Below are 144,179 nucleotides of genomic sequence, written 5' to 3'. Positions count from 1 at the left end.
TGAAAAATCTGAAGTATGGAAAGAAAAACAATGTTAAAGCAAGCATGATGTCATTGACAGTTCTTTGATCACCAACTTCACACATACCGACTGTCCTATTAAAAAAATGCACCATTATAATTTGTGCATAAAGTAAAATAACTCATTTATGTTTAATAAATAGCCACAGTCATAAAGAATGACGTTTCCATACCTGGGTAACAATGACCGGCTCTGCTGTTGTTGGCAAACAGGGTGCCAGTAGAGAGAAGGAAAGGCAGGAGTGTGGAGTCTTAAAATGTAGGGACTGTGATTGGTAAAGAGAGAGAACTGGCTGACATCATCCGGAAAATGAAGCTAGATGTATTATGTGTGGTGGAGACCAGGTGGGAACCAAAGCCAGGAGCATTAGAGGTGGATTCAAACTGTTTTACCATGGAGTAGATGGGAAGACAAATGAAATAGGGGTAATCTTATAGGAAGAGTATGTGAAGAGTTATGGAAGTGAAGAGAGTGTCAAACAGGATCATAAGCTGAAGCTGAAACCGAAGGTGTGACGTTAAATGTCATATGTCAGTGCATATGCCCCGCAAGTTGGATCGTAGTTAGACGAGAGAGGAATTCTGGACTTAGTTAGATGAAGTTATAGAGAGTGTACCTGGGGAGAGAGATTGGTGTTTGAAGAATACTTCAGGGAACATGTAGCTGAAGGGAACAGAGATGATGAGGTGTGGGAAAGGTATAGCGTAAAGGAAAGAAATGCAAGAAAGAAGGTAGTGGAAAGGCCTGTGGTGAGCAGATACCTTATGAAGAGAGAGGAATAGAACAGTGAATTAAACTGCATGCAGGAGGACAGAAGGTACAAGCTGAAAGAGATAGACTGCAAGGTGGTGTCAGGGGAGAATGTAGATAGACAGCATAGAATGGCAGTGTGCAGCATGACTATTGATATCAAGAAGAGGAAGCCAGTGAAGACAGAGGCAAGGATTACATGGTGGAAGCTGAAGAAGGAAGAAAACTTGGAAGGCTCTGGATGATTGACTCTGGATGAGTTAAATGTACCAGATGATTGGGAAAGTACAGGTGTAGTGCTGAGACGGTGATTGGCGTATCCTCTGTCTACAGGACAACAAGACTTGGAATGAGTATTTAAAGGAAGAGGCTGGCAAAGACAAAAAGTGGGATAGTCAGGAAGTTACAGTGAGTTAGCTATTAGAACCCAGACAGTAAGTAAAGTACATGCATAATTAGTGGAGCATTGATGGCAGACAGTTACTGAATGAGAAGGTGGAGAGGATTGGTAATTAGAGGGTGCATATACAGTATATATGACTGACCACAGATATCGACTATGGATTGGAGCACTGCTTGGCTGGTACATGGATGACATCAAGCTGTATGCCAAGAGTGAACGAGACACTGATTCACTGATCCACACTGCGAGTGTATATGTAACCAACTTTAAGGTATAAAGGTGAATTACAGCACAATAATTACTTGGCTCGTGATAAGACTCAGAATCAGAAGACACCAAATTCGTATGGAGCCAAAGTATTGAGCAGCAATAATGACCTGGACACAATGTTAACTTTTGAGTAGCCACTCTTGTATTGTTACAAGGTATAACAGGTATTTGTCCAATTTGTACAGATAAAGTATAAAATAAATAATAAATAGTGTGCACACTCAAACAAAATAACAGTACTCGTTGGGGCCCTTTAAGAATTTAGAGTTAAGCTGGCGATAGCCAACTTCAAAGGTCCTTGTGAGTGTAACTGGAATGTATGAGTGTGTGGTGTGTATCTTCTTTGGGTAGATTGTCCTCAAAGTGGTTGGCTCGCCATCTATCACAACCGCAATATCGTCCTGGTCCTTGGACTTTTCTGTCCTCTCCAAAAAACCTGACCTATAATCCAGGTCATAAAATGTACATTCTAATCAGTCTGTTTCAGATGCATTGTTTAAGGTTAAAATGCAAAATCAAAATATTGCATCAACCTCATATTCATTGCATCAACATCTTAAATCGTATCAAATCTCACAGTTCTGTTGTACAACATTCAATTTTCAAGTATATCAAATATGAGAACTAAACATCTAAGTTGCTCAAATATGTCTCTATTCATGTAAACATTAATTAAACAATACTTATGGTAAGTAACCATTGACATTCAAAATACAATACACCATAACAAATTCAGAACTATCTGCAAATAAGCAACAAAATATACATGAGTTCAGTTCAGACGCATTCAAGCAGTGTGCTTAATTTCTCCACACTATAGGCCTATTCGTGAGAGAGAAATGCACTAAAATTACCCTCTAGGTTACTTTAAACTCACAGTGAACTGACAAAAATTAGCTTTAGAGCAGCTAAGAACATGTTGCTCACCGTTGCTCTGTTTCACAAAAGCCCAAGACACACCGGTGTCGGAATTGCAGCAACTCTCCGGATGAAAGGTGAGTTATCCTGTGAGACACCGAGCTAGCATTAGCGTGATCACGATGGTAAGTCTCTACAAGTTTTTTTCCTACCAAGGGCTCAGAGAAGAACTCGAGAAGATGTGGAGGGCGAAGGTAACAGTGGTCCCAGTGGTAATCGGAGCAATCGTTGCAGTGACCCCCAAGCTGGGCGAGTGGCTCCAGCAGATCCCAGGAACTTTTATTTTTTCCATCAATATAAGTTTCTTCTTTTATAATAGGTCATAACATTCATAATACTGTGGATTATTTTCTGTCCTTGTTTATGGAAAAAACAGATTTTTCATTTTGTTTATTTATTTTAATCTTATTTTTATTTTATGTCAAGACTGTCGATCAACAATGAACTACATCGATACAAAAGCTTGTCCTCCTCCATGTGTCCTGCTTTTTTGGTCTACTTTTGTATAGACATTGCACCTGCTATACTGTACTGCAGCTCTTTTGTCATTACAGGTCTCGCATAAGTTTCTTTGTAAGATATTAAGTGATCGGAGGTCTAGACTAGAGACACTGTTATATACAAAGAATATCTCCACAAAGCACTGAAAATGCTTTTAGTGAGCAACTTGTGATGTGTGTGTGAAACAAACAGATGCACTGAGGGCGAGAACTCTTGGCAGAAACTGAGCAAAAATGCTAAAGAAGTAAATAATTAGATGTTAAAAATACCAGCTACGCGTTGCTTTTTACACACTGTCTAAATTGATGTTACTGTTTGTTAACTTATAACTAAGATCATGAAGCTGAATCTGTGAATTATCACACACTCCTACCGGAGACTCACAACATTCAGCTTGGTCCTGTTATCTTTCACCCACTCGAGACTCTGAAAATGTGTCTCGAGCTGCTACTCTGGGAGAGGATCATTTTGATTTACAAAAACTTTATTTATTTTTATAGTCATGATAAAATTGTACTCAACAAAGTAATTGCTAAGATGTAATAAGACAGGAAAAATGACCAAAGTAAGACGATTATTAAGTGTAGAAACAAAACATGGCCTGCTCGTTAATAAGAAAATAATTCATTATATTTCCAGTGGAAATATTACCGTTTTTACTGTACTGTAACTGAAGCGCAGTTGCTCGTCACTTTTGCATTTAAAGACTATTAGTTGGTATGTTGCAGGGGTTAATTAATTTTTAAAAATCCCTTATGGGATCAATAAAGTATGTATCTAAATCATCAGTGTTCCCAATGTTTTCCACATTATTTATCACATTTATTTATTGGTTGATAGTTTTCCAAAACACTGGATCAGCGCTGACGTCTTGTCATCTTGTTAGAATGGGATTTTAAAAAGAGTCAGAGAAATTGTTCAGTGTAAAACAAGAAGATACACAAATCTAAACCGAAGGCCGCCTGGTCGATGCACCAACCATCAAATTCAAGAAAATGATCTGCTTGGCGTTTTAACAGCTCTTCTATTGTTTTGCTGCTCTGCTCCGACATGTATCACTGCTGTTCTAGTGATGCATATTGGATAATTATCATATTTTTCTTTAATAATTGCAGTTTTCACTGTATAAACAAATTAATTCATCACTACTTAGAGGAGTACATGGCCCAAGTTTGTGTCAGCCTAATTACAGCGCTGAAAAGAAAGCTGTGAATGTTCTTGTTTTTGATTTTCCTCCATTTTTCTATTCTTCTGGCACACACCCAGTGCCTGAATTATAATCAAACTGCAACACGGGGGAAAAAAACTGTTATCAATAAAAACTCCAACAACAACAATAATAATAACTATTATAATAATTATTATTATTTTAAAAACAACATCAGGGAAGGCTAGATCAAGAAGTGGAGTATGGCAGACAGAGCTTGACCAGCAGTGTCAGCAATCCCATCAATTCTGAATGGCAGGGGTTTCAGTGTTTAAATAAAGATTTTAAAAATCCCTTCCTACTCGTTATCTGGCTTCCTCTCCCCCCCTCCACTCCATCTTGCCTCGCATCCCAAATTCTACCCCACCCACAGTGATCAAACATAAACCCCCTGCTTCCTGTGAAATTATGTCTTTCTTAGCACATGAGCCATTTGAGAAATCATCCTGGATTATAAATAGAGTAAGAGTGAGCCTCTTTGTCTCTGATTAGCAGAGAGGAGAAGCACACAGATTCAGAATTACACTCATTTCTGCTTGTTGGGGCTAATGGTATGCTTTGGAAGCTGAAAACAGAGCAGCGGGGCATCGTTCTAATTGTATCCTCTAAAGAAAAGATGCATAGTTTAAAGAAAAAGATCGTTAAACAAAGGCACAGTATAAAGTTAGTCATGTTACTGAGGCATAAAAATATAATTTTCTAGATTCAGAATACAGTGCTTCTAATTAAATGTAAATTGGGTCACGCAGTTAAATGCCCAGTGTGCCTGTCTGACATAAAGGGCATTCTGCGGGCAACAGACATAAAATGGATCAAAATCCCAGTGTCAATCCATCCATGCATGCATTTCCCGTCGATATCTGAATTCAGGTTGTGGAGGCAACAGTGTAAGCACAGACCCCCACCCTCTTCCCCAGCATCTCCTCCAGCTCATCTGGGGGGAAACGCTGACATATTTCCAAGTCAGCTGAGAAACATCAGCTAATCACAGCGTGTACATTAAGAAAATCTACTGGAGCTCTCAATAGAAATTATTTTGACTCTGATTCTTTTCCCCACTCTGAGGGGAATCTCACTTCAACTCCTGACTGGACTCATTTTCACGTTCAGAGGTCACCCAATAGAGTGCAGGTAATAGGAAATAAAGTTCTGTTTTATTTTCCTTCTTTTTGTCTCCTCATGTTCTACTTTAACCGACTCAAGCTGAGTACATTTATTAGAGTTAACATAGACTGAAATAAGCTTTTTATTCCAATCTTCTAATGTTATTTTATTATTACATTAATATAGCGCAAGGTTACTGCCACTGGTAAGGGGAGTGGTGGGGGAAGACATGCCTCCATACCATGGAGATGTCCCTACAGGGGTGGCGTCTGATACCCGACCTGACATATAGACACAGACATACAGGCACACACAGATACAAACATCCATTCCCACCCTCATGCTCTCATATGCAAATACTCAGCACTCACCCAACGTGGAGACAGACATAAAGAGACACTGTGCACACAATCACACTCCCCAAGCGTACTCTATACCCCAGGTCTAGGTACCCTCGCCCCTAGAGGGGGAAACTGCACCCAGACCCAGGTAGTGTTACCCTCTTCCCTGGGGTGGAGAGAAGCAGACCGCCCCGACTCCGCAGCAGCATGTCATGGTCTGGGTGAGTCTGAGTAACTTTCCACAGCATCGGCTCTCTTCCTCTGGGTGGAGCCCTACTTGCCCCTCCCCGTTCCTCAGCTGCGGGCAATTACTGTGGCAGTATTTATGACCAGTGCACACAATGAGTCTTCCCCAGATTGTCTGCTAACCTCTGTTAGTTCACAGCCTCATGTTTCTGTGTGTCTCTCAGTGTGCATTACTTACCTCTCTCTTCCTGTCTCCTAGTCGGCACCTGGAGTCATCATCCAAACCCTGCCATAGCCATGCTTCTGGATTCTGGTCAGCTGCTGCTTAATCCTTTTCATGCAAACTGCCATTCACACCTGCCTGCCTCCCTGCGCACCCGTAAAGGACTCAGTACTCGCCTCCACCTCCAGCTTATCTCCGCCTGCGAACACGTAAGCCATTTCAGCTTGTAAAACTGGGAAACTCTCACAACTCCTTGGACCGTTGTGATTATCCTCTCCTTCGTTTCAGTGCCCCTGGTCTAGTTTCCACCTGCCCCACTCCAACCCTCAGCAGTTTTTGTGACCTGACAGTTTCATGCTTAGCCTAAGCCCAGCACTTCACAGACACCAGCTTGTGCACAAAATTAAATCTTGTTTTTGTCTTGATTATCTAAGTTAGGAATTCTTGTAAATAAAAGTTTTGTTTTTGCAAATCACTTCAAGCCTCCGGTCTTTTGGTTCTGCGCATGAGACCATTCCACTTCACGGGCCTCTGAGCCATGACACAGCAGGGAGGCCGAACATTTCCAGACCCCAAGCGGACAGCCAACTCCTCCTCCCAGCCCCCCCACCCCAACAGGCAACAGAGAACGGGGGTGTGAGAAGACTCCAAACCTCCCTCCACCCGCTCATATGTAGTGTTGATGCATGTGTGTTCTAAGGTGCATTTAAAATCCAGGAGGGCATGGAGCTACCTGCCAGAGAGCAGCAGGTAAGCGCATAGCCCCTCCTGATAGCCCTCAATGTCTACGTGTATTTAAAATTGAGAGGTGTAGCGTGCCCACCCCCAAGATCCTATATGTATATGTTATGAGAGTGTGAGTAATGTGAATGTCTAAGTTGTGGGATAAAACACAGGCAGCCAGAAGGGGGCAGAGGGGACGGGGGGGGGGGGGGGGGGGGGTTTACCTCCCCTGCACCCTGGTGACACACCTTCACCCCAGGGCCCTGCATGTGTGGGTGATTGTGGTGGAGCGGGAAGAGGGAGGCAGCTGGAGATGGGGAGGGAAGGAAGGGAGGGGTCAGCTCCCCTGCTGACCCCAGTAGGCACCCCCATACTCTGCAACCCACCAGGGAAAGGGAGCCCAGGCCCATCCGACCGAGGCCCAATTCAGCAGCTCCGCCTACCCCCACAGAGCCTGGGGCAGCCCACCCGACCCCACCACAGAGAAAACTGCACCCACCCCGTCATCCACTCATCTTCCAGACTACACAAGACAATAGATGTCCAGGCTGAGATCTTCCTCCCCCTCTCTTATATCTCCCCCACCTTCATAGTGAGTTCCTGGAGAGAGGAGACCTCCTGCAAGATGTAACAGCCTCCCCCACCAGTTGAAGAGCCCCTCAGGTGGCTCGATGCACCGGCGGCACCCCGCGCTAGGGCTGAGCCCCCATACACCCACCTGCCCCCACACCAACAAGGACCCAAGCCCCCAAGTCCCAGCCAGGGCCCCAGCCCAGAGACGGAGCACCCCCAGAACCTCACGCCCGTCCCGGACCCACCCAAGGGCAGCCAGGCTACCAGGTCAGTAACCCACGTCCGTCAGCACAGACCCTCCCGTAGCCCCGCTGCACGCAGCCACGAGGAAACCGTCACCTAAGAGCCAACAGAGCCCCTAATAGGCCATGACCTCAACCCCAGGTTGAGCCCTCCAAGGAAGATGCTCCTGGGGAACCCCTGACGCCCTAAGACTGTCCCTACCCCCACACCAATCACAACAGCAAAGGTGGGACCAAACTATGACCCCCCCACCCCCACTAGGTGATGGAGCTGATCAAAGGAGCCCAGATCAATTGATCTGATGTGGTGGCAGAGGCTGTATCAAGACTAATGTAATCTAATAGATAATTTCTATATTGGTTAGAATTAAGATTATTTTTATTTTTCCAGTTCATGAGGACTGTTTTCTTGGCTATGCATAGGGCAGTGAAAACCATATGGGCTATATTCTTTTCTGTAGTGACATTATCTGAGCTGCCCAACAAACACACTAAAGGGGAAGTTGGAATGTTACATTTCAGACACTTTGATAAGTCTTCACATATCTCGCACCAAAACTTCTGAACTGGTGAACAGAACCAAAGAGTATGGATATAATTGTCCGGTGAATTGGTTTGACAGTGTGAGCAGTTGTTGGTAGACGTAAAGCCCATCTTGAACATCCGATGACCTGTATAGTGCACTCTATGTAGTATTTTGTATTGAATTAATTGAAGACTGGGATTTCTAATTAGATGAAAGGTTTTTAAGCAAATCTGAGACCAGAAGTTTTGGTCTAAGTTAACTGATAAATCCACTTCCCATTTTGCAGTAGGAAGTGATATTGATTCATCTGTTTTAGAAAGCATTCTGTATATTTTGGAAAGTAATTTTGGGGTTTTAAGAGTAAGAAATTGAACCACACTTGATGGTGTTTGTAGTTCAACTTGACCCGGTTTAAATTTCTTTTTTACTATGGATTTAATTTGTCTTTTCTTGTTGATCCCATATTGTGCAACTAGTCTGTCAAATGAAATAAATTCAGTTCCTTCTAGTATATGTTCTACATATTTGATTCCTTTACCACTCCAATCTGGAAAGTTTATCATATTATTGTTTTGTAATATGTCAGGGTTGTTCCAGATAGGTGTACGTTTGCATGGGATTAATGAAGACTCTGTCAACTTCAGAAACTCCCACCATGCTGTCAGAGAAGAGCTGATGTTGACGCTTTTGAAGCATTCATATCGTTGGATGTTTGAGCTGATAAATGGTAGATCTGAAATTTCTAGATTATTGCAAAGTGCTTGTTCTACATCTAGCCAAGGTTCATCTAAGAGGGTATGTTTTAGCCATCCTGAGATAAACGGAAGCCTGTTGTCTAAGAAGCAGTGCTGAAATATAATATTGTTCTAACTCAGACACAGTGTTAGCTTATAACTAGCTGCTGTTGTTTAGCCAATTCATGGCCAGCTCTCCAGATTAGAGGGTCACATGTGTAACCATGATGATTATGTAAGTGTGTTTATGCACATTTTCATGTGTTAGAGCCAGTGTTGGTCAAGTTACTTGAAAAAAGTCATCAGTAACTAATTACTGATTACTTCCACCAAAATGTAATCCCGTTACTTTACTGATTACTTATTTTCAAAAGTAATTAGTTACTTAGTTAATTGGTTACTTTTCAAAAACACGATTTACAACCTGAATAGGTGATAAAGTGATAGATCTTTCAGCCCAATTCTACTTTTTCTGCATCATCATCATGCAAAATGTAATCAAATGGAAAAGTCTCTTTTTAAAACTTGATTTATTAGTTTTAATCTTTTAACTTTATACATCAAGCAAAAATTTAATTATCTGCAACATTCTCTGACTGGAAGAAATTAGTCCTTAGTTAAACCTATTTTCTGCACATTCCAGCACATAAAATATTTTTTGTGTTTACACTCAGTCTTTCAAATAGATGCAAGTAAAACACAGCAGAAAATAAATAAAGTCAAAGACTAGCGGTCCTGTTGCTCTATTTTCACCTGTAAAGCAGGAGTGGGGTAGGCGGAGGTTTACCCTGGTGTGCCGCAGTGGTCAGTGGAAGAATCTGCGAGTTTCTCTGTGAATTTCACAATCCAGTGGCAGCGTACTCGGTGCTAGCTCGGACGTTTAGGGGTTTTTTTGCTGTAAAAAGAAGTTTTCCTCCCACGCACTGTACAGCAGATGCTAATGTTTTTGTCACTTTTTACGTAATCAAACTCAAAGTAAGGTCAGTACTTCCACGCTTTAATAATAATAATGGATTGGATTTATATAGCGCTTTTCAAGGCACCCAAATTCATTGCTGCGTGCAAAAATGTATTTCAGTGTTTGCTATTATCCACACACACACACACACACACACACACACACACACACACACACACACACACACACACACACACACAATAGCAGCCCTTCTCGCTCAGTTCTTGCATTTGCGCTCGCTCGCAATGTGTTGCTCGAGCTCTCAACATTTCTGCCCGTGCGCGCTCAACTTTTTCTCTACACCGTTATATTTGTGCCACAAAACCAGCCAATCACAGACTTGGATGCAAAAATATCTGATTGGCTGTTCTGGTCTCCAATCAGCTCGAAATGATGAAATGCAATATCCCACAATCCATTTGGTCCAAAACTCAAACGAGGCAGTGGCGGAGGAACACAGAGTGGCAGAGTTTGTCACAAAATAAACTTTAAAGATATTTTCATGCGAGAATGGTGCTGTGTAAACTTCAAATATCTGCTCGATTTATCAAGACATCAGATATTTGCATAAGTGCTCCAACGTTTTCGGAGATGCCAATTGTACATCTCACCATCGGTTTTTAAGATGCTGGGGCAACCAGTGGCTTCCACAAACCAGTGCCCACAATTCAAAGTTCATGAGAATGCATTTATTTGTTGGAACATGGAATTACACACTAATCAGGAAATATTTGGGTACAGTATTCTATTGTTCTATTAAATAACTTAATTATAGCTTTTAAAGGACATCAAGGAGTTTTTCTTTTTTAACTTTCACAATGAAGCTGTCCACGTTATAGCTCAGGATTTCAACATACACACTGATGACAACTTTGACTTAGTGGCTAAAAGTTTTATCAGAACTCTTTCCCTTTTACGCAACTCACACGTGGCACCGTGTTTTTACTTTGGATTTAAATACTCACTGTATTTGTTCTGAAGACATTGTTATTTCTGAGCATCATTATCGTTTTTAAATTATCATGTAGCTCTCTCTCCTGTTTGCCATGTGCCTTAAATTCCTTAAGTGCTGATACATTTTTTGATGGTTTGATTAATTTTTATCCACTTATAACAATGTTGATCAACAAGTCTTTTTACAACAACTCTTTTCCTTGGATAAATGACAATATTTGCAATTTAACGCCTTATTGTCAAAAAGTTGAGTATTAGTGGAGATCAACTCATTTACATGTTCATCTTTTTCATTTAAATGATTTTTAAGTTTCTGTTACAATCCAGTTAGAGATGTGCGTGTTGTGTTATTCATTGGTATTTATGATGCTGTTACACCTACTCCAACTGTGTCTCAGTTTGTTCAGACTAAATGTGAAAACTTTCCTTCTTTGCTGAAAAAATGTGAGAAATAATATTTCTCCTATGCCATCTTCACTCTGTTCCTTGACCAATTATTGTCTAAAGATTTTTACCTGTTTCTTTACCTGAGTGGTCAAATTATATGTTGTGTGATCACACAAACATATTATTTGTCATACTGTTGGGTTTTCATTATAACACTTTTAGCTGTTTACATGTTGCTATGTTACACATCTTAGATATGTCAGTGTAGCGACTGTAGAATAAAATAAAATCTTTGTGTGTTTTGTTTTTATAAAAGAGCTTTTGAAAAAACCACAGTCTACATTATAGGTGCTCGTCTAACTGTTACAGTGTTGTAGGTCATCTGATTGTTGGGGTTTTCTCTGTTTACGCTGTAATACTGTGGGGTCTTTACCTTACAATATAAAATGTAGGGATGCAACGATACCAATTTTTTCAAACCGATACGATACCGATACTTGGATCTGAGTACTTGCCGATACCGAGTACAAAAACCGATACTTCTACCACACACACACACACACACACACACACACACAAATGCAATGAATTGGAAGACAGGTTTTATTTTATTCTCTGCCGATAAAACATAATATCTTAATAAAAATGACCACAAAAAAATTTCAAGTGAAAAATAAGCACTTCTGTTAAATTATTGCAGAGTCTCCACATTGTAATTTAACAAAATATCACTGAACTATTGGCACTGTCTCGAGCTTTCAGAATAATAAATAAACACTTCTGTTTGGAATAAAATAAATACAAATTAGGTTTGAGAATAAAATAAACTTTTAAATTGTTGCAGAGTGTCCATATTGTAAACAAACAAACAAAATAATGAAAGTATTTGACATTGACGAACGAACTCCCCATCTGCCCGTGGATCATCAGTCCACTGTGCCGTTAAACCGAGGACTGACATTGCACACACTGCTTGTCTTTACCTCTTTAGAAAGTTTTGGCACCATTATCTCCCTGATGTGTGGGCGGCTGGGAATTTTATATCGCAGCTCGAGTATGCTGAGAAGACGGTGAAATCCTATGTTTTCCACGACCGGCATTGGCTGGTCATCCAGAGCGATAAAATGAGTCAGAGTCTCTGTTATTTTAACTGCCCGTGGATTTTCTCTTGACATGTTTCATCGCTTTTCCAAAACCTGAGTTAAAGTTGGCTGTTCCACACTGCTGACATTTTGTTTAGCCTAGCTACAGCAGCCTCCAGTTTCTCTTTTTTATCTGGAGCCGCCAGTCTCACTCGTTTAACCCTGTGCCTGTTTAGCGCGGGATGTCCCCCTAGTGGCCAATCTAAAAAACTACAACAAAAATGACAAGCCACCCTCTGATTAATGAAATAAGTTAGTATCGGTTCGTGGTATCGATTAACTTTTACGAGTTAACCGATACCACATTTTACAGTATCGGTCCCGATACCCGATACCAGTATCGGTGCATCCCTAATAAAATGCATGCATGTTATTGTGATTTGGTGCTATAAAAATGTATTTAAATGAATAGAATTGTTCAAGGCTTCAGGGCTACATGGCCAATGCAAACGCAAGGTCTTAATGCTTTTGTTTTAGGGAAATAAGCCCACGAAATGTGACAGTGTGGCAACTACCAAGAGCACATTGCAGTTCCACAGCTCCATTTGTTACTTTCACAGAGCTATTGAGAAACAGGTCTTCTTTTTGTTTCTTGTGCCATGGAACTTCTTAGTTCTACAGGAGTATGCTTGTACCTTACCTTGAGGTTTAAATCCCTATTTTTTCAACTGTTACATCTCTTTTTTGACCTTTTCTTGATTCAGACTGTGAGGTTCATTCTTGAATTATTTGTATGGACTACATATTCTTCAATTATCTTCTTTTTCTGTGATATTCCCTTTTGACAGATGGCTTGTCTGTCTTTAACACCTCTGTAACATCAGTTGGGCAGAGTTTACATATAGTCTTGTATCCTTTTCCATAGAGTCTGAGATACTTACAGGCTTTAGTCAAAATAGTGCAGTGTGGCTCCGCACTGGGTACATCATCCATCAGTGATGTGGTTGTAATAATCTGCCATCCTTTGTCAAAGGAATAAAAACTTGTTCTGAATACTGAAGAAGGTCCACTAAGTTTCCATGTACCCTTTTCCTTTGAGGTGCATCAAATTTGAACAGCTTTGTTTGACAAAAAAGTCACAAAGTGATGCTTCGTGGTCGCTGCACTGTTAGATGAAGTACTCTGACTTAGTGACACTCTTGAAGTTCATTTTGACAGTTGTCAAGGGATTTGTTGCTTCCTGGAAAGACTGAGTTCATATCATGTTAAAGTCTTGGAATCAAAAGTTGGGCCAAACTTTTGGCCAACAGGACACTTACAGAGAAATGTCCTGTGATGCTGCCTCACTGGATAATAGAAGTGAAGAGTCGTACTAGCGTGATTTTAATTTCTTGAGGCTTCAAGGAGCTGAGATGTCCTTCTTCTTAGCCACATCCAACAGCACCAGATGGGCTATGTTATCCCTCCAGCATGCTCTGGGCCTGCCCCTCTGTCTCTCCCCACACTTTCACACTCCTTTAATGCCACCACATGGAGATGTCCAGAAGGCATCCTTAGTCAGATACCAAAACTACCCCAACCGTGCCCTTTCAACAAATACAGGATCAGCAACTCTGCTGTAACGCTATCCTTAACAGTTTGTCCTGGTAAAGGTAATTACTTTTAAACTTTTGCATCTCAGTGTCATAAAGTTTATGGGCTGAAATGTCATCCTCCCCAACTAGACCTCACTAGCACTAGTAAAAGACCTTACTGTGAACTGAGCGTGGTACAAGACTGGTCAATGTTTTTTGACTAGTCTGTTATGACACAAGTACAGGAGTAGAACTTCAATTACTTTTCTTTACACCAGCTATAGAGTGTGTACAATAGACTTCCTCCTACTGTACTAAAATGAACCCAGAAATATTAGACTGGTTATATGAATTTTAACAAACGTCTACCCACCGGTGACAGGTAGTAGAACAATAATGCCATAGCTTCCCCACTTGGTCAGTAATGTTCAGGCTTTAAAGTAATGTCACTGGTATGGCACAGGAGCACCAACTTGAGATGCGATAAGGCATTATGACTTCATGTTTGGGACGTTGTTGTGATTTTCGTATTGTTTATTTTATAAAGTATAATAACCATTCTGTGATAGACCAACACAGGTGGAGGTGTTGTCTCACTGAGATGAAAGGTTTCCTTTCCTGTATCAACGCTTTATGCTCAAGTTGGAAGATGGAGTTTCAATCACTGTTGATTATAGAGAGAGTAAAGCAGGTGATGTTTGGAAAGTATTCACTGCAGGTCACTTGTTCCACATTTTGTGTTTCAGCTTTATTCCAAAATGTATCAAAATTAAATTAATCTTCGATCTCAGAGTTTTGCACACAGCACTCCATAGTGACAAAGTGAAAAGATTTGTTTTAAATTCTTGTAAAATTATTTTTTTTTAAAAATTGACAAAATATTCACCCTTTGACACTCAAAACTGAAGTCAGTTATATCAAGTTTCTTTCTTTTTTTTTTTTTTTGCCTGTCCCGTTTGGCTCTTTTGCCCTCAGAATTATTGTCTAAAGGCGAAGAAAGATGCCCAACGGATTTACTTTACCAAATAGACCATCCCAGCCTTGCCGTAATGGTCTATTTGATTCACCTTTTATTGTTTATTTTATTTTATTTTCACTTGCTAAATACGGGACAGACTTGACTGGGGAAAAGAAAGGGGAGAAAGGAAGAGGGAAAGAAAAACAGCGGGGAAGAGGGACGGGGATAAAGGGCAAGAAACAAAAACCAACAAAACAAACAGACAAAAAATACATATATCAATCACCTGGATCACCTGTTGAGAAAGAAAAAGGAGAAAAACAAGCAGAAGAAAAAAAAAGAGGAACATAATAAACAACATCATGATGATATATGTGAATATAACAGTAAATACTAAATATTAAACAATATTGTGCAGCACGTAAGATCAACAGTGTGCTTTGAGGTAGGAGCCAAAAAGGGTGTAGTTTGTGTGTGTGAGCACCCGTGTGTACACCTGTGAGCATGGACGCGCTTGTTTCCAATTTCATTGTACTATTGTACTATGTATCACTGTGCAATGACAATAAAGAGTTATCTTATCTTTAAAAGGTTCCTTCATGTAATGATCTGCTAGATGGTGTGTGTGTGTGTGGGGGGGGGGGGGGGGGGGGGGGTGGGCACAGCCCCGTCCTCCAGGGCATGAAGCAGGTATGGAGGAGATCAAGACTCCAGACATCCAGAGGCCCCCAGAACACAAGAGACCAAGGAAGACCAACCGAGGGGCAGCCGTGCCACTGTCCCAGAAAGAGCTGAGGAGAGTCCCAGATGAGGGGTCACTCGGCAGCCACGGAGCAGAAGCCAGGGGGGGTTGCAGTGACGTGCCCGTGAGCTCCACCGGCAGCCAGCTGTGCCAGAGTGATGAGCCCCAGGCCGAGAGGCCGAGGGCACCCCACCTCCGAAGTGGCCCGAGCGAGCCCCAGGCTCCAGGCCCCGATAAGCAGCCACCAAGGAGTGAGCCGGTGTGTACCTGGACGCCCACCCCCTGACACAAAGAACCACCAATGCACCAATGTCTGAGGGAGTCCGCCCCCGGCAGGGGGAGTGGTGGGGGGAGATAGGCCTCCATACCTTAGAGGGCCTGAGATGTCCCCAGAGAGGTGGCGTCTGATACCCAACCTGACATATAGACACAGACATACAGGCACACACAGATACAAACATCCATTCCCACCCTCATGCTCTCATATGCACTTACTCAACACTCAACCAACGTGGAGACAGACATAGAGAGACGCTGTACACACAATCACACTCCCCAAGCGTACTCTAAGAACCGGGTCTAGGTACCTTTGCCCCTGGAGGGGGAAACTGCACCCAGACCCAGGTGGTGTTACCCTTTTCCCTGCAGTGGGGAGATGCAGACCGCCCCGGCTCGGCAGCAGCAGAGATGCTCCACATTCCAGATCCCAATCGGACGGCCAACTCCTCCTCCTAGCCCCCCCGCTCCAGCAGGCCACAGAGAACGTGGGTGTGAGAAGACTCCAAACCTCCCTCTGCCCGCTCATATGTAGTGTTGATGCATGTGTGTTCTAAGGTGCATTTAAAACCCAGGAGGGCATGGAGCTACCTGCCAGAGAGCAGCAGGTAAGCGCATAGCCCCTCCTGATAGCCCTCAATGTCTACGTGTATTTAAAATTGAGAGGTGGGCAACGACGCCAGGGGTGAGGTGTACACCCTGATGGTCTTTTGGATTCCGTGTAGTGTGCCCACCCCCAAGATCCTATATGTATGTGTTATGAGAGTGTGAGTAATGTGAATGTCTAAGTTGTGGGATAAAATTGAGGCACAGGCAGCCAGAAGGGGGCAGAGGGGGGGATGCCTCCCCTGCACCCTGGTGACACACCTTCACCCCAAGGTCCTGCATGTGTGGGTGATTGTGGTGGAGCAGGAAGAGGGAGGCAGCTGGAGATGGGGAGGGAAGGAAGGGAGGGGCAAGTGACCCCTCCCTGGGGCCAGCTCCACCGCTGACCCCAGTAGGCAACCCCATACTCTGCAACCGGCCAGGGAAAGGGGGGCCCAGGCCCATCTGGACCGTGGCCCAGTTCAGCAGCGCCGCCCGTTGCTGCACTAGGCCACGGTCCAGATGGGCCTTTGTTGGTAGACGTAAAGCCCATCTTGAACCTCCGATGACCTGTGTAGTGCATTCTATGTAGTATTTTGTATTGAATTAATTGAAGACTGGGATTTCTGATTAGATGAAAGGTTTTTAAGCAAATCTGAGACCAGAAGTTTTGGTCTAAGTTAACTGATAAATCCGCTTCCCATTTTGCAATAGGAAGTGATATTGATTCATCTGTTTTAGAAAGCATTCTGTATATTTTGGAAAGTAATTTTGGGGTTTTAAGAGTAAGAAATTGTACCACACTTGGTGGTGTTTGTAGTTCAACTAGACCGGGTTTAAATTTATTTTTTACTATGGATTTGATTTGTTGATATTCTAAAAATCTTTTCTTGTTGATCCCATATTGTGTAACTAGTCTGTCAAATGGAATAAATTCAGTTCCTTCTAATATATGTTCTACATATTTGATTCCTTTACCACTCCAATCTGGAAAGTTTATCATATTATTGTTTTGTAATATGTCAGGGTTGTTCCAGATAGGTGTACGTTTGCATGGGATTAATGAAGACTCTGTCAACTTCAGAAACTCCCACCATGCTGTCAGAGAAGAGCTGATGTTGACGCTTTTGAAGCATTCATATCGTTGGATGTTTGAGCTGATAAATGGTAGATCTGAAATTTCTAGATTATTGCAAAGTGCTTGTTCTACATCTAGCCAAGGTTCATCTAAGAGGGTATGTTTTAGCCATCCTGAGATAAACTGAAGCTCGTTGGCTAAGAAGTAGTGCTGAAAGTTAGGTAGTTCTAATCCTCCTTTATCCTTGGTCTTTTGTAGTGTTTTTAAGCTGATACGTGGGGGTTTATTTTTCCAAAGGAATTTGGACATGTATGAATCTAGAGATCTGAACCAATCTTGTGGCAGTTTAGTTGGGATCATTGAGAATAAATAATTTATTTTTGGTAAAACCATCATTTTTATAGCGGCAACCCTTCCCGTGAGTATTATGGGTAAACATTTCCATCTAGCCAGATCGGGTGAATCTCAGTGTCTGAAATGTCACTCAGCAGGTAGCTGCTGACCAAAAAATAATAATCCAGACGAGAGTAGGAGTGATGAACATGTGAGAAAAAAGTATATTCCTTACTGTTGGGGTGAAGGGAGCGCCATGCATCGCATGGGCTAAAGTCACTCATATACTGTTTGATTATATTTGTGGACTGCCAATTGCGCTGAGTTCCTGCTGTGTTGAGCCTATCCATTTCTTCATTTAGTCCAGGGTTGAGGTCGCCTCCAATAACAAGTGTGCCATCTAAGTGTTCAGAGAGTGCACTGAAAAAAACATGAAAGAATGAGGGGTCATCAACATTTGGACCATATACACTTACAATACATAGCTTTTTATCAAGTATAGATAGTTTAATGATTAAGAATCTGCCCTCTGGATCTATAACTGTATCGAGTGCTGTGAAATTTATATTTTTATGGATTAAAATTGCTACTCCCCTTTGTCTAGAATTATAACAAGCTGAGAACACATTAGGAAACTCAGGTGTTTTAAGTTCATTCGAACCTCTAAGAGGTCTGTGGGTCTCTTGTAAAAGGACAACATCTGCCTGTAGTTTTTTGAGTTGGTTAAATATTTTAACCTCTTTTCTCTGGAGCCAGCTCCATTTATATTCCATGTAACAAACCTTAGTGCGCCCATAGATGACTGTGTATAACTAGGGGTGTACGCTGTGTACACCCCTACACAGCGTACACCCCGAACATCACTTGTTCGTAGATAAAGAGAGGGAGAGAAAGAAAAAATGTGTGGATGCTCCCTGAGTCTGACTACGTGTTTCAGCTTTATTCCAAAATGTATCAAAATTAAATTAATCTTCGATCTCAGAGTTTTGCACACAGCACTCCATAGTGACAAAGTGAAAAGATTTGTTTTAAATTCTTGTAAAATTATAAAAAGAAATAATTGACAAAATATTCATATTTGACACTCAAAACTGAAGTCAGTTATATCCAGTTTCTGCTGATCATCTCTCAGATGTTTCAACAACTTGACTGGAGACCACTTGTGGTAAATTCAGTTGATTGGACGTGATTTGGAAAGCCACACACCTGTCTATATAAGGTTTGTATGAAGGCTCAGCTCTGGGGTTTTCCAAAAGACACCTGAAGGACTCTCAGACCCTGAGAAAACAAAATTGTCCGGTCTGATGAAACAAGAATTGAAATCTTTGGCCTGAATGCCAAGCATCATGTCTGAAGGGAACCTTGCATTGTTCATCATCCCTACACTGAAGCATGGTAACGTTAGTGGTCTTGCAGTGGGGATGTTTTTTGCAGAAGGTACTGGGAGAATATTTAGGGTTGAGGGAAAGATAAAATGCTGCAATGTACAGAGACATCTTTGATGATAACCTGTTCCAGAGCATTCTGGACCTCAAACTGTGGCGAAGGTTCATCTTCTAACAGGACAACAAACCTAACCACACAGGCAAAATAATGAAGAAGGGGCTTCAGGACAAATCTATATATTTTGAGGTGAAAATGAATTTAATCCATTTTGGAATAAGATTGTAATGTGACAGCTCTGTGAATACCGCTGTAGTTTCTTTTCTTGGTGTTATGCTTCAAGTAACCATGTCCTAGCTTTAGATTTGTGCTGAAGAGAGAACATTAGGTGATATTAGTCTTCAGTACCACCTCACTTCTTTAATCAAAGAAGTGAGAGTGCCGAATGCTTTCCACCTAGGCTCTGTATATTTTTGTCTTTTCTTCCTCTTCTTTTTTTAATGCTACAAATATTAGAGAGGGCTCTGAGTGGACACTAGTGATGTGCGATACCACTGATTTCCTTTCCGATCCGATACCAAGTAAAATTCAGGGTGGTATCGACTAGGGCTGCGCGATTTTGCATAAAATGACAATCACGATTTTTTTTTCTTAGAATTGAGATCACAATTCTCTCACGATTTTCTTTTCCAGTATAAATATTTATTGCACTTATTAACTGCACATCAACTTCGTAACAGTTGAGACTGAACATAAAAACAATAAATAAACATAAAAACAACAAATGTCTCACATTTTGTTGTTGCTGCAACATGTTGTACTGCTTGTAATCCCGTCTCCACCGTTGCTCGACACTGCGTGTATAAAGCAGGTAGTGCAACATTTTTTAAATAGTTGCAGGATGGCACTGTGTAGCGTTTGTCTAGGGTGTTGATCATTTTCTTAAATCCCTCAGTTTGAACAGTGTTGATGGGAGCCTGTCACTTTCTTGGCCTTTACAGCTTCGTCATCTCTCACGTGCTCGCCGTTGTTTTTTCCCTGCCAGCTAGTGATGTGCGGATCGATCCTGAAATATTGATTCCTCCGATACCAATCATTTATGTTCTAGAATCGATTCTCACATTAAAATATCGATATTTTAGTAATTTAGAGTAAATCTGTAGTTTATCATTAACAGGAACACAGTGGAAGGAAACTATAACATTTGGATTGTCTACATTCAAAGGAACTACTTCCTCTTCCGCCTTTCATAGTTATGTGTGAAATACGGCTGTATAAATGTCTCGCTGCCCCTTGGCGTGCGCACTCACAACAATGGCTGAGCGTAATTGGAGTCATGTGTGGACGTATTTCACCTCCACAAACAGCTGAGACGTGGTTTGTGATACATGTGGCAAGAAAGTGCTCCAAGAGTGAGGTGTTGTGGCCATACTAGGGAGACATTCAAAAGGGCTGTGACATTTTACAGGGTTTATTTATCGGATAAAATACGTTAAATGTCACCGTTATTATTGGCTGACCCGGAGACATCGGGGGTGTCCAAATTCAGAGGCTGCTTCCACCTGAGGACTAAAGAACATCAAAGGACATCAGACTACTTGTTCTTATTGCTTAATAATGCAGAATAATCATATAGAAATAAAAAACCTGAAGTTGTGCTATTTGAACACCTTGCCTGCCTGCAGCACTAAAGGACCTGTGAGAGACGTCTGTCTCGCCCTAGCAGCACCTGTCCCTCTCCTCCTCTTCAGTTCGCCTCAACATACGCTCGTCATATTCTGTGACATGATTTACTCTGAGGTGTTTGACAAGGTTAGTGATGTTGCCACGTCTTGGCTGCTTACGGAGGTAAAATACGTCCACACATGACTCCGTTTAGGCTCAGCCATTGTTGTGAGTACGCACGCCAGGGGCAGTGTTGCCAACTTAGCGACTTTGTTGCTATATTTAGTGAGTTTTCAGAGCCCCTTAGTGACTTTTTTTCTAACAAGTAACTATCGACAAATCTGGTGACTTTGTCTGGTGTTATTGGAGACTTATTAACTTTTTGACGTGAAAGCACGTATCTTCCTTCTCTCACTCCAACCGGTCTCAGCAGATGGCCCCGCCCCTCCCTGAGCCTGGTTCTGCCGGAGGTTTCTTCCTGTTAAAAGGGAGTTTTTCCTTCCCACTGTCGCCAAAGTGCTTGCTCATAGGGGGTCATATGATTGTTGGGTTTTTCTCTGTATCTATGAAGCGCCTTGAGGCGACATTTGTTGTGGTTTGGCGCTATATAAATAAAATTGAATTGAATTGAATTGAATATCGCTCTTCTCAACAAGCAGCGGTGCTGCCGTGGGCACCTCACCCGTGCCAAAGCGCTCTCGGGCGGATGATAGTCCTCCCCAGCTGCTGTCAGGGAAGAAGATGTTCCCACCTGTGCGTCCAAATGGGAAATGAATCATGCATGAGCGAAGCCTCTGCTCCCGCACTGACTGTAACGCAGTCAGTTCTTCTTTTACTGTTATGCTGTTTTGTGGATCACAAGGTTTAAAACTACTTAAACACACACACAGACAAACTAACTCCACCAGAGTGCCTATTTCGGGTCACTTTTACCGGTCCAAGCCCGGATAAAGGAGCAGGGTTGGAATTGTGACATAAAAAAACCCCAAAAATCGCAAAAAGAAATTTAATTTGTAATTCTAAATAAATTCTAAATGCATTTAGGATGTTTTTTTACTCACTTTATGTCTCTTCTTTTTTTCTGTCCTACAACGTGGGTTACAATTACATTAGCATGACCGATTATGCAAATTAGGCGATGACATCATTTAGAGACTTGTAGAGACTTTTAGGACAGCCAAGAGCGATTTTCCTTACTGAGGAGTTGGCAACACTGGCCAGGGACTGCAACACATTTATACAGTTGTATTTCGCATGTGACTATGAAAGGCGTAAGTAGTAGTTTCTTCCAATTTAGACGATCCGAATGATATAGTTTCTTTCCACTGTGTTCCTGTTAATGACAAACTGCAAATTTACCCCAAAGTACTAAAATATCGATATTTTAATATGAGAATCGATTCTAGAACATAAATTACTGGTATCGGAAGAATCCGAAGAAGAATATTTCAATATTGATCCGCACACCACTAGTGGACACAATAAGAAAGGGACTAAAGAAAGCAGTTTCTGAGCCCTCTGTGGTCACAGAGCTTCTACAGCAGATCCAGGAGGCCACCTCTGGTCACTTGTTTAAAATCACTGAAGACGTAGAGATATTCAAAGATATGTGAGAGATGTCATTTCAGAGATAAAAGATAAAAAACTGTTAACTATAGCTTATATTATCCAGTACTTTATAATTCAGCAAATTCCAAAAAGAGAAGCTTTCCAACAACTCTTCCTGCACTTTCAAGCTGAAACATCACAGCCTGCCATCAAATGAGCTTCCAAATGTGAGGCTGAATCTCAGTTTTGGTACATTTGCCAGTTCTGTTCTTTTTAAACTCTGTTTTCTTTAATTATTCTAATCACATTCTAATTTATCTTTGCTGATAATTATAGACTGCACGAGAAGGTTAGTCATCCATAAAGCCAATTTACATGCTGTGTGTAACTCTTGGGGGATTAGTCCCCACAATGTGCATGATTATATTTGCGTGTGTGTTTGAGTATGTGTGGACTCAAATGGCTGAGAATGAGCAGATAAAAGTAAAGAATCAGGTCAGGATCACTGGGCAGGTAGTTCCACACTACTCTACAGTAATGCTGGGGTCCAGGCTCTGGGGAGGCCATGACTGATAATGTTCCATTGTATGTGTGTGTCTGTGTCTGTGAAGCTGAGATGTTCTCAAGATGGTGATGCATGATGGAGCTGACTGTACTTTCCTGCATTCAACTTTGATCAGATCACCAACAGTACTGGCTGGGATGCAGCCAAAAACCATGACAGGGGCTGCAGTTCGGGGGTGGTCATGTCCTCTCTCCTGTTCCTCATCACTGTCTGCTGTCAGCTGCATGAGACACTCTTGGAGAAAATCGTCACGGAGGTCATCTTCCTGATATATTTCTGGGATCTCTGCTCTTGATCCTAAATTGTGGCTCTCACACTCACTAATCCTCACCCTACGTCTTCCTATTGCATGTAAAGCAAGGGTGGTGGTCTCTAGGTGGAGGCCTTTGTGCACTGTATGGAGTTTTGGGGTGTTTTTCTTCTTGATATCAGTGGCATCTATGTTGCAGCTTATTATTCCACCTGCCTATCTAATAGGGCAGGAGTCTCGAACTCCAGATTTTAGATCTCACCCTGGGTCAACACACCTGATTCAAATAATTAGTTCATTACCAGGCCTCTGGAGAACTTCAAGACATGTTGAGGAGGTAATTGAGCCATTTGAATCAGCTGTGTTGGATCAAGGACACATCTAAAACCTTCAGGACACCGGCCCTCGAGGCCAGGAGTTCGAGACCCCTGTAATAGGGCATTTGTATAGATGACTAAGGTCTTATTCCTCCCACATAGCAGACAGGTCTGGCACAGATCCGGCATCAAGCTGGCACTTCTGACTGACCGGTGTCATGGCAGGATGTATGTCACCCAGATGTGGGCCACGTCTGGCAATGATGCACTATTTATATTCCTATTTTCCTATTTTAGTTAGAAGACCCAAATGCCATGTTGCAATACTATACTGCTATGGTAGCCAACGTTTCAAATGCAGGTTTGCAGGTTTGTGAGTGTACACTTTATCGAAAACCTAGTGACGGTTTACTCCTGTTTGCTGGGTGGCTCAGGAGGTAGAGCAAATCACCTACTGATTGGAAGGTTAGTGGTTCGATCCCTGGCTCCTCCAGTCTGCATATCAGGAGTGTCAAGAATGTAGTTAGGAAGCACTCAGTTTAGAGAAAGTTTGGCTGAATGTGCCATGTTGTTGTATAGAGCACTTTGAGTTATCTGGGACAGTAGAAAAGTGCTATATAAGAATCAGTCCATTCACTGTCTGAGTAGTGTTTCATCATGTTAATTTTGCACTGTTATGTTCCGGCACATGTTGTTATTACATGGCTTGATAAAGGCACACATTAAGCTGACATCTGGGGCCAGAGCTGAAACTGTTCTGGGCCAGCACAGGGCCAGCAGTGTGTCTGCAACTGGCCTTGTGCTGGCCCATGTGTGGGCCACCTCTGGCAAACCAGATCTGGACCACCAAAGGGCCGTCATTCTTTGCGGTATGTGGGCCATGTGTAAGCACATTGTGTGGGCCATACCAATTTTGCTAGGTGGGCTACTGCTGAGCTGGCTTATGAACACCTCTTTTACCTTCTGAAGGGGTTCGGCCATGGCTAACATTAATGGATCTTTATCATGGTTGTTGCTTAAAAAATTGCCTAATCTTGAAAGTAGAGATAGTGTCTGTCTCCTGAATCCAAACTGGAAGCTGGTTCCACAGAAGAGGGGCCTGAAAACTGAAGGCTCTGCCTCCCATTCTACTTTTAAATACACTAGGAACAACAAGTAGGCCTGCAGAGCGGGAGCGAAGTGCTCTAATAGGGTGATATGGTACTACAAGGTCATTAAGATAAGATGGGGCCTGATTATTTAAGACCTTGTATGTGAGGAGCAGAATTTTGAATTCAATTCTGGATTTAACAGGAAGCCAATGAAGGGAAGCCAAAACAGGAGAAATCTGCTCTCTCTTTCTAGTCCCTGTCAGGACTCTTGCTGCAGCATTTTGGATTAGCTGAAGGCTTTTCAGGGAGTTTTTTGGACATCCTGATAATAATGAATTACACTCGTCCAGCCTGGAAGTAATAAATGCATGAACTAGTTTTTCAGCGTCACTCTGAGACAGCTTGTACATACGTGTTTAATATTCACACTGAAGGATATATCCTGGTCAAAAATGACTCTGATATTCTTCACAGTGTTACTGGAGGCCAAGCCAAGAGAGTGCCATCCAGAGTAAGAATCTGGTTAGATTTTTAGGGTCGAGTACAGTGACGGCAGTTTAATCTGAATTTACAAGCAGAAAATTGGAGATCATCCAGGTCTTTATGTCTTTAAGACATTCCTGCAGTTTAACTAAATACAACATACAATGTGATGTCATCCATGTATAAAGTGGTGGCTGATCGTCCCTCCACTCCTCAATCTCTATATATCTACTCTGTGGGATAAGCAGGCATAGGGGTTTGAGGTCTATGTAAAACAACAGTGAGGGACAGTGCATCACTTTTGTTTATTTCACAGTTGTGACATACAGTTATTTTGAAGTTGGCCTCCAGTGTTGTGTTCCACAGTAGTGATGGGATTTCCGGCTCTTTTTAGAGAACCGGCACTTTCGGCTCCGAACCAGCTCTTCAGGTTGTTTTGTTGCTTTAATTAATTTATTATTAACAATAATATAAAATTATGCACAAAAGGAATTACTAATGTAAAAAAGAAAAGTGGTTTTATTTATACATGTTTATATATAAATATATGCGGTGGCCCCTAGAGACAAAACACGTACAAACTCCAAAACACATTTCTAGCGTTAACTGAACTTCCAAAGCAGAGCTACTAGATCACTTAAATTACACAATTGAAAGCATGTGTGTATTGTTTGTGTATTTATACACAGGCACTCATATATATTCAAATAATTCCAAAAAAATGTTCATTTACCTGTTACTACCACACACCAAATCTGGTCGTTGGTACTTGCTGGCTTGTGTAGCCACGAGGTAACAAAAGCTCAACACTGCCCCCTAGCATCCTGGAGCACTTCTGTTTGTACGTGTTTTGGAGTTTTTACGTGCTTTGTCTGTAGGGGCCACCGTAAATATACTTTTTTTATTCACTCCACATAAAATGTAATAAATAAATTATATAATACAAAAACCAACTATTCACATTTCAACTTTTAACTATTTAAATTTTCAGCTTTTTCCTTTTAAACAAATGTAAAGTGAAACAACACAAAACACTGCAAACCACAACACAATTAAATATAAATATAAAATATGAAAACAAAAAGAAGATGCACATTCTCTGTCATATGGACCTGCATGATTTCTGAATCCTTTATCATCCACAACTGAAAATAGTTGTGGATGATTACTATACATTTCTAATGTGAGGTTGTTGTCCCTCGCTCTCTTTCTCTCTCCCTCCCGCTCTGTTCCTGTGTTTCTGAGTGTAACTATTGCCCCTCCCCCCTCTTCCCAGCGCACAAGGCTCGCGTGCGGAGTGAAGCGGGAAAAAAGTGCGAGAGAGAGGGTGAGAAAGAAAAAAAACCCACGGCTCGCGATAAGGAGCCGGCTTGCGTCGTTCACGTCAAAGATCCGGCTCTAAGAGCCATTTCGTTCGCGACCGACACATCACTATTCCACAGTCCCACTGAGCACACTACTAGCCTTGTATGTGTCTATGTGTGGGTCAGTCATGGATTACTTTTTTTTTTTTCAAGCACAGTATGGCTCTGTAAAGTTAATTTAAACTTTTGAGTGGGTGGAAATTTCCCACAGGCAAAGATACATCTGTGAGAGTTTTAATTTTCAGCCTAAAACAAGATAGCACACCAACCCCAAGGCTTTATTCAGAACACTCCAAATCCTGAAGCTGCAGCTTAAAGGAAAAACACAAAAGCCATAATGATAAGCTCAGAAAGAATGAGAGTTTCTGCCAAGTTGTACTTCAATGAGTCAGTTGTACTTGAAAACCCAGCCATGCCTAATGCCTCTACAGTCATCTATAGATGGGGATAAATATATTAGACTGAGAAAATTTGTTATGTACTAACTAAGATGGTTTATTTCTTGTATGATCATGGTCTCAATTCAAATTTCTTAGATATTTGTTTGAAATGAGAGATTTCAGATTTCCTGAACATGTGCTTGGTTTGGTAGTTCTCTGTGGCAGGACTCTAAATCTTTGCTGGAGGGTGGGAACACCTTTGTGCAAAGAACAACATCCAGAAATATTTCACACAATATTTCACAGGCCAGAAATATTTCACAAGTGTAACGGTGATCACTCAGAACAACTTTGTACTGAGATGACGCTTGGTGTGACGCTTCCCGCTAAGGGCTTGTAAGCCAAATGTGAGTCACTAGACCGCCTCATTGCAGGAATACATAGTTTAGGTTTTTACATTCGTTTGTACCACATCTCTACACAGAAGCTTTTCCAGACTACAAGAACTCATTTGACAGTTAGTTTTCCAGACATGGATTAAGCACTTAGTTCATGTCTGGGAAAAGGACTTTAATTTAAACCCTAAAAGCAGTTTTTGTTTTTGCAGGAAATTTCATAATTCATTTCAAATATGCTCTTGAATGATTTTATATACTTAGAGTTTCACAAGGTTTGTGTTGTGGAAAAGGCATTTGCTGAAAAGCTCTGTATAAGAATAAATAAACTGACAACCTGAATCTGAATTTGCAATGTCCATTTTCACTGATTTAATTTCATTATTAAGCAGATTTAATTTAAGGTGCTTTATTTTGTCATCAGCTGTATCAATTCAAATTGTTATTGAAACAGTACATGAATTAGATTAACCTTTTAATGACACTTCTTCACTTTGGTTTCATAGCCTCTCTGCTAACCTCCTTTCATTTTTCTCTCAGTCTGCCTCCCAGTACTGCTCTAGGTGTCCTGCCTCAGTGGGATGGCTGAGAACAAAAGGCCTGCAGGGCATTGAGAGGAGACTGCACATAGCAGATCTGGAAGGAGATGAAGAGGAAGTATGCAGTGGTACATCCTTGGTAGTGGGTCATACCCTATGAAGTATTCCTTTTAAATGTTGTGTGCTACGGTACGCGGTACTGACACTGACTGTAATGTCATGATCCTCCTGTCTCTCAATACTGGCATCACTCATGAGCAGTTTAAATACCTGGGAGGTTTGGCACTGTCAACAGTTTCATATTACAACTTCATTTGCAACTTCTGCTTGAATGAAAAACAAGCATAGCTACAAGATTAAGTAACAAAACCCCAAAACAACTTCCTCCTACAATTATAGGAGGAACTGTCACCAAGTGCTTGCTAAAAGAGGGTCGTTTGATTGTTGGGGTTTTCTCTGTATTATTGTAGGGTCTTTACCTTAAAATATAAAACAACTTGAGGTGACTGCTGTTGTGAATTGGAGCTATATAAATACAAATTGAATTGAACTGAAAATGTGCATGTCCTAAATTCTCTTAAATAGGCCCAAACACAAATCATATTGAATTGTGGCTTTCAGAATTTGGAAAATATTTAAATTCTACTAATTTAGGTTCAAATTATATAAAAATAAATGTAATTATTTTTATGTTTATGAAAACAAATAACTTTGTTGCCAGTTTATTATCATTTTAAAATTCTAGGTTAATCTTGGGAATTTAAGACTTTAAGAATTTCTACACTTACTGAATAAGCTAAATCTGCTAGCTTAGAGGAACGTTTAAAACTATAAATACATTTGAAAAATAAAAACAAAATAACAACTATGACTGAAAGACCTAAGGAAGAGTTCACCCTGCCTGGGATAGGATTACTGGAGCCCTGCCCTGGAGCTAGGCCTGGGGAGGGTGCCCAATGGCGAGCGCCTAGTGGCCGGGCCTTAGTCCATTGGGCCTGGCTGGGCACAGCTCAAAAAAGGGACATGGACCCACCCTCCTGTAGGCCCACCCCTCACAGGATATACCGTAAAGGTCAGGTGCAATGTGTACTGAGTGGTGGCCAGGGCGGAGCATGGCAAAGGCCCCAGTCCAAGAAATCTTCAACTCCCACTCCTCCAACTATAGGGGGATCACACTCCTCGGACTACCAGGGAAGTCTATGCCAGGGTGCTGGAAAGGAGAGTCCATCTTTTAGTCAAACCTTGGATACAGGAAGAAAGATGCCATTTTAGTCCCAGTTGCAGAACACTGGAGGAGCTCTTTACCCTCTTGAGGATACTAAGAGGGTAAAGTTTGCCCAATCAGTCTTTTGTGGACTTGGAGAAGGCATTTGACAGTGTCCCTCTGGGGTGCTTTGGAAGTATGGGGTGTCTGGCCTGTTGCTACAGGAGAAATAGTTTGTTGCTTTATAAGAAAGCCCTCCACAAAGACAGAACATCTTACTATTCGTCACTGATTGAAGAAAATAAGAACAACCCCAGGTTTCTCTTCAGCACTGTAGCCAGGCTGACAAACAGTCAGAGCTCTGTTGAACCAACCATCCCTTTAACGTTAACTAGTAATGACTTCATGAACTTCTTCACAAATAAATTTTTATTATTAGAGAAAAAATTACCAATAATCATCCCACAGATGTAATATTATCTACAGCTACTCTTAGTACCATTGATGTTAAGTTAGACTCTTTTTCCCCAATTGATCTTTCTGAGTTAACTTCAATAATTACTTCTTCCAAAGCATCAACGTGTCTTTTAGATCCCATTCCTACAAAACTGCTCAAAGACGTCCTGCCATTAATTAATGCTTCAATCTGTGAAGTGGACTCATCTCTGTGCTTGTCCTGCTAGACCTCAGTGCAGCGTTCGATACTGTCGACCATAATATCCTATTAGAGTGATTAGAACATGCTGTAGGTATTACAGGTACTGTGCTGCAGTGGTTTGTATCATATCTATCTAATAGACTCCAGTTTGTGCATGTAAATGAAGAGTCCTCTTCACACACTGAGGTTAATTATGGAGTTCCACAGGGTTCAGTGCTAGGACCAATTCTGTTTACATTATACATGCTTCCCTTAGGTCATGGGTCAGCAACCTTTAACACCCAAAGAGCCATTTGGACCCGGTTTCCACGCAAAAGAAAACACTGGAAGCCGCAAATACTTATTTGACATCTAAAATTAAGATAACACTGCATATATTGTTTTTTACTTTGTGTGAACAACTAAGGTGTGCTGCTTATGGAATCCATGAAGTGCTGCAGAGAAAATTACATTTTATTTATGTAATTAACACATTTTGAAATCTTAAAGAAATATAACAGAAGGAAAGCTGAACTAAAATGATCCAGCAAACAAAAACTGTTGTGAGCCGCCACCCTCATATCGTCTTTGGGCTGTTGGAGCCTTGACCTGACTTTTAAAAAATAATTGGAAAAAAGCACTATGCTGCTAAAAAAGGAAAAATAGATATTTGCAAAATTCTGCCTAAATATGTATTTTACCTGGTTAATGTGTGTGGCGGGGCATGGGCTGCAGCACCGCTGCAGGGGAGGCGGACGCACCTGAGCGGCACCCGCAATCACGCCTCGCCGCCTTAACGTCTGTGCTGTTGTGTTGGTGTGTGTCGGTCTGTGAGCTTTAACACCGGCTGTATGCGTACAGCAACCATGTGTGAAAAGTGGTCAATAAAGAGATGCTGAAAAGCGTGTTCATGCAAACATCGTCGGGTCTGCCGTGATATGTTTGCAATGGAACTTCTGCTCCTGAACCTCTGCGCACAGCGTCTGCAAATCGGTCGGCCATTATCCCATGATGCACTGGGTTCTTCTTCACTCACTGTTTTCTGTCAGTATGAGCCTGGTTCTGCTGGTGGTTTCTTCCTGTTAAAGCTGAGTTTTTCCTTGCCACTGTCACCAAAGTGCTTCCTCATAGGGAGTCATATGATTGTTGAGTTTGTCTCTGTATTTATTATTGTAGGCGACTGCTGTTGTGATTTGGCGCTGTATTCATAAAATTGAATTGAATTTAATATTTCTCACCTGGCCTGGTAACGCCTTGGTATTCCCCCAGGTGGCCAGGGAGGGGTAGGTCTGGGCTTCTTAGCTTATGCTGCTGCCCCCTCGACCTGGCCTGAATAAGCAGAGGAGAATGGATGGATGGATGGATAATGGCCGACCAGTCAGCAATGGCTTATGTTTTTCTCAAACTCGAGACGAAGAATATCCAAATTCCCACAGAGAGACGACGAGACAAATGAGATAGTGGTGGAGAATTCGGTGTGAGGCTGTGAACTGCTGTGAGGTTGAACAGTGACTTAATACGAGCTGTGGTCAACAAGGAAACGAGGCAAGTTTACAGTCAAATACATAGGAGGAGCGTCATGCCTGGTTCTACCGTAGGGAGCTGACGGGCTGGCTTAGGAGAAATGGCCACGCAGGATTTAAATGCAGCCCAGTTGATTACTGCCGATGGAAGACAGGTGAGTGGAGGAGGCCAAAGCTGTGCCCTAGGGTGGATCAAGGAGAAACACCACAGGCAGAGGAAAAACACCAGCCACTCACCTGGACCGTGACACCAAATGACCGTGTCCCATCATAACCGAGATTCACAAAGGAGTTTGGTAGTAATTACGCCACCATAAGAGCGTCAAGACCTCCCACTCACAATGAAGACAACACATGACCAGAAAACACATTTATTAGAAATATATGCCAATAATAATGCCGTTAAACAAAAAGTTTAATTCAACACAAATTATACCATGGCTATATTTTGGAATCAGAATGAGTATTTTGTAATAGATCATGGGATAAATCCTTTTTGCACTGACTGCATGCACCAGGGACGATTCTAGAATCAAAGCTTTACGAGGTTCAGCCCCCAATAATAATGTCATGCATAGAGTGCCTTGCAGTTAATATTAATGGAACATGCTGCTTGCAAACATATCCTTTTCACCTATTCAAACTTTCTAATTCAAACATTCATTGGTTGGATCGTATTGTGATAATAATTCAGAATTAATGATTATAGTTTTCAGTCACAGTGTAGTACACCGGTTTTAGGGCAGACTCTTTAGTTGTCAAACATAAACCTCGTGCTGACCACAACTCTCCAAAATTAAAGTACTATGTGTAGCAAAGCATGTACGGCACTCTTTCAGTCTCTCTACACACTAATGAATGTATATTTATTCAATTTACAATTCAATTCAATTCAATTTCATTTATATAGCTCCAAATCACAACAAAAGTCACCTCAAGGCGCTTCATAGATACAGAGAAAAACCCAACAATCATATGACCCCCTATGAGCAAGCACTTTGGCGACAGTGGGAAGGAAAAACTCCCTTTTAACAGGAAGAAACCTCCAGCAGAACCAGGCTCAGGGAGGGGCGGGGCCATCTGCTGTGATTGGTTGGGGTGAGAGAAGGAAGACAGGATAAAGACATGCTGTGGAAGAGAGACAGAGATTAATAACAGATATGATTCAATGCAGAGAGGTCTGTTAATACATAGTGAGTGAGAAAGGTGACTGGAAAGGAAAAACTCAATGCATCATGGGAATCCCCCGGCAGCCTACATCTATTGCAGCATAACTAAGGGAGGATTCAGGGTCACCTGGTCCAGCCCTAACTATATGCTTTAGCAAAAAGGAAAGTTTGAAGCCTAATCTTGAAAGTAGAGATAGTGTCTGTCTCCTGAATCCAAACTGGAAGCTGGTTCCACAGAAGAGGGGCCTGAAAACTGAAGGCTCTGCCTGCCATTCTACTTTTAAATACTCCAGGAACAACAAGTAGGCCTGCAGAGCGAGAGCGAAGTGCTCTAATAGGGTGATATGGTACTACAAGGTCATTAAGATAAGATGGGGCCTGATTATTTAAGACCTTGTATGTGAGGAGCAGCCTGGAAGTAATAAATGCATGAACTAGTTTTTCAGCGTCACTCTGAGACAGGATATTTCTAACTTTAGAGATGTTGCACAAATGGAAGAACGCAGTCTTACATATTTGTTTAATATGTGCATTGAAGGACATGTCCTGGTGTAAAATGACTCCAAGGTTCCTCACAGTGTTACTGGAGGCCAAGGTAATGCCATCCAGAGTAAGAATCTGGTTAGATACCATATTTCTAAGCTTTTCAGGACCGAGTACAATAACCTCAGTTTGATCTGAATTAAGAATTATGAGTACAATATTCTTTTTTCCGTTAAATAACCTCAGAAAGCAACTGTCAGCACCTTAAAGTTTAATGTGCTGGTAGAGTAAGAAGTCATATAGGAATATCTACTTTGAAGTCCAACAAACATTCACCATTACATGAAGTCCTCTGCTGAGGTAGCTTTCAGTGTTTGTTCATTTTTGATTTATGCTGTTATGCTGCAGTGAGATGTTAAACAAAGTGTTGTGGTAATTGTTGTTAAGGTGTATAAAGTGTGTGAATGATATTATTAGAGGCTAAGCGGGTTTATCTGTCACTCTAATATGGTGTCGGATGCAAAGTTAGTTACAGTTTATTTAGTCTGAGAAAAATGTTTAAAGAGAATAAAAATTGTTGCAAAAGAGAGTCTGTGAACTCAGCTAATCAAACATAAAAAACAGTTGAAGGATTTCTGTAGGTTACAAGAAAAAACACTGACAGTTGGTCTGCAACTTTCCTGTTGATCAGTATTTTACCAGTCATTTTGTTTTCATAGGAAAAAACACACCCTCCTCTGCCATCAAATCATTAAAGATATTTAAGTTTTTATATAAAATGTGTGTCATTAAAAACGTGCCATTGAATCAGCTACGTTTGGAGCTGTCACAGTTTTCTCACCACTTGCATTCAGTGTGAAATTGGGGCACAGGATATGTCTACTTTCGAGCTACACATACTCATGCTGAGCAGTACTTAAGCTCATTTCAAATTAATCTCAAGTCATCCTCTTCTTTCTATCCTCTGTTTAAGGTTTGATATATTGTAGTTTTATTGGCTGCAAGTTTAAAGTGGGTTACAGTGAAATGAGGAGGAGGTGATGGGCAATGGTGGATTGCCAGAATGTATAAACTCAATGGGGACCTCCAATCCTCTCGACTATCACCTCCCATGATGGGCAAATTGAACAAGTTTGGTGCGTTGCAGTTTTTTCCCCCTTCTTTTGGCATGGGGAGGTGTATATGAAGCTTTGAACAATGACACACGGGTGGGCATGTTCTAAAAGAATCCCTGCTGAGCAACTAAGCCAAGCCCCAAGCTTCAACAGAGCGTGTGGGTGAGGGCTTAATCTGGCAACCTACGAGCTGCAACCTTCCAAACCAATGTTGGAATCACAAAGACCTGCATTGTCTCCACCGAACCTACCATCTGTGAAAAATTGCAGAGACCCCCTGCATGGTATCTGATTTAATGGTGTCTGTACACGAGTTTACAGACAAAACCTCTTTATCTGATCGCAGAACAAGAAACACTTTGTTCAGAGTGTTTTTGTGGAGGAATTAAATGTTGCTGATAATGGGGGCTCTCACCTCGAGTTGTTGTTTATCTTTGTCATTGTCTATGGGTTTATCTGTGGACCTGGTACTCTGGACCTGGAACAGTTTATGGCGTGTAGGACCAAGTCCACACCATAGATTATGGCGATGGATTTATGATGTCATTCATTGGTTTGGACTCAACTGGTGTTTTGGCTGCTGCTGTGGAAATCAAAAATAGCCATATTAGAAGAGATGGTGAGTTACATACGGTTAAAAACTACATAATCAGTTGTTGTTTTCCTTGCATGCACCATAATGACGTCACGCCTCCTGCTGAGTAGTGTGCTCTGGTGTCAGCTTGTCATGCTCCTCCTGATTTTTCACTCTATGATTTCTATGATAAATCAGTGCAGGAGATGGCTCAGAGCAAGACTACTGCAACACCTGGACAAGTTGAGATACTCTTCAGAAACCTTCCTGGAGATGTAGGTATTGCGGAAATTATTTCAACCATGTGCAATGAATTTGCGGTTTTGTTGTCTGAAAGATGGGCAGTGTTGGGAAGGTTACTTTTAAAATGTATTCCACTACAGATTACAGATTACCTGCCCCAAAATGTATTTTGTAACGTATTCCGTTACTCAATGAGAGTAACGTATTCTGAATACTTTGGATTACTTAATATATTATCATGCTGTTTACAACTACATGAATGTACTATTGCTGTGATTTATTACTGTTACTGAAGGTCCGCGGCTCCGAACCGTAGTAAAGGGACCTCTGACTAATACGTCGGGTTCTGTATCGGCTCATAGCTGAAAACTAGCTTTACTTTGTTGTCTGGGTCAACTTTGCTAGCAGAGACAGAGAGAGGCGTTGAAAGGCTGCTCCAACAGAACTTATTGTTTCAGAGGAAAACACGAACACGGTGTACAGTCGAGTCTTAATAGCTTACTTACAGCTGGGCTCGTCAGGCTCTCTTCTTGGCTGCAGTGGTTATTATTATATTTACATGCTTCCAGCTCCCGTTTCTGCTCGATGACAGCTCGTACTTTTCCTTTTTCTCCCTCCCTCGCTCACAGACACATAACGGGTATGGCAGTCCATTCTCCCTGCAGCACGGACTACACTGCCCATGATGCTACATTCTTTAGGGCGATGCCTGTAACACTCTGCTATTGCCTTCATATTTAATCATTTGAAAAAGTATTTCTTCACGTCATTATGAGACGCGAGATTGAGACACGGGCATTTCAGCCTCTTAATGCGTTTTTGTTTGGGTTTCCACCGGCGTGCAGTGTTGGGGAGTAACGGAATACATGTACCGCCGTTACGTATTTAAAATACAAAATATGAGTAACTGTATTCCGTTACAGTTACCGTTTAAAAAGGTGGTATTTAGAATACAGTTACTTTGTTGAAATAAATGGATTACATGGCGGTACTTCCCTGTTTCATATTGTGGCGGGTCAGGACTGTTTGGGTTTTGTTTGACAGCTACGTTCTGTTGTTCCAGGTGGCAGCGTTACGGTTGCCATGGTTACAGGGTGACACTCTCTCTCTGCGTGTTTCCTGGGTGAGAGAGCGCCTGTTGTTGTTGTGCTAAGCTAATAGACAGAATGCTACAGGTATAGCTCTAAAGAATGTAGCATCATGGGCAGTGTAGTCCGTGCTGCAGGGAGAATGGACTGCCATACCCGTTATGTGTCTGTGAGCGAGGGAGGGAGAAAAAGGAAAAGTACGAGCTGTCATCGAGCAAAAACGGGAGCTGGAAGCATGTAAATATAATAATAACCACTGCAGCCAAGAAGAGAGCCTGACGAGCCCAGTTGTAAGTAAGCTATTAAGCTATTAAAGCTAGTTTTCGGCTCGACACAGAACCCACCGTATTAGTCAGAGGTCCCTTTACTACGGTTCGGAGCCACGGACCTTCAGTAACAGTAATAAATCACAGCAATAGTACATTCATGTAGTTGTAAACAGCATGATAATATATTAAGTAATCCAAAGTATTCAGAATACGTTACTCTCATTGAGTAACGTAACGGAATACGTTACAGAATACATTTTGGGGCATGTATTCTGTATTCTGTAATGGAATACATTTTAAAAGTAACCTTCCCAACACTGCCGGCGTGGAATTACCAAACATAGAGAGAGCATAGCTGAACATTTGAAACAGGAAAAGACCGCCGTGTAATCCATTTATTTCAACAAAGTAACTGTATTCTAAATACCACCTTTTTAAACGGTAACTGTAACGGAATACAGTTACTCATATTTTGTATTTTAAATACGTAACGGCGGTACATGTACTCCGTTACTCCCCAACACTGAAGATGGGTGCCAGGCCTTTGACCACTCACAGTCAAATCACAGTCCATATTCAAAGATAAATCAAGACGTTGATAAAAATGGTAATGGATAAGCTCAAGCTCAAATGCGATATGGCAATTAAGTGTCATAAATTAATACATTTTCCCAGTCTGTCTACATACATAGATATTCACATTAAACAGAAATTCTCCTTAAATCCTTACTTTCAGAGTGCAGCCAGAACTTCATCGATCTCAAAGAAAAATTCTGAACATTCTCCAAAATTGCTGCAAGACAACAATTTAATTGCAAAATGACATATGCATTATGAGCCTTGCTGTTATATACAAATATAACCAAAATACAAGCAGTTGGTGGAAGCTGACTGTTGTGACTCTGATTGCAAAGACACACACTGGAATGAGCAGATTAACTGAGACTGTGTGTTGGTATTAATCTGTGTTTACGTTAAATGAAAATTATTTGTAAACCCTCAACAATCTGTGATTTTTGGGGACAACATGACATAAGAGTCCATACGTTGCTTTTGGAGCCAGACTCCAGTGGTCATCAGACGACCTGCTGTTTGCGGCACTTTGGCTTCATTTTGTAGCTTCAAAGGTTGTGGGGTGGTTCAGATAAACACTGGCTTCTCTGTCTAAGCAGAGTTGAGGTAATGAAGTGGATCTGTTGCTTGTACTCGACCTCCGTGAGGCATTGCTTCCTGACACTACACGACAGAGCGGGGCTGTCTCTGCTGCTTTGGCACAGCCAATCTGTGAATTACTGATGCATCTGTTTGAGCTCCTTTCTGGTCTGTTCTATCAAACTATTTGTATGCAAGTGAAACTCAAATGTGAAAGATTACACGCACACACACACACACACACACCCTGTTTCACTTGACAGCCTATTAGTAATTTTAATTATTCAATTAAGCTGAAGGTTGAAACAAGACCAGACTGATATTTTTAGCCCAGGAGAACAGCAGCTAACACTTATTGTCCTTCCCTTTTACCTGTTGTACAGTTTACTGACGACAATGTTCCTTAAATCAATAGATTATTCAATTCAATTCAATTCAATTCAATTCAATTCAATTCAATTTATATTGCGCCAAATCACAACAAAAGGTGCCTCAAGGCGCTTCATAGATACAGAGAAAAACCCAACAATCATATGACCCCCTATGAGCAGCACTTTGGCAACAGTGGGAAGGAAAAACTCCCTTTTAACAGGAAGAAACCTCCAGCAGAACCAGGCTCAGGGAGGGGCGGGGCCATCTGCTGTGATTGGTTGGGGTGAAAGAAGGAAGACAGGATAAAGACATGCTGTGGAAGAGAGACAGAGATTAATAACAGATATGATTCAATGCAGAGAGGTCTGTTAATACATAGTGAGTGAAAAAGGTGACTGGAAAGGAAAAACTCAATGCATCATGGGAATCCCCGGCAGCCTACGTCTATTGCAGCATAACTAAGGGAGGATTCAGGGTCACCTGGTCCAGCCCTAACTATATGCTTTAGCAAAAAGGAAAGTTTGAAGCCTAATCTTGAAAGTAGAGATAGTGTCTGTCTCCTGAATCCAAACTGGAAGCTGGTTCCACAGAAGAGGGGCCTGAAAACTGAAGGCTCTGCCTCCCATTCTACTTTTAAATACTCTAGGAAGAACAAGTAGGCCTGCAGAGCGAGAGCGAAGTGCTCTAATAGGGTGATATGGTACTACAAGGTCATTAAGATAAGATGGGGCCTGATTATTTAAGACCTTGTATGTGAGGAGCAGGATTTTGAATTCTGGATTTAACAGGAAGCCAAAACAGGAGAAATCTGCTCTCTCTTTCTAGTCCCTGTCAGGACTCTTGCTGCAGCATTTTGGATTAGCTGAAGGCTTTTCAGGGAGTTTTTTGGACATCCTGATAATAATGAATTACAGTCGTCCAGCCTGGAAGTAATAAATGCATGAACTAGTTTTTCAGCGTCACTCTGAGACAGGATATTTCTAATTTTAGAGATGTTGCACAAATGGAAGAAAGCAGTCTTACATATTTGTTTAATATGTGCGTTGAAGGACATGTCCTGGTCAAAAATGACTCCAAGGTTCCTCACAGTGTTACTGGAGGCCAAGGTAATGCCATCCAGAGTAAGAATCTGGTTAGATACCATATTTCTAAGCTTTTCAGCGCCGAGTACAATGACCTCAGTTTGATCTGAATTAAGAAGCAGAAAGTTAGCGGCCATCCAGGTCTTTATGTCTTTAAGACATTCCTGCAGTTTAACTAATTGGTGTGTGTTATCTGGCTTCATGGACAGATAGAGCTGGGTGTCATCTGCATAGCAGTGAAAATGTATGCTATGTCTTCTAATGATGCTGCCTAGGGGAAGCATGTATAATGTAAACAGAATTGGTCCTAGCACTGAACCCTGTGGAACTCCATAATTAACCTCAGTGTGTGAAGAGGACTCTCCATTTACATGCACAAACTGGAGTCTATTAGATAGATATGATACAAACCACTGCAGCACAGTACCTGTAATACCTACAGCATGTTCTAATCGCTCTACTAGGATATTATGGTCGACAGTATCGAACGCTGCACTGAGGTCTAGCAGGACAAGCACAGAGATGAGTCCACTGTCAGAGGCCATAAGAAGATCATTTGTAACCTTCACTAAAGCTGTTTCTGTGCTGTGATGAACTCTGAAACCTGACTGAAACTCTTCAAATAAACCATTCCTCTGTAGATGATCTGTTAGCTGTTTGACAACTACTCTTTCAAGGATGTTTGATATGAAGGAAGGTTGGAGATTGGCCTATAATTAGCTAAGACTGCTGGGTCTAGAGATGCTTTTTGAGTAAAGGTTTAACTACAGCCAGCTTGAAGGCCTGTGGTACATAGCTGATTATTAGAGATAGGTTGATCATATATAAGATCGAAGAATTAATCAATGGCAGGATTTCTTTGAGCAGTTTTGTAGGAATGGGGTCTAAAAGACACGTTGATGGTTTGGAGGAAGTAATTATTGAAGTTAACTCAGAAAGATCAATTGGAGAAAAAGAGTCTAACTTAACATCAATGGTACTAAGAGTAGCTGTAGATAATATTACATCTGTGGGATGATTATTGGTAATTTTTTCTCTAATGAATAAAATTTTATTTGTGAAGAAGTTCATGAAGTCATCACTAGTTAACGTTAAAGGGATGGTTGGCTCAAAAGAGCTCTGACTTTTTGTCAGCCTGGCTACAGTGCTGAAGAGAAACCTGGGGTTGTTCTTATTTTCTTCAATCAGTGACGAATAGTAAGATGTTCTGGCTTCGCGGAGGGCTTTCTTATAAAGCAACAAACTATTTCTCCAGGCTAAATGATGATCCTCTAAATTTGTGACACGCCATTTCCTCTCCAGATTACGAGTCATCTGCTTTAGGCTACGTGTTTGAGAATTATACCACGGGGTCAGGTACTTCTGATTAGAGACCTTAGTTTTCACTTGAGCTACAGTATCCAGAGTCGTACGTAGTGAGGAGGTGAAATTATTAACAAGATAATTCAGTTGGCATTAATAATGCCAACTTATAATAATAATATAATGGCATTAAACTTTCAGTTCAATGCCATTATATTTACACAGTGCCAAAGCACAACAGTTGCCTGAAGGTGCTTTATATTGCAAGGTAGATCCTACAATAATACATACAGAGAAGAACCCAACAATCATATGAACAATTACACCATAGTGAAAGCTGTGTCTGTAAAATTCTCCAGAGAATACAAACGTCTCCAGCTCCAGCTTTTGAAGCTTGTCCCATTCAGATGCTGTGTCATTTCAGTGCGGGGGGAGTTCTTCTACCTCTTATTTTGACACCACCGGGATCATCTGCTTTCTTTGGAACTGATTGTCCTGAACTTCAGTCACAGGTGTCCAGGAGCTGCTACTTACCTCAGGTTGGCTCTGTGTCCTGGTGGGGTAGCATAGAGAGACAAATGTCAGGTCACTGTTTCCCCCTTGTGTGTCTTAAACACCTAATCAACCTCGACATACTTTTACTCTACATCTAGATTGCTCAGCTCTTTCAGTTGGTCCTTCAATTAAGTTCTGTCAAGCCGATCTCTTATATGGGCCTGAAAATATTAAAATAATAGTTTTGTATCCTTTTTCTCTCAGTATGTCCATGTGGAGATCAAGGTGGTTGGTTAACAGTTGGTTCTGTTAACTAATTTGTGTTCTCTTCCACACAGATTTTACTTTTTATTTTAAGTCTATATTCAGGATAAATATTCAAGTCAATAAAGTTTAAGAAAAAAGTAAAGTCTAAATTCATGTCAAAAGGTTTACATATCAGTACAGCAAAAAAATCACCTGGTCCTTAGCACCTTGAAGTACAGATTAACTAAAATCATGAAATATTACACTGTGCTATTAATTACTGAACAAATATTAATGCAGAAACTGCAACATCTAAACATCCCCATACTACTTCTATGGGAATTACGAGGGAAAGTAACAGCCAGGTGCTCATAATAAAATGCATTAGATAAACTGAACATCAATCAAGTCTGGCCACCTCTAATAAAAGCACACATTTTGGCTGGAGCATTTAGGTGTGTGTGTTAATCTTAATGAACAAGGAGGAAAGATATTAGCAATTATATTAAGGAAGCAGTTGTTGGTGTCATCAGTCTGAGATTGATAGGCACCAACCCTATAACCCTTTCCAATCTGGGAAAGGCTGTGAGGCCATTTTGAAGTACATTCTACAGTAAGTGGAAAACTTTCAAAACAGTTGCTCATCTTTCCAGGAGCTGATGTTCCGGAAAATTCATCTCAAGCCCACATAGCAGACAGGTCTGGCCCGGATCTAGTGTCAAGAGTGTAACTGTGTATGAATGTAGTTAGGAAGCACTCAGTTTAGAGAAAGTGTGTGATTGGGTGAATGTGGCATGTTGTATAGAGCACTTTCAGTAATCCGGGACAGTAGAAAAGCGCTATATAAGAATCAGTCCATTCACTGTCTGAACAGAGTTTCGTCATGTTCATGCATTTATTACTTCCAGGCTGGACTACTGCAATTCATTATTATCAGGATGTCCAAAAAACTCACTGAAAAGCCTTCAGTTAATCCAAAATGCTGCAGCAAGAGTACTGACAGGGACTAGAAAGAGAGAGCATATTTCTCCTGTTTTGGCTTCCCTTCATTGGCTTCCTGTTAAATCCAGAATTGAATTCAAAATCCTGCTCCTCACATACAAGGTCTTAAATAATCAGGCCCCATCTTATCTTAATGACCTTGTAGTACCATATCACCCTATTAGAGCACTTTGCTCTCGCTCTGCAGGCCTACTTGTTGTTCCTAGAGTATTTAAAAGTAGAAGGGAGAGCCTTCAGTTTTCAGGCCCCTCTTCTGTGGAACCAGCTTCCAGTTTGGATTCGGGAGACAGACACTATCTCTACTTTTAAGATTAGGCTTAAAACTTTCCTTTTTGCTAAAGCATATAGTTAGGGCTGGACCAGGTGACCCTGAATCCTCCCTTAGTTATGCTGCAATAGATGTAGGCTGCCGGGGGATTCCCATGATGCATTGAGTTTTTCCTTTCCAGTCACCTTTCTCACTCACTATGTATTAACAGACCTCTCTGTATTGAATCGTATCTGTTATTAACCTCTGTCTCTCTTCCACAGCATGTCTTTATCCTGTCTTCCTTCTCTCACCCCAACCGGTCGCAGCAGATGGCCCCGCCCCTCCCTGAGCCTGGTTCTGCCGGAGGTTTCTTCCTGTTAAAAGGGAGTTTTTCCTTCCCACTGTCGCCAAAGTGCTTGCTCATAGGGGGTCATATGATTGTTGGGCTTTTCTCTGTATCTATGAAGCGCCTTGAGGCGACATTTGTTGTGATTTGGCGCTATATAAATAAAATTGAATTGAATTGAATTGAATGTTGCTTTTGCACTGTTATGTTCTAGCACATGTTGTTCTTACATGGCTTGATAAAGGCACACATTAGGCTGACATCTGGGGCCAGAGATGAAACTGTTCTGGGCCAGCACAGGGCCAGCAGTGTGTCTGCAACTGGCCTTGTGCTGGCCCATGTGTGGGCCACCTCTGGCAAACCTGATCTGGACCACCAAAGGGCCGTCATTCTTTGCGGTATGTGGGCCATGTGTAAGCACATTGTGTGGGCCAGATCCGAGCCATGCCAGTTTTGCTATGTGGGAGGTCAGAGAAACTGCGAAAAGAGCAAAAGTCCACAATCCTCGGTTACCATGTTATTGTAAATGTTAAAGCTACAGTACAATTAGAAAAAGAGTATGGCTTTTTTTGGAAGGGTTGCCAGGAGAAAGCCACTTCTCAGTAAAAGAACATGGCAGCATGGCTTAAGTTTGTATACATTTCACCCATACTTGATTCTTTTAAGCTGTTCTCTGTTTAATCCAAAATGAAATTTTAAATCCTTCTCCTTATATACAAAGTCCTGAATAATCAGAATTACCATCTTATTTCATAGACCACATAGAACCATCATCCCAACTGAGCACTTTGCTCTCAGACTGCTGGTCTACTTGTGGTTCTCAGGATGATTAAGAGTAGAATGGGAGGCAGAGCCTTTCATTCTGTCCTCTCTTCTGTGGGATGAGCTCCCAGTTTGGATTCGGGAGACAAACACCCTCTTAAAACTTTATTTTTTTGCTAAAGGTTATCATTGGGGCTGGATCAGTTGACTCTGAATCCTCCCTTAGTTAGGTTGCAATAGGCTTGGCCTGCTGGAGGCTTCACATAATGCACTGAGCATTTCTGCTCCTCTCACCTTGTGTTTTTACACCACTCTGCATGTAATTATTATTAAGGCTGTTTTACAGTGTGCCTTCTGTCCTGTCTTCCTCCCTTTCACCCACAACAAATGGCCCTGCCTCTCCCTGAGCCTGGTTCTTCTAGGGGTTTCTTCTGGTGAAAAGGGAGTTTTTCCTTCCCACTGTTGCCAAGTGCTTGCTCATTGTCTGATTGATGGGGCTTCCTCTGTGTTACTGTAGGGTCTTTGTCTTACAATATCAACTGCCTTCAGGCGACTGTTGTTGTGATTCTTTGCAGTATAAATAAAACTGAAAATCCAATTTATTGGTTTTAGAGCCATGGGACCTGCACACCTCGCAGTTATTGAGTTGCCATGAACTCCTCTGTATACCATTATTGTATACATTATACCAATTAGAACATTATTTTAAAAAAGTGTGGACCAAAATTCCAAATGTGCTTATTTTTTTCATTCATTTTACCCTCACTGTTTTGACTGAATAATATTTATCGTGTTAAATCTTCCATAAGACCTTGTGTTCACTGAAACCTTGTTAATCCAGCAACATACAAAATCCTGAAAAATCAGGCCGTATCTTAAAGTCAGTTGATCCAGAATGCTGCAGTGACAGTACTAGCAGGGACTGCAAAGACAGACCATTATTCTCCATACTAGCTCTTCACTGGCTTCTGGTAAAATCCAGAATCAAATTTTAAATCCTTGTCCTCACATGCATTAAATAGGCAGGTCCAATTGCATCTTGCAGGTAAGGTGCAACACTGTCTCACTACAGGCTGCAGAAAAGCCTTACGCCACCAGGCTCATCTCCTGTGGAAACAGCTCTGAGTTTGGATTCAGGAGACAGACACCCTCTCTACTTTTAGATCAGTCTAAAAACTTCTGTTTTGTTTCTTTTTGGTAAAGCTTTTGGTTAGGGTTAGGGAGCCATCCATTAGTAGGGATGGGTATCGTTTAGGTTTTTTCCGATACCGGTGCCAAACCGGTACTTTTGAAACGGTGCCGGTGCTTAAACGGTGCTCAAACCGATGCTTAAAGAATATAGAACACAAACTTTGTCCAAAAACCTCTCATGTTTTTATTTTTAGACGTCTCTTTTTTTTCTGCGAAATGATAACCAAGTTAGCCTTTTCTGTTGATACAACATACCTCCTTTGGTTGGAACTGGTGCTTAAACAACGGAAAACACAAACTTTGTCCAAAAACCCCATGTTTAGCTGGGGTTTTTTTCTAAAAAGATACCAATGTTAGCCTTTTTTGCAGCTATAGGGCATATATGGTATCACTCTATCAAACATTTTTTAATCTCTAGCTCTGCTCCAAAAGAACGTACGTACCTGGACCCGCCTACTATCCTTGGAAAGGTAAAATGATTGGCTAGAATCCAAAGTGTATGACATCTCAGGAAACAAAAAGCACCGAAATAAATCACCGAAATGTGCGCTGCTTTTCGGTCTGGTTACTACCGTTTATGTCAGAACGATACCGGTACCCATCCCTATCCATTAGTTTTGCTGGTATCGGCTATATCGGCTACAATCATTCTACCTTTCATGTGATGTGACTCCTCCTCAGCTCCAACTTATCCTGGTCAGTTGAACATAATTTCTGCCATTGCTGGATTCTACTCTGTTATATCTACTGTGTACTTCAAAAACCGTTTAGTTCTTTCTGAGGATCTATCCTTACTGAACTGCATATTATTAAATGATGTCTTCTTTATCTCCCAGTTTTCCTGCCCCTCCCCCAACCGTGGCAGATGGCTGCCTCTCCTTGTTAAACGGTAGTTCTTTCTTACCACAGTCACAAAAGGGAGTTTTTCCTTCCCCTTGCTGCTTGCTCATAGGTGGTTTTCTGTATGTAGTATTGTAGACTCTACCTTACAATATAAGGTATATATACAATAATATATACAATATTCTCTCCAATGCAAAGGCTAATATTGTAGGGTCTTTATATTTGAATATAAAGTGCTTTCATCAACTGTTGTGTTACGCTAACTGTATATAAATAAAACTGTACTGAATGCATCATTTCCTGTTATTGTCATGCTGTGCAGCTAATTGAGAAAATGATATCAAAGCAGGAGCTTTTTTTGCCCCTGTATCCTGGCATGAGTTAATCTAGCCCAGACAGCACAGATCTGCCTCTGACACGACAAATAGACCCATTGAGGGAGTTGAACTGAGAAACATAAAAAAATCTCTAAAGATTAATTATAGTGGACTGATTATTTGAGAGGTGTTCCTTGCAACGACTGTCTGTTTGACACTGATTTGTGTTCCAAAGCCAATCAAATAAAGTACCTTTTTAACTACGCAGATGACGGGAGGTAGCAGGCGCGCCTTTTCATGAGATGGGAAGTGTGAGGTGAGATGGATGACAAGGAGATGGGGAGGACGTCTGTCATTCATTCAAAGGAAATCCCAGTGCAGCAACGCGCAGGGGCACTCACAGAGGACAGGGAAATATAGAGTGCTGAGAATCATTATCTGAGGAAGCTAGGACAGAATGAGCAGATGGAAATAGGAAAGGGATGATCAGAACTGAGAAAAAGAGCTCAGCATTGTGGCTGGAGAGTGAGAAAAGAGAGGGAGGGTGAGAGAGCTTGAGAGAGAATAGAGCATATGAAAGCTTGTTGTATTAATGGCAAAGTAAAAAGCAGTCCGAGAATAAATTACCCGCTCTCCCTTGGGATTACTAATGTAATTATTTGAAAGAGGGTTCTCGTTAGAGTGTGCAGAGGTGTGGAAGACCTGCGGAACAAAACAGAAGACAGAGATGGAGCAGCAAGGGTTTAGCGACTGGAAATTAACTTGCTGCTCAGAGCGCCATAATTGATAGGAGACAAAGATACCTTTGATTGGAACCAAAGGAAAGACAAGAAAAGTTTCCTCGCTGCTCTTTTCTATTCTTTTTTTCTTTGTCTACAACAAGAAACGTACAGCAAAGACAAAAGGGAAGAGTACAGGATGGAAATAAGGAAACGTGATCCACTGGTCACAGATAAGACTTTATTCAATCTGTGAAGAAACCAGAATCCTTAGAAAGAAAGGTACTTTACATGTCTCCAGAAGGTTCTTTTTCTCTTATTGTACAGTTTAAAAAACGTCCCCAGCAATAATGGCAAAAATACAACACTATATGAACACTTTAATTCCAAAATGCTATACATCCATTCATCCAAACACCTAAGCATCCAGCACTGTTTGAATAAGAAAAATCCAGCAAGTAGAAATGTCAACAAGTTATCCTGCTTTCAAGTCTCAGCTGTCAGTCATCCTGCCCATGCTGGCTTTCCTTGTTTCAAAAGGTAAATATCTCATTTTGGAACAAAACTCTTCATATGCAGATTGTCTGAGTAGCAGAAGTCATTAACTTGTTTAAGCATGCCTCAGAAAATAAATCAAGAAATAGTACAGCACTTTTTTTTCCTTCTTGGATAAAACAGGAAACATAACACAGCTACTGAAGCAGAAGAGCATCAAAGTGAGAGACATCTAAATGAGGACTGGAGCTGGAGAGTCAGACCAAACAGACAGCTTTGCATGAAGCTTCCAGATGAAAGTTCCTCCCATCTCTTAGTTTTTAATAGTTCGTCTTTGTTCCTTTCTCGGAACGTTTCCTTTCATAGATGCTAATTAAGTTTGCGTTTTAAATGATGAGGCTGCTTCTTATAAAGTCTTGACGACTTTCACACAGGCAAAATGACCCAAACTGCATTTGTACAGAACTTCCTCTGTCTACATTCAAACTGTAATTACGATTTACAGTATCCCTCGTTTCAGGCTGAAAATCCTCCTCTTGAGATGTTCACAGTCCTGTACTGTCTGGACATTTTGACAAACAGTCTCACGTTCTTCTTATCCAACACAGCCAATTAGTGAAGTAGGAGTAGTTAATTATTTAGCGACAGGTAGAGAGAGACTCAAATATTCCTTCTGAGCCCGTTCTCACTCCCGAGGCGTAACATGCCGACGGGAGGAGACCTTCGGCGTTCTTATGGTACGCGGCGGGTTATGGCTGAAATCCAGTGCAATGACGCTCCTGCGGTAATAGACGTTCCAGCCCTGTATTCCTGCCCTAAACCTAACCTTATCCCTAGCCCTAACCATAACCTTTTTCCTGAGGTTAACCAGGACTTTAATGATGTTAAATAGCGTGTTTCTAAGTGATTTGAAGAAAAAGAGCGAACATGTGTAGATTGAGTCCATATGGTTCTCATATTTCCTCACTTTTCCGAGGTCACCATTTAGGAACGTGGTGGGTAGCCGAAAAAGTAATATGTTGACGATTTGTCACCTAGCGTAAAATGTTACGCTTTGGGAGTGAGAACGTGTTGTCCTTCTTGTTCAGCTGTATAGGTTAAAGTGATTCAAAGCAGTGTAAGTACAGTTTTTGTGCAGAGGGTGAGCTCAAAGCAGCAAACTATGAAATTTTCTAGCATTTAGTGGAAAAAGACATTATTTATGTTGGCCACAAATACCAGCTGTTTAAACATTTTCTCTATGCTGGGATGATGGGCTGCCACTTCTCTATTAAATGAAATGTAAATCTAAGTTGGCATCTGCCTTGGGTAAATTTTTTTTTACAAGGAAAACAAACCAAAAAAAGCAATTTATCATCAACTACACTGGATTTTACTGGTTCTTCTGGTTTTAAATGAACTTTCTTATTAAAAAGTACCCATGCTCCCAACCAAAACGCTGGGCCCCGGTTAAATGACAACAGGTCCAGCTAGGTCCAGATAAAACAAGTCAAAAAAATATGTCAACCAATATATGACATATTTAGTCGATATGCAAGAGCAAATGATGATGGAAGAGCAGTATTAACTAAAGATGAAGAATCTATGAAAGTGGTATAATCAGTGTGATATACAGCATCAAATGGCAAAAGGACGAAGGTTTGTCAGTTATTTAAAGTTCCTTATTGCCCTGCTGAGATGAATGGAAAATAAAAAATTACAATTAAAACTTGGATTTTAGAGAAGATGCTAAAACTGCCATGTTTGTGTTCTAACATGTAAACGGCCCTCCCACTGTTTTCCGCATTGATGCGTTCCTTGGTGAGCGGTCCTGACCCCTTTTCCTGTCTTGCCAATTTGGAAGCATTAAGACGTCAGCTGCTGCAACGAACGCCGATGTGTCGAAAGGAGCGAGAGTATAGCGCGAGTAAACTGCAGCCCCGGGGAACATTCATACATAATGTCGGAGATCAAAGTGTGACGTGTTCTTGTTATGCTAAGCACATTCAGACTCTTACTGGGATCAGCCACATTCAGAAATAAAGCAGCGAAAGAAAATTACTGGTTTTTGTAACACAAACTGCTTAGAGACATAAAAGAGTTAATACTCACCCAATGGGGCGGAGCAGCTTCACAAAGAAGGAAATACTATAATAAGCGTTACATTACATTACTAAACGAACCAAAGAAAATGTAACAACCACAAATTTCTTGACACATTTTTTTTTGAAAAGCATAGCAACACTTGGTAATCTTCAAGAAGAAAAATTCAAGTTTTTTTCTTTACATTGACAAAGAACATTTACATTGATCAGTTAGTTACAGCTTTGCTTCTCTTGAAAAGTTGAAGATTCATATCTTCCATAATTAACATAACACGAGGGAGCATCCTTGATACAACCACGACTCCTCCCAGGTCTGGTGACATGACTGTCCAGATTAGCTTATAGCACCTTTACGTTGCATGTTACCTGGTCTCCTGCAAGTCCGTGAGCCAGACGTTCCAGCCAAGGGCTAAAAAGCAACCGAGTCATTCATAGCATGAAGCATGGAGAGGAGGGAAAAGGAGGAGCAACATGGGAACTACGTGGAAGCAGGAATGGGACTCTGCCTTTAGTGGTTAAGAGGCTTACTGAGAGTTTTAAATGAGGCAAAAGGGAATCACGTCAGACATCTAGACCTCTTGTGCCCCCAAACACTCACTTTGATTTCTCGAGCACAGACATGCTGGTGAAAAGAAAGCAAAAAAGCACACTCCAGCATGCTCCAGGCCTGAGGATGGGATCAAACAAGGAAGGGCAGTAGTAAAAGTTCTTAGTGGGAGGAAATTTGTAAAAAGATGGAAACTGATGTTCAAAAGTATGAAAAGCTTGGTGAAAATCCCCCAAACAAATGTCCCGTTAGTGCTGTGTAGCCGTGGTTCAGCTAAAACTGTCCCTTAGACGAGGCATTGGTCTTTTCTGAGAGCAGCATCAGATTGTCAGTGCAGTAAAAGAGGATTTGAAGAATCGTCAGTTCGTTTGCATTTTACTGTCCTTCCATTAACCTTGTCTCTTCTCTTTTAAAGTCCATGCTGAGATGAAGAAATGATGGTGTATGACAGAACACAACGGTGTGAGGGAGCGTCCTCCTTCCCTCACTCAGCTTCACGATCAGATTCTCCGGACGTGTGCTGCACATGATAAACACACATCTGTGCAATATTTACAGGATTTGGTCCTTTCTGCCTGCTGCCTCACCTACCTCTCTTCATTTCTTTCTCCTTACTGATGGTAGGGCTTTGCAGATGAGATGCCTGTAGTCACGTAGTCCTGGGATTGGGCAGGTCAAAGACAATGGGCGGGTTCATGGGAAGGAAGTTCACGGTGCAGGCTGAGGCATTGATGAAAGTCGTCGTGCCATCTGTCATCATGCCATAACCTGAGGAGTTTTAAAAATGTCAGTGTCAATTTGATTTCTATAGGGCATTGGAAAGGTTGACCAAGTTAGTTAACAAAAAAAAGAAAATAAATATAAATAAAATAAGACATTCAAAACAAATAGAGGTTACAGTTTATTCCAGAGTCCTGATCCCCTCTTTGGATCGGGCCCTTAGACTCTGGACGCTGTAGTAAGAGGATCTGCCTATATGATCTCAGTGCTATTTTTGGGTTATAAAACTCCCTGAAAAGCCTTCAGCTAATCCAAAATGCTGCAGCAAGAGTCCTGACAGGGACTAGAAAGAGAGAGCAGATTTCTCCTGTTTTGGCTTCCTGTTAAATCCAGAATTCAAAATCCTGCTCCTCACATACAAGGTCTTAAATAATCAGGCCCCATCTTATCTTAATGACCTTGTAGTACCATATCACCCTATTAGAGCACTTCGCTCTTGCTCTGCAGGCCTACTTGTTGTTCCTAGAGTATTTAAAAGTAGAATGGGAGGGAGAGCCTTCAGTTTTCAGGCCCCTCTTCTGTGGAACCAGCTTCCAGTTTGGATTCAGGAGACAGACACTATCTCTACTTTTAAGATTAGGCTTCAGCTGGTTTAAATTTGCTAAAACTGAAGTGATGTGGTTTTATCTTCTAATACCTGTTGCCAACCAAGCAATGGAGAGTGTTAAAGACTAATCTAGAGAGAACAGCAATAGTCCAAACTACTAATGAAAAAGTTGGCAGATGTTTAAACTGTAGACACTAAAAACTAAGATTTCTAACAGTATGGGAGTAATGATGGGCAAGGGTGTCAGTTAACTTATCCAAAGAGTAGTTACAGCTTCCAAGTCCAATAGTTTCTGTCTTGCTTTCATTTAGGGTTAGAAAACTGTGTTAACCAGTCTTTCATGTAGACAGTTAAACCAAGGGAGCAGGGGGACAGAGACAGTTTCATACGGATGTAAGTTTGGATGTCATCAGCATAACAGTGAATATTATATTAACAGGGATCAAAATGGACGTCTGTGTGCACCACACACAACTCAGAACTTTCAGCTGTCCTGATTATTCACATGTAACTGTGGTTTTAGTTATTCATTTGGTTATTAATCAGACCTCCACGTTCAGGCTTTATGACACTGATTAAACTTGTCTACATTTTTCATTCTCTATAACAGGAAAACTAAACTGTGGGGGAAAAAGGACAAAAAGAAGAATTTAAATCAGTGACTCAACAGTTACTGGTATAAATATATGCTCCTTTCACTTTTTGTAAAACAGAAAAAAGGTACTATGCTAACTATTTTATAAAAACAACGATGCAGACATTTGGGGTGGAGCAGTTTGACCCCCCAAATGGAAGAGACTTGGAAGCGTTGTAAATATACTCCAGGGAAAGTCTGAGAGTGTACCACAGGAAGAATCATAACTGCAGTGGTTCAAGGGACAAAGAAGAAATACTGCAGATCTGAACTGAAGAAACAGCTGCAAAACTGGAAGCTAGAAAGGCTCATGAGTTCTGAAATCTGAGATTCTAGTTCGTGAAAAATATGCAAAGAGTGTGACACTAACACCACTGCTTCTGCTTCAAAAGTGCACGCCTTCCAAATGGCAGACATTAAAGCGTTACAGTGTTTCAAGCATAAGTTAACTGCCGTCTCTTAAAAAGCACTACATTTTAACGTTGTGCCGTGAGTGATTTTTTTCACCATCTCTTGGAACATTGCTTTGCGTTTCTGTGCTGCTCCTTTCACATTTGGAATACATGAATACAAAACACGCTGAGGATCATTTCTGCCTCTCGGTGAGGCCTCACGTTAATGAAGAGCACTGCTTTCAACCCATTTCTGCTCTTATAAAATCTGATCTAGTTTCTAATCTGGTTCTCTGTGATGGGGGACCAGTGCTCCAGGGGTTCAGTGCTGACCTGAAAACCCTAAAAAGAAGCAACCCTCAACGCTGGGAGTGGGCCTCTCTGGCCCTGCTGGCCTGTATGAAATGCTGATGTTGCTGCTCAGCCATTCTATGTTTTTAAAACAAAATTGTTTTGTTAGTTTAATCATTTAATTAGCATTTTAAGGTTGATGGATATTCACAGATTTGTACTACCTTTATATGTTAACATGTGATTAGTTGAAATAAAACCCTATGGAGCCACTGATACAACAGTTGCACGGCAACATTAGATGCTTAACAAAAAAAGCCTTGAATAATTAGCGTGCCTCTTTTTCCCTGAACAGAAATTCCTCACATTATATGTGAGTTTGCACGTGTCAGAATTCTGATTTGAGTCACCTCATTTCAGTTTCCTCGATTTAGCACCAAATCACATCAACAGGCACCTCGAAGCATCGCAGCTACAGGCCTAAACAGCAGTTTTATTTCTGCTGTGCTTCAGGCTGAATCATCTTTGTCCAACTTGTAAATGTAATTCATGAATTTACCTTTTCTGTTTTCAAGTCTAATAATTCAAAGTAAAATTATCAGTGGAAGCATATTTAAACACATTTGTGCATAAAATGAAATTCTAAATCGTTGATGTTCGGTTTTCTCTCTATTCTACAATCATAGCAGAGTAATGCTGCAGCCACACAGGTTACGTGATGCAACAAAAAAAGTTGTTTAAGCTGTTTCTTAAAGGCTGCTTACTAAAAAGCCTTTTTTTTTTATTAGTTAGCTACCGGAAGCCTACTGAGGGGCAGAACTAAGTGCTTGTAAGCTGTTTGCTCTGTAATGTGTGAACAGCCTGCGCTGGTCTAAAGAATATAACACTCAGATTCCTCTCAGATCTCATTTTTCGTTCAAAGTGATTCATTTTCCATCCAGTCGCTTCTGCTTCTCCTTTTCAGGGTCGCGGGGGGAGCCGGAGCCTATCCCATCTGTCATAGGGCGAGAGGCGGGTACACCCTGGACAGGTCGCCAGTCTGTCGCAGGGCCAACACACAGGGACAGACAACCATTCGCACTCATATTCACTCACAGATTCACACCTATGGGTAATTTGGATTATCCAATTAACCTATCCCCACAAACTTGTGGGTGATTCATTTTATATTTTATATCACCTTTAAATTATTAAATACACATAATAATTTAAATATCAACATCCATTTAACTGTAGCGTTCATCATGCAAGTATTAGACAGCAGTGTAATCAGTCGTACCTTCATGAATGTGGCCGAAAACATGTAATTTAGGCTGAACTCTCCTCTGGACGGTGTTGAGCAGCTCCATGCACCCAACACGCTGCATCTTCTTGGGAACCCAGTCCAGGAAACCTGCACACAGAGACATGTGAATCAGATACGCTGCCATGCTCACAAAGCTTAGGGAGGTTTTTTTGCCTTACCTTAAAAATGTTAGTTTTTTTATTTGGTTTCAGTTAGTTTGAAAAGAAAATGATGCCCATTGATCCACTACCTTTATGGGGTGTCAGCTGTTCTACAGTGGGGGGTATTTAAACCCTCCAACAGAAGCGGCGACACTGAGGTGATACAAGTTGAAAAATGAGAAAGATGAATCTTTCTGGTTAACCAGCTGAGCCAGAAGTCAGGTAACTTTTACTTTTCTACCAGCAACGTCTCTGAACATTTAAAAATCACACCAATCGGTTTTTGTTCTTGTGGTTAATCCAACATGATGACGGTGCTGTGAGCACTGAACAAACTGGCTTTTTTCATTCAGTGCAGTTGGAGACATGCAATAAAAATCATTGTTTTATTGCAATTTTTATATTTGCATAATTAACTAATTGCAATCAAAAAGAAAAAAAAATGGAAGGAAATGACTGTACACATATGTGTGCAGTTAAACTACCAGAAAGATGCTGGAAACTGTATTTTCTGGTTTAATGATGTAGTTCAATACTCCCTAACATCAGAAACTCACTCAGTACTTGTATCCTCACCTTCCCACAGCAATGATCCTTGCTGGATCATTTCACTAATTCATTTAATGTGAGCTTCGTGATGCTGAGTTTTATATTTTCAAAAAATGTGTCTTTATTTCAAAACATAAATGTCATGAATGCCATAGTATGAAATTTGATGCATACACACTTGAGAAAGAAGCTCTTCGTTTCAAGCTGCTCGTCTAATGGCGAACCACATTACACAGCACTGAAAAAAGACTCTTAAAAAGCAGCCACAGAAAATAAAGATCAATCAAAGCCGCACACAGATGCATACTTCACAGTGTGTGTGACAAGGATAAAGCACGGAGTGTGTATGATTTAGTGTCTCCTCCGCGACGACGGATGCTGCTGATGCTGAGTCAATAAAAGCATCAAGTCAGAGGAATAAAATGACTGAGGACTGCGCCTCCATCTTCCCCGCTGTCTGTCGCTCAGACAAGAGGACGAACAAAACAAGAAAGGCAACAACGATGAAGGCTAAAGGCTACAGCATCCTCAGGAAAATAAAAGTTCTATTAAATATAACTAAAGGTTATTGTGATCAGTGGATTCATATTTTAAGTGTAAAATCATATAAAATGCTACAATTTCTTATCTGCCTTAATGTAAATATGTTTTATTCAGTATGACATGAAAGAGTCGACTAACTCATCGGGGAACAAGGTTCAACGTGAGAAACTACTCATTAGCTCTTTGAAAATATCTTCCAGCTAAAGGCTCATGCAGTATAGCATATATATAGTACAGTTTCTCTGCTGTGTGTGTGTGTGTGTGTGTGTGTGTGTGTGTGTGTGTGTGTGTGTGTGTGTGTGTGTGTTCACAGCTCCGTCAGAAATCTATAGACACACATGGAGCAATCGTGCAGTGACAACAACGTCATAGAAATCTGTATAAATAGTATAAATTAAGTTTCCCAGCAAGTGTAGGAGGAAACAGTCAGCAGCTCAAATAGCTTGAACAGGTTGTACCCAGCAGTTCCTGTATCTGCAGAGACTGCAGTCTCTCTCTGTTCAGGACTTCTTGATTTCACATACGAACATTTGTCTCTCCTGCTTACCAACACTCACTGTTGCAGTGCGTCTCCCTGCCTGCAGCAGAGAGAGCGGCTAATCACGAGGCTGAGGATGAATCAGGGAGACATTTGTATAGTGATATATTAAATGAAACACAGTTTAAACAAAGCCACTTAAAGCCACACAGGGACTATTTTCATGGAAAAAAACAGTAAAAAACAAAAACGAAACAAACAGACAAAAAACAAAATTTTACGGATTTTATCCGTGCCTGCAGTGAGACTTGAATGATCAAGTTGAAACAGCACACACAGTTTCAGGGTGTAGTCGGAGTGCTAGCTCAGGAGGTAGACCGGGTCATCTACTGATGGGAAGGTTAGCGGCGTCCTTGGGGAGGATATTAACCCTGAGCTGCTCTCCGATGCATCCATGTGTGTGTGAATGTGTGTGAATGTGGCATGTTGTATAAAGAGCTTCGAGTGCTCCGGGAGCAGAAAAGCGCTATAAAAGAATGAGTGCATTTATGTTCCAAACATACGACACTAATCTTTAAGTGTTAGTGTGGGGTCGACCTTACAATATAAAGCACCTTGAGGCGAATATTGCTGTGATTTGAATTAATAAAATTGAATTGATATTTTGAAGAATCTAAGGGTCTGAAGTTGTTGAGGGTGACACTTTCTTTGGGTAAAAGCTTCAGGCAAACAAATTTAAATGTCCTGGTTTTTCTTATTGATTAAGGTCCAGCTGGAAATGATGTTTCGGGGCTTCAATGCTATAAGTTTAATTGTATAATGGAAGGACTTTTCCCACAATGAAAGGCCCGATACTATATCAGATCTGTTTGCTTTTAAAACAAAGAGAAAGAACGACAGCCTTTATACACTTTTATATCCCAGCAACCTGCTCACAGCAGAATTAATGGAGCCGCTCGTGCTCAGCAGAGGAATAACGACATCTGTGTACTAAGCTGGCAGTGAATCAGTCATGGTGGTAAAGTGATACAGACCAACTTCTTTACCCTCTAAATCTCTGCACCTGTAAAACACACACACACACACACACACACACACACACACACAGGATCGGTTTAGGCATAAAATGCCTTAAAAGTGTAAGTATATTTTTACAAGCCTTGGGAGACGGTGGAAGTAAAGTGAGAAGTTATGAGGGCTTTTTGTGTCTCGGGGTATTTCACTCTAATGTGCTCCTTGTTTCGAAGCAGCTGCTGCTTTGGGCATTGAGCATGTTTTCCTCTTTTTGTCTCACTTTCTCCCTTCTTCTCTCTGCTGTTAACTTCTTCCTCACAGCCAGATAAAGGGGCCATATTTTTCCTCTCTAGCCGCCGATCTGCAGCTTTATCGCGCCTCATAAAAGACGTTCGCTTTTGCCGCAGTGCGAAATGATGTCTTGCTCCTGCTCCGTTTACTTCACCTTCTCATCTGTCGTGTCTTACTTCGTCTTATTAAAAACAATTTGAAAACACTGTAGCGTCCGCGTTTGTGTTCCTTTCCCTTTCTCCATACTACTTTTTTTTTCATGTCATTCCCTCCAAGTCTTGCTCCGAGTGTGTGTGTGTGTGTGTGTGTGCGTGTGTGTGTGTGTGTCATGCATTAGTAGCCTGCTGTAGCTGCTCCATATGCCTGTGGCTTATGAGCAGATAGCTGGAGACACTTGGCTAAGCTGAATGGAAAATAAATGGCCGTGTTCGCAGCCGAGACGCAGACAAGGAAATCAATCACACACACTCATCTGAACACCACAGCTGCAGCAGGAGATGAGGTGTGAAAGTGTGTGTGCAGGAGAGAAAGGAGTGTGTGTTTAGCCATATTTGTGATGCTTGCACAGGGTGTCAGTCAGCTTGTGAGCTAGCATCTGTGTTTATTCAGACTGCTGCAACACTGCTGTGTAAGAGGATGAAAACAAGTGTGTGTGAGCTGAAAGGTGATTACTAAGAAGGCTAATGATCTCCTGTACAGGTAAAGTGTGCTCTCAGATGAGCTGACTGATCTGTGTGAGTCATCGCTGTGATTACTTTCACCTTTTATGCAGCCACTCAATCCCACAATGATTCATCGGGGCCGTTTCACTGCTCTCTTTCATTTGAAAGGTAAATGAAGCATTGACAGAGCATGCTCAAGCTGTGTGTGCACGTCTGCAAGAGCTGTGGATAAATGTCTGCATATACAGACTGTGTGGTTTTCTGTAGTGTCTCTACAAGGACTACCGAGGTCAGATTTCACGTGTCGAGCGTGTGGCACGCTTTCTCGCTGCTCACAGGAAACCTCAAAGCTGCTCATTTATGAAAAAAAGAAAAAAGCACAGTTAGCTTTTTAATCTTAATACCCGACTTGTTCCACATTTCAGCTTCAAATACACTGTATGAGTTTGATTTGTCAGAGGCCTTCCTGTAATGTTGTAGTCACATTATGGTGACAGTGGCTGCAGACTGCAGCACGCCCAAAATAACTGTGAGTGTGCAACAATGTCTGCTTCCACTGCTCTGTGAACACTTACAGGCAGCTGAGCTCTGACACAAGAGTCCGTTTCAGTCCAAACAATAAAGGGCACTGCTGTGTTTTTATTCTGATGGAGCTGAATGAGGCTCATAAATAGACTCGTCAGTAAATGCAGCCTGATTTGTCAAAATGTCATCAGAAGCTAAAGTTTTGTTTGCTGCTTTTTAACACATACAGCTTCATAGCATCCACGTGTGTCTCCAATTTTTTTTTCTCAGAAATATCAGCTTCAGGACACAGAGTTGGGCTCGAACGCTAACTCATAATTGTAGTGTAGTTCAGAAGCCCTGAACTTTGTTTATTATTTTCTATTATTGGTTTATTTTTCTTCTTTTTTTGCTTAAATCTAAATTTTTGTTACTGTGCCAATATTCTGTGTACAGATTTATTGTGACCTCTAATATCTTTTGAAATTACTGAGTAGTAGCTAATATAGTCAATACTTTTTTATCAATAATAATAGAAGGTTTGTAAGTGTGAGTGATCTGAGCTGACCAGAATAATCGGAGAAAGCGGGCAGAAATCTGCCGCTCCACATCTACAGATCTGTAACCGATGCAGCACAAATACATGCGCACAATAGATCTGTGGAGGCTGGAAGCATGTAGCTCAGTCACTCAGTGTACCTTCTTTCAGTCTGATATGTCACACCATCGGATCAACATCAAGTAAAAAGCAGAGATAGATGTTTATGGCTCCGCCCCTGTAAACAAAACATGTTGCTCCATGGAACGGCCCCTCCCACATGGAAAAGATATTTATAAATCTTATAAAGTTTATATCTGTCTTGTGTGAAACTTGTATGAAAAGCATACAAGAGTGAAAACAGATATAAGATCCCTTGAAAAATTATATAAATGAAACTTCTATGTTTTGGATACTAAAACAATATATGAGAGTAATGAGAAAGTGGCCACTTTCATGAGTAAATCATATAAGCCTGATATGATTCTGCCAAATCTGATGCAAGTCTTTTATAAGTTTTTTCTATTTCTTTTCCATATGGGCTGGCTTACAAAGGGCGTGGCCTCACCCCAACCAATCACAGCAGATGGCCCCGCCCCTCCCTGGTTCTGCTGGAGGTTTCTTCCTGTTAAAAGGGAGTTTTTCCTTCCCACTGTCACCAAAGTGCTGCTCATAGGGGGTCATATGATTGTTGGGTTTTTCTCTGTATCTATGAAGCGCCTTGAGGCGACTTTTGTTGTGATTTGGCGCTATATAAATAAAATTGAATTGAATTGAACTGACATGATGACATAGTCTAGTCTTGTTCTCCACGATTTCAGTCATCAGTTGTGTTTTCCACCTAAATTTCACATTTTTGTACCTTTTTCTGGTTCCATGCGATCTCTCTCAGCCTGCCTAATTTATGAAATTTCACACAGCAAAGCTCAGCTTTTCTCCTTCCAACAAGCCGAGATTATGCCGTGTTTGGTTCCTCCTCTCTTTTGAACTGAAAGTTAACAATAAACGGAAAAATAAATAAAAGATTAGGTGAGTTTTTGCGCCAGTCTCTCCACGCGCAGATGTGACGCATTCTGTTCCAAACACATGTGGCGTATTTATCGAACCATCTGTGTGTGCTTTGTCTCAGTGTTCTGAGTGCACCTCTCTGCTCTCTGCTAAATACATATGCTCGTTGCATATGTATTTAAGGGAGGGCTGCTCAAATGAAGTAGACAGGTTAACTTCGGGTAATTAAAATATGTTTTCTGCTGGATTTTCTCTGGTGTCCATGTCTATTTACACAAGCCAGATCGACTGCAATGAGGAATTAAACCTGTACTGTGTTAAATGGAACCTTTAATTTACACGTGACACACGAGCAACAAAAGAAAAGAGTAACAGTTAAGCTACAAGATAACTGAAGGTAAACAAGTGTGGATTTGAACCTTTGACCTGTAGTCACTGAAGATGAATTTGATCTGTACTGCAGACATGAAACAGACATAAACACTCACACCTTGTCTTTATGTCTTGAATATAAACTTCCTATAGACATCCACGTAGCTCACTCTTACTGCTGCACTGCTGCAACATGAACAAGTATGAACAGGTTTTAGGAATATATTCAGTTGACTGACGAGACAAAAAGTACAACAAACCCAAAACAAGGTGGTGATGATGGTGGGCCGGGGCTGCATCGACCACTTGCTGTCATTGGTGGAACTACACCAGGGAAGTTCAGAAGGAGAAGCCAGGCCATCAGTTCTTAAACTGATGCTCAAGGGCACTTGGGCTATGCAGCAGCTTTTCACAGTCATCATTTAATAACTTCATATTGTGATCACCTGTGTCATCCTTATACATGTAAAATATCTATAAGATGTAAAAATGTATTTGATGATCTGAAACATGTAAATTTGACAAAAAAAATGATTCCACTACCAAATAATTGCAACTAAAAATGTTTGTCAGTAACAGTGTTTCAAATTGAATATCTATGCACGTGTGTGTGTGTGTGTGTGTCAGTTGTAATATGTGTCTCACCCAGTGGAGGGCAGTGTGTGACCAGAATGTCTGTGTTGTCTGGGATCTGGTTCCACTTATCCAGCAGAGCTTGACCTCGCGGCAGGTTGAAGCCCCAGCCGTAGTACCAGGGTTGCCTGCGCACACACAAGAGAAAACAGAGACATCATGCTTTGTCTTACAGCATCCAACAGGTGTCGCAAACCTTCTAGCTCTCCAGTTTTACATTAACGACACTGAACACTGGAGTTGAGCATCACACTAAACACAGGACCTTTCTTTTTATTACCGTGTGTAAATCAGAACTCCGTCAGTCTAAATTCTACATAATAAAATCGATGAGTTCGATCACTGGCTGCTCCAGTCTACATGCCAAATATCCATCGGAGTATGAGTGTGTGTGAATGGTAGCATAGCAAAAAGTGCATGCTTGACTGAGGTTGTGTAAAGTGCTTTGAGTGCTCAAAAGGACTAGAAAAGCGCTAAGAACAAGTCCATTTACCATAACATGACCTCAATAATCCTGCTGGCTGATCGTTCGTTGGAGAATTCATTCTCACAGTTTAATTTAAAGGACCCGGAAAATAAAGCGGAGCTGCTGTCCAGTACATAAGCACCTCACAGCACTGCATTTCCTTTGTTTCACCCGTCTGTATGACCGCTCTATTTTATTTATCTGCCACTCCTCAGTGCATGCAAATCACAAATGAAGAGCTAATCATGGTGAAACACCCTGAGTTATTTGAGCATTTAATATCTGCTTTATAGTCAGAGATGAACACTGATAAAGAGGAAAACACATCAAGATTTTAAAAAATGCAAAAGAAAATATGACCAAACTATTTCTGCATCGTGGGTAAAGAGCATGTTGAACAACTAAGTGCTACAGAATGAGAGTGAGTTATATTGCAAAACAACACATACAGTTGTGTTGAAGCTTCCTCATGATGACGGTCTAAGTGGAGTTTGTCTGATCTGTGTAACTTTTGGCACTGGTGGTACATTTGTGGCCCGACCTTTGGAAGCTGTCTGCAACTTTAAGAATATCTCACAAAAATGTATGGAGATCATCAACGCTGACCCATTATTCCTTAACAATGTTTAATGATGCTCTGATATGTGTAACCTTGTAATTGCGATGCCCGACCATGCTTGCTTTCAGTCGCTAAACATGCAGTTTGACCTTCGGGACATGAACGCAGTAATAGGATGTAGAGCAAAGGGATGAATCAAATGGTTTTGAGGGAGATGGGTGAGTAGAAAGATATATTAAACATCTCCTCGCGCACGATCAAGCCTGGAATGCACCAGGATGAGAAGACAAGGGGAAAAGAAGAGGAAAGCCTTGATGGCTGGGGCTCGTGTCCCTTTACTTTGATAGCGGACGCCTTGGCCGTGAGTGATGCAGAAGAAATTAACATGTCACTTACAATCTGTACTCCGATCCATCTTCCTCGACAACACGCTGCACGCTTGTGTACATGTGTGCAACCGCAGGCGACAACGTCCTCGGCTGCTGCCGTGCAACCAACTTTTTATAAATTGCTGAGTGCAGTCACTCAAAACACCAACTTTATCGCCGCGGCCGACACGTCTGTGCTCAGTGAAACATCAGATGAGGATTTTTCGGAATAATTTCCGGTGTGTGCCGATGTGTGTGGGCGGGTGTCTTACATGGTTAGGAACTTCAAAGACAGAAAGACAGGACTGAAGATAGGAAGAAATATCTGTCACGATGAATGTTTTCCACCTTTCCCTCTAATTAATAAAGCTAAAAATGGCAGCTCGGAGGTCAACAATGCGGGGACGGCTGGTCAAGCAGATGCGACAGTGCATCATGGAAAATCACCGCCTGTTTCAGCTTGAGTGCGTGCGATTAAAATTCCATTACTTCCTGAAGATCAGAGACTAAACATTTCTGACGAATGAGCCGACACTGCCCATGAACACAAGCTCAATAATTTACACGGTGAATATTAAAACACCTGGCATATTAATAGAGCCTGTGGAATTTAATATTCATGTTGATCTTAACATAGATGCCTCAATTAAAACAGATGAGCTCAGCTATACGATTGATGCTGCTGATTCTCTCTGTGAGGGATAAAGAGCGAGTACAGGAGACGAAAGAAACCCGTGTTAATGACCAGCACGTGGGGATTCAGCTTAACAGCGACAGATAAGCAAAGAGAAAAATTCATGAAGACACTGATAACAAGTGGTGAGATGCTTGGATTGACACATAAACGCTCAAACCAACCATTTTGCTTGTTTTATTAAAAGAAAGTACATTTTATGGTGTTTGCAGACTGTAGAGAGTCTGTGGTGAGAGTAGGAAGCTGATGAGAGCCACGAGAGGTGGAGGTATGCACTGGAGTGTCAGACAGAGTAAATGTGTGTGGATGAGAAGCAAACGGGAGAGTTTCAGGACCCGAGTCAACCATCCACCTGCTCCCTTGATTCAAAGAAGAATGAGACGGCGTTATTGCTCAGAAGGTCATGTTTTATTTCATTGTTACACCTAGATCTGTTGTTTCTGTCTCTGTAATGCAGTGAAAGCTTAAGTTTAGATGCATCATTAGTTTTTCGTCCATTTTGCCACCATAGTTAAGGAGAAACACTGTTTGAGCTTCACATTTTAATGCACAGGGCACAGATTTTAGTGCAGGGTATCATGTGTGCCCTACTAGTGTTGTTGCACCAACGCTGTGCCTCACTGCTGAATGCAGCATCTTCCAAAAGATGCAAACTTTTACTTTAAAAGTCTACATTCTCCATTTCTGATTTGCAGGACACTCGTCACAGTTTCACTGGTGCTAAGTGTGTAGTTGGTCAGTGTTTGCAGAAAAAATGCTTCATCCAAATAAATAAGGGCACTCTAGAATTCTGTTAGCAATTCTAGAGTTGCAGCACACTATAGTGCACTAAGCAACAGTGAAATGCATGGGGGTTAAATGGTGTTGTTAGCATTTTAGCAATTGATGTTTCTGCCTGAAACCCAGCAGGTCTTTAGACGTCCGTGACTGATGAAGATGAAGATGAAGGAAAAGTCTCCTCTGGATGAAACCATGTGATTATGCCATCAACTGTTGTAACTTGGTGTGGAATTTAGTCAGTTTTCTACTTATTTTTTTTAACTGTAAGGAAAAGAACTAATGCTGAAACTGACACTATGCTTTGCAATATGGTTAGAAAAATCTATCATTTCTAGTTTTCTGCATCTTCGGGCTCGTATGACGTTTGAAAGAAAGCAGAAGGAGCTGATGATTGATCACTGAGCACCTGTCAGAACTTTTTGAAACTTAGTTTGGTGGAATAAAAACTTATAACAAGATTTTCAAAAGGCTGTGAAATTTCCAAAGGAAAAAAAAAATCATTATCTCAAATTCGTCATAAAGTCCCTAAAACACTGATGGTCTAGTCTATCATTTTGTCAACGAAGGATTATAGTATCTTTGCTAAAGCACTGGAGCTTGTTTTAATTTGGTACCATCAATCATTCTGTATGGGAGGGTGTCACTCTCTTTCAAACAGTTATATCTCATTTTACCAGCAAACCTCCTCGTAGTGTCCACAGTGCCAGGAAAACGTGCCGATTGTAGGCGTCACAGTTACTAAAAAGAGATTATCTCCCGCGAGGAACTGACCGTGTCTTCTTTCTACGAGAGAACCACTCCTGTGTTTGCTGAGCAAACCCGGGAATAACTAAATGTAATTCCACTGATCATATCCCTGCTCTAAAGTGATGTTTTATCAGGTAAGAGATTACAGTGATACAGGTGATTTGTGTTAAGTTACAGGAGTCGAATCCGGCGTGCGGGCGAAGGGGGAGCGTATTAAAGATTCTGTTAACGTGCTGGGCTGCTGGTTGTTATGGCTTTTACAAGAGAGAAAGAGGAGAAAACAGATGTTTGTGCTACAGAAGTCAGTCCCCAGGCGCATCTTCAGGCTGCGCAGGGGAAAAACAACAGCCATGAAACCATTACTTTCATTTCTCACACAAACGTTCAGAGCTACTGGCTTCACCTCTCTTAAGGACGAGAGGAAAAGTCAAACTTGAACGCATGTTTGCATGTGTTCAACACTGTCAGTGTATATATTTGTGCATGTCTGTATAACAGAGGGGCCTCAGATATCACCCGAGTGAGTCCATGAATCATTGAATGCCTCTTCTACCTCATTCTCTCTCTTCTTCATCTCATCGTGTATCCGTTTCTCCTCCTCTCCTCTTTCTCCTCTTGACATATTACTCCATCTCTCTGTGAACGTGCGTCTCTCTCTCCTCATTTCTCCTCCTCACTCACCTCGTTAGCGAGGGAAACGACCTGCTGCCAGGAGAGCAGTCTGCTCTCTGCGAGGCCATGTTGAGAGGGAATTTTTGAAAAGCACATCAACAGTGGAGTTATTCTGAGGTCCAGCAGGGAGGAGAGAGAAACGGGGTTTGGAGTTTGGAGTTTGGAGTTTGGGGTTTGAAATCTGGCCGAAGGTCGGCCCATTTTTAAGTATCCAAAGCTGGCCCTTGCCAGGTTGGTTATAATTATTGTGATCGGGCCAAAGACATTTGCATATTTAGATTTTTAACAGTTACAGAGCAACAGTAACTTTGGTTTTCTGCCGGTGGATCACACACCTGGAGGCTTGCTGGTCTACAGCTGCCCCCCTGATACTCCTATACATCCTTATATTTGTCATTCATTTTTTAAAGTGCCGTGGCAGCTCTGATGCAAATATCTTTACAGATGTAATGATCAGAAAGCTCACTTGCTTCATTAAAGCCCTCATTGTGCTTGTTCCTTTCAACTGTCGCACACCAATGTTAGCCAAGCAGTTAGTAACAGAGCTAAACCTCTGACACTGTGACTGTGGAATATGGAAAGGAGCAAACGTTATAACATCGGCTGTTATAACCCTCTATAAATATCAAATTAATATTTCTCACTTAGTGTATCAAAATGCTACTACGTAGTAACACTCGGGTGAAAAAAACAAATCCAGGTGTGAAGGTAGAAAAAAGTGCTACAAACACATTCACACTGGTCACAATGGAAGTGTTGGAAAGAGAAAGATGAAAAAAGGGATGTTGAAGTAAGCGCTGTGTTTTCTTTCTTACTTCAAAGAGGAAGTAAGAACTACAGAAGGTTAATGTAACGAGGTCCATCCTAATGTTTAACACAGGCCCTGAGCTAATCATCACATGCACTGACACAGTGAAAACACCCAACTGTGATCACCTCGGCTAGATTTAATTAACTACTCACGACTTAACAACCCTAATAACAGCCTCGCAGGCAGGTTGGGTTGGGCCACACACACACACACACACACACACACACAGGTTTCTCCATACTTGTAAATGCATCCATGCCTGTAAAACTGTGATTTTATTTCAAACTTCCTCTGCCTGACATCTATCTGTTTGCCCGTGCTTGCAAACCTTGCTGGGGACAACACGTTCTCACTCCCAAAGCGTCACATTTTACGCTAGGTGACAAATCGTCAACATATTACGTTTTCGGCTACCCACCACGTTTCTAAATGACGACCTCGGAAAAATGAGGAAATATGAGAACCGTATGGACTCAATCTACACATGTTCGCTCTTTTTCTTCAAATCGCTTAGAAACACGCTATTTAACATCATTAAAGTCCTGGTTAAGCTCAGGAAAAAGGTTATGGTTAGGGCTAGGGATAAGGTTAGGTTTAGGGCTGGAATACAGGGCTGGAACGTCTATTACCGCGGGAGCGTCATTGCACTGGATTTCGGCCATAACCCGCCGTGTACCATAAGTACACCGAAGGTCTCCTTTCGCGTTCCTCAGGAATGCCGCAGGACGTGACAAAACGTCGGCATGTTACGCCTCGGGAGTGAGAACGGGCTGCTGGGGAAGAAGTGCGCAGAGGGGCGCACATGATCCCGTGAGACTTAACAGCTCTCGCAGAGGTTGATTTCAAAGTCTCTACTAAATCATCTGGCAGGTGAGACCACCTGCAGGTAAATCAACACTGGCTGCACCACACAAAGCACTTCTTACATATGGCATTGATGTAACTCAGTCTTTACAACTAATGACTGCTGGATGCAACAAAAATGTATTAATACAAAATGTTTAAAATGCAACATACAGTTTGATTTGTTAGAAGACTGTCAAATCTTACTACAGCATCTCTTACTTTTGACTAGATAGACTGTGGCATTTAAACAATGCTCAGCTGGTACTGAGGGGCTCAGAGTGTGCCAAGATAATATCCCCCACAGCGTTACACCACCAGCCTGGACTGCTGATACAATCCAGGGTGGTTCTGACCTTATCATCTAAATGTTGCAGCAGAAATCAAGACTCAGAAGAACAAGCAATATTTTTTCAATGCCCTGTTGTCCAAGTTTGGTGGCCCTGTGTGAATCCTAACGTCAACTTCTGGTAGCACTTTCTGCTACAGCTCGGTAATAAAGGGGTAATAGTAGGGTAACAAGGGGGAACCAAGAGGGTAATAAGGTGGTAATCTCTAAGTTACCATTTATGCAATTTATGCAATTACCAACTAATATCATGGAAGCAACAGTGGTTACAATTGAGCAATATTATGCTGAAATGTATGTAATTGGATAATAAGGGCCCCAAAACTGGGGGTAGCAATGTGGAAATAGAGCTTGGTAATAAAGTGGTAATCATAGGGTAACAAGGCAAAAACAAGAATGTAATAATGTGGTAATTTTCAATTTATTACCACTCAGTTACCTGTGGTAGGTTCTGTGTAATAAGAATTAATAATAATAATAATAATAATAATAATAATAATAATAATAATAATAAGAAGAAGAAGAAGAAGAAGAAGAAGAAGAAGAAGAAGAAGAAGAAGAAGAAGAAGAAGAAGAAGAAGAAGAAGAAGCAGCCTGTTACCTACTTTCTATTTTGTCCCTTGATAAAGACAAAGAAGGAGTTGGGTGCCAACTGCTAACTTTAGCCACTGTTTGCCTCCTAGATCCATGCTTGCATAAATCAATGGATTATACCAATGCATTTAAAATCAAACCCATATTATAGCTACTGCTGTAGGACTGCAAGGTAAGTAAAACCTTTTTTTATTCCTTTAGTTATATTCAGGACCATGTCTTTCGTAGTTATTAACTTATGTCACATACTGTCAGCTTACACCATTAACAGAGTAGCTAACAGTAGGTTAGTAGCTAATGTTAGCTTAGCTAATAATACCTAGAGTAGTTCTACAAACTAAGGTTGGATAAAAGTAAGATTGTCATGAAAAAAGCTGATCATTATTGTTGTAAATATGGACAGTTGCAGTTAGTAATACTTTCAAATAAGACATATATATTTGCCCCAAAATTAAACACTCCAGTTTAGGTCGTGTTTGCAGACCATGTGGTCTTCTGACATGTCGTATTTAAATCCACAAACTAAATGGTAAATGCACTGATTCTTATATAGCTCTACTCTCCAAAGCACTGTATACAACATGCCACGTTCACCCAATCACACCCATTCTCACAAGCACTTTCTTTATACGTAGTGCTTTCTAACTACATTCACACTCTGATGGATGCATCAGAGAGCAACTTGGGGTTAGTATCTTGCCCAAGGATACTTGACATGCAGACTGGAGGAGCCAGGGATCGAACCACTGATCAGTAGCTGACCTGCTCGACCTCCTGAACTACAGCCACCCCAAACCTGTTGGGCAACTTGTTGTGAACACTCCATTTGGCTCTGCCATGGTGAGGCTACATGTGCTTTATTTACCTATCAGATTATTAGATAATGAAGAAACAGTAATGACCCTGCTTCTGTGTTCAAGAATGAATCCCTCCCCTACTGACAGTCCCTCAGTGTACAGAACATTTTTCAGTAAAGCTAACTGCAGAAATATTAGTGTGTTAAAAGTTCAGTACCTTAATGACAAGGGTCCCTGAAAGGGAAAGATTTAATTTTGAGAAGGCACAAACCCACCGGGAAAAGCGTGTGATAATGACAAATACAAATGCATCATAAGAACAAAACCATAATGGTGATTTTAAAGAATGTTTAGCACAAAGGTCAATTAAGTTCAGTTGAATTTTATCTTTACAGCTCCAGATCGCAACACCAGTGACTTCGAGCCACTTTACATCGTATGGCAAAGACCCTACAATAATACAGGGAAAGCCCAACGATTAGATGACCCCCTACGAGCAAACATTTGGCAACAGTGGGAAGGAAAAACTTCCTGGTGCAGGTAGTGGCAGCCATCTGCCACGACAAAGACACACTATGTAAAAGGGCCAGAAGCTTACAAAGGAAGCTGAACCAGATTGTGCCATACATTTGCCTAAATATGTTTATCCCCTCCAGTGGCAGTACTTAAGGGTGCACTGCAGGCACTTTAGTACAATGGACAGTGCCCTGACAACTAGATACTGCACTGCAGGATCGGCAACATTATGCTAGAATAGAAAAACAATGTCAGTGAACATGTTACAGATATGGTCAATAATATGCAAAACTGCAGTGTGCCAAATATATTAACTAACTGTATTTATTAGGTTGATAGAAAACATAATCCGGTGGCTTTAATGTTCCCTTCAAAATTGGTGCTTCAGTTAAGCTGTGTGGGAATGCAATTTGTAGGAGCGAGACGGCTGCGTGCCAGAGCGAGTACTGCCATGAAAAAGTTAAACCTATTAGAAACGTCTGTTATGGATTTCATTATTTTTTGACGAGCCTGCCACATCGAACAGCCAACTCAAAAGCTCCGAGTGAGTTATTACATCTACAAGGCTGCGGTATTGATCCACACGCAAAATTATTATAACGTGTGACCGCTAGCATAAGGAATTACAGGCCATTCCAAAATGTCTGGAAACGCTTTACAGAGCAATCCAGGAATTCCTGCATACATTTGTAACCGAAGCTTTTAACGACAAAAGGACACATTCACAGGAACCTTTATGACATCCCATTCTAAATAGATTTTCCCTTTGCAGCGGTAACAGCATCCACTTCTTCTGGGAAAGTTTTCCACACCTATAAAATGTTTCCCACTCATCCCGGAGAGCAATTGTTGGGTTAGACACTGATCTTGGTGTTTGATGAGACATCAGTCAGGACTTTGTGCAGGCCAGTTAAGTATTTCCATTCCAACCATCAAACAATGCCTTTATGAAGCTGAAGCAAGCTTTCTTCTCCCTGGAAATAAGAGGACCAGCAAAATAATGATAGATCTGTCTTTACACTGTAATATCCCGGACGAGCCCCCACTTGTTACGTTCCCCTGTTCGTCTAGGCGGTGAGGGGGAAGTAACAAAAAGTGTCCGGGTCAGAAAAAGGAGTCAAGGAGGCAAAAGGGTTAAATTAAAGAGTTTTATTAAAGTTTCTATTAATACTAACTAAACGAGACGGACAAGCCTCTATCACCATTTAAAGGAACAAACAAAACTCAAGCGTTGGTCAATAAACTACAAAATAAGTCAAAAACAGAGCAGCTCACTAGCTGCAAACCACTCACATGGCACTCTGGCCCAGAGCTCACCTTTCCCTGGGCTTAAATACTTTTAATTACTGATGTGAGTCAGCTGTGTTAAAGGGAAAGGTGGCACCTCAGGCAGAAGAGGTGGTGGGACACGCCCACACAGGCACCTTCAGGAGGAGGTCCTGCTAGGGCCGTAACAACATCGAACTGAAGCGTAATATAAAAACGTGAGTCTTAAATGACTAGAATGGCAACAATAGTGATAGAGACAAGATAATGCAAAGCAAAGTCAAGAAATCAAAGAAGGCAGCAAAACACAGAATATTTAGAAAAAGAATCTAATTTTCTTGAGAACAGATTCAGTATTGTGTGTTTCGAAAAGCAGAGGCTCCACCAGGCCTGCTTCCACTCACCATCCCCTCTCTCCTCCCACACAATGGGATTAACAGTGCTTATTTAAGCTAATTTGACTCAGTCAGTTTTAACTCAACAGACATGGCGACACTCGTGGACATAAGCAGGCATGTGCGCAGAGGCAAAGTCTGCACATGTGCTTCAGTGTTCACATAGCCTGTGGTGGTGCACGCCAAGCATGCAAGAGTTTGACTCGCTCGGCCCACTCAGCCCAGCGGGACGCCGAGCGACACAGAGGGGGGACAAGTTGTTTTATATGGCGCAAAGAGACAGTTCTTCCCGTTAATTATTTATCGTGACTCAAAACCACTGTGGACGCACGCTATTCGATTCCCCCAATCGTGGACAGACTTTGATGTTTAATCACGAGCAGCACACACGCAAGTCCGACCACCGTAGTGGCGTAATCCTCACAGCAGGAGCAGAGAGGCAGAAACAGGGCAGGAGAACAAGAGCCACTGAATGAGAGGATGGGGGGACAGACAAAAAAGAGGATGTAAAATACACAAATCAAGAGAAAAAAACAGGAATCATTAGTTAGTAGATGATGAAAGAGAAAGCAGGGAAGGAACAGAGAGGGAGGAATAGAGCGCTGGAAGGAGGATTAGAGATGTGACAGAGACTCGCCTGCAGCATCGTTCTCACTGTCAGAGTGTGTGTGTGTGTACTAACACCACCACCTCCATCCAACACACACACACACACACACACACACACACACAGTGGACCATATAATGCTTCCTATAATAGCTGTTATGTATAATCTGATGTTTTCAATGTTCTTAAACTGATGAAAAAGCATTGTTTACATTATCAGTTCCTTATGGAGAACGTTAACTTAGAATAGAACAAAACGGCCCCTTATTGTCAGCGAGATGTACAACAAAATTATTTAAATTATCTGTACATGTACAACTTTTCCATAAAGAAAATAATTTGATTTATCTCTCCTCTGTCATCGCCTCTTGCTGCCTAAGCCTCAGCAGCCTGTTGGCAAATGTCATGTAATATGACTGATAACTTATAATTTTCATATCAATATATTTTATCCTGGAAATGGCCTTTAATGAAAAATTTCCTTAAAGTTCAACAGAATAAAATTTAATTCCATTTAATTCAGTTGTTGATTAAATTATTATAAAGTGCCAGACAGTCACGTCAAGGTGCTTTACATTGTTATGCAAAGAGCCTGCACTGTTAGAGAGAAAACAGTGAGATCCATCAGGAGCAGCATTGGGAAGGTGGAAGAATTCCCTTTAAAAGAAACCTCACACTCGGGGGGAGAGGGGGAGGGGGGCATGTGCTGCACCTGGTTGTGTTGTGATGGGAACGAGGAGACAGAAGGAGGAAAAAATAGAGATGCCACAAACAATAGAAACTCAATAAATACAAGACAAAAGACAGTGACATGCAGCAGCTAAAATAATCACCAGTTTTCCAAGTAAATATATTTCTAAATGAACTCTTGACATGAAATCATCCTCAGATGTTGGTAACAACCCGTCCGATCCAGACATACAAAGAAATCAAACCAGAGATGCTCATAAGCACGTAACACGTGAAGAAGGTCGTGACACCAGCTGAAATCTATCAGTAATTAGAAAGCACTCCTGCTACTTAGTGCGCATTAATATCAGCTGGTTCAACTGATGGCCTATAAATGGTGTGTCATTACCAACGTGTCACGATGGGAACAACCAGCGAGCGCTCCCACAGCCTCATTGTTACAAAACATACTGACGCCGTTGGTTACAGAAGAATTTAATAAATACTGGAGGTTCCAGTGAGCTCTGTCGGGGCCATAATCATCATGGTGTGGCTCTGTTTTTCAGCGGACAGCACTCGCACGCTTCATATAATCGAAGGAACAATGAACAGAAAAATGTACAGAGACATTCTTAATAAAAAATCTAAAAATAAAAATCTGCTGCTATCTACCAGGATGATTAACCCTTTCATACATGAATTATGACCAGTGTTGGTCAAGTTACTTGAAAAAAGTAATCAGTTACTAATTACTGATTACTTCCCCAAAAAAGTAATCCCGTTACTTTACTGATTACTTATTTTCAAAAGTAATTAATTACTTAGTTACTTAGTTACTTTTTAACAACACGATTTACAACCTGAATAGGTGATAAAGTGATAGATCTTTCAGCCCAATTCTACTTTTTCTGCATAATCATCATACAAAATGTAATCAAATGGAAAAGTCTCTTTTTAAAACTTGTTTTATTAGTTTTAATCTTTTAACTTTATGCATCAAGCAAAAATTTAATTATCTGCAACATTCTCTGACTGGAAGAAATTAGTTTAACATTTAAACCTATTTTCTGCACATTCCAGCACATAAAATAAAATATTTTGTGTGTTTACACTCACTCTTTCAAATAGATGCAAGTAAAACACAGCAGAAAATAAATAAAGTCAAAGACTAGCGGTCCTGTTGCTCTATTTTCACCTGTAAAGCAGGAGTGGGGTAGGCGGAGGGTTACCCTGGTGCAGGTGTGCAGCGGTCAGTGGAAGAATCCGCGAGTTTCTCTGTGAGTTTCCCATTACGTCGTAGCTACTCGGTGCTTGCTCAGAAGTTTAGGGGTTTTTTCGCTGTAAAAAGAAGTTTTCTTCCCACGCACAACGGACACTAATGTTTTTGTCACTTTTTATGGAATCAAACTCAAAGTAAGGTCAGTACTTCCACGCTTTAAACGCTGCACGCTCATACTCTCTCTGCACTCGATATATGATCCATTGTTGATCTGCACACAGCTGTTGTCACCAACGTCGCACTCGCTTACGTCACTGTCGTGAGACATTCTCGCAAAAATATCACGGTTTTAATAACGCAGTAACGCAGCGTTCCTACGGGAAAGTAACGGTAATCTAATTACCGTTTTTGCAATAGTTACTCGTTACTCAAAAAAAGCAATCGGATTACAGTAACGCGTTACATCTCTGATCAAGACACATCAGTGTCCACTGCAGTGGTTTATGTGCAAGTATCCCATCAACACAAATAGAAGAAAGCAGCCTTTGAATAGCTGTGCACTGTAGTGACCACTATGCATGAGGGTTACGATGAAACCAGGGTGGACAGTTCAGTAAAACCATCATCCTAAACACACGGCCAAGGACTGGATAGGTTGTTACCAACATGAATGATATTACATATCCTATTATACTTTTTATAAGTTTTTCTTTGGGCATTGGCTGCTTTTCCACTCATGTCTAGTCCACTGTTTGTGCCGGACCATTTTCCAAGGACTACTTTTGTTTCGGTTTGTTAGCTGAGACACTTGAAACTCGACTCAGTGTTGTGTCCTAGAGTAGAACCCATTTTATCTCGTATCTTTACTATCAGCCTGTTCCAAAAGCACTTCATTTGTTCCCATTTCTTCAGCTGAATCTCTGAAAAGTGCCAAAGACAACACAGTGCGCCAGGTGATTCTGAAAGTGCTATTAGCTGAAAACTTGGCACATCTTGACATCTTGGTGCACAGTTTGTTCTTTAAAAATTTGAGGGAATTAGTCGAGTAGAGAACCAAAAAAGAAGTGGCAGGCCTAAAAAACTGAACCGTATATAAAAGTCCCAGAGAAGCAGGAAATAATCCAGCTCAGGCCTAATATCGACCTGAGAAACAAATGCCCTCAGCTGATCCATCTTCTGTTTGCTGAAGATCGGAAATATTCTGAATGCTCTCAATAAGCCGCTTTAAAAGAAAAGAAACACAAAGAAAAGGCTGAGATGTGAGAATTGACTATGTGCACGTTAGCATATGCTACTTCCGGTGCGGAAACTCCTGTGGGGAGCTTTGTTTCCGGTGTCCTATTCGCGCCCTGTTTACGGTCCAAAACAAGCAAATGAATGAATCAAGCGGCGATTTACACTTCTATAGATGTCTTGGGCATTTACCCAATATATCTGTAAATGATGTTCATCGACATGTCGATATTTTCCCCCGCCCCTCAGGGCAAAAGAGAAAATGGATTCAAATGTTATATTTCTCAGCTGTCCCTCGTTTATCGCGGGTGTTATGTTCTAAAAATAACCAGCGATAGGTGAAATCAATTAGCCAATTTTATTTTTTGATGGTGCAAAACGTCTCGTGGACACACAGCCCTGCTCTTCAGAGTCACACTGCTAGCATCGATGCAGCGATTCTGTACAGGAGAGACGTCACGGAGGAGATCGTCTGCAGCGATCAGGACGCAGGACAGATGTGATGTAAAAAAAAGCATGCAAACTTGCACGAAAAAATCTGCGAAACAGCGAGGTGAAAGGTGAACCGCGTTATTGCGAGGGACCGCTGTAAGTTTGAAGGTAAGTCACAACATACCCTTCGTAAATACTAATGTATAGAAACTGTTACCAGCAATCATTAATTTTTTGTGTGGCTTTTTTCATGGTTTGTTAACATGCTGTGTAGGTGTGTACTTGACTAGCTGATATCGACATAATGGGGGAAACACCTGGTGTGACTATTGTTCACCTGTAGTTTGAATGCTGAACATTTGCCTGTTTAAATCATGAGACCAGTCACTATACAGAGATGTGCTTCTGAATGTGGACGATGTGTCTTCTGCTGCAGTTCTGCTTGTGTTGAGTGACGTAAACAACTGATCGATCTAAACTCTTTAAACGTCAAAGTTGATCATTAGATTTTTTATGACACAACAGTGGTGAGTGTTCCCACCTTCTCTTTGTAACTTAACGCCATCTTTCCGTTTTCCAGTTTTGGACATGATTTTGGAGAATATCTTCGCAGTAGCGATTGACCGCAAAGTAAAGCTACCGGAAATGCACAACCCTACATCTGGTCTCAAACCAGGAAGTTAGCATTTTCTCGTGCACAGGGTCAATTGGAGAGAACATTAATGACTTGTGGAGTGATTTATCCAAATCTGAACATTTCAGTTCAAATGTTGTCAGTGTGTAATCAGGGGGTCACCAGACAGGTAGTACAGCAGGTGTCATCTATAAAACATGACGGGGGCTGGTATAAATGGTTATGGGGTGGGGGGATTCACAATTGGTAAATACAAAAACCAAATGCGATGACCATAAACAAGCTTTATGCATGTAAACTAATGGATTTTATTCTGACTGCAGTTACAATTTGTGGGAGATCTCAAATTATTTGTAGCGACTTTTCAGATTCAACCTTTTTTTTAAGTTATCTGGTGTGGAAAAAATCTAGGTACAAACCTGTCAAAAAGCCTCATATTGACATTTTGATATTTGATCAATAATCTTGAGACGTTGGCTCTCATTCACTTGATTTTGTCTTTTAAAATGAGTTTGATTACCCTGGAGGTTCATGTAACTGGTTTAAAGAATATTGGATTTTTTAGCTGCACTGCTCCTTTAATCTGCCCTTTCTGTGGCCTCAGTTTCACCTGTGTGGCGGTGAGTGTGTCCTCACTGTAAAGAGGCAGATTGGAGACATGTTGGCCCTCAGCATGACTTATGTAACTCACAGCAGGTCACAGAACACACACACACACACACACACACACATTATCACTCTTAGCTCTTTGTGTGTGGGATAATTTTATTATCACCTATCTCGGTGTTTAAGACAGATCTGTGTGATGGTGTAATTGCAGGTGAGCAGTGAGTGCAGGGGGTCTCTGCAGAAAGCAGCAGAAGGATAAGAAGACTGCCAGCGTGCTGATCTGCACACAGTGTTATACTAGACACAGTCATCTTTCCAGTGATACACTAGCAACACACACACTGTCAGCAGTGGGCCCAGTTGGGTTTGGTTTGCGTGTGTGTGTCCAAGCATCCTGTGAATCCTGGACAAGGACACTGTGGCATCACAGAGCCCATCTGTGGGACAGAGAGTGGGGACATCTGTCCATTTGACACGCACAAATGGTGTGTGTGTGTGTGTGTGCACTTGTGTGTTGCTCACAGCTGTGTTCACTCACAGCTTTCACACCCATCAGCACCATCACACAGAAATACTATGATGTTGCACACGTTCCCAGTGAGTGTTACATGCCAACCACTATCTCACGCTTTATGGGATGAAGTGCGACTGCACATATGTGTGTGTGAGTGGAATACAGTTGTTATCTGTAGTGCAACATGCACACACATATACTGAGGGCTCAACCAACAAGTATTATGACAATGATCCAGATGGAAATCAGTGATGGAAGAAAAGGATGAAAGTGGAAAGTAGGGTTAAAATTGATTTGATAAGAAAAATAAACTGGGCCAATATGGCATGTTTGTTAATACAGAGACACACATGTTAATGTGATCTCTGGTCTCCCACTCAGAGACACTGGTCTCCCAGTGTCCAGCATTCAGAAGCTACCTGAGGACTCATGTAAGAGAAAATCTGCTCACACAGACATGTGGAGCCAAATACTGTCAATAAGGCCTCAATGCAATGTTCTGAAGACAGTTAAACTTGTCAGGTAGTGACGTCCAGCAGGTGAACATGCAGCTCCATGAACAGCTGTGGATTCCAGCTGTGTCTGTAGTTCTGCAAACTTTGACCCCACCGAGTCGAGCTTTTCAGTTCAATCAGCTGCTTCGATGTCGCATTAACTGGCATTACCTCAGCCAATTAATACGAGACAAATCCAGCTGCTCATTAAAGCTTCTGGTTTGATCAGAAAAGAAAACATTGGTCCAAACACCTGAAAGTCCCGAAAACACTTTGTGAATTCTGTCTCGAGTCTACGGATGTATCCATGTATCTCCGTGGTGCTGATGCTGAGCGGACAGCTGCTGAAGCTTTTGAATTGTCAGAATGTAGAAAGCTAACAACGTCCCTCTCACCAGTAGGCTAAGTTATTTTAACCCAATTACAAGTTGAATCTGATTGTTAGGGTTGTTAGCTAAGATACCGTCATTAAGAAGCGACACAACTAATGTGTCTATGTGAGCTGATTTGCGATGTGCACCGCTGGCGTGGACATTTATTTTTTAATGCACCTTCTCAGATGAATTCACTGCGTGTCGTGCCCAGGGCTGGACTGGGACACAAAATGGGCCCGGGCATTTTGACGAGAGACCGGTCCCCCAGGTATTAAAGCCATAAAGCCTTTGAATGAAAACAAACGCTGTTGTGACAGTGATGTACAGTCTTGTTGGTATATGTGTGATTTCTATACATTTTACATCAGATAAAAACTTTGGTTGTAAGATTCAGATAATTATTTTTTAAAAGCTAGACATTTTAAATGAGAATAAGAAAGAAAAGTATTTCTTTGTGCCCCCCTCTCCCTGTTAATGCCCTACCTGCCCCCCTGGCAACACTTTGCTAGACCCGCCCCTGCACAGTTACCAGCTGTCAGCTACATAAAAAAGGATCCTGGTGTTATTTGTCTCTCAGAAACAGTTCATAACTTCAACTCATCCATGTCACCTAAAAGGTAAACCTGTTTCTCCATCACCTGTTCAGCTCTGATGATTCAGTAAGGACATCTCCTGGTTTCATCTTCATGTTTGCCTCTCACCAGATAACCAAACCATCATGACCAGCAGCTTTACAGCTGTGGCTCCAGCAAACATCAGCTGATACTAGAAATTAATATGAAATCTATTCTAACAACAGCTGATCAAGATTAAACGTGCTGCTGTTGTTTAGCGCGACATCTGCTGGTTTCCTGTTTCTGGCGCAAAGTGGGCGATAAACAAACAAGAGAGAAAAGCCGATCAGCTGATCATTGATCAGTTTCATGACTGAAGTAGCAACAGGAGAGAGAGGGAGGGGGAGAGAATGAGAGAAGAAGAGGCAGCTGTGCAGCAAAGACACAGAATAACTCAGCTTTGTGTCTTTTTCATTCTAATAAGGAACAAACTGTTCCTTTTCACCTCAACACGAAATGCGCAATATTTTCTCTGAATACGAGACGATTCCGTTTTTTAGGGGACGGTTGGAAACTCTATTAACTAACCTTATGAATAAAATAAAGTTCACTATCAGTAACATCATAGCACCACCCAGCAGTATAGAAACTCCATCATGCAAGCTAGCACGCAGTACGAAAAAGTCAGCACAGCTAAAATAAACTCCACCTAAACTTGGTTTATATCTGACCAGATAGACTGCAGGTCATAACTTCTTACCTGAAGTTCAGTTCACCTGACACTCGGACCGGCGGCCGCCTCGGGTCTCTCCTCCTCCTGCCTCCCCTTTCCCTCATCCACCTGTTGCCTCTGTGGGAGCTCCACCATAGCCACCACCAAACAACTGAGTTATTTTTTACATCGGCCAGCATCTGGCCAATCCACCACCTCTCATTATTTATACCGTTACAAAACCCCCCGAAAAATCACGACCAATGGTCACTCCAGCCATGGTCGTGCCATCAGTTAATCGCCAGCTGTGGCACGCGTGCCCAGGGTTGCCGACCCCTGGTCTACTTTATTTTACAGTGAAGTAACATGTTCAGAAAAGGTAAGTAACAAAAAAAAAAGAAAAAACAACATCAGGAAGGATAGTTCAAACAAAGCAGGAATCCAAAAAGCAGATTATAAGAAGCAAGGTAAGAGGAAAACTGACTTTAGATTTCGAAGCTACCCTGTAGAACTAAATCATTTCAGAACAACATCTGTGAAATAGCTTTCAGACAGCATCCCAGTATAGTGACTGTGCTGATATTGTAAGGACAGCTGATAGATCTATCCTTCTTGTACTGCTTGGCTGAAGTGCAGTGTTTGATACAGGAGACCATACAACTCTGAGTAGCACTGGATTGAAATATATCGGGGACAGCTGTGTAACGGTTTGTCATTTTTGACCAGTCAGAACGTTTTGGTTTCTATTCATGACCACAGCCTTCCTTACTCTAACTTGTGGACTCCATCAGGTGTCTACACTGGGACTTACATCTGGGCCACAGAGAAATGGGATTTCTTTCCACAGCTATGCTGTTTATCAGTGTTGGGAAGGTTACTTTTAAAATGTATTCCATTACAGATTACAGATTACAGATTACATGCCCTAAAATGTATTCTGTAACGTATTCCGTTACGTTAATCAATGAGAGTAACGTATTCTGAATACTTTGGATTACTTAATACATTATCATGCTGTTTACAACTACATGAATGTACTATTGCTGTGATTTATTACTGTTACTGAAGGTCCGCGGCTCCGAACCGTAGTAAAGGGACCTCTGGCTAATACGGTGGGTTCTGTGTCGGCTCGTAGCTGAAAACTAGCTTTACCTTGTTGTCTGGGTCAACTTTGCTAGCAGAGACAGAGAGAGGCGTTGAAAGGCTGCTCCAACAGAACTTATTGTTTCAGAGGAAAACACGAACACGGTGTACAGTCGAGTCTTAATAGCTTACTTACAGCTGGGCTCGTCAGGCTCTCTTCTTGGCTGCAGTGGTTATTATTATATTTACATGCTTCCAGCTCCCGTTTCTGCTCGATGACAGCTCGTACTTTTCCTTTTTCTCCCTCCCTCGCTCACAGACACATAACGGGTATGGCAGTCCATTCTCCCTGCAGCACGGACTACACTGCCCATCGGGCTGCATGCTTTAGGGTGATGCCTGTAACACTCTGCTGTTGCCTTCATATTTAATCATTTAAAAAAGTATTTCTTCACGTCATTATGAGACGAGATTGAGACTCGGGCATTTCAGCCTCTTAATGCGTTTTTGTTTGGGTTTCCACCGACATGGAATTACCAAACATAGAGAGAGCAAAGCCTAACATATGAAACAGGGAAGTACCGCCGTGTAATCCCTTTATTTCAACAAAGTAACTGTATTCTAAATACCACCTTTTTAAACGGTAACTGTAACGGAATACAGTTACTCATATTTTGTATTTTAAATACGTTACGGTACATGTACTCCGTTACTCCCCAACACTAAAGATGAGACACATCTGCATCTCACAGCAAAATTCATCGACTCAACAAACCTCTCTAATGTTAAAACCAACATCAAGAGAAATCACTGGTCTAGGATGCAGCAAAGCATCAAGTCCTCCCTTAGTCCTTAATCCATCCCACGTTAAATCAGTTGTGGCAAACCTGCGTGTGATATTTTATTTTATTTATTTTATTTTTATTTTGTCACCCAGTCCTGCTGCTAATATCTGAGGAATATTGCAAACATATGACCAATACTGAGGTTTAGTGATACTATGTTTGATTTTTTCTTGGGTGACCCATCTTCACAAATCTGTTGAGGTGGGGACTGATCAAGCAGCCGTCTACAGTGTGGTCTACACTCGCTCTCTGTCCCTCTTGGGGAGGCACTTCAAGTCCTTGAAATGAAGAATCAAAGCTACGTAAAGTGTTCAACGACGATATTAACAGGTCTGCAGTTTGTTGCAATCCACTTGGCAATTGTATCAGTCAATTTGTCCGAAGTAGACTCACTGAGTCACCGACGCTTCGTGAGTGGTTTGTCGCAAGTTGGGCGAAGCATTAGCCAAGGTGGTAGCAGCATCCCCAAATAACGTATGCTTCATTTCACTCGCTGGGCCCACGTCCTCATTTTAGGTTTGACAGTGTTTTAGTAGGTAAAGGTGATGCTTGGACATGACTCGAGCTGCGGTTTGGGGAAGGCCTCGAAGTGCACTGGCGACGGTTCCTGGGCTGGCAGATCCCCGTGTACTAAATAGGAGTGAAGAAGTTAAAGAATTGAGAACAAGGAGGGAGGGAGGGGCACGTAAACGAGAATGAACACCTTGCAGAACTGGGGGAACCTATATGGCCAACACGTTCTCACTCCCGAAACGTAACATTTTACGCTAGGTGACAAATCGTCAACATATTACGTTTTCGGCTACCTACCACGTTCCTAAATGACGACCTCGGAAAAATGAGGAAATATGAGAACCGTATGGACTCAATCTACACATGTTCGCTCTTTTTCTTCAAATCACTTAGAAACACGCTATTTAACATCATTAAAGTCCTGGTTAAGCTCGGGAAAAAGGTTATGGTTAGGGCTAGGGATAAGGTTAGGTTTAGGGCTGGAATACAGGGCTGGAACGTCTATTACCGCGGGAGCGTCATTGCACTGGATTTCAGCCATAACCCGCCGCGCACCATAAGAACGCCGAAGGTCTCCTTTCGCATTCCTCAGGAACGCCGCGGGATGTGACAAAACGTCGGCATGTTACGCCTCGGGAGTGAGAACGGGCTCATATAGATGACAACCGGAAGGAGCGTTTTTTAGGCGTAGCGCTGCTCCTGAAATTCCGATACATAATCTCCAAATTTTGTGAGTTGTGCACAAAATTTTGTCATGTGTGAAGGTAACTCTTCTTGGACAAAATGCCTGAAATGCTTTGACAGAGACATTTCAGGGATTTTGAATCATTCTGCGCTGCAGATGGATTAATTGTGTCAAAAGTTTTAATTAGATTAATCATAATCATGGATTAATCCGCGTTAACACATTCATTTTGACAGACCTAAAATCAATACATAGTCTTTAAAACGTTCAAAATATAGCATCAAACCTTTGTACAAAAAACAAGAAAAGTGAACATATACAGACCAGTCTTAATGACTGCATTTGCCTGTTCTCCAGAATTCATACTGGAACTGTTGTCCTCATTTAAATGTTCGATCTTTCTGGGAAGTTTTTATCTTATACATTTTTTCATGGCCTTTATGTCTTATTGCTAATTTTATTTAGCTAGTTTTATTTTTTATGGTAATTTCAATGTATTCTTCACTACAGAGCCACAGAACAGTGTCTTATTTTTACTTTTAATTTTTGAGGTTGCACTTCAATCTCGTACGGCCTATTTTTAAATCGATATGATGTGGAAATGCATGCACATCTACAGCAAAAGTGGGGCAGGAGCTGTGCCAAAAACCATATCAACACATGAAAAAATCAACAATTCTGTCTGATGACAGCATGATGAAGAGCAGCTATGCTTGAAAAGCTCCACACCACCAATATGCAACAAACAGGTAAAATTGGAGTTCTGCAGAGTGCAAGCTGTTGATTTTTTCCATCTATTTTACTTGATATGCAAATTGTTTTTATAATATATTCCTGCACTTTTTTTTAAGGTCTATTGTTTGTTTATTGTGTGTTTGGGAAGCACTTTGTAATGCTGGTTTGAGAAGTGCTGCACAGCTATTTGGGCTGTTTTGTTTCAACATCACTTTCATTCAAGTGTTTCTAAATACATTTTTTCAAAGACACTCTCTGTGTCAGAAACCAGCATCAGTGTTGGATAGCTGTCTGTCTAACACTTAAACATATTTCCAAACAATAGATGATGAAGCTCTTCACCTTCTCTTGTGCCAGATATTTGAATTTGATTGTATATCTGTCTTTTAAACTGGTTGAGTTTATTACTTCGTACAAAGACAAATGCAGAAAGTTTAAAGCTGCAGGCTGCAAGGACAGCTGTGACTGGCACATGTGCTCAGGCACTGATTTAGGGAGGGCTAATATTGCACGATCATTTAATTGTGGATAATGATGTTCGACATTAACATTTGTTTAACTGTTCAGTCCTGCAAGAAAGGATATTAGTTAAACAGGAGCCAAAACTTAGCAAATACTCAACAAGAAAGCCAACAACATGATATCAACCTGGTAAAGATGAATGTGCTGAGCAGCTCCTATTAATGCTTATTTATCACATCTGGACTGTGGAAACGTTGCACAGTATGTTTCATTTTTACTGTTTTTATATATTGACAGAAGATTTTCCAAAACAAAGTCTGATTCTGAATAATATAAACTCACCAACGACGTGTAAAACTCGTTATCGCTGTGATATCGTTGTGCATCACGCTAAGGAAGTCCCACAGATATCTGTTTGTCTCCACAGTGGGACAGATGGAAGGTTTTATTGCACACATTTATCCATCTGAATTGATATAAGTAAAGTTATATATACCTGGGTTATCAATAACTCAATAAAATGAGTGTGGATGGATTAAAGAAGATCCAAACTGTTATTCTGATGCTTCGAAACAATTTATTTAGTGCAGCAGAGCATCACTCTGACAAAAAAGGGAATGTAATCATATCTTGGATGTAACTTTGAGTCATACGTGAACACTCTGGAGGAGCCTTAAACAACCAGACAAAAAAAACTGCAGCAGGAAAGTTGTCCAACCAGAGAAGGGAGGGTCACATAAAACAACTGCGCAGATCTCACTCCCTCATCCATTCCCCAAGTGAGCGCTATTACTGCCGTCCTCCAAAATGTGCATAGCCATCATACCAACTTTCTCTCACAAACAACGTGTGTCCATGCATCTAACTGTACGTCTATCCATCCATTTATCCCCAAGGCAGTAAAACCTGCTTGTTTGCTGAGATGCCGAAAATTCACACCTCAAGGCCTGCGTCAATTACACACACACAAAACACACACACACACACACAACACACACCTGGCAGGTCTCCGTCTCCCTGATGTTTTACCGTTTTTAATAAAAGCGTCTGCCATCGTGTGTGTGTGTGTGTGTGTGTGTGTGTGTGTGTGTGCAGACTTTGCAGCAGAGGAAGGCTTTTGGGATGAGGAACGATGGATAGTCAGACAAACAGAAAGACGCAGTGAAAGTAGTGATGGAGGAAAAAGTGAAAGGATGCTGCCAGATACGTGAGGAGCCAAGACAGGCACTGGGGGAGGACATCAGTGGACGGGCAGAGGGAAGGCTTCAAACACAGGATTAGTGACAGATGACGTTCAACTCCCCTGTTTCTACTCTGCTTTTCTGACGCGCCAGCCCTTATTGTCCAATCACCGCGGAGCGCCAGAACTGATTCCGTCTCACCTCAGAAAGACAGATTCATGTCATACATCCTGAGACTAACAGGGAGTCAGATCCTTTTAGCTCTGGGCTCTGATACAGTCAGAGGGCAAAGCCATCTTTCACTGAAGGCACATCACACTTAAACTCAGTAAAATATTCCAGAGCTGCACGTTTTTATGATCCAGCTGCTTCATGCATCATTTTAAACACATTCCTCCCATATTCAATCTGACATTTTATTTTATATATGGTCTTTTTATTAGGAAGCTTTTGTTCTAGACTAGAATTTAACTTTAAGATCTGCAGGTTTGATGAAAGCTTCACTGCCCAACACAAGCTCGCATTTAACAAAAGGTTGGTTTAGCATGCCAGCGAGCCCCGGGGCCATTACAGTGTGTCAGTATGTGAGTGTGAACTGTTGTGGTTAGTTTGCTGAACTGTGTGAACGAACAAACTGCTTAGTGACTCACATCACTGTGTAAAGCTACCCGTGGCACATAGAGCGCCCCTTCCTGTGTTTTTTATTTAAACTTCAATATTTCAGATCGTCATATAAATTTTAATTTTAGACAAAATGCAGTTTTGTAAATGATGATTTCTTTTATTAGGGTAACAGAGTTAAAGCCACATTTCCACTGAATGAACTTTCCTAAAGAGCTGGTCGGTTCATTCAGGAACTTTGGGAATGGGGCTTCTATCACTCATCTGTTTGTTGTGCAGTCTGTGCTGACATTTGTAAAAATTTGCTCATTTTGGACATTTTAAATGTGCTGCTGTTACAGTCAGAGCTGACTCAAAGCAGCAGACTTTCATCTGTCTCCAGTTCAAGTGTGATTGCATCCAGCTTTATACTTTATTGCTCCCTTTCAGACTGAACTGGGACGGCTGGTTGTCAGTGCGTTTTCACAGGTCGCTGTGTGAGCTGGGGCAAACTTATTTAGGCCATATTTGTCTGGATCCTCGGGTCCAGGGTTGTTAAGGGCCACAATGTACTGAATAGGTTTTGTCATCCTGATACTTGACAACAAAAACCACTCAGGCTTCTCAGTGTGGAAACATAAGGACTCAAACTGGACATCACATCACTCAAACTAAAACCCCCTCGAGGTTCCATAAATCACCCGTGATGGGTCAGCTGGCGATTTGTTCATTTAAAACTCCAGCTGGATTACAGCAAATTGTCACCTGAGGGTGTGGAAACAAGCAAGGCCTTGATGTTTGGGACGTGAGGTGTGATGATGAATTACCCCCGAATGCCTTTTAATCGAGCACACCGAAGGTTGCCCTTCACTCATTCGCCTTCATTGATGTTGTTTAATCCAGAAACTTTTAAGGATTTTAAGCTTTTAAGATGCTGTGCGATGCATAACACACTGTAAACTATGACGTGTGGTTATATTCAGGAGAAGGATAAACACGTGTATGGTGTACAGCAAAGGGAAAGCGTGAATTATAACGCTTACACAGCTGACAGTGAAACTTTGATCAGCTTGCTTCTGGGTGAATTGATCTTGGTGCCGCACTCTGATGAAGCCAACATGCTGAAAAATGTCTGTTTCAATGATAAATCTTTCCCTTCATTGCCGATTTCCTCCTTCCACAGTCACCAGCCCATTACATGCATCTTATAAGTTGATGAAGCGCCGCCATGATGCCATTTCCATTTTCACAGTACAATACAAAGCCATAAACAGAAGCGCGTGAATCACAGTAAACAATCTCAGGGACATGATAAATGTGGCTCTCAACATGTGCCACATGACTCCGCCGCCGACGCCAGTTAGTGTCAAGAAACGCAACAATAACAAGTACGGCCACAGAAAAATGCTCCGGGACGCTCCCCAGAGCCGGCAGTCCTAGACAATCCCTCCATCCCAGACTCTACCCCACTACCCACCCACAGACACACATGCACTACTCAGCAACACCCTCAATCTGCTGGGCTCGGCAGCGGGTGGGAACTGGGATGTGACAAATCAGCGGAGACCCTGACAGTCAACTTCATGCCCGGCGATAATGAGCTCCCGCCGGAGACGGCTCTCGCAGGGAGGGAACTAAGACGTGGAAAAACTTTAACGATGCGCTAATCGGCCGAAGCGGACGTAAAGGATTTTTAAAAAAAGAAACAGAAAGTTCTCTCCTTAGCGAGAAGGATGTGAAAATGTAAGAATGGGAGGATGAAGAAGGAGATGAGTGGTTTGAAGACACACAGATGGGCGGACAAACATAACCAGGATGAGGGGATGAGCACGGGCGTCTCTGCGGAGGCTGGGAGAGTGTTCTGGATGTGCAGCGGATGAGCTGGATCAGAGCACATGGTTTGAGTGCTGCGTGAGCCTCCCTCGGTGCGCGGGTGAGCGCTGCAGTGTGTGCGTCTCTGTGTGCGTCTCTGTGTGCGTTTGTGGGTGAGCTGCTGTGTCGCTCGCCCACCTGTGCAGCTCGAGGAGATGAGGGACATCACATTCAAGTCTGTTTTTGGGGACTGGGAGTGGAGCGAGTGGGCCTCAGCCATGTTGAGTCTGTGACTGACAGCTTTCACAGTGAGCCGAACAGAAATAATGAGGCCGGACAGCTTAGGTGAGGAACTGGGATTCACCCACCAGCTGATGTTAAAATGTTTAGCTGTAATCAAAAATGAAACCTTCATAGTGTTTTTAATTGCCCCAAGGAAATGATGTTCAGTGCTCTAAATATCAGCATGACGTTGCTGAGCTTGCATTCCTGCTCTTTTCTATTTATTTCTATCAACAAGTGCCTGATGGTCACATTAAGGCTCAGTGTAAAGTCTAAACAAGATGAAAGGCTTTGTTTTAATATTAGTGCTGCTACGTAGGCTGCTAGTCTTACGTTCTGGCACCTTCCAATCAAGCACTGGTTGGAGGTTTGCGTAGGAGCCGAGGCTCCATTTCACTGCGAAAACCTGTTACAGTGTGTTTGTGAGATGCCAGTAGACCGTTCAGCCACCGATCGATACTTTTAACAATATCGACAGCGATGAAGACGATTTGTTCATTTTTCTCCGAGTCTAATTCCTTTCTCTGCAGGCTGGGATTTAACGGGAATCCACACGTACCCGGCACCACTTCACCTGTTTCCCAGTTTCGCCTTCAAAGAAAGCTCCATGAAATGTCAGGATAGGAAGGAGAAAAAATTCGTCTCCAGCTTCTCGTCGAGCCTCGATTGTTGCGTGTGACATTTTCCACCCCCGCCCCTCCTCCCCCATTAACAAAGCCATTCTTTACTGTGCATTCATAATGAAGGGCAGTTTAACTTGCATTTAGAAGCGCTGGGGGAAGCACATTTGTCCCTTCCTGTTCCAAACAATAACCAATTACCAGAGAGTGTGAGGTGGGCTTCGGCTCCGTGCATGAGACGCCTCAGACAGCGGAAAAGCTGTCATGGGTGGGAGGCTGGGGGCTGGACGCAGGTGGGGGTGGGGGCTTTATGCCTCTAATTGGAGGCAGATTTCACGCTGATATTTCTGATGATGCTGCAGCATGAGGGACACAGAAAGACAGAAAAAGAGGGGCTAGGAAGGGAAATGGAGAAAAAGGAGGTGAACACGAGGGTGTGAAAATGAAAAGCACTGATAAAGAGAGACAAACAGACAGACGGGAGAGGGGGGACTGGGATAACAGATGATGGAAACACTAAGAGGGGGAGAAGAAGACAACAGGCCTCACTGCTGTTTGTCTTGCAGGGATAATATTCCACCAAAGTCTAATTCTGTCCATAAAAGCTGTCGGACTTTTTTTTTCCCTTTCCTCCCGCAACCTACCCCCCTCCCCTTCTTTCAGAGTGATAGTTGCCTTGGCAACCGTGGCAAATCTTCCTTTTCTCAAACAGATGTCCCATTTAGTTGGAAATTAGAATATGTAAAAAACCCATGAGACGCAAATTATTTCAAAGTTCTCCGGTGAAGAGAAGGAAACGAGGGGCGGGGGAGAGGAGAAGAAAGGAAGAGAAAGAAACGAGGAAAAACAGGAGCAGAGTACCCCACCACTACCAGACACCCCCCCTCCCCTTCTCGTAGCTCATCTTCTCTCCTGCGGACTCCCGCGCTTCAGCACATGAATCGTGGAGATTAGCCAGCTCATCCAGAGCTAGCGGCTCGTTCAGGGGAGGTGGATGGGCAGCGGCCTGGAAAGAGGGGTGGTAGGGTGCCTTCCTCTCCTTCATCCAGGACGGGGTTTGGGCAAACGGTAAGACCTGCCAGCGCGGCAGAAGGGACACGCTGCAGCGCGGATCACCGAGCTGCCCTGGAGGAAGTCCCTGCACACTGCAAAAAATATCCTGTTCTCAGGAAACCTCCTTTAAGTTGGCATGCTGAGCCTTCAAATCCTACCAATATGTGTTCCTTGGTTTCGTTGCTAATAAACATGCACCTTAACAAGTTATTTAAGTCAGAATTCAAGAATCAATAATAATTTTGCAAATTCCTGCCATTTGGGTGAATTAATTGCTCTTGTTTCAGATGCAAATGAGTTCTTGGAAGAATACCCATTTCAACTGAGCATTTGATTAGATTTAAAGAAAGAAATTCACCCAAAACACTTTAATCACTTCAATAAAAAGAAACTGGCTGGGACTAGCGATTAACTGGCAAAATGCAAAGAACATCACGTCGTCCTGAGAGATTTCCAGCCCGGCTCTGAGGGAGATACTGGAACCGCTATTTTGCGCTGCCGTGCCACAACTGAACAGGCAGAAATTTGTCACCGAACAGCAAGACCATCCACGCCACAGACAGCAGTGTCAGTATGTGAACTCACACCTGAGATGTCTCCAGGCAAAGCACAGTTCCTGTGTTGTTGCTAAATTGCATTTTTAGGTAGAAGTGTAACATTGTGTCTTTAAACGTGATCCCACAGTTCTGTGCTGTAGCAGTGAAATAACACAAAGTGCTAATTTAGTAACAATTAAAACGTTTCATTCCAGGAACCAGACGAATCAGACATCAACGATAAAGGAAACGGAAGAAAAATGACTATAATATCATTAATGCTTCATTTTCTTTTTGTTTTCCTTTGTGCAGCTTTTTGTTTTAGTGTGACAGGACAGATTTCATCTAGGCAGTAAAACTAGTAGGTAGGAAGAAAACGTTTTAAAAAATTGATTTTCAGTACATGTCCAGCTTGTCCTCTTGCCTCTGCTGCCTTAATAATGGTGGTTAGTCTTTTCACGACTCTTCCAGCACATCTAATCCAGAATTTTTTTATCTCTCTCGGTGTTCTGTGTCATAATTATCGTCTTCCGGGGGGGTTGCCAAACTCCATGTTGTGCCAGTGCTCATCATGACAGCCTGATATCTTGATAGCCTGTGGATATTATTCCTGGTTCCTACCTAAACATGACAATGGGGTTACCATGAACCTCCTACTTACAGACAAACAACAGTTCAAAGCAGTTAGTTTATACTGATTTAAATTCTAGTAAACACAGTTTTAAAATCTATAGTTAAAGAAAATTGTGATACAAACACTACAAGATAATAAACTGCAACCTTTGACAAGAAAATAACAATGCAAATTACAATGAAATAGTCCTAGCAGCGTGAGAGTGTGCAAAGACGGGAATCTCAGCATTCCCTAAAACGAAAATTGGTGAGAAAACGTGCCTCAATTTCAGCGCATCAACGTGTTTGTCTTGCTCGCGACGCTCATTTTAATGCAAGCGGTTCACTCTGAGTTAATCTGCCTTTTCTCACAGTGAAGACGTTTGTTTTTGCAAAACTGCTGCAACCAATGAAACGGCATTTAGAAGAAGGGGAATGAGACTTCCCGGCGTGGACGTTTCTTTCAGTGTCCACTGCGTCCCGTCGCCCGTCTCTGTGATCAAACCCTGAACATCGCCGCTCACAGATGAACTGCCGAGACAGAGTGGCAGGAAGTGCTGTGTGTGTGTGTGTGTGTGTGTGTGTGTGTGCGTGTGTGTGTGTGTGTGGCGAGGCGAGGAGGAACATAAGGACAGAATCACTTTAATTTATTTTTTCTCAACACTTCTGCGTGCCTTGAGCAGGGAAGGCATGTGTGAAATGGAGGGAAATGCCCCAGAGCACGCCATAACACAAATACACATACAAATGCTGACACACACCCATGCACATAAGTCCTACCCCTGGAGGCCATTTAACAGGTAATTTAAAGAGAAATCCCTTGAGGGAAACGACACAGTAAACGTCCTCCCTTCTGCTCTTCTTCCCTCCATAACTGTTTATTCTGCTACGGGGCAGCACACAGCACTTAGGAAGGAGATAAAGATGAAATTGAAGAGGAACAGGAAGACAGAAAAGGGAATGGGTGGAGAAGGTGGTGGTGGGGAGTGACAAGTGTTAAAGTAGGCCATTTTTTCCCTTCTATCCTTTACCAACCCCCTTAAGTATCTGTTTATTAATGCTCAGTGTTCTTAGGCTACTTTATTTCGGTCCTTTGGGAACGTGAGTGCTATGGGGATGGTGGTGTGGGAGAAGGGATGGAGGGAGGGAGGAGGGGAGACGGATGGAGGAGAGAACAAGTCTCGGGGGAGCTCAAGAATCTCAGAGTGACTCCGATGTTAATTTAGTTGGGGCTCTGGTGAGGAGGCCTAGAAAAGCATGAACTCCCAACTGTATGTCTCGCCATCTTTTTATCTTTACAGGAGCACGCTGCTGCACGATGCAGCGCGCTGACGACAAACTGTGCGTGCATTACGTAGTGTTCCAGTGCATGCGTAACATTTGGGTTTTTAATGGGTTGCTTTCCTCCCCACCACTGATGTTTGTTCCTCTGAGTTCAATTATTGTTTACCATAAAGATATAACAACACTCCCAAACCGTAATATTTTAGGCTAGGCGACGAATCGTCAACATGTTACGCTTTCGGCCACCACAAGATCGGAAAAATGAGGAAACATGAGAACCATTTGGAATCAATCTACACATGTTCGTTCGTTTGACTTGAATTGCTTTGGAAAACACTGTCTAACGTCATTAAAGTGCTGCTTAGGGCTGGAATACATTCCTTAACGTGTATTAATGCAGGACCGTCATCGTACTGGATTTCATCCATAACCCGGCTCGTAGCATAAGAATGCAGAAGGTCACCTCTCACGCTCTTCAGGAACGCCGTGCGACGTGACAAATCGTCAGGATGTTACGCCGGAGTGAGAACGGGCTGAAAATAAAGAACATTTTCAATATTTGTGACCGGCACACAGGGAAAGAAATGTCTTTCTCTGAAACTAACTTTGTTTTCCAAACTTCTTCAACCTTTTTAGCAAAAGCTGCACACAAACACACAAAGCTACTGGTGTCCTGGTTTGCTCAGTGAAAGAGGGAATTAAGATTCACACAGGATTGAACCAGTAACCAGTTGTTACCTGCTGAAAGCCTTCAGCCAATCAAGCGCTATCCAGATGTGTGGACATTTAAGAAAAAACCCTGAAACCAACGAAAACAACGCATTTTGGAATAAAGCCTGTATTCATATTAAATTTCGAGGCTTCATTCATTCTTAATTTTCCAGAGAAGATCTGCGTTTTGCTTTTTGCAGAATCCCGAGCTGAGAACCTTGAGTTAGATTTCCCCTTTTTTAACTGAAATGTAGCCGGTTGGTCAGCTTTACTGACGTGGGCGTCGTTATTGAAGCAAATCACAAGAGGTCACTTGCTAAGAAAGCAAATATGTTTTGTTCTATAAGTTTGTTCATACAGGAGTTCATCACATTAATGTAGTTTATGTCTTCATTCAGAGATTCGTTAGGGTTAGGATTCGTGGGTGCTATATTCTGATACTAATCAGATTACTTGTCTGGAATCCCAAACACATCCATCTTCTTTAATCCAGGATCGCCTGGGACCTATCCCAGCTGTCGCAGGAAAATACGAAGGCTCCACCCGGGACAGGTTTCCAGTCTGTCACAGGACTAACACTGGGGCGACTGTGGCTCAGGGGGTTTGGAAGCGTATCTGTAACCGGAAGGTCGCCGGTTTGATCCCCGGTCTCTCTGTCCTGGTCGTTGTGTCCTTGGGCAAGACACTTCACCTACTGGTGTTGGCCAGAGGGGCTGATGGCGCGATATGGCAGCCTCGCTTCTGTCAGTCTGCCCCAGGGCAGCTGTGGCTACAACTGTAGCTGCCTCCACCAGTGTGTGAGAGTGAATGAATTGTAAAGCGCTTTGGGTGCCGTAACGTAATGGCCCATCTTTTGGAAGTAAAGTGCACAGAGTCATTTGCTGTTAGAATAAACCGAGGACTCGATTGATCAATGTCTGGAATAAAGGATTCGATGTATTTAAACCTTTCTCTTTGACTCTCTTTCTTTGAAATGCTGGATGGATCCTGGTGGGCCGGTGAGGCGTGAAATCGGTAACCTCAGTAAACTCAAAGAAAGTCTTGTGCTGATGGCTGGAAGCAACAAACTAACAACAGCTCCTGTTAGTTTGTTGTCAAACCCAGACTGTATTCAGGTTATACTAATGATCACTGCTGGAAGCTCGACCATTATTGTGTTTGAACAAAGGTGTGTTAGTCGTACAAAGTCTGATCTGGTCAGGTCAGCACCTTTTTATGGAAACCTGACGGCGACGGTTCACACAGGAAGCTGACGCACTGAAATAGTGCCAGGTTAACAGACAGGCTCGCATGTGTGAAAGGGGCTCGTGTGTTTCAGACGTGAACATATATCCAACACTCCAGAACTGAGAGTGAGCTCTAAACCTCAGCGCCTTCGTGTCAGCATGTACTCTCTGAATTCAGCAGCGGTGTTCACGCCTCTGAAGCCACAGTGCACATAAACATGTGTTTAAGTGGAGCCATGCTACAACACAACACTGTGAAACAGATTTAGCTATGGATTAGCTGTCGACCTGTAATCAGGGCCTGCACGTTGTTTTCAAAGCATCCTGAAACGAAGTGAAACCAATGGCTGGCCGGGAGGCAGGGGATCGGTTTAAAACGGACTGATCTGCAAAATGCTCATCTACACTAAACACCATTTGTACTCAATGGGCTAAAACTCACATCTCCACTGATGGTGTGTTTTCAAAAGTTGTCTGTTAGTTCCTGTTTCCCTCCATCTGTCAAAAGTTTCTCTGAAGCGTCTCCTCATCAGAACGAGAACAAAGAAACTCTAAGAGCTTAAAGAAGAGAAACAAGGTCACGGTACCTTGATGCCATCTCCACCATCATTAGACTCATTATCACTAAAGGAGAAGCTCTGCACACTATTACTGTATTTTACCTCTTCGTTTCCCACCCCTCCCCCCTCCTCTCTTACTTTCACCAGGGCCGTGAAAACAAGTTAATTAAAGTCAGCGAGAGTCCTTTCCGTTTCCCGCTCATCAGTGAGGACAAGCCATCAAACACAACGCAGGTAGTCCATTTCTGTCAAATGAGGGAGCTTAGAAAGGGAAGATGGAGGAGGAGAGGGAGGAGGAAGATGAGATGGAGGGGGACAGGGAGGAGGATGAGATGAAGAAAGAGGAAAACGGCCTCTCTTCATCTCTTTAGTTTTTGATGAGCTTTCTTAATTGGGCCACTATAGAAGGAGAAGTGAATCCTCAATAATTAAAAAATCTAATTAAGGAGTCTTTTGCATCTCCGTCCTTAATTATTCCACACGGAGCAGTGGGGAGCGATAAATTTCTGCCGTTTTCATTTAAAGAAGAAAACAGGGTCTCTCGCTTTCTCTCCCCTGTCACTCCATGCAAATCCCCATCAACAAACACACGACTCCGTCCCTCTCATGCCTTTGTGATTCCTGTGTCTGTGGATGAGCCGTCTCCTCAGAGACGTCATTATATACATTTAAAGAAACTGAACTTGTTTGGATCAACACTAGCAGGAACCTCTCCTCCCGGCCTCCTGCTCACGTGCTGCTGTCATTACCCCAATGTTTTAGAAAAAAGACGTAAGGACAGACGGACAAAGACATTTAAGGTAGGCTACTGTATATCTTGACTCTATAAAACGTTCCTTACAATCTGAAATCAAGTCTCTAACCCCATTAGCTCCCAAGTTATAATTGCTGCCCTCTAAAATTCAATTATTCTAAGCATCTGTCAAACAGCCTGAAGCTAAACAGACGCCCGTCAAGGTTTTACGTTCTTCTCTCGCATAGAAAATTGGAAAATAGGATATTAGATTTTGGTTCTCGTGAAAAGACTCCACCCAACAATGATTGTATCCAGCTAACAGGGATTATGTATCACCGCCTTACAGTATATTCTTTTCTACTGCATTGTTGTCCAAAGCCAATAAAAACACGTCACTGAGCTACAGTGTTGCATTCACGCATTTATAACGGCGAGCTTGTTGAAATAGGAGGAACACGTAAGCTCAGTCTCCAGAGAAACGCTCAGGTAAAAGGAAACGGTGATTTCTTCTGAGTCTGGTGTAATAAAAACTCACAGCCTTTATTTATCAGACTGAAATCACTCAAATGCTCAGGAGAGGATTTACACGTGTTTGTTTCATTACGTTTAGGCAGTGAACTGTGGTCGGTCAGGGGAATGTGGTTTGAGCTAAAATGCAGAATTTCAAATTTGCCTGTTTGACCACAAGAGGACAAATACATGTTGTATATGTTATATATACAAGCCTGAAAAGATGACATCAGGAGATCATCTGGACCCTGGTGGGAGCCTGTACTTCCACACTTTGATGACAAACCTCAAAACTCAGGACACTTTGGCTTTTACCTACTTCATGTTGCACCTGGCTAAACACACGTGTGTGTCTGTGTGTGTGTGTGTGTGTGTGTCTGTGTGTGTGCGTCCATCTGAACAGAAATCTTGAGGGGGTTGGTGGTTGATGGAATTTGTTTCAAATTCAAATTTTGCTGCTTTTATTATCTTTTGTTGAAAGGTTTTGTCAAAGGTGCGCAGCACACAGAGAAACATGATGTTTTGCAGGACTCGGATTATTGTTATTTAAACGTGACTTATTTTATGATTATAAACTGAGTCAGGAAACAGTGAAATCTCCATCATAAACAGCAAACCCCACACTGACATGGTTTCATCCAAATGCTGTTGATCCTGAACAGCAGCTGGAGACACACGAACTTTGTTTTTCTTTGAGTTCATTTAAAAAAACAATCAAATGAATAAAAACAAACATTATTGTTTACAGTGACTTCCACAGTTAATCATAAACTCTTACTCAGATTAATCACTGATTTCTTTAAGCACTGATATCATCCAGCTACATCCAGCTGTTGATGCTTCCTGGTGTCATGAGAAAAGCAGCATCAATCTGAATAAAACACAACCTGTGACAAACTTACACTGAACAAATGTGTCACGTGTGCAGATTACTTCAGCTGGAAAAACATTACACCCATGATTGTGTTTAGGAGAATGTAACACAGAGTGAATTATTGTGATAGATACTTTTGTTGGAGATGTTTTCATTCCTGCGTCTATCAAACGTGAGTTTCTACTATATATAAAGAAGTTGTGCAGAGCGAGAAGCTGCGTTCGTGCTGGTGGAGGAGCGGCTCCATAAATGTGCAAAGCTGCGTGTCCCGGCCACGCAGCTCATTATTAATTATGACTCAGATGTCATCTGCCGAGGTTGCCAGATTGGTTTGTGCTGCCTAGAATCTTAGTTGCTAAATTATGAGTAGAGAGTAGTTCTGAGATACCAAGCATCCAAGATCTGTGATACCAGCTGGTGAAACTATTATGTACTTTTCGTGTGAAGATCGGATTTTTGGTGTTTTTAAAAGCAGGATTCAGTTCAATTAATAAATGGACAAAAAGTCCTCGGAATTCTTTGCTCGGAAAATTATTCCTAAATACAAAATGCACTCATCTAGGATTGTGTATATGAAAGAACAACTTTATCTCAAATACTGGCTTTTACGATGATCTCTAAGGGAAGCTGATACTGATGAAACACACAATTTGGCAACAGAAGAAAAACAATAACAAACTGGAACAACTAAAAAAGTCTCAGCGCAGCATCGTTATGTCTTCTTTCCCATTTTTTAGAAAAGCTAGAATCTAACATTTTACCAATAAATCACAGCTGTGAACCATCGCAAGTATGAAATAATGTAATGTTAGTATCAATTAATTATATACAGTGTAGCTAAAAGGGCAGCGTCTTTACTCACAGTAACACAAATGTTGCAAAAACACAATCGTTTTTCAATAAAGCAGCATTTCTTCGACAAACATCGCGAGTAAAAGGAAAACGTGGAGGATTATGATGATAACAGGAGTATAACACACGTGACAACATCATTTGTATCAACACAACATGGACATGGAAATGAACACCTGACACTTAAATATGTGTCTGTGTGACGTAAAGTAAAGGGCGAACAGAGTGAGAGGTCCTGACTGGGGTCCGAGCTGTGAACTAGAATTTCCTTAACGATGACGGTTTTTACTCGTGCATGGCCTCCCGAGTTTAAATGACGACTGATTAGCAAATTAATTACAAATTTGTTCTTGCTCTTTATCCACCTGAGACAACCCACACCTCGGTACGATACTACAAAAACCAATGAGTATCATCATGGTCCAGATGATGATGATTATTACCATAATAATAATAATAATGACAATTTAAAGTAGAACACTTGTTCATTTTCTGGCTCTATCCCATGATTTCCTAACCATCTTTCCCGTGGAAACACTTTGGGAATCCTTTCCTTCCTCTTTGGAAGCGCATGATTAGCAGCAGCTGTCTGATACTAACCCTCAGAACTTCATTCCTGTAGAAGCAGCAAGTGTGTTTGTTGGAGGACTGTATAAATCTATTGCTATCCACAAGCTAAACTAGCTCATTGATCAGATTGACTAATGATGGCTGAATCTGATTGAAGTTTCTCAACAATTAAGGGGCTAACTACGAATACCTTTGAAAGTCCCAATTAGCCACTCTGGCAGCAGAGTAATGGGGTTCCTGCTTAAATAATAATGTACTTATGAGGTAGAGAAAATTACAGCTTTTAACATTAGTATGAGCCCACTTATAATTATAGCTTAGCATGAATTATGACCTGGTTCTGTCTGCATTTGAGCAATTGTTAGCGTAATTGGACTTAGACAAATCTATGCACATTTATTTCCTACTTATTATCTGATACATAGAACATAAATGAATGCAGTGAATAAACAATCTGTATATACAGGAAACCAAAACAATCACAACAAATAAATCAATACTTGATTTTTAAATGTGTTACTTTTTTTTCTTTTCTGAATAGCCGTGAGCCATTTTTAAATCCGCTGCGTGTTCATGAACAGTGAGGCTGATATGAGCCACATGCATACTCAAAGCCTGTGAGAGTCAAAGTTGGGATAATCAGCTTGATATTACAATACCAAAAATAATAATAATATTTCAGCTTATTGTTCTCCAAGTGGTCTAACAGGGTAATACTGAAGTATCTGACCTCAGCTCTGTTTAAAGGTGACAGGAAACCTGTGACAGCAGACTGGGTTTAATAAAAAATGCTTTCAGACATGAATTTATAAGCACGTAGCAGTAAAGTAGTAAAGACGAAGAGTTCAGAGGTTTGAACTCATAATTAGGTCATGTATGTGGCAAACAAATGGCTATATTAACTCTGTCTCTCTTCCACAGCATGTCTTTATCCTGTCTTCCTTCTCTCACCCCAACCAATCACAGCAGATGGCCCCACCCCTCCCTGAGCCTGGTTCTGCCGGAGGTTTCTTCCTGTTAAAAGGGAGTTTTTCCTTCCCACTGTCGCCAAAGTGCTGCTCATAGGGGGTCATATGATTGTTGGGTTTTTCTCTGTATGCATTATTGTAGCGTCGACCTTACAATATAAAACGTCTTGAGGTGACTGTTGTTGTGATTTGGTGCCATATAAATAAATTGAATTGAACTATGCCTGCCCCATTTAGTATGAGCTAAAAACAGATTAGTAAAAAGCGGAGGCCTATCAGTTCTTTTGTTCTTGGTGTGTCTCTTATGAAAATGAAAATGCATCTTGGTGGTGAAGCAGTAATCAGTGTTGCTTCACGAGAAGTTCCGAGGTTTGATCCTTTAGCCATTTTCAGTTTGCAGAGGTGTTGAGGTGGAAGAGATGTCTGAGAGACCTGAGAGCACCGAACAACAACTTTGTTCTGACATTCAGCAAAGTCATCCTTGAAGTGTTTCCTGTGCCTACACTGGGTGGGCATCCCTGACAGTTATTCTGACTGCTACAGTTTTCATTGTCATCCCATAGGCTCCGTATGCCACAGCACTGCTATGTTCCTGCACATAATATTCCTCATTTTAATAATGCAACTACATGTTTACAACCAGCTCTGGGTACAAAGACACTGCATATCTTTTGCTGACCACAATCTCTGCACCTCATCACCCAAACCTGCCCACCAGTCATCTTTTCATAAGAAATAATATTAATGTGTGATTAGGCTGCATCGTGTATAATATAATCCTTTAGTATTGTAGTGGTGCTATGAACAGCTGGAGTCTGCACCATATTAACCCCTCAGAATGTGAAACAGGTGAAGAGACTCAGAGTTGCTTCACATTCAGATTGGCACAGGAAATCTGTGAGCACGAATCAGGTTGAGTGGCTTTTCACGGAGAGGTGATGAGGAAGAGACGCAGAAAATCACCTCCCACTAACATCAGCGAGTCACATTTACTCTGACAGCAGCCATGCCCGTCATGCACACAAACTTAGAGACTGTAGATCCATCTTTATTCACTTTTTAAAAAAAACTTGCTTTGGTGCTTGTCAGCCTGTGAAAAAGGGGACAGAGGCGGTTCAGTTCTTCCACCATAATATTCAGCATGCTACTCTAAGACTGAGACATGCACATGAGTACTCCTGCTCTGTCCCATCAGCTCTCAGACAGAGCATCTTTCTGCAATATGTTCGTGACAAATGGCTTGTAAAGCCACATTAGCATCAGAAGGGGGGAAACGGAGCAATGCCCCTGCATCTGTCTGATTTTTCACTACATGAAGAGATAAATTAAGAAGCTTTAGGAAGTAAGATTTAATATCAGCTGGGATAGTAAAAGGTTGCATGTGCATCTGTTTGTGTATACGACAGAGTGTGAGAGACGCCTGCTAGGAAGCACACAGCTTCACAATACCTCTCAGTAGGAGAGGAAGTAGGAGTGAGGGACCGCAGGAAGGAAGGAGTTAACGGCCCGTGAAGCCAGATGGATGGAGGAATGGAGGAGGAAGAAGACACACCAAGTGATGAAAATGGGAGGCATAACGAACGTTATAGGTGACAGAAAGAAATGAAGAAGCCGAGCCAGTCACTGCTCAGGAAATGATGAAGGAAAGAACAGAGTCACTGTTTCTGCTCTTTCATTTCCCCTCTTCTGGTCTGAGATAAAGACCGTCCCAATTAAAATTCAATTACATTAAAATAAAAACAAATAAAAAACCAAAACAAGTTACACTAGCATGGTTTCGCTTAAAGAAGAGCGTTACTGCAAATGAATATCAAGCTGTTCTGAGGTGTCCCTGTTATCGTACGATAAATGATTTGTTTCCTAATGGCAGAGGTCTCGTCTAGGATCATAATTCTGAGATCTGTAAAGTATGAAGGCTCACTGAACATGTTCATGTGAAGAAAATCAAATGAAACAAATGTCACGGCCGTCAGATTCGCTTCATCTCAACCAGGATAAAAACATTTTGGACTGAAAGAGCTCTCCACCGCTATCTTTTTCCACCTGACACAAGGCAAGAGGCAAGACCTACCCTGGGCAGGTCACCAGTCCATCACATGGCTAACACATCTACAGCCAATAGAAGTTTGTCTTTAGACTCTGGGAGGAAGTCTCTGGGAGTACCAGAGCAAACCTGTCAGGCACGGGGAGAACACGCCCCGCAGAAAAAGCCCGGGCCGGTTCGGACACAGGAACCCAGTAACCAGTAACCCAGGAGTCATGTCAGTGCTTGTGGTGGAGGGTGTGAGGTGGTGGGGGTGGGGGGATCAACAGGCCATGCAGCGTGGCACTGGTATCACTATGGTAACACAGGTGATAGTGATAGCACCATCCTGCTGCACTGTAAAATCCTAAAAAGTTAACAATAATGATTTATTTAAGTTGAGTGGGTTACGCTGGTGTTTTAGAAAACTTCATAGTTTAAGCATGCATATTGCAATCAACTCCTGTTTGAGAAAACGTAATCAGCTCTTTATACAAAGGAGTTACTGCCACTGTATCTGTGAGGAGCAGTGAAATAATGTGCCGCAGCATTCAAAAGTGCCAAGAGCCACATCTACGAATTCCTTTCAAAGAGGAGATTAGAAAGGTGAGAAAGAAATACAAGGACGAGTGGTTCTTTAATTTTCCCACATCAAGAGGCAAAGACAAAGGTGAAGAAAGACAGGAGAAGAGAGAATTGGTGTTAAACAGAAAAACAAGAATGGAGGATTAAAGAGAAAGAACAATGAAAGGATGCTCAAAGGTAATCAGGGTAGACGTTAAGAAGGAAGGTGGTGAGAGGGGAGCAAACAGAAGAAGGGGAGAACATGCAGAGCCTCCAGCTGGAGCCCCTCTGTGCTGCAGGAACACACCCTGAGGCACACACACACACACACACACACACACACACACAGACAAGCGAGAGGACATGAGGGTGCATACACCCATGACCAGACATTCACACATTCGCACAGACACTCATCACATCACGTGGCCGTTAAACCAGCGAGGGCCAGCTGATGAGTCCCAATAAATCTCTTCCTAAATCTACACACCGCTCTTCCTTTGTCCCGCCGTTTCTGTCCACATCTCTCCCCAGACTTCTCCGTTCCCTATTTCCTTTTTCCTTCTTGACTGTTCCATCTATCTCTGCTCACCTCAGGCAGCTCTCTGCAGTGGCCCAAGCAGTAAAGTCAGGGGAACCTGCTATCACAGCAAACCAATTACCCAGCACACACACACACACACACACACACACACACACACACACACTAAAACAGTGTCCCTGGGAACCTGTCAGTAAAACACCTGATCATCATCATCATCATCATCATCAAACCACTCACACACACACACACATGTGATCACATCCTGGAAAACTGAAAGCAAATCCAGATAAATAAAGAAGCAGATAACTGATCGATTTTAGTGATTCCAAAGGTCCCGTCAGACCACAGGAACGTTCTTCTTCATAATTATGAAACCTTGTAAAGAATCACACTGGAGGACTGCAGCTCATAAAACTCTCTCTTAAATGTTTGGGGGGGGGGGGGGATTAGCTCATACTCAGGTCGAAAAAGGACAAACATTGTTGATCACCGTGTCAAAATACTCGGTGTACAGACTGGTAAAATATCAGCCATGTAAATGCCCATCAGCCCTGACAATGGATCAAAACAAGACGAGTGGCTGACAATGCTGAGCTTGTTTGCAACAGAGGAACTTAAACTTGTGATGCTCATCAGCACAGCGGTGCAGTGGTTAGCGGTGTTAGCGATGGTTTCTCATTTGGCCTGCATGGGTTGCTCTGGGTACTGCCACACAGTCTAAGACATACATGTTAGGCTTCTTAGTGATTCTAAATTGGTTGTCTCTGTGTTAGTGACGGGCCGGCAGCCTCACCAGAGTGCACCACACGTCTCACCCAGCTGGGATAAGCTCTGCCCTCTGCAACAGTGAAGTGGTTAAGCAATTAAAAGAATGAAGATATAAACTTTCTTGGGTAATATGTCGCCTCAGCAATCCATCTGGTGCAAAAACACTCTTTATCAGAAAGCTACCAAGAATGATGTGTTTTTGTCATTTTTTCAAGATAAAAATAAAATTCGGTTTCAGGTTTGAGCCCAACTCATGGACAGATGCATTTGCTTCCAGACAAAAAGGGCAAGAAAGCAACTGCTGAACCACTAACAGTCCCATTCTCTCATTCATTGTGTCACATGTACAGTGTATTTATTTATCTGAATGCTACCTCGCCTGAGGTTTGCACCAAGATTATTCGTGTAGAAAAGTAGGAACAGCCAAACTCAAGACTGAGTGTTGACCCAGTGAGACCCTTACATTATACATGGGATTCATTTTTTATTCACAGTAAATTAAAGCATATTTCCAGCATATTTGGTTTTCTGACTCTCCACTTGCTAGAAGAATATGCTAACAGAGAATGAAAAAGGATATTAAGAACTTTCTTACCTTGAAGAAAGTAGACTCGTAATTCAAGTGGATGCTGTGATGAAAACTGGATGTGTTATAGAGCATAGCCAGTGCAATGTGCATGTGGAAACCGCTACATCAACCTCCACATGTCAGATTGCATCACATTATACATCTTATATTTGACTATGTTTGAAGTTACTACTGCATGACTCGTGTCAGCAGATTTATATGTTTCTATAAGAAAACCAGAGAGTCAATCCTTTGTTAAGAAGATACTCCACATACTGTACGCGCAGCCCTAGTTCTAATATGCAGAAAGAGTCACTCACCAGGGGGAGCCATAGATCCTGAAGCCCCGCACGGTGACCTCGGAGTCCTGCAGGTAGATGCAGTTGGTCAGCAGTGATTGGACGTTCTCGTAATTCTCCGGCTTGAGCTTGGAGGCTGAAGGGAAGTAGTAGAAGTCCTGCTTGATGAGGTCTGCCATAAACTCCTGGTCAAAGGTCAGCTCATGATTTCCAGCAATTACTATCTTGATGTCGTAGGGGAGGGTACCTGAGAGGGTAAGTGGAGAAGTGAAAGTTATGGACAGGGAAGGGGGGAAAGTGGTAAGAAGGATGGAAAATGAAAGAAAGGAGAAAAGAATGAATGGGGAGTGTGATCAGGAGGCCCGATTCCATAAGGAAAAATAGATGGGATCATTTTCATTTTCAAGGGTGAAGAAAGAAAGAAATGACACGAGCGGAGGGAGAGGAGATGTGTACGTGAGGAAAAAGATGAGAGAAAGAGAGAGAAGGGAAACAGAAACGGGAAGAAGATATCAGCACAAAGAGGGGAACTTTAAACCCAGCTCAGATGGCTTGGCATTCACATGCAACAAGGCTTTCTAGTTGTTTTCCTCTATATTTCGAGTAAATCTGTACATCTGTCTTAGATTCCCTCCATCAGTCAAGGTCTCAACCCAGTGCACTGCTGTCTTCTGTTAATGGAAGCATAGCTGAATGCATCCGTCAGGGAATCTTTATCTGAAGGATGGATGAGGAGGATCATTGTTGTCTTTACAAAGCAGAATATTAAACATTTATAGACTATATAACTGCTGCATCTTTAGCCCCTTCTTTTCCATCATCCCTTTCCAATCAAAGTCTCCCTCCTTCAAGTCAACGTGCATCCTCTGCTCTATTTCAGCAGCCATAATTGGCTGTTCAAAGCTTGGCGCAGCAGGACGCGTGATCGATCTTCGCTCATCAAACCCAGCAGTAGCCGGGCCTTCGCACTTCTACACGATGTTTTCAAAGCTCGGCTCGGGAAACAGAGAGCTAACACTGACGAACATCTGGGGGTCTGCTTTGTCAGGTAAAACGGCTGACGGAGGGTTCAATCACCGCGGCGTTTTTCTTTTTTTGTTGCTGGCAGGACGACGCGGCACGCAGCTGAGCACGCCGGTTTGTGTGGCAGCATGTGTGCGCTTGCGAGCGACTTTCCCATGCGTGTGCGAGTCTGCACGCATCTGTGCATGAACGTGTCATGTTAGTGAAAAGGAGTAATTAAACCGAGCTTTAGAAGAGGCTGACAGCCCAGTGACGGCTCTGTCATAACAGCCAATCACAGCCCGGTGACAGAAAAAGAAAACGAGGGGAAGAGGAAGGAGAGAGCGACAGAAATACTTTAGGAAGCCCAAAAATCCTTGAGTGTGAAGGAGGAATAATAACAAGATGAAAGCAGCTGTCAAAGAGTGCCCATCTCTGCAGTTTGGGTCCGGGCCGCCCCCGCTCCCTAACACAGCTCCAATTTGTTTGGCTTGTGTTTAGTTGTCAAGCAGACACCAAAAAAGGCCCATAAATGAGGGGCTGCACCTCAACAAAGGCACACGGACACAGATAATCAAAAGATGTTCCTTTTTGTTCCCTTTCCTCAGGGTTTGGCATCTGAGGCTTAGTCATCCCCAAATAAATCAATGTTGGAGGAACAATACGTTCTAAAATATCATCATATACCCATCATATACCCATTAAAGCTCTCGGGACCGCTGGGAATTCTGTGCTTTACTTTCAGAATTTCCATTTGTGCTCCAAAATGCATAAAATCCCTGCACATGACTGATGCAATAATTGGCATGTGTTTCGCGTGCCAACTGGCCTGTGCTTTAAAGTGCGATGCCAAAGCCTGCACCGCGGCTACTGAAGTCTAACATCTACCTCTCTGTGCCACACGCTATTCTCACACATCTCAAGTAAGTTAATGGGGTAAAAGAAAAACAGTCACAGTGAATTCATTCATTACACACAGATTATGGCCATAGTAACACTCATGTTACAGCTCATGTTTGTTATCCAGTCAGTGGACACCGTTAATGTGCACAGATGATGAGGTCCTTCTCTGATGGAGAGTGGTCTAGAAGGAGAGCCCCAGACTACAAGAGCATAGTTGCTGTTTATCAATAACCAGAATGAATATTGGGTGGAAGGTGCATCTTCTGGCCTTCAAGAGGACACATATCACCTCGAGTCAAGAAACACACATGTGTGGATTTCGTTATGTTAATAGAAAGACTTCTGTGAGACTGTTGACAGCCCGTAGCTGATGTCTTTGGTGATACTGCTGACCAGAGCAGAGCATTCATAGATTTTGTTTTGCTAGCCTCTTTAAAAAATACACCAGGGGGCTGGGAATTTAATAAATCTGACAACAAATGTGCTACAATATGGCTGATGGTCATACTAATGATCACTGCTGTAAGAGAGAAGAAACAAAGGCAGAATAAACACATAATGGAAGAATATTTGATGCTTGTGAAGACACACAGAAACCAACTATTCTGTTGTATTTGTGTCCACCTGGGGAACAGAACTCAGTATTCTCTTTTCTCTTGGCCCTGTGGCTGTGATAAACTGTCCGACTGCCATCCTCTGCTGGGCAGTTAGCTAACAGTGGCTTTCTAAGGCTACAGAATTATTTCCTTCTAATACTGGAAATTAGGCAGAAAACCAGCATAAAACTGTGGCCCAAGAAAACAAGAGTAAAACTGAATGATGCTCAGCAGCTTTCTTACATATAATCAATTTAAAAAACGAGCAACAATGTTTCAGTTTTAGAACAATTTTAGTTTTTAACATATCAGGAAACATAAAATGATCCTTATAATGGTTAAAGATTAGGTACGCTCAGATAAACACACGAGTTGTTATCGTTTATTCAGCTAGAACTGAGCTGAAATGCAGACGTGGTGTTTGAAAGGCTGGAAGAACCACATTTAACAGCAATAATGTAAAGTAAGAGTTTTCTGTTTGTAAATCTCTCACATCGATTACATGCGAGAGATTTGTCAGCCCTCGATTATACACATTATGGTCCACTCAGATCTGGACTGTGACTATGCCAAACTTAGATTCGTTGGTATATTAATGAAGGGCTCATAGTCACCTGATTGACTGCAAGTACTGTGGCAACGAGCCCAAATATTCCATCACCGTGTTTAAAAGTTAGAGTTATTTCTGCTGATGTTTCTGCTGTATTTGGTTTTAAACAAACATACGGTGCATTTTAGCCAAACATTACTACTTTGGTCTAATCTGTCTAAACGACATCGTTCGAGAGGTGATGCGGTTTGTTCGGATGCAATGTTGCAAACCTGAACCATGCTGCCATGTTTGTTTGCTGAGAAGAGACTTTCTCCAAACATCTTTTTTTAAATGTAGTGTCCTGAGCTTTGACATGTTAGGTGAGGCCTGCAGAGCCCCAGTTACAGGAGCTCTTGTCTTTTCTCTGAGCAGTGCACAGTGATGGGATTTCCACTCCCACTGAAGACTTTTCCACCTGTGAATAATGTTTCCCGCTGTAAGATAATGATTTCAAATTGTTTAATAATGGCCTTATGACCCCTTCCAGACTGATGTCAGCAGCAGCTGCTTTACTGCTGATGTCTTTCCTCTGTGGCATCACAACAAACACCTGAATGCTCCAGACAGACTGCCAAAGCTAAGGCTTTTATATTGATGATCAATTGATTAAGTAAGGATAAGCGGAAGCGAATGGATGGATGGATGACTTCAGTATATTTGATCAGCAGTACTCGGCTTTTACGTTCCATTCTAATACTCATGGAAGCAGCAATGTGTGCTTAGTTTTTCATGCACTGTTTCTGCATTTCAACTTTTTGTTAAACAAAATACTCACACAGTCAGGTATGTCATTTATGGTTTTATTTACCTAATTTTCAGACCTGCTGAGAACCAAACACTTTTCATAGTACAGTATAAAGAAAACAAAACTGAACTGACCAGATGAGCTGAGCGAAAAGTATGATGAAACATGATTTGTTGTTTGGACTGGATAACACTGTAGGACTTATACAACTTGTCTATTTCACATCCAAAACACCACGCAAACGTAGAATGCGAGCAGCATAGACACCCTTGATGAGTCCATCACCTAACAAAGGTTTAGTGATGTGGATAATGCAACCTATCCCTCCCTCTGGAGCAGGATTTGCTGCACAGCGACCTAAAACCACCACTGTAGTCAGTTACAGTACAGTATTTAATTAACCTGCACACAGACCCTTGGTCCCAGACTTTAGACGTCATGATTCCTCCTGAAACAGCAGAAATCCTCATCATGTTTATGCAGCTAATCTGTGCCTGACTGAATAAATCAAAGTAAAATCCAACGATGCTGCTGGAGCTCCTTTTAAGGCAGCCAGTTATACCATAAATCAGATGTGACTGAAAGAATGATCACCCAGGTATAATTTAGGCAAAATATTAATGTCATTTTATGACTTTTTAAAAGTTTGCAAAAGCCTTGCACCATCTTCTTTCTAGGAAAATATTTAGAAATATAAAGAAATCTATATCATGAATTTAGCTGGCGTAAACTCTGCATGCATGCATCACGTTTGTCACATAAACATATTTGCTCAGTGGTTATTGATTAACGATATATGACCATTTTATATGCCCCAATAACTGTGCATGTAAAGCTGTATATGCACATTTACATATGTAACTTTATTTATTAATCTTTATATATTTTGGATGGAGGGATGGGTGGACTTGGAAACAAATTTGATGCAAAATCTGAAGTCGTGTACAATAAAAATATGAAGAATAAAATGACAACAATAGGAGAAGGAGCTAGAGGCTTGTCTCTCAATATAAGCAATGGCTGGGGAGAGCCCGAGTCACTCAGTCCCCATCTACCGAGCGTTTGTCTGTTTACTGTTGGTGCACATGATTAAGGCATACACCACAGGGGCGCTTTTACTTTCTTTTGTTTGTAATTCTACTCAGTTGTTGTTGAGTGAAGTGCTTTGAATAGTTCTCAGAGCTTCTTGAAGGAGATTCCAAAGATATTTGGATGTTGGCTGCCTTTTGTTCCATTCTTTGTCAAGATGATCCCACAAAGCTTCAGTAATGTTGAGGTCCAGGCTCTGAGGAGGCCAATCCACGAGTAACAGCGCTCCATTGTATATTATCCAGGTATACTTTCACGTTGTATTTGGTAATAATATTATTTTTGCTGTGAAATCTTTGGCATTTTTCTAGATTGCCAAAAAAATGGGAACAAATGATGTTTTGTGACAAATTTGAATAATTTAAAATTACTTCTTTGCTAAGTTAAATGAAGACACGCCACTGTCTATTATCCTGTCTTCTTTCTCTCACCCCAACCAATCACAGCAGATGGCCCCGCCCCTCCCTGAGCCTGGTTCTGCTGGAGGTTTCTTCCTGTTCAAAGGGAGTTTTTCCTTCCCACTGTCGCCAAAGTGCTGCTCAGAGGGAGTCATATGATTGTTGGGGTTTTCTCTCTATGTATTATTGTAGGGTCTACCTTACAATATAAAACGCCTTGAGGCGACTGTTGTTGTGATTTGGCGCCATATAAATAAAACTGAGTTGAACTTACCTATGGCTTTGAATTTCTTAAACTTGACCTTATCCAAAACCTTATGATAACAAAACAAAAGAAATTGAAAAAAGTTACTTAATATTAGTTAATAAACACTAAATAACAGAAATCTTTTGTAAAACAAACAACTCTGTAAAATAACTCTAAACTAACCTCAAAATAAAATGCAAATAAATAAATGTAAAAACTCATTTGACAACCCTGAGACAACAATTACAACATATTACTCAGACAAATAGTTTATACTAACTTTAATATACCTATTTTAAAAAAAGATAACACCAATGTAAAATATTTCAAATTTATTTAATAGTTCTCTCGCCTGCTAGTTAAGCTTTAATATTATTAAATTAAATTAATTTTAGCTTCCTAAGTTGTCCACGCTAGCAGCCACTGAAAATTTGATGACTTCGAGCAAATACAAGCAGAATAAACATGAGGTGGATATTGTTGACCAACCTTGTAGTAAATATACTGTATTAGCCTCGAAATGTTAGCAAGTGACAAGCTGTCAGATTTAAAGTGATGTGCAACAAGCAACTCGCTTGTGGACGCAGCGTTAGAGAAACATTTTTCTACTAATATGATTGTTGCTTTCAAAATCTATTAACTAAAATAGAAACGCTTATATGTGTGGTGTGACAGCAGTCCGGCTAGCTAATCTACACAAGCCAAGTTTTGTAGCTTACCTAGCCTTAGCTTAAAAGCTAAAAGTAAGGTAAAGCATCGAGAAGCAGGACAAATTAGCACGCTAGCAAGTGACAGAGCGAGCGCTAACCAACATGAGAACATTACAAACATCAACTGACTAAAAAAGATGTAGTTCCAGTGGTGTGATATAAATAGTTCAGGATTTTAGGAGAAAAAACACATAAGAACAGTACTGCAGCAGATATGGAGTAGGGGTGTGGGGATGGCTAATTGGTGAGAGAAATATGTCCGCTGTCAACATGCAAGAAATTCTCCATTACAATTAAAAGTTGCACAGTGAACATGTCAGCAAAATGCACTTAAAAAGGTATTTATTGAGAGAAGTGTGAGTAACAGTTTTTACTACTGATGAATTAATGTGGAGGCAGCATTTTTTTCTGCTGCAAATAAGCATTATATAAAATAGCTGGGTAAGGTGATGTCGAGGGAGGATATGTACCCACCTATCAAGACTAAACCACTGCATCTAAATGCAGAAAAAAAAAGATATAAAGGAAAGTGGCACGTGGATGCATGTGAGCCCAAGAAAGACAGACGGCACGACAACAATGGAACAACAGCACAGGAACAGGGACTCATAAATTCTCTAACAAATAAACATTATCTGTGTTGCCTCAGAAATTCTGCAATGTGAGCAGTTTTCACCCATGAAGTTTGACAGCCAACTGTAAACTGAGAGGAATAAATCACGCACAGAAATATAAAACTCCACCAGCTGGACACAAATACCCTCCTCCCCATCCTCACACACGCACACTCACACACACACTTTTACTTTCCAGAATTAAACTTCAATTTCATGGATGATTTTTTTTTAAGTTTCCCCCAGAAGAAGCTGCAAAATGACAAGGTGTGAATACCAAATAGCTTAATGTTACACAGTAGATGCTGCAGCCAGCGTTTGCATCTGTTTTCCATCCCAGCCAACCGCCTTCAGTGTGAAAATAATAAAAAGAAAGACTTTCAACAATACAGTCGATTATCCTGAATGTCCACAAGGAACAAATTGCTCAGAAACAGAATGAATTTGTTCTCTGACAAAAGAGAAGAAAAGAGGAAAAGGTGTGGGTGGAAGTGTGCGAGTCAATGTGAGGAGGAAATCTAACATATGTGGCAACAGACCTCCACAACACGGGGAATGTTTTTTGTCACCCCAATATCTTTGTCTTTGAATTCAAATGACTCCTTTTAAACATCGAATGCTTTTAATTTGCCTGGTGCAGAGGGGACAGTCGAGTAGCGTTAAAGACAAAAAGACCAGAGAAAACGCAACAGCGCAACACAAGGCGGCTTTCAGGAGTGGAAACAGCTGGACTTCAGTCTCCCCCTCCGTCCCTTCATCCCTTTATTTCTCTCCGGTTCTTTTTCAATCCTCTCTCACTCATTGTCTTCACTCTTTTGTTGAGTGCCTGGCCCCTCCAGTCATGCACATCCCAGATCTGCTCCATGTCTGGCTGTCTGTGTGTCACCACAAAAACCTCCATCTTTCCATTAACTCCAAATGGTGGTCAGTGTGAGGGTAAATGCATGTAAGGTTGCATAGATGTGCTTGATCCCAGGAGTTGGGTGCATAAGCATAATGTCTGTGGATCTTGATATGTGAGTGATTGTTAGTGTGTGTGTGTGTTTGTGTGTGTGTAACTCCAACTGCCACCACATGAAATCTTCCGGAGTTCGGCCACCATTGTTCTGATGCTGCAATGGGTGGTCTGCTCTTTGAAGAGGAAAATCCTTGCTCTGCCCAAAGCTCTTGCATGTACAGGGGGATTACTGCCCATTGTGTGTGCATTGGTGTGTGCGTGTGTGCATTGGTGTGTGTGTGTGTGTATTCTTATATGTGTGCTTGTGTGGATGCACAAATAAAATAAAAAGGAGACATTTCCTGCCTGCCAAGACAAAGTTAAATCCTATCTCTGTATGTGTGCGTGTTTGTGTGTGTATACTCCAGATATAAAAAAAAATAGTAGCCAAAATGTTCAGCCAAATAACTTAATACCAAAGTATGTGTGTCTAGAAATTCTGTGTGTGTGCTACTGCAGAAAATAGAGGCCAAATGTTTCCTGCCAAGCCAAAATGATTAAATCAATACCAGTGTGTGTGTGTCAGTATGAGTGAATGCATGTGTGTGAAAAGCAGTAACCAAAACCTTTTTCTAAAATTAAATTAAAGGAAAAGCAACAGATTATTACAGTTTCATTCTTAATTTTGCACATGAGCCTTGTGTAGCTAAAACACCTTATATAAGTCTCATTTTTTTGTTGAATGTCATTGAATGGATGTCAGGTTACTATAGTGAGAACGTTTTTTCTGTGTTATTGAGTCATATTTTTTAATTGTCTCTTTTTGCATTTATAGGCTTTAAAACACGCATCTTTAAGGGAGGATATTTTACCTCATCGCTTTCTTCCTGGGAGCTAAAAATGCGCCTGTTTGCCACAACGTTAACACTAATGGCGTGATCTGCCCCAAAACAGGTCAGTATTTTTAAACTTCGGCTCATCAATGAAGTACTAAGCATGGTAACAGAACCACAAGACAGTTAGCTAACAAGAAACAGCCACTCCAGTTTCCAAAGCTCGTACACGTCTAAGTTCATTAACTACTAAAGAATCCAGAGCAAGTCTGACTACCATATTTTCCGCACTATAAGGCGCACTTAAAACTTTAATTTTCTTAAAAATCAACAGCGCGCCTTATAATCCGGTGGGCCTCATGTGTGAATTCTGGTTGTGCTTACTGACCTCGAACCGATTTTATGTGGTACATGGCGCTCAAAAATCTGTCCAAAATGTTTTAGTACGACTTTGGTTGCTACGAAGCCGCACTACCTACCGTAGTCAGGAGCCTCGCGGAGTAATCTGGGTCCTAAACTCCGTCCAGTGTTGCCAACTTAGCGACTTTGTCGTTATATTTAGCGAGTTTTCAGACTCCTTAGCGACTTTTTTGCTAAAAAGCGACAAATCTGGCGACTTTTTCTGGTGTTATTGGAGACTTATTTATGTCGACTTTTTGACGTGAAAGCGCGTATCGCTCTTACTCACAACAAGCAGCAGCGCTTTGGCACGGTGCACCTCACCCGTGCCAAAGCGCTCGGGGATAGTCCTCCCCCAGCTGCTATCAGGGCAGGAGATGTTGACACCTATGCGTCCAAACTGCAAATGAATCACGCATAAGCCTCAACCCTAAGCCGCCGCTCCCGCACTGACTGTAACGCAGTCATATCTTATTTTATTGTTATGCTGTTATGTGGATCACAAGTTTTAAAACTACTAATAAACACACACACAAAGTAACTCAACCAGAGTGCCTATTTCGGGTCACTTTTGCCGGTCCAAGCCCGGGTAAAGGAGCAGGGTTGGAATTGTGACATTAAAAAAAACAATAATTGCTAAAATAAATTTAATTTGTAGTTCTAAATAAATTCTAAATGCATTTAGGACGTTTTTTACTCACTTTATGTCTCTTCCACGATGTTATTTCTCTCCAACAATGTAGGTTACAATTACATTAGCATGACCAATTACACAAAGTAGGCGATGACACATTTAGCGACTTCTAGCGACTTTTAGGACAGCCAATAGCGATTTTCCTTACTGAGGAGTTGGCAACACTGACTCCGTCCCCTTCAGGTCCCAAAGACAAACGAACACTGCGACATCACTGAGAGTTACAAAGTGTCTCAATTCTTTCACCTTTAATAAAATGATCAGCGTTGCTGTTTTACCAGGTGTAACTATGAAGTTTAACATCCAGGCATCCATGAAAACAGGATTTATGACATTTAACGGAGTTAGAAGTTAGCAGGATGTTAGCTCGCTAGCTTTCACCTAAACATGATGTAGCATGTTCTGACTGAGAGATTTCTGAAAAATTCAAACGTACAGCTCTGCTATCACTTCCAACATAAATGAAGACAGAAAACTAAACAGCAGGGACGTTTGTAGGGTTACTGAAGTTGGGCTAGCTGGTATATAATGATGTGCTACACGATTGTTGTATGTTAGCATACAACATAGGGACAAATGCAATCACATGGCAGGATGCTGTAAACGAACCAAGCTTCAGTCAGGAGAACAACTGAGATAATCCATCCACAATACGAGGTTAGTTATTAATATACTGCAACAACAGGGCGCTGTAGCTACTGGGCTGAATTATAATATGATATTTTTGTGGTACAGCTGTCTACTGCTAGCTAACCAAGCTTTCTAGCCTTAGCTGACAAGTTCATCTGTGTCCCAACCACCCAAATATCACAAAATTACACTGTTAGGATGCCAAAATTTGAACGTTGTAAAATTCATACTAATGGGTGACATCAGAGTAGCTACATTCACACCTTTAATGAGATTAGCCTACCTAAAGCTTTTATAAGTGATCCAAGAGGAGACCACCTAAAAGCATCTGGTAATGATGGTTGAACACCACACTATTATAAGCACAAGTGGAGATAATATCATCTTATCAGTATCACGCCACAAAGCATATAGAGTATCAGGACTGAAAATGTCACGGTGTGGTCCAATATACTGGATGTCGCACAAGTTACTGAGAAAAGAAGGACAGTATGTCAGTCACAAGTGGTTAGCTCACTGGTTATTGATTTGTGATTGGCAAGGTTTTAACCAATAAGCATATCCTAGTTTATCCTATTTTTCTGACATTAATGGGAACCATAATTTATAAAACAGACACAATATTTTATAGAGGTGGGAATCACCATACATCCCATGATACGATATTATCACAATACTTAACGCACGATACGATATTATTGCAATTTTTAAAAATATTTTGCGATATTCAGATTCTGTACATAAAGGTAAACTTTATCAATATTCATTTTATCTAATATCAAAGTCTCACACTCAGTCTTTCTCTCATTTCAGTTTTATTGTTGACAAACTGAACGGTTTGTATTACAGTCTAGTCCAACTTAACTGAACGCAACCATCTGGTACAATTATAGCTATTCTGAACTATGCAGTTTATGAAAACTATGCAGCCCCTTCAGCAACTGAAGAATTTGAAAGTAAATTAAAACAAAATATAATTTTACATTAAATAAAAAAGTTTTAAACTTAATTAAAATAAAACATGTCTTAAATTAAAATAAGTAAACTGTCATGTTTATTGCTGCCAAAACAAGTTAAACACATTTGGACAGTGAAGGAATGTCAGGATTCTTGCTCAGAAAAAGGATCAACATGCTCTGAAGTCAGAGCACAAAAACCTTTTTGTAACAAAATATCGATTTCTGCTGTCCCTGTATCGATACAGTATTAGCAAACAAGATATCACCATGCTACACAGTATCGATTTTTCCCCCACCCCTAATATTTTATATTCATTATGGTTTACTGAGCCCTAATGAACAAAGCTCACACCACAAAGCAGTTGAGGGCCATTTTCCATGAATTTTATACAACCTGAGGTCTTTTTAGAACAAGACAAATCCAAGTTTTTAGATCAGGATACTGTGTCTATTATTAATATACAGTCTATGTTCTACAAAAACCTGATCTGATAACTGCTGGGCTAAACATGTAACCATCACTCCTGTTTTCATAATAATATTGCCCCCCCCCCCCCCCCCCCCCCCCCCCCCCGAGCTCAACAAACAACCTTTATTTGTCACATACACAATCATACAGAGGACAGGCTGCAGACGGGCTTGGGTTTTTTAGCATGGGGAGGGTCTAGCCAGGACCCTTACTCGATAGTGGGTGGGAATCGAACTTGCGACCCCCCACTCCAAAAAGTATTTTTGGAAATAGAGGGGATTCAAACCCACGCCATCGAAATGACTGGAGCCTAAATCCAGCACCTTAGCCCACTCAGCCACAGCTCACTGAGCAGGCCAACAACAATAGCTCGTGTGATGGAGTTTTATATCATTCTTGTTTTGCTACTTTTAATAATGGTTTTGATATAATTAACTTCTCTGTCAGAATTAATTGAGGTAAAAAAGGCTTTATAATGTTTTATTGAAAGCAGTAATCGGATAAGCACAAATTGGCAGATTGTGTTGGACTCTTGTACCATAAAATATCTATTGTATGTGGGTATCAGATACTGTCAGTGTATTGGGGTAAAAGTTACCCCAAGTTATTTTACTCTGAAAGTAAAATAAAGTGAAAAAACATGAATAGACGATGTATTAAAGTTGTAATCGTAATACTACAAATCTACCTACTGCAGTTTTATTGTTCTGTTTTTATGGCTTAGTACCAGCATTTTGGGCGTTTGTGGTTCCTGTATAGATTTTTATTGGCCTTTTCGCACCATCTCTGATTGTCTTACTGCTCTTATTTCTCGGCATATCTGCCATGGTTGTAGCAACGGAATTCTCTTAAAATTCCAAGGTGTAATCAACCAGGATTACACCTGCATACCAAACTCTATCAATAGCCTGTGCAGAAGCTTGCACGTGTTTATATATATATATATGTCTTCTTTATGTATAAATTATAGAGAGATAACAGACTGTGCAGTTTCGGCCAGCTTTTCTGTGTGTGTGCATAAACAGAATTCCAATAATTCAAAGGGAAGCTTCAGAGGCAACAGCAATGATGTTCAAAGACAGACAAGCTAAAGACTCAGCCCGGATCAGTTGTAATTCCTTTACAGCGTCTGTGCGCGTGTGTGTGTGCGTGTGTGTGCGTGTGTGTGTGTGCGCGTGTGTGTGTGTGTGTGTGCGCGCGTGTGTGCGTGTGTGTGCGTGTGTGTGTGCGATACGAGTCAGAGGAAATAAAGTAGTCGGTGACATAAAAGAAAGAAACAGGGAAGATAAAGAGAGGTGAGTAAGGGACGAACATGCAACAAGGTAGAATTGGATGATGGCAGGAAGACTTCTGCCTTCCCACCTCAGCTTAAACTTAATACTCATTTCATTTAAATCACCGCCCACACTCTGCTGCATATCCCCCCACACACACAAACACACACTCACAAACATGTACACACACAGTGGTACAAGCAGACGCAAAACAAAGACAGCCAGCAATTATGAGACGGCATACACAAACACCACCTACTGCGCCACGCATCCAAAACACACATTTTATCTGAGTACAGCAGCACCTCCTAACACTTCACAATGTCCTCGCTGAACATAATGCATTACACACACACACACGAGCAAAGACACATAAAAGCAGCGACAAAGACAGATCCAGCGCATCATCAAGCGGCCTCGTAGGTGGTCTGTCTCTTCTCTTTCACTCCATCTCTGTCTCTTTCATCCTGTCTGCTCCGCTTCCATGTTCAGTGTTATAAAATTGCCTCCAGGATAATGTGGCTGAAGATTAAGCTGCAACTTTCAGAATAAGCAACGTGGGTTTTTCCGACGAATGCTGATGAATAAAACCACTGGCTACTCGCCATATGTCCCATATCTGTTTCGTTTTATTTCTACTGATGCCAAATTTAGCTGATGCTAAACAACATCACTTCTACACTGTGCTGTTGTACCTTTATTGTTCTCGTCAAAGCCGCTACATCATCAGACCACATCGACTAGCAGGGAATGCTCTGAAGGTAGTTCCAGGCCATTGTGCTTTAGTACCAAGGTTTATGTAGCGTCATATTTAAACCTCGGATGAGAACACGAACTGTCCTTCTCCGATGAACAGCTTGTTAACACCAGGCCTATTTGAGTACTCTTACAATGGCGTCCTCAATCCCAACTGGTAGCGACCGGTGGCTGACACTCATGAGCCTGGCTCTGCTGGAGGTTCTTTCACTGACAACTGTGAAGCACAACTCCCTGTTTTATAAAATGCTGCACAAAAAAGTGCAAATTTTCTGGTTATTGGGGTCCCAAAGCAGTTCAACCAGACACACCCAGCCCTTCAGGTGTGGCAGTGTGACAGGACATGCCCAAAACACATCATTCAGGAGACATCCTGGTGCCATGCCCGAACCATCAACATCCAATTAGAGCAGTGTTTCCCAACCACTGAGCCGCGGCACATAGGTGTGTCGTGAGAAATGATCAGGTGTGCCGTGGAAGATCCTCTGGTTCCACCTGATTAGTACTCTAAGTCAGCGGTCTCCAACCTTTTTTGCGCCACGGACCGGTTTATGCCCGACAATATTTTCATGGACCGGCCTTTAAGGTGTCGCAGATAAATACAACAAAATAAAACTAGTACCGGTACCGAAAAAAAGAAGATTTATTCATAACACACGTGAAAAGACCGAGTTAACGATAAAAACGATAACAAAATAACGCTGAAAACTGATAAAAACCCTGAAAACTATACATTTCACACCTGAGCCTCAACTCTCGCGGCCCGGTATCAAACGACTCACGGACCGGTACCGGTCCGAGGCCCGGGGGTTGGGGACCGCTGCTCTAAGTGACCGGCGTGAGTATCGGGCAGATCACTTACATTCTCTTCCACTAGAGGGCAGTACAACTAACTGCTCTAATTAGATGGGTTGCCAACTGCCAATAAAACAGAAGAAGACGAAAAAGAAATGAGATAATTGGCATGCAGTGTGTGATAGCAATGGATCAATATTTGAAAGCAGTCAGTCTGCGAGACAGATGAAGGCCCAAGCATTAGTAGTGGTCAGAAGAACGCAAAAAAGGTATACTTGGGACAAACCGAGCCAATTGTGCTATACAGGGTACGCAGGAAAAAATGATCAATATGCTTTTCGTGACATTTTTGTTTAGTGGTGTGCCGTGTGATTTTTCTAATGTGAAATATGTGCCGTGGCCCCAAAAGGTTGGAAAACACTGATTTAGAGCATATGAGGCCATAGCCATGCAAACACGTCTGAGGCTGTATCTAGCCAAGGCTTTGCTTCAAGCTAAACATCACCATGTACAGTCGGTGAAAATCCAGATCGGTTGCACTGGTAGAAGATAAATGTCTGTAGAGCTCCACAAAAACTGATTTACATCTGACTCTCCTCCTGCTCTTTATTTAACCCTGTAACAGTTTAGCTCAGTTGGTTTGCTGTCGGCTTGACAGAGAGGACTAATGACAGATTTAGCAACAGTTTGCATACAACGAATTACAAACACTGATGCTGACCCAGAAAAAAACAGCGAAAGGGAAAAAGAGAATTAGGAAATGATGAGAAAGACTTCCATCATTTCATGAGAAATATCCACCGAGGGTTTGCTATCTGAGCTCGAAAAAAGAAACTTATTTGAAAGAAAAAGATGCTCATTCTACTGCATCTCCTCATGCGTGCATGCACACAAGTAATCCAGTCTTTTAGGCGTGCAAATAAAAGATATAAAAGCAGCGAGGGACAGATGGGAAAAGGTTTGCCTAAATTTACAGTCACGTGAAAATCTGTTGAGTTTCTCAATAAGAGTGTCAAACCTCCTCATTATGATCTCCTCCAGCAGCACTCACTGCTGAGGAAACACACGAAGAAAAGGAGGTGAAAGAAAGACGAAGGAAAGGTGAGAAATGTGGCAAAATAAGGATTGAATGAACAGTGAAGGAAGAGAAAAGAGCAGAGCAGGAAAAGGCAGCAGCTATGAAAGTTTAATAACCTCGCTGTTAGAGAGCTAAAGAGAGAAAGCTAAGAGACGAGCGAGGGCAGCAGAGGAGGTAAAGAAGAGATCCAGCGGGGAGGTGAAGGGGTTGAGGAGTTCAACACCTGACAAAGGTTGGAGATGAAGGGGCATAAAAATAAAACACACACCCAGGCAAGAGGCAGGTGCAGAGCAGCAGACACCCTAATAAAACACACACACTTGCATTTAAAGTGCCGACACGGCAATCGCATCATGGTTGTCGCTTATCTATTATTCAGCAGTAAAAGGGAACAGATAGAGCAGGCGCTAAATTAAGAGCTGCAACAAAGATGCTAAAGGCTGTGGACCTCGCAATCTGGAGTCGGGGGGGGGGGGGGGGGGGGGGCACAAATCCAGCGCTCCTGAGGCAGCAGCAGGATGAAGACGTGGATTATTTCTGTTTGTGCAGTCTAATAAGAGTAAAGATACATTTTTAAAGAAGAACTACCTACAAATGTATCTAATAAGAAAAAGCCGATAACGTCTCACAGAGGAGGTGTGTCCTTCACTGTCCATCTCTGCAGGTCCTTCCAGTCAAGAAGGACGTTCATCCCAGTTTGTTTTTGTTCCCACTGACTCCCTCCTTCTCAGTCCAACCACAGCTGGAGGCAAAGACGTGGTGGTGAGATGTTAAATGGTAACATTGAAGCAGATGGTTATCACACCTCCTCTTTGCTCATCATCATCTGAGCTTCACTGTATCTGCACGAGGGCGTGTCAGACCTTGTGTCTGCTTCACCTGAGTCTCAACAGGTGTCTCATCTGCTCTATGCTGCGTCACCGTGAAGCATAAACAGGTGAGCTGTAGAAAAGCTCACTGGCTGCCTGTTCCTGCTCCTTCAGCCTGATGCTACAGTCTGTGATTAGGAAACTTCTATACCGCGCTTTATATTTAGCACTTCTGAAATGCTCCTGCTGTTTCTGAAGCAGCACTGCTACCTCTCTGTGCATTTCAAGGGTTATTGTGGTGAACAGCTGTGCTATCAACGAGCTAATAAAACAAGCGTATATATTCATATATATGAACACAGACAAAGCAGCTATATAATGGGATGAAAAATGCACTAAATAGTGTGAAACAATTTTTTAAAATAATTTTTTTGAAAAACAATTACATTAAAAACATTAATGACATCAGAGCATTAGCAGCACAGTAATTTGAGGAATACCAGAAGCCGTGTGCTCAACTTAATGAAATGAATAAATTTAACGGGCTGTAGTCCCAGGTTACAAAAGACCCGAGGTGTGCATAAAAGGGGAAATGAGTACGAAATGATTAATGTTTTGTTTTTTACCTCAGAAGAATTTAAAAAGAGGACATTTCATGATTTTTTATACAACCTGCATGTGTGTAGAAATATTAAAGCACCGTGAGTTAACTGGACTGTTGCTACGGTGAATCTAAAGGAAGAGAGTCACTGATGTCAATCAGGAAAAAGCAGACAGAAGGAAAAGTGAGAACAAAGCCTTTAAGAATTAAAGCCGCTCCTCTCGACCCGGAGTCGACACCAAAGCAAGAGGAGATCCATATTTAAACACTCGACACTCACTGCAGTACTTTCCCGCTCTGCTCTGCCAGATCCCGTTATCACATGGCATGAATAAAAACGCCACTCAAGCCTACAGCGAGGGCAGCGCACACAAACAAACACGCAAACACTTAGGGTTGCCTCAGCTGACGAAATCCACGCGGATCGTTGCTACGGCGTGCGTGTTCGCAGGCACGGCTTAGCGCTGAAAGCCTGATCAAAGAGACCATTATTGGAGACAATTGGACTGAAGTGCGCTGCTCACAAGCTCGAGGTCTGCCTCTCACCCTCGCTAACCTTTACTTTTACTTTCCCCAATTTACTCACTCGCTCCTCTCACCTGTTCCTTGCAAACATCTCCGCCCACAGCAGTCCAGTTGAAAAGCTGCCCGATGTGGCTTTTCAGCCCCACTTAAACGTGTCCTTTTTTATTAATCGGTGCTCTGCATGCACACTGTGCTTGCATAAAAAACAGAATGACCAATAGTTGTGCATTCATTTTGTCAGGAACATTTGAGTTCGTGGTAAATGGCCTGACTCTTATTTAGCGCTCAGTGTGATGTTTGCACAGGATTTAACATTAAAAATACAGCATCGTTAGTCATTCAGCGCTGGGTGCATGAGCAGATGAGGCCATGGGGTAACTTTACTCAACTGTACTCGAGTACATGTAAAGTAAAGTAAGTCTGTTGGACTTGGACCCATTTTTTTATTAATGTTGGTGCTTCAACCGCTAATCATGCTTTAGGCAAATATTTGACACTGTATATGTTACTATATATATGTACTATTTATAAATATAAATTCCTGGATATTATAGATGAAGACAATATATTATAGACATAGATGTTATAGAATGATAAATCAGCTGAAACACTGATCCACACGTTACTAAAGCAATAGTGATGATCCAGTAAAGAGTTTTGGTTCACGTCCAGCCCAGTCTGTGAGCAGACATCAGAGTTTGGCTCACAGTTTGTTCCAATTTTGGAGAAATCACAACACAACTTTTCTGCATTTATTTAGTAGACTTTTGAAGACTTTTATTTATTTTTAAAATGTATGTGCGTACATGTGCTAATGATGATAAAACAGACTTTTATAAGAGATGATGTGAGGCTTACAAAAAGCAACGCTGATGCAGAATGTAGAGCTTGTACTAGGGATGCACCGATACCACTTTTTTGGAAACCAGTACGAGTACTTGCATTTCAGTACTCGCCGATACCGAGTACTTAATAAAAACATGATTTAAATTTACAGGTAACAGCTTTAGTCCTATAATTTAACAAAAAAAAACCAAGGGACTAGTTTGGAATTAAGAACATTTATTTAAAATGAAAAGCATGTTGTATGCAACATATTACAGAATAAATAATTATAAAAAAACAAAATTTAATTTTAAATTTGTTCGTCTGTTTCTCTGTTTAGAAGTCTCACTAGCACAGTCACAGCTGGGATGACATCAGAGGCTAGTGCGTCGTAGCTGCTCACTTTTTTAGTTGGTTCCTCAAAGGGGGCGAGGATGGCAACAGTCGTCTCCATAAGAGCCCGTTGGTGAGCGGTGAGATAGTCAGGGAGTTCGTGCTCGGACACGCCCAGCACTCGCTTTTGCTCAATGAGGGACTGGAGCAGGTAATACGTGCTGTTCCAGCGCGTCTGTACGTCCTGCTGCAGTCTCTTTATTGGCTGGTTGAGCTGTCCCTGAATGTCCTCGAGGCGGGAGTAGGCTAAGGCGGAGTGTTTAAAATGCCCAACTATTTTCTGTCCCACTGCTGTAGCATCAGCTATGCTCCTCTGTGCTAATAAGCGTGGGTAAATAAGCGTGGGTAAATAAGCGTGGGTAAATAAGCGTGGGTAAATAAGCGTGGGTAAATAAGCGTGGGTAAACTCTTTGTACTCGTTGTCGTGTTTTTGGTGCTTGATTAAATTACTTGTGTTAAATGCGCTACCTTTAGAGCCTCTGGACAATTTCGCTGAGCACAATTTGCAGTCCGCCTTTGTTTTCGCGTCTTCGTTCACTTTGAAATAGTTCCACACGGCTGACTTGTCTCGCCCCGCCTTCTCCCCGCTCTGAGCTGCAGACGGGGCCTGGGGGCGGGCACTCGGGGCTTGTGGGCGGGCACTCGGCGCCTGTGATTAACCCCTTACATGCCGCTCAAACATAGACAGGTCTCAGACCGTGGTATCGGTCCTCGGTATCGGGGGACTTTTAACGACTACACTTTAGAAAATGTGGTATCGAGGCCGATACCCGATCGGTATCGGTGCATCCCTAGCTTGTACAATACATGAACTGAAAGTGTTTATTTAGTGAAGTCAGAGGTAAAGCTGTGGGTTTTTGTGGAGAGCAGATTACTGTGTTCAAGGATTACAATTTGAATTTGCAGAGAAATGATCTGACGGAGGCAGAATATTTGCTGCAAAAGCAACAATGACTTTTTCTCAAGCTTTGCACATCCTGTGATGGATGTGGGCACATTACCAAAGAGTGTTTGGTGGCTTCTGCCACACTAATAAGCCCTGAGAAATATAAATAAATAAATCAAGACATAAATAAATAAAGGTAAATGAGAGGAAGCATTGGATCCTTTATATACTGATTGACAGGATGGATCACCACGGCAATAAAAGTGTGGCATCAGTGTGCAGGTCCGTGAGCTGTGAGTTTACCAAAGTAAGGCAGTATTCCTCTGGGGAGACACATGGACACTTTTCTCTGCTCCCTATTATTTTTAAACCTCCGCATTCTCCTTCCCTGTCATCCCCTTACCTTCCCACCACTTTCCCTGCATGAATTTCCTCTCCTCTCCTCTCCTCTCCTGCAACATTTGCCATCTCTGAGAAAGCCTTGAATGGCTGCCAGCGGCCCCAAGAGCCAACCGACTTCCTGCTAAAAATAAGAGCTGAGAAAAATAAGAGCTGGAGAGAAAGGAGTGGAACCAGAAAGGGAGGTAAGGAGGAGAGAGAAGGGGGAGGAGGGGAAGGAACAAGACAAATAATGGGGGAGAAAAAAGCAAAGATTGAAAGGAGAGGAGAAGACGAAAGAGCAGAAAGTTTGGGAGCAGATGGTAACACCTGACCGACGTTTGTACAGACAGTCTTTCCAAATCAATACGCTCAACCTGATCTCCCAGCAAATCTGTTCAGCACACACTAAACAGCAGGAGATACATTCATCTACAGAACATGCGTGTGACAGAGAACAGGAGGGAATGAAAAGGACAGAGAGAATAGGAATAGCCACATCATAAATATTTATATGAGCAGTGGAGAGGAAGGTGGCGGGGTTGCAGAGGAGAAGGAAATAATGGGAGAGCGGAGCAGGAAGGGATGGCGAGAGGAAAGACTGACTTCAGAGGCAGCAGCAGGCGCATTTGGCTCAGTTTATCTTCTCTTTCCCGTCTCTTACGTCGCCTCTCTCACCGCTGGAGTGCAGGCTAGCGGATTTACATCTCGCGCTCCCCACAGCTCCCGTGTGTGAGCGAGGAAGGAGGCGAAGGACAACAAGTTCTCCCCTTATCTCCTCTACTGTCTGCTTCCCTCCTTCAGAGAGCTTTACACACACCTGCCATCAGGCAGCTTTTCCTGGCGTGATTTTCACCGGGGAAACGATGACGATGATGAAGGCAGCGATAGCAGGAACTGTTCGGCCTTCTCTGCAGATTCGAACACTGAACTTTTTTTTTCCTGCTGTTGCTCAGCTTCGTGCGAGGTTACTTCTTCCTGTTTCAACAGATTTCACGTGGCGATGATAAGACTTACACGCGCTGCTTAGTCAGTACGGAGATAAGAAGCTTCCAGCAGAGCAAAAGTCAAAGAAAACAAGTCTGAATTCTCTAAAGGCTCCTTTAACAAAGGGTGTAAGGATATAAGGACGCACGGCAGAAATGTCTTTGCCAACTAAACTTAACTTTCAAGAGTATTTGATTTACATGGTGCTGACAAAGCATAAAACCTTAATAAATAATAAAGTTAATTATTATTAATAAATAATTTACAAATTATTATTGATAAATAAGTTCTAAGCCATTAAAAACAACAGATTTGGGGAACTTAACAGATTAACACCAATGATGGCAGAGCCGCCTGTGAAGGAGCCGGACGTCAGCACCAGCCTGAGACTCAGCTCACTGCTCGGACACTTAATAATAAGAGCACCTGCAGGTAGGAGATCACTCGCTCTGCCGTCGGCACGAAACCTCCGGTTTTTTCACAACAACTTTTATAGACTTTCATAATACGGATGCTTTAAAAGTTATTAGAAACCACTACAAAACAATATGAAACTCTTTATGTGGCTGAGTGACGCTCTGCTGCACCTACAGCAGCAACAGACAAGAAGAAGCTTGAAAGAGTCAAAAAACCCGTCAGGAACAAAACGCCGACTCCAACAACTCCATTAACAGACAGGAAGGAGAGAAATATAAACAAGTGTCACTAATTATTAATAAACGTTGTTTATGTAATATTAATGGTACGTTACAGGCTGCACTGAAGAGTGAAAACTAATTTCAGGCAACTCAAATCTGTTGTGTGTGTGAGGATGTTTCAGTGATGTTTAATAAAAAAACCCTTTTGATAGAAAACAACATTATTTGTATTTGTTTTGAAGTGGCTGACAGGACTCCACACAGACGAGCCAGTGTCCTGCTAACATACCAAGCCTGCAGACGTGGGGAGAGTTGTGTCAGGAATAAAGTCTTCACCCAATCAAACATGCAGATTACCAAGGATGAGATTTCCGTATCAGATCGGTTGGTTAACAACGACCGCCTCTGGTGTTCAACAGGATGCCGGTGGAAACTGTGCTGCTGTTGGCCGAAGACAAAGGAAGAGGAACGTGTGTTCTGATGCAGCAAAGAGAAGGAAAGGCTGGAGTGTGGAGGTGCAAGTGAGGGTGAGAGAATGAGCACAAGTTTGTGTTTGTGGCAAAGAGAGGATCAGACAGGATCATGAATTTGAAGCTGGAGGTTGAAGAGGTGAATGTTGTTGGTGTATATCGCCCACAGGCTGGACGTTAGAAAAGAAAGAGGACTTCTTTAAAGTTTCCCCAGGAGAGAGAGAGCGGTGGGTGGAGCAGACTTCATGGACAACAGAAGAGACGAGGAAGTGTTGGGTAGATGGAAGATCGTTGGGTTGGCTCTGGAAGTCGAGGAGAGCAAGTAAATAATGGGCAAAGATTACATGTTGGAAGTTGTCTCAGAGAGTACAGGGAGGAGTCGAGAAAGGCTTCGGGTGGTAAGAACAGCTGACGTGGTGAGGGAGGTGTTTGGTGTCTCCTCTGGAAAGACAACAAAGGACAAACGTAGGCTTGTTCTTATACTTTACTGCAGCACTCAAAGCACTTTATGCAACGTGCCTCATTCACACCCATTCATACAAGCACTTCTTTCTATACCTGAGTGTCTCTAACATTCAGGCTCTGAACACACCGGAGAGCAGCTTGGAGTTCAGTATGTCCTGAGGATACTTCAGCATGCAGTCACGTGGAGCATCCAGGGACTGAGCCACTAACCTTCCAATTAATAGAGGACTTGCTGTAAGTCCTGAGATACAAACACTGAGATTTGGTTGTGGAATTAGGAAGTACCGAAAAGTATCCAAAAGAAGAGAGATCAGCAGAAAAAAGCAGTATAGGCAGACCTGTCATCCCAGACAGGTCACCTGGTAACATCTAGAAGAGAAGGCAGTAAAGAAGAGGTAAAACAATCTTGAAAGATCCTGAAGAGAGTAGGGAAGCCTTAGGAACGGTGAACGAGAGTATTGGTACCAGTTTGTTTTAAAAAGTGCAGACTGTAGTAAATACAGAGCGATAAGACCGATGAGCCATAGAAGTTATGATAAAGAGTTGTAGAAAGGACAGAGCTGACAATCAGGGAGCAGCAGGATGCTTTCATGCTGAGTATGAGCACTACAACGTTCGCCTCGAGAAGCATAGAAAAGGAGTTTGAGTTTGTCCACGTGGATCTACAGATTACAGAGTGTCAGCGAAGGTTCTGCAGGCATTACATCAGCAATCTGAGTCCCTTCTTATTTGCTGACAGATGAGACCAGGCTGGAGTTATCGTGGATGTTTTGAGTCGACATTGTGAGAGTAGGGAGAAAGTGGAGGAGAGCTGGAAGAGGTGGAGGTATGCTCTGAGAGAAGAGGAAGGAAAGTGAGACTGAGGAGGACAGGCGATGCTGCATGGAGTCGAGTGAAGGTAGATGAGTTTAAATACCAGGGGTCAACAGCCCAAAGCAACAGGCAATGCACAAGTGAAGAAGAGGGTGCAGTGGAGTGGGTGGACATGAGTGTCAAGAGTGATTTGGGACAGAAGGATAGCAAGAAGAGTGAAAGGAAAGGGATGGTAACGCAAAAAGAATCGGTGCTGAATCTATGGATCCCATGTGTGAAACGCTGTGTGCAGTACGAGGGGGTGTTGTACTGTTTGGGGTGACCCATCGAGATTCGTTAAGTTAAACAGTATCAGTTATTAAGTTGTATCAGGTTGTTGCTGCGTAATAACATTTGTGTAAAATGTGAAATATTAAAAGTAGATTCAGTTTCTGTGCTGTTTGAGAAACGGTGAAAGAACCAGGCTGGTTCGGCTCAGCGGGTTTGTCGGGACCCAAGGGTACGTTCAAACTGTCTGTGCAACCTCTGTACAAGAGGAGTGTAACACAAACCAGACGCACTTTGTGCCACGTCGCACTATATTGTGGGTTTTGCATGTTTGCCACAAATCACATGTGGGATTCTTTTATATTACAGCGATCAGTTTCCCAAAGCACAGCATACGTTTTTAGTTTAATGGGGTTTTTTCAGTACGGTCTAAAATCGTCTCAAAGACGCTTCATGTTCAGCGCATTGAACGCTCACTTAACCCTTTAAGACCTACCATAGAACCAAGTCCGCCAGAGCTTATATTATATGTTTACATGCTGTGGAGCCATTTTTGGGAGCATTTCAAGTTGCTATACATCAATACAACTATTACAGCCCAGATTTTAATAATATGTCTGCATTAAGTGCATAGTAATTACATAAATTGCAAAAAAGTGCAATAAACTACAAAAAAATTGAAAATAGTTTTTGTTTTTTAACATATATTTCTAGTTAGAGAAATTTAAGAGGCTTATCCCTCAAAACTGTAAATACAAAAAAGTTGCACAAAATAGTTTCCCACCACAGGAAATTTATTTTGAGTGTCTTCATAGTTTCATTTTTGGAATACACCAATTTTTATATACTGCAGGAAAAACGAAAATAAATATTATAATGCAAATTTGCAAAAAAGCAGCATATGCATCAAAATAAACTATTTCCAGCAGCAATATGAGTCCTAAGCATCCCAGAAACGACATAGAAAGTCATAAAGTCAAACATAACTTTTAAAAACACCAGTATAGGCTCATGAGGCCTTGATGGTAAAAAAAACTAAATTTCCGCAAAAATGACGTCACTTCCGGTTTCGGGCAGGTCATGGCGGACATGCGATAGTTCGAGCTGACGTCTATTCCAACGTAGGAAGTGTTATGTACAGCTGATCAGATCAGCAAAGCGTGTTTCTGGAATATTATGTTTTTGTTGCTGCAAGTGCTTTTTATGCAGTTTTTGCAAAACTATATGTGGAAGGAAACTGTGACCGAGGACAAGCTGATGGCATAAGATGTAAGTACAACTCCTCCGGTTTCATATGCAAAAAAATTATTGCGCTAGCTCACGTGGTTGCAGAGCTACCGGGATTTAAAAATGGTTACGCAAAACAGAGCGTGCCCGCTCCGACCAGCTTTAATGGGTTAACTTTATACTTTTACCAAAGTTTTCGTCTTTGGCTTCCTGTTTTCTTGTGACATGTCCGAGAAATTCAACAGCCACAAACCTGGTCTGTCAAATACATCTTGTTGTTTCAGAGGTTTTATATAAGCTGACTCAAATCACTAATCTTTAAATTCAACAAGAAGAAACTCAAATCTATGCAGAAAGGATACAAACTGCTTTAAAAATGGTCAGCAATATCAGGGAAGTTTCTGATTTTAAGTTAAAGCTCCAAAAACAAGTGGAAGCTGTTTTTAAAAAGAGAGTTTCATGCATCAAATTAAAATACTCTCTGAGAAGTTCGTTCTTGTTTAGGATATTATCACAAGGTCACAGACAGCTAAACACATAGAACTGCTGACCTAGCCAGTCGTTGAACTTCTTGACCTCAGAGGGCAGTCCCAGTTCGGTGAAGTCTCCAGCATGGATGAACACATCCCCGTACGGCATCTGGATGGCATCAGTGCGGGAGTGTGTGTCCGAGATGCACACAAAGCGTGTGTAGCCCGGTGGCTTTGGGGTGTCGTGAGGCATCGGGTCGACCCTGAGACAAGAAAAGGAACAGACAAGAAAGCAGGAAGTGAGGATGTGAAACGGGGCCACTGCAGCTTCTGGTGTACTGAAACAGCAGGAGGGACAACGATGCTTTATGTAAAGTCTCTGTGGTAAGAGGCTGACGATGAAAAAAGTTAGAATTAGTATCCACCAGAAAATCATCCCCACAGACTGAGGCAGATGGGGAAACAAGAGACGGCACAAAGGAGGGAGAGGCCACAATAAAAGCACAGAAACAGAAATGTGCAGAGATAGAAAAAGAATAAAGCACAAATATAGAAAAGAGCAGAGTCCTGTGGGATTTCCAGTGAGTGTGCAGATCCATGGGGTCTCTGGGGGGGAGAAGGAGAGCTGGTGAATAACCGTGGCCCACTTAAGTGAGCTTTCCTCCAGGTACCTTAACACCCAGCCCTTCCTCCTCCTCCTCCACCCATACCACTAGAGACAGAAAAAGATGAGGCTCAGAGGGAAGCAGATACACATGCACATAACACAACCAGCAAGAAACGAGTCACAAAGTAATAAAATACAAAAGGGTTCATAAAAAATACAGCACAACTGATGGGACTGAAATGTACGATGCTGTAAAGTGACGGAGCTCCACAGGATCTCTTCACACGACTGTTCGAGTCCGTGATTTTATATAAAAAGTTGAACTAAAGCTCACAAATAGACTGAGTGACTTAATTGCTGCCACGGCTTAGCTAGAAATCGAACAAGCAAAATTGAGGTCAGTTATAGTCGTGCTATAAATAGCCTGATCTAAGGTAGCTAAAGGGGGTTATTAGAGTTAATGTGCTGCTTTGACAACATGCTGGGAGGAGGAGCCCTCGAGCTGAGCAGTTTCTGTCGCCTGTTTATAGAGAAATGTCTGGATCAGACGTCAGTGAGGGGGATTTGTGCCTGTGCAGCTACGCAGAAACACCCGGATCGGCAGGCCGCAGCTTTATTGATATAGACTGACATACCCGTCATTAAAACTGCAAGAGAGGCTGTCAAAGGTTTATGGGAGGACGAGAGAGACAAAACACACACGTTACATAAAACTTGAATGAGCATCTCACTGCGTGAAATAAGTATTTGATCCCCAAGGACAATGTGATTTGGTACTTGATGGAGAAATCAGTAGATTTGCAGACATTTCAGGAGGCCAAGCCCTTTAGGTTTCTTAGATGTCGCTTTACAACTCAAAGACCTCCTTCCACAGATTCTCTGTCGGACTGAAGTCTGGAGGCTAGACCAGTAGACCTCAAGAGCCATCCGCGACCCACCTTCAGTGTTCTGGCTGAGGTAAGGTGCTCGGCCCCTAAATGCAGTGAAGTCGTCCTGTCTACCCCCATGTTTGACTGCAGAGAAGGTGTTTGGGTCATGCTCACCTCTCTTCCTCCAACCAAGGTGGGCCGAGTGCAAAAGAGGAAGATTTTGGTTTGATCTAACCACCCCCTTTAGTTGCTTCTATAAGTAATATAGTAGAGTTTTAGATGTGGCGCTTCAAATCAGTGTTAGCCTTGATTTGCCATTTAATAATGTCAGCTTTTGACATTTATATAACACTTGATCTGTGTGGTCAAAAAGTAACTGCTATTGTCTTTTGAAGCCCCAATGTTAAAAAACAAGAAACCATATCTTGACATTTATAAGCTACATACTTAAGAGTGCCATTGATGGGTGAGGATGGGGGTATTTCGCACCTCTGGTCTGCATGTTTCTGCTAAGTTTAATTCTAGTCGGGGATATTTAAAACACAAAAACTCTTCCCCATCGGTTTCTTAGTGCTGCATCTTGAAACAGCAATCACACCTGAATGAAAACTACCGTTAAATATAAACAAGGGCAGAAAAAGGGATTCAGAGCTTCAGAAGAGCGCCACAGAAACATCCTACATATGTTCAAAAACTGATCACTGACGATTCCTTACAAAGGCGCGATCTGAAGCTTCTGATTGACTTGGTTGGAACTGCAGTTACGCAGCTGTCTGCAGCGTCCTGCAGCTGTCTGCAGCGTCCTGCAGCATCCTGCAGCTGTCTGCAGCGTCCTGCAGCTGTCTGCAGCATCCTGCAGCTGTCTGCAGCGTCCTGCAGTTTGATGCTCTTGTTATGAAAGAAGTGTTCGTGCACGGCTTCTTAGCTTCAGGAGATTTCTTCTAACCTGAACGTAGAACGTGTTACAGAGTCTACTCATTTATTGAACAGCTGTAATGATGTCATTTAAATCTATAATTAAATGGCACCGCTGGCCAAATATTGAAGTGCAGCAGAAATTCAATTCAGCCACATTAAAACATTCATATCTTTATGTTTTACTGGATCACCTGTGTCTGAAGACACAATATGAGACTAACACATTGAGCATTAGTTTAATTGTTTATGTGTTTACATTTTGAACTTTTTAAGTTGAAGTTCATAATTAATGTTATTCATATAAATAATCAGCAGGACGGACAGAGCTTTACATTTTAGGGAGAAGGATAAAAAGTGAGCTTATTGTAGGATAAGTTCACATATGCATGGTTTGTTTTTCATGAACTTATAAATGCACATCATCCTTTTTGGATTCAAAGTAGAAAACTAGCCTACAATCTACAAAGAGACAATCTATGTTATAAAAGCCTCCCAGTACAGGCCAATGGGATTTCGTCTCACAGATGACATGACTCCTCTGGCTCCGTGGCTGCTGCCATGTTGATTTTTTGGAGCCAGAAGTGACAATATACTGACCACGTGATTGAGTGCAACAGTCGCAGCCTTGCAAGCTTGCAAACAGTCACAAAAGCATGCTGATCAATGCTAAGCTACAGACTGATAAAATCCTCAGATTTCACTGACTAAATATCCTTGGATGGGCTGTAGCGACACAGTGATATCATGTGTCAGATAATAACAATAATAACTTTGACCAAGCCACAAGTGGCCATTAGAGGAGCTGCAACACCTGCACTGTTTTTGGCATTTCTGCACTGGTTTCCATTCGCAGCCTCGCAGGTTGCTGGTTGATCAGCACCAGCTTAGCATAAACTATAAAGACCCTTTGAGGCAGCAATGACTGACTTCACGTCTGCGTCTGCACAGATTCACATTACATATAAAACACTTGGAAGGCTTTTATTTTTTGCAAAATATTGCGTGATGTAAATAATTTATTTAAACTTCAAATATTGAATTTTATTTTACATTTTAAATAAATAAAATTATTAATAATTCCAGTAACTATTTCCTGCATGTTATTTTAGAGCCTGAACTATAAAACAATTGCAAGAAAATTCAAAAATAATTTTTTGCAATTTATTTTCAGTTTTTCGAGGGGAAAAAGCAAAATAAATCACTCTGCTGAGGTAGAAGTCTCAAGTTGGCATTACAACAAATAGCTGTAGCCATGGCAACAGATGAAGAAGCTTCATAAATGCAAAGATAGGGATGATATTAATTTACATGCATCGTTCCAGGAGCACACGAGATGCAAACGGTCAAAAACAGTTTAAAGATGCAGATTAAAAATCAGTGTCAGGTGTCTGAGCAACGGCAAACTGTTTGTATTTATTTGACATTAATCATTTCAAAAGTATTAAAGGTGAAACTATTAATTAGACATTATCATTATTATTATTATTATTATTAATACTATTATTAGTCTCCTGAAAACCCAACAAACAGAGCTCTGTGCAGACATGACTCTGAACTATAAATCATTATCTCTACAGTTCTGTTACACAGCGTGTTGGTGCAATTTAAAAGATAAACAAACAAAGATATCAACAAATGTTTATGAGCTCCAACTCTCAGTGACAGCAGGATGCTCCATGATTACCAGCAGCTACATCTCCATCTACTCACATGTGAACGTGAGGCGGCTGGAAGCGTCCCTGGTTGATGTTGTAGAAGGTGAACGCCTGAGTGGGGTTGGTGCTGTACTCGTCCACCTCCACAGCGGTCCTGTTGCCTCGCTGTGAGTGTGACTGAGCCTGCGACTGCTGCCGCCTTGCTGCCATGATCTCTGACAGGGTGAAGGCCATGGTGCTGGGGACCAGAGCAGATGGAGGAGTGCAAAGTTGTAGCTGCTGGTTGTTGTTGCTTTAGGACAGTGGGTGGATTGTCCCTGCCTTATGAGAGGCTGCTGACGAGTTCAAACCCTTGGTGCACACACAGTCCCAGTGACCTGAGGAGACAGCATCACGTTCTTCTTCTGCACCTGCAAAGAATGCAAAAGAGCAGAGCTGCAATTTGGCGCATGACGTATTTGTAGGAGAACCCTTATTTGAATAACTGAAAAAAGAATCATTGCAGGCTTCAAACTTTCCTTTTTGCTAAAGCATATAGTTAGGGCTGGACCAGGTGACCCTGAATCCTCCCTTAGTTATGCTGCAATAGACGTAGGCTGCCGGGGGATTCCCATGATGCATTGAGTTTTCCTTTCCAGTCACCTTTCTCACTCACTATGTGTTAACAGACCTCTCTGCATTGAATCATATCTGTTATTAACCTCTGTCTCTCTTCCACAGCATGTCTTTATCCTGTCTTCCTTCTCTCACCCCAACCAATCACAGCAGATGGCCCCGCCCCTCCCTGAGCCTGGTTCTGCTGGAGGTTTCTTCCTGTTAAAAGGGAGTTTTTCCTTCCCACTGTCGCCAAAGTGCTGCTCATAGGGGCTCATATGATTGTTGGGTTTTTCTCTGTATCTATGAAGCGCCTTGAGGAGACTTTTGTTGTGATTTGGTGCTATATAAATAAAATTGAATTGAATTGAATTGAATTGAATTGAATTGAATTGAATTGAATTGAACTGAACAGTTATCAAATATTTAAACAAAACGTGCTGTGGAAGATTAGCACAGCAGCAAACAAGTGTTTGCTATCCAAGGATACTATGGAATAATGGCACAGTTAGCAGTGACGCTGCCTCTTTGTGTCTGTGGGGTCCCAAAAAACTCTCCATGACTAAAGCAGGTGGTGGAACAGGAGTTGGACCTGCTGGTTTAGACTGGGTTTAAATCACAACGGACCATTTAAAGGGCACAGTGAACAGTACCTGAGCTCAGCTGGCTGCACGGCTACACTGAACTTAAATGGCTCAGAGCAACTGCTGTTACACACAATACTGGACACCAGCTGCAGCTCCTGGCAGCTAAATACAACCGAGACCTATACTGTGTCTTATGAATGTGATTTATTTTATTTTTTAATAGGGTAAAAATAATAACTATTAAAGTAAGATTGCAGTTAGCTTAAAGTAGACTAAATCACAGTTACACTATAACCATGGATGATAAAAAGCACAATTCTGAAAGACACGAGGCACGCACAAAGATCACAACAGTGTCTACACGTAAAGGTTTATCTGTTATCTTAGGTTATAAAGAACAAACAGTTCAGTGAGAAGCTAAATGACAAACGTGTGTTTGGGCACAAATGTGTGTTTTAAACTAAATTAAAAATGCTCTTTAGGTTTCTCGTGTGCTACATTGTTCTTTTCATTCCAGTTTTTCTTTTCAACAATGAAGTGAACTGATCATTTCCTTTCACTGCCCATCCCTGACGTGTGAGACCTCCCCGTGCGTGTCGCCCATTAAAGCTCAGATTTAACTCCGCAGCTCATTTTTCAGAGGCTCTGACGACTGCTGGGAGAGCGCGGAGCCGCCGAGAGGTGCCGAGACGACGGAGACGCTGGAAGACGGAGGTGATAATTTGGGGACAGGCTGCTTTGGCAGAGTCCGTCTGGACTGCCGCACGATGTCGGCGTGCCATCTCGATTCCTCATTCGCCGACGTGACAGATACACACTTCACACCCCGGTTGTTTGTCACGGGCAAATCCCAGCATGGTGGTCAGTGGATGTGTTTCAGGAGTGTGTGCAGCACATGTGCGCATTCGCAGGTTGATGTGTATGAAGGCCTGCGCGTGCATATTTTAATGTGCTTCTGTTGTTATAAATGTGACAGTGACAATCCCTCACACTGCTAGTGTCAGACAGGAATGTATTAGCAGATGCTGAGAGTGTAACACACTGGGCTCAGACGCAGCTGTCCAATCGTGTAGTCGACGACTGAATATACAGTTAACACCAGCCTGTGCTCGCCCTGCGCCCTCATTTTACTCGAAAACGAGTAAAATTAGGGCGTTTAATCCATTGCTAATAAATAATAAATAAATAATATGATCGATTGATTAAGGGATTTAAACAGCCCGTGGTGATCTAGGTGAACTCTTGCAGTTGTGAAAATAACTGCATTTCCTAAATCTTTCCAGAAAGGCGGCAACTTATTAAACGGATCAGGATTTCTTCACTGTTAACCACTACATGGTGGAGCGGAAATATTAACACAAGTGGTGATTTATTTGTGAACCAAATCAAATAATAATCTCTGTCTCTCTTCCACAGCATGTCTTTATCCTGTCTTCCTTCTCTCACCCCAACCAATCACAGCAGATGGCCCCGCCCCTCCCTGAGCCTGGTTCTGCTGGAGGTTTCTTCCTGTTAAAAGGGAGTTTTTCCTTCCCACTGTTGCCAAAGTGCTGCTCATAGGGGGTCATATGATTGTTGGGTTTTTCTCTGTATCTATGAAGCGCCTTGAGGCGACTTTTGTTGTGATTTGGCGCTATATAAATAAATTGAATTGAATTGAATTTAATTAATTTTGGTGTCGAAATCGAACCAGAGGCTGAATATAACGGGGAAGTCACAGGATACAGGCCTGGATTGGATTTCTCTGCCAAAGGTCAACTATGATGCTCTAATACCACGTCACCTCCTCTTACGACCTGATGGGGGCGCTACACCAGCTAATCTGCAGCCAAACACAGCATATTGATTCCACACACTTAAATGCTGTGTTGAGCCCTGAACTGAACTGCAGATTAACAGGTTACAGCTCTTTAATACAAAGTGTGCATGACCTCCAAGTGAGTCCATGTCAGAATATTACAAGTAAGCAGGTGTCATGTGTGCACAGGCTGCACCTCATCTAAGCGAGGGACTACTTCCTGTCTGTAGTGTGCTACCTGTCAGAAAAATCACCTTCCATCTCCTGACCTAACTTACCCATGTTTTCTATTTTTGCACATGCTGTTTGAAAGTAATTTGCAGTATTGCACTGTTCAGATGTGTTGGGATTGGCTGCTTTTAATCAGCCATTCATTTATTACTTTAAGATATTATTAGCAGTGTCACTGAATCATATTATGGTAATAAATGCCACCATTATCTCAATATTATCAGAATAATGGCTCAACCTTAGCTGCTGTTATTTGATGTTGGTGCCATCAGCAGGTCAGTAATCTCTCAGATTTCGGGAGGTTTCTGAAACAAAACTATATCTGACACATAGCTTAACAAATTCATTTTGTCTTTCGTTTAAATATGAAAGCGTGTTAGAAGAAGCATCTGTACCTACACTGGAAATGTTGGCCCACAGTGAGTTCGTACGTGCTGAACGCACAATCACAGCAGTTAAGGGCATTCACACTGAAATTAAAAGAGTGTGAGGCGCTGAAATGGTGCGCGCCTGCTGGTATCAGTGTGACGAGTAATTGAGCGATGCTATGACAGAGACAGGACTGTACAGCTCTGGAAAGCTATCGTAAGGAAAGAGCGTCGTCTTTTACTCAGACAGTTTTCCAATTACAAAGTAATTTAGCAGGAAGGTGAGCTTACACACACCTATTTGCATTCGGTGGGCCTTCCTAGATGACATGCTCTGCTGCATGAGAACATCAATGTTTTTTGTTTCGTTTCTTTTAAACGAGACTTTTGGTTTCATTAAATGAATAAAATGGCTGATTTGTTCACACAGCACTACATTCAGTCTGAGCGCAGGCTTAAACATTTACATGCCAGTGCAGACAGCCGTATTGATTAAAATTAATGTACATCTGTTCCATCAGACATCCGCGAGACAGACAACGTGTTGGAGACAACTTCCGTGTGGACAGCCTGTTTGTCTCTGGAAATGTTTCTCATGGAGTCCTTTGTTATTTTAAAGCGAGTTTTCTTCTGCTGCATTTCACCAGCTCACAGCAACATTTAACTTGTGTGTGAAAAAGGTGGATGGAAACATGCTAACATCAACACACAAGCATATCTAGGAAAGCAGGAAAGCAATAAAAGCAGTCGTCAGTGTTGCAACATTGTTCTGTTTTTAGCCTGAATTTATCAGTGGATTCCTGTCACTTTAAGAAATAATGGTGCCATTTTTTCATGATTTCTAATTGTGTACATTTATGTTCTCTTTTGCTTCATTGTGCTGAATTTTAACAGACTAGCTGTAAATCTCACAGAGATCATATCTGCCACCTCTCTGTGATGTCAAATCTTGTTTAAAACAAAATAAAAGCTGTAAATGAATTTCATGAATTCCTTAAAAAATTTAAATTGATTTGTTTATGCGTACTTTACCTCAGGAGCACTACCCCAAAATGTGTCTGTGCTTTAAAGTGCGCTGTTTTTCAGCACACACTGCAGAGGAGAAACTGGTCACACAGCCTAACAAAGAACTCCTGTATTTTGTAAGATGGGGGGTCAAGAAAGAAGAAGGACTTGTGCACACTCGAGCCCACACAATCTGTTTTACACGTTCACAAGTTTTCACTCACAGACTCCAAACAGAAAAAAACATTTCCTCCAGCCAAAACTCATCAGCTCAGGATTTTTGTGTTCTCTGCAAAAGTGCCTTTAGATCGTCTGAGTGATGACAACGTCGCCTGATTAAAGATGAGGGTCAAGACTTCTGGTGACAAGACGAATACTGTCGTGCAGCGAAGATCACAGTTTACAGGAATAATTAAGATGCAAAAATTGATGAGTTGACTGTGAAAATAGATACATGTGCTATTTACTATTTTTCTGGCTCAATTTGTTTGTCATTGTTTGAATTCATAACAGAATTGCAATGCTTTTATTATCTCCACTGTATGGGCCCCTAGTCTATTTGGTAATTGGAGAAGAGAAGAGAAGAGAAGAGAAGCCCTGCAGCGCTCACACGGATCCATCAGTAGTGTGAGTGGAGCGGCTGATAAATGCAGAAACGTCTGATTGATGCGCTCTCCTCATGGGGACATTGTCATATTTAACAGCGACCGTCACATTAGACCGTGCGCCGATCCTCTCTGCTCATTCGCCCGTTTCCTGCTACGTATGGACACACAGAGAAAATTAAAGTGCATCTGAGTGTGTCGCTGAATTACAGTTATCTGTTTTACGCGTAGCCTGGAGATGGTGTTGGTCTGATTTGGAGTCACGGCTCTGTGAAATTTGGTGACGGCTGGAAGAAATTTCCAATCCAAGGCTGAAAAATACAAGAGAATAAAACCCACACGGATTTCTGTGCCGATGAACTTCTCTTTTAATGCGGCGTTTTTCACCTGTAATTCGCTCCTGCTCACTTTGTCTCAGCAAAGCGTTTTGCAGGCAGAAACTTGAATTAGGAATCAGGTGAAAAGTTCAAAGTGCGTCTGTGATGATCGCCCTCGTGCGCGTTTTGCAGAGGTGCCCGTGCACACCGAGTAACTGACTTCTAATGAAACTTTTCAGCCGTTTGGTCCACAGGCTGCACCGGCTGTCTCCCTCTCACACGTGGAGCCTGGAAGCTCCGCTATCAGCCTTCTTTTCAGTCTGAACTGCCCTTTGGATGCGGTGCTGTCAAGTATGAACGACCATAAAAGCGTTCCGGTGAGCGCCGCTGGAAAACGCGACATCTGGGGACGTAAATGAACGCATATATATATATATATATATATATATATATATATATATATATATATATATATATATATATATATATATATCTAAAGCTCCCTGCAACCGCGAAGCCGGGTGAGAGGAAAGGTTGTCATCAGGGCTGAGATCAACCCGAGAATATGCCGCGGTTTGCGGGTTCGGGGCAAATCTCTGCTCCGCTGTCTCAGCATTGTAAACAGAGCTGTAACATAAAGAGGAGTCTACCTACCAGCTTCAGTCGCAGTGAGGCTGCTCAGTGTTGGATGGTGTGGAGAGAGGAGTGTCTGCGCTGCCACAGAGACGCGCTGGTCAGTTTGAATGCGTACCCCGTGGTGCACCGGCACAGCGTCGTAGGCAGAGCCTCTCTCTCTCTCTCTGCCTCTCTCTCTCGCCCTCTCAGTCCGGCCCACTGTGTTTCACCGGTGAGCGGTACAACGAGGAGGAGCAGAGGAAGGAGGGAGGACCGAGAGCAGCTGCGTGCGGCACCACTGACTCATTCCCGGTCAGAAAACCCGAGGAAGCAGTTCGGTGCAGTTTTACTTATACAGGACTAAACCACCACAACAACAGTTTCCTCAACGCACTTTATATTGTAAAGCAAAGAGCCGACAATAATACAATAATGTGACCGCTTGTCTACACTCTCACACGGCCGTGTCCATGTTTCTGTTCAACGTGACGAGTTCAAAGCTGTTTCATTCAGTAAATCGGTTCATGTGCTGAAACAGCAAACGGACATTTCTTTTCTTATTTGTCCCTGCGGCTGTAAAAAGATCAGACAGCACTGTTCTCTCCGCAGGTTCATTTGGCACTGCTCCTGGAGTTTTGGATCAGTCACACGCGACGCGCGATGATGTCTGTATCTCACAGAGCTGCTCCAAGCTCCCGCTTTACGCTAGGAAAAGAAAAACGACCTCAGGATTAATGTTTAGATGGTCAATGAACACGTCAGACATGAAACATTTCTATGAGAAACCACGAAAGAAGATCACAAACAGTCACAGCGATATAAGCAGCATCCGGTCGCTCTTTTTAATTTCAGAAAGCGACTGCAGCTCTGTGACATTTACAGTAAATATAAATAAAGCTCTAATCCGGATGAGTTTATTGATTTTTTGTCAGTTTACATTTCTAATAATTATTCAGCAACAATAAATTTGGCTTGATAGGCTCATTTGTAATCAAACGTTAGACGTGATAGTCGCGTCATAATGGTTATTGTCGAGTTCATTTCCCATCTGTTTACAGATCTCATTAACCTGGAGCTGCAGAGGTTAGCTCTGCTGCCTTACATGTTGCGAGCTTTAACCCAGGCTGTGTGTTCTGTGCCAGTCTAAGCAGTGTTGATGGATTAGCAGCCTGTCGGGTGAACCCTCTGCTCACCCAATGAGCGCTGTGAGGCTTTACCCTCATCTGACCCTGACTTGAATAAGCAGTTAAGAAAACAGAAATCACGGATCAAAACTGTAAAAAATGTCAAACAGAACAAAGTTAATCGTCGAGTTTTTGGGTTTGGATTCTTGTTTATTATACAAGCCAACATTTGTGAAACGAGACAGTAAAATAATCTGTGAAACCACAAAACAACCTCAGTCTGAACATGTTGGCAGGATTTCACTTCCCATCAAATGCTGTGGTTTGCTGCCACTTTACTTCTTCAGCTGAACAGTTTGAACTACTTTATAGAAGTTTGTAAGGAAACACACTAAAGTGCAATAAAGCACAGATTTATGCTGCTTTAGCACCTTCATACAATATTCTGCTTCTACTCCACATTTCAGGAGGGCAGACACTTTTCACTTCACTGTCTGAAGCTGTTTAGTTACTGACTACTTTATAAACTGGGATTTTATACATAAAAATAGATTATACAAACATTTTAAATTAAGTGATCAATTGACCATAATGCTAACTGATAGATCATTTAATGTGGAAACATTTCTCACTATTTCTCTTATTTACAAACCAAATGAAAATAATCATTAGTGCTAGTTGAGTACAACTGGCACTAATGATTATTACTGGATGAAAAAACCGGGTGATAAAAATGAGCTGCACCTCTATCGATGAATACTAATAATCCAGTGATAGAATTTATGCTCCATTTATTATTGCTCTATTTGTTTTGGTGGCAATTGCCAAATAAATACAGCAAAGAAGGAATCACAATTACACATAACACGCATAAACAACAAAGTCCTTTATAATAACAGCAACAACCCATTTCAACAGCGTGAAAGCAACACGAGAAATATCAGAAAGTTTAAAAGCTCTGTGGCCACAAAGAGTTCAGCTGGTGTCATCCTGACCAAACAGAGGCTGTGATACATCGCATCGTGTCGTCGGTGACCTGAAATCTCTCTGGATATATTTATCATCTTATTAAGTTTGTTCTAATTAAATACAGATAAAAAGATCCCAGGCAACAGAGACACAAAAGGAAAAAATGCCACCAGCTCACTTTCTCCAGTTTTTGATACGTACATATCTTAACATGCATATGTTGACATAGGATGCAGTAAGTCCTTAAACCAGGGGTGTCAAACTCAAATACACGGTGGGCCAAAATTCAAAACTGGAACAAAGTCGCGGGCTAACGTTAATATTTATTGAAATATATTTATTCCTCCAGATTTAAGAATGAATCTTTTCTTATGGACTCAAACACGTTTTGCTGAAAAACTGAATATGGAACAAGCAAAGCTTAATACTAAACAATATATATATTAGCTGTGTAATACCAGCAGGCCAGCTCTGATAGTAATTTGGTATGGCTTTGTGGGCCAAATGTAATTAGGCTGCGGGCCAAATTTGGCCCGCGGGCCAGAGTTTGACACCTATGCGTTAAACAATTGAGGAAATGGAACAAGTGGAAGGTAAAACAAGAAGATGCCTAAAAGGTGATCTACAGCTGACGAATATCCAAAAGAGGACCTGACAGATGCATCTGAGCCTTCGGATGATGCAGCCTCATCAGAAATGCGCTCAGGTGAAGGGTGACTATCAGGAAGCTATTCTGAAAGACGGCGGCACGGCTCATGTGTGCCAAATTACACAAGACCTGGACTGAAAATCAGAGGCAACAGCTGCCACAGAGTGTTAATCCAAATTTGATATTTGGAAACACAATGGAGGTGCTGTCACGGTTTGGGCTGCACAAAACTGTCATATCAAAATGTTACAAATGTTGAAATTCATATAACGCTTTAATGAGAGCTGCACCGAGTCATAAACGATGTCTGCATGATCTGATATTAAAATAAATACATGTTGTACCCACGAGCAGGATTAGGGCAACTGTATCGCTGCCACTGTTTGCAGCTATTCAACAAACACAAGATGTATTTTCTTCAGGACCACAGATGTTTTTAGTGAGCGTCCTTTTCTCCGTGTGTGGCTTTCAGCACAGGCGATGCTCAGATGGTCACCGTACAATCCCGCCCCTCCTCACCCTTTTCACTCACCATGTGTTTATACACCACTCTGCATTTAATTATGAGTTATTATTCTCTGGCTCTCTTCCACAGCGCGTCTTTTGTCCCAGCCGGTCACGGCAAATGGCTGCACATCGTTGAGCCTGCTTCTGCTGGAGGTTTCTTCCTGTTAAAAGGGAGTTTTTCCTTCCCACTGTCACCAAAGTGCTGCTCATAGGTGGTCATATGATTGTTGGGGTTTTCTCTGTATTATTTTAGGATCTTTACCTCACATTATTAAGTGTCTTTGGGCGACTGTTGTTGTGATTTGGAGCTGAATAAATAAACTGAATAGAATTGAATACATTTTTGAGGTAACTACAACCAGAGCACTGTAGACACTTGAAACAGACTTTCAGCGGTGCAGAATTAATGAGCAATATTTGTATGTTCATAGTTTTTAATGAGGAAGGAGGATTCGGTATCAGACACAAATTATTTTTCAACCATGCTTGGAAGACGCCTTTAAAGGAATCTGCAGACAAATGTGTTTGAAGAACTTCAAGCAGTGACGGTTACTCACTCTGCCCTGTGCTGTGGTCGTTTGTTAGAAAACAAATTAAAAGAAATGCAGTACAATAAATGTTCAAATCAGAAGATAATTCATGCAGAAGGAGCTGACACTCTGAGCAGCAGTGTGGTGATCCCTTTGGGCCATGACTGTGACAGCGTGCCTTGCAGCAATAAAATGCATCTCTGCAGGTAAAGTGTTTCACTTCCTTAAACCTGTGACCTGTTTCCTTGTTCATTACAATGTCTGTTATTAAAATCTTCATCATTTCTGCTGAAGGGAGAACTTCATCATTTATTGGCTGTGTAAGGGATAATCTGTCAAATTACAGCATTACAGCACATCACCACCTCTGCTCCTGTTTATCCTCAGGTAATTGGACTGGGATTTAGGCCAGTAATGAGCTGAACAAACCGAGCACAATCCAGAGCTCAAATATGTGCCCGCAGTGGAAGCTTCCAGAGTAACAGGCTGAAGTGAGAGCACCATCTGGTGGACACTTCACTCAGAGACAAAGCAAGTACAAAACACATCAGTTGAATAAAAAACAGCAGCAGCGCTCCACCCTCTCACACCTGACCACCTCAGAATAACCTCTGTTTCGGGCTTTTGTATCTTCATCTCTTCAGTGTATCCTTTGACGATGACACAGCTTCCTCCTCGAGAGTGTTGAACACAAATCTTTGGTGGTATGCAGCAAAATTACAAAAAGCAAAATGTGTTGTTTTCTAAGTAACGGACGTCAGTACTGCTCACACACTTGAACTAAAGAAGCTTCTCGGATGAAACGTCTTCAAGAAACCTGAAGAAGTCCAGACGATTTTCTTCTGTTAAGACCAGAGATGGGCAGTAACGTGTTACTTGTAACGCGTTACTGTAATCCGATTACTTTTTTAAAGTAACGAGTAAAGTAAGGGATTACTATTGCAAAAACGGTAATTAGATTACCGTTACTTTCCCGTAGGAACGCTGCGTTACTGCGTTACTAAAACAGTGATTTTTTTGCGAGAAAACGTCACTGTCTCATGACAGTGACGTAAGCGAGTGCGACGTTCGTGACAACAGCTGTGTGCAGATCAACAATGGATCATATATCGAGTGCAGAGAGAGTATGAGCGTGCAGCGTTTAAAGCGTGGAAGTACTGACCTTACTTTGAGTTTGATTCCATGAAAAGTGACAAAAACATTAGTGTCCGTTGTGCGTGGGAAGAAAACTTCTTTTTACAGCGAAAAAAACCCCAAAACCCTAAACTTCCAAACAAGCAGCTACCACGTAATGGGAAATTACCCCACTCCTGCTTTACAGGTGAAAATAGAGCAACAGGACCGCTAGTCTTTGACTTTATTTATTTTCTGTTGTGTTTTACTTGCATCTATTTGAAAGACTGAGTGTAAACACACAAAAAAATTATTTTATGAGCTGGAATGTGCAGAAAATAGGTTTAAATGTTAAACTAATTTCTTCCAGTCAGAGAATGTTGCAGATAATTAAATGTTTGCTTGATGCATAAAGTTAAAAGATTAAAACTAATAAAACAAGTTTTAAAAAGAGACTTTTCCATTTGATTACATTTTGTATGATGATGCAGAAAAAGTAGAATTGGGCTGAAAGATCTATCACTTTATCACCTATTCAGGTTTTAAATCGTGTTTTTAAAAAGTAACTAAGTAATTAATTACTTTTGAAAATAAGTAATCAGTAAAGTAATGGGATTACCTTTTTGGGGAAGTAATCAGTAATTAGTTACTGATTACTTTTTTCAAGTAACTTGACCAACACTGGTTAAGACTACGATGACCTGGATGACTGAGAACTACAGACATACTTTACTCTCAGTTCCTTCAATACTGCGCTAAAATCACCAAATTGGAGACGAGACGCTTCATTTCTGGCTGTTCAGTATCTGGTTCATGCAGTGTACACTATATTATGCACGTAATGGGAAAATAAATGGAATAAAGTTGCATTTTTGCAGATTTATAACATACCTTATATGCACCCAATAAATGTGTAATTTGACCAAGTGATCACATTTTCTTAAGCAACCAGTCCGTGTTCTGTCTTTATGACTTCACAGCCAGTGAACTTTCAGAAGAGCAAATGACTGAGGGAGGGAGACAAGACAGCGAAGGGAGAGTAATCTTAGCATCTGGCACAGTCACATTTGCCTGCAGATGCTGGCAGCTGATTGGACGTCCTGGAAAGATCACGTAGGAAATATCAGATCGGCCTGTCAAATATGATTAATTACTAACAGCAGAGAAGCTCAGCAGTTACAGTAATGGCAGGCTGTGAACTCAAACATTAAAGTAGACTGCTGCTGCCAGTCAGGTACAGGCCACTAGAATTAGCATTATATATAATAGATTTGATAGAATTACAATGATTGTTCTTAAAATGGAAGAAACTGAAGGAAAAAAAAACATTGATTTATCACGAGGAGGTGAGACGACTGAAAGAGTAGAGACTGTAATTATGATGTCAAAGCAATCATATTTGACACAAAATGAAAAATGAATGAAAGTATTCTTGCTATGATGCGTTATCTCACTCTGTTGCTGTTGCTTCCATTTCAAACTAATAGTAATGTTGGATATTTCTGTTCCAGTGCTGCACAAAAAACAAAAACCCAGGAAAGTGGGATAAATGTGTCTCTTTTTGTGACTTGAAATGTGTATAATTTATCCAAGGTCACTGCACGTTCATATATCTACAATAAAGTATTATAGAAAGACAACAGAGGGCCACTAGCTCCGCTCTGTCCCTGCCACCCTTAACCCCACCCAGCAAGAAAGACTCTATTTGAAAACTAAAAGGCATCTGAGGCACATGTGCATTTGAAGTATATTACAGCTGCATTATTGTACTTGGAGAGAAAATACAACCTAGTCTGATTTTGCACTTTGCACAGTGCATATTTCTCAAAAAGTTGAATA

At 41.8% G+C, this 144,179-nt stretch overlaps 1 protein-coding gene across 1 annotated transcript; it reads right to left on the bottom strand.

Annotated features, from left to right (window-relative positions):
• Positions 1-44,192: 44,192 nt before the first annotated feature.
• mpped1 (metallophosphoesterase domain containing 1) lies at positions 44,193-137,674 on the bottom strand. The gene is made up of 7 exons (XM_085139000.1): positions 137,488-137,674; positions 131,384-131,738; positions 127,361-127,542; positions 101,827-102,052; positions 59,834-59,949; positions 53,063-53,176; positions 44,193-49,907 (listed from the first exon to the last, which is right to left on the bottom strand). Exons 2-7 carry the CDS (start codon positions 131,560-131,562, stop codon positions 49,789-49,791), a joined length of 936 nt encoding a protein of 311 aa, XP_084995126.1. The 5' UTR covers positions 131,563-131,738; positions 137,488-137,674; the 3' UTR covers positions 44,193-49,788.
• Between the last annotated feature and the right edge of the window lie 6,505 nt (positions 137,675-144,179).

The sequence above is a fragment of the Neolamprologus multifasciatus genome, chromosome 17 (genome assembly GCF_963576455.1).
Source record: "Neolamprologus multifasciatus chromosome 17, fNeoMul1.2, whole genome shotgun sequence".
NCBI classification, from domain to species: domain Eukaryota; kingdom Metazoa; phylum Chordata; class Actinopteri; order Cichliformes; family Cichlidae; genus Neolamprologus; species Neolamprologus multifasciatus.
This window is presented reverse-complemented; position numbering and strand designations above follow the sequence as displayed.

What these genes read in the sequence shown, in the direction of transcription:
- mpped1 (XM_085139000.1), bottom strand. Translation starts at nt 131,562, where the DNA reads ATGGCCTTCACCCTGTCAGAGATCATGGCAGCAAGGCGGCAGCAGTCG. An exon ending in GAAGTTCAACGACTGGCTAG is followed by an intron (nt 102,053 to 127,360) that starts GTCAGCAGTTCT and finishes TTACCCTCTCAG; the next exon opens with GTACCCTCCCCTACGACATC. An exon ending in CACACACTGCCCTCCACTGG is followed by an intron (nt 53,177 to 59,833) that starts GTGAGACACATA and finishes CTCTGTGTGCAG; the next exon opens with GTTTCCTGGACTGGGTTCCC.